Source organism: Castor canadensis, chromosome 9 (assembly GCF_047511655.1).
Source record: "Castor canadensis chromosome 9, mCasCan1.hap1v2, whole genome shotgun sequence".
In the NCBI taxonomy this organism is placed as follows: domain Eukaryota; kingdom Metazoa; phylum Chordata; class Mammalia; order Rodentia; family Castoridae; genus Castor; species Castor canadensis.
The window spans coordinates 6,846,489-6,990,667 of NC_133394.1; positions in this window are offsets into that span (position 1 = coordinate 6,846,489).

The window sequence follows — 144,179 nt, forward strand, 5'->3', positions numbered from 1 at the left end:
TTTAAAAATTAATGACAAAATAAAAACATGATACAGATATTATTTTTTCATCCAAAGAGAATCTTTTTGAGAACAAATATTTTCTCTTTTCAACTTTTTCCATTGGTATAAAAAGTGCCTAGAAGAGTGTACAATGTGTTCACAGTCAATAATTTTGTCAATAAAGTGAATGAATGAAGCAATAAATCACAATTAACAATTTATGAAGGCTTATTCCAGAATACAGAATCTCAATAACAATATGTTATAGATTTCAACAAAAAAAATTTTACTTTCTTTTTGGTATTGCTAGTTATTCTTTGAGGCAGTCTAGACCTTGAAAGCAGAAAGTTTTGCTAACTAAACTAATGTTTCATTTTTCTTGCTTGTCTGAAATTTTTCATTCATTTATCCAATAAGAATTTATTATAACAACTTTGTGAGATACTTTGATGAAAACTTTATACAAAATAAAAAAGCAAATCTTCTGCTGTCAATTTCAGGAAAAACGAGAAGACCGGCATGCAAACAATTTCTTACAAATACAGTGCCAGGACTCATTTATCTGTCATTTTTTGAGGACTCACTGTGAAATGATGAGACGGAGAGGAAGAACAACTAAAAACTCTGATGTATGTTGTACAAAAAGAGCAGATAATGTGAGAAAGTAAAATATATAATACAAAGATTTCCAGCAGCAATTTCAGAAAAACAGGTCAGTCTTTTCATAAATCACCTATAACTACTTGTGCTTAGTATAGGGAGAAAGAAGAAATCTGTTTTTTATATAATTGTTGACTATGGGAAACATAGCACACATTGTGAATTAAAAATATTGTTTTCATAAGTGAATAAATCATGGTGTAAGAATAAATTTTAAGAGCTGGAAGGAGAAGAAAATGGTGTTGAGCAAATATTTTTCAATATTTAGACTACATTTTCTTTACTTGAGAAAAAAAACTGTTCTTTAATATTCACTCCTAATTATTTGTGCTATAGTTAGCAGAATCCCTTATAATCAGAAAAGAAGGAATCCTGAGTCCACCGAATCTGAGCTAAAGTGGTATATGTTGTGCATATTTTCCTTTTCCTATAAGAAAAATAGACTAAAGAATACCTAGTGGCAATGAAACATGAATCAAAGACAGAATTCCCACTACGTAGACATTATTTATTTAGAAAAATGTTTCTGTAGACTTAGAAACATGTCTAATGAGCTATTTGAAAAATAGTGTGAGTTAAAGAAAAGGTATATTCAAGAAAGCTATAATTCACTAGACAAAACGTGATCAAAGGTGAAAGAACAGTCACTGGAATGGCAGACTACCATAGCTGACCTTTTTTATTTTTCAACTATTATTGTCATTTTAAAGCAAGGGTAATATATAATGGTGCTGAATTTTTCACAGAAAATTTTCTATAGTGAAAATAATTGTACAATTTCAACAAGCAGCAGCAAGTTAAACATCAAGGTAAATTTATGCCCTAGTCACTTGAAAGCTTGAATAGAGTGGGCTGTGCTTGCCAAAAGGACCAGCTACCCAACACCAAAGGTTTCCTAGGGTCACAGTGATCATCTACAGTTTAATACTGAATAGTTTCTTTCATTGGCTTTTTAGGGATGGGCACTAATGTTTTCTTCAACATCTAAAAGCAGAATTTGTATTTTAGTAGATTCATATCCATGATATTAATAAAAGTAATTAATACAACTACAATGAAATTTTATATGGTTTTATTTGAGAATTACTGGCACAAATTTCAGACTACTAGAGTCACACTTATGTATAAGTTACATGCAAGTTAAAAACGCTTGTGTTACAGATTCCAGGGGGGCAGAGGTACAAAAATTGAGTATCTGTGGTAAATTGTAATGACCTCATAGCATTATCCCTACCTTTAGTCCTGTCCTTTGTCATGTTCTCTTGCAGTTTTACAGAATAGCAGGGGGTGGCTCTTTCCCTAATCATTTTGTGTGTGGTACCTCTCCACTTTGTCTTGGATAAAAGATTGAGGCAAAAATTTTTCTGTGTCTGCTCAATGTCCAGGAGTCAAGAGGCATCTTGTGTCTTTTGTTCATGGTCTTGTGCCTCCGAATTCACAATGATCACAGGAAAGCTGCCTGGATAGAAAATGAGTGACCTGCAGAGCAGAATCTGAGGCCCTCTGGATTGACCAACAGATAATTAACTTTGAAACATGTGATTAAGCCCAGCCAAGAACATCAGAGCCTGGTCAACATATAGTTGACTTCAGACATCAATGTTATGTGACATTGACATACACGATTATTAAAATAGTTTACTCACTTTATTAAATAGAATCAGACTAAGTTACTCTAAAGACTCCATCTCACAACAGGAAGGTCTATGATCAATGCATTTGCATCAAAGTTCTATAGTGGTCCTGGCAATTTTCTTGGGTTACTTTAACAAAGATGCCTTTGGCAAGATCAAAGTATAAGAATTTACAGTGATGGTATTTGTCCCACTGTCTTCTATTCTTGTGCATTTGTATTATAGATTTGAAATCTGTATGCATCATTTATATACATATGTGTATATGGATATATATAAGTATAATTAGTTCAAGAAAGTAAAGCATACATGCATATGTATCTATATGCCAAATACACTAGTATGCTCATTATTTCTTAAAATACGACACACTTTCAAAGTATGTGCCCTTCATTACACTCATGTCTTCTGTGATGTGTACATGTTTGCATCCTATGTTCTTTCGCAATTTTTCTTGTACTCAACACTCATTTAAACTGAACACCATAATTTAAGGTGATTTAGCTATCACATAAGCATGCATCATATGATATGTGAACATTTAGGTATGCAAAGTCACTTCTAATCTCCTAGTGCATTAAAACAATGAGTAAATATTTTCCTCTTTGCTTTCCTCCTTACCTCTACTCTGTCCCACAGCAATCACAACTTGCACACACAGTAAATATATGAGTGTTTGCTAACTTCAACTTATTTCTGAAAACAAATTTTCTACATAATTTGGAGGATTAATGCTAGGATTTTCTTTGTTCCCAGTGGTTTAAGCTCATCAAGTCAGTGATTGAAATATTATGTTACCACTACATTTCACATCTGAATTAATTTTCTATTTGGTTACTATAACACAATCCCAACTGGCTAGATTGAAATAGCAAACATTAAATATTTCATTGTTCTATAGTCCTGAAGTCTAACATCAGAGTGTCAGCAGGGCCATGTTCCTTCTGAGACTCTGGGTGAATGCTTCCTTACCTCTTCTGAACTGAGGGTGATACCAACTGTCCTTGGCATTCATGGCTTGCAGTTTCGCAATGCCCCTCTACCTCCATTGTCACAAGGACTTTTCTCAGTGTGACTCTGTATTTTCTTGTAAAGAAGCCATTCAAATTCTTTCAGGGTCTACTCTAACAACTTCATCTGCAAAAACCCTACTTCAAAGCAGGAGCTAGAGGTTAGAGCTGCCAGATATGACAGAAGTTATTGCTTGGAAACTCCCATGTCTCAGCTGATCTTTTGTCCCAACCTAACTAACACCCACAATCATTAAGAACAAATCTTGATAACCAATACAATTCTAGAAATTGGGTCTGTTGTTCTGAAATATAATGCTAGTAATATTTCTTTCAGGCCATAGCAACTTCCACTTAGCAAGCAAGTGATAGTTTTTACAAATAGAGTAACCAAAAACCATCATGTTAATAGGAGAGGGACCCAAAGCTAAAGATTTGTCAGGTAGAGCAAAGCAACTGTCATTTACAACCTGTTGTATGGGTATTTTCACAAATAGCTAAGTGTTGATAACAGTCATCAATAAAAACAAATCACAAGCTATTGTCTAAAACTGTCCACTTAGATCTGCCAATCAAATCTTGCAGGCAAAATCCTCTATAAGAACACAAAATGACTTAGATAAACAGTATTAGCAATCATAAAAAAATTGTGTAGAAATATTGGTCAACTATTTTTATAAATCATCAGTTTAGAAATGTATCCATGTGCATAATATTTGTAGATTAGAACGTGTTAACACACCAGCAAATTTTAATAGCAATCTGTAGATATTCTGACAATGTAATCAATGGCTCTTGGAATTAAATCAGTGCCATGAATGGACTAGCTCTTAGTAACATTTTTATATACAAGTAAAGCTATAAAGACCAGCTTGGGTACATAGTAAAGGCCACCCTGGTGTGCAAAATAAAAATCTTTCTCAAAAAAAATATATATAACACATAACATTTGTCTCACCATCTTTATCAGTCATATAAACACATATATTTGAATTTGAGCATATTCATGCCATGCTTTTTATGCTGAAGCATTTAATAAAGGCACAATCAGTGTGATATTACCACAATAATCCTTCTTTAATAATGAAAATGTATGGAACATCCACATCACAAATCTTCATTCCAAAATACGTAGCAAGGAAGTCTACTTTTAAAATGACTTATCTAAAGTTGTAAAGATGAGAATTGTCATTTGTAAAATCAAAAAAATCCAATTAAATTATAAAAGTAATAAAAATTATGAATTTGAGGTTACATAGTTGTCCATTAAAAAAATTCATTTAAGAGATTTAAAAGACAAAATAAATATTATTTAAATTACACAATTTTCAGCTCTTATTGGTTAACTTTGGGAGTTTCTACAAAGCTTACTAACACCATAGATATTAGATATGATTACAGTGAATAAACTTTTATGGTGAAAATGCCAGTATAAAGGGTAAATTTTGAACATGTTTCCTGAGTCTCAACTCTATACTCATCTGAATATTTAATTGCTGTAGCAATTACAAAATATATATAATTTTATTATAACATTATATACACAGTTATAATTACCATGAGTAAAATTTCTGTTATATAACTAGCAAGCTATACCATGCCTTTCAAAACAAAGCTATTTTTCATCTAAATACTTCATAAATATTCTTCTCTTTGATCTACCATTCATTGGCTTATATTCAAACTAAAATGCCATCTGTTTCATAGACTGAGACAATTTAATACATTGACAGATAGAACCGTCTTAAGGGACACTCAATCACTTTTGTCCATGATTATATATTTTTAAATTACTTCATCTCCTATCACACAATAAGGGATCTAAGCAAACACTATTCTAGTTAGGTGAATATTGCTGAGGTTAAAGTTTTCTATTCAGAATTACTTAACATAGTGGGTTACTAATGTCAAATTTTTCAGAAGTTTGCATGCATAAGTTTAACTGTCACAGGATTCTGGTTTTTGAATATGAAGGTTGCTAGCTCTCCAAGATCATACTCAAATATCTTCCATCTGTCTTAATCTGTTTACAATGGGTGGTATATTCTGCAATGAATAGACATTTATAGGTACTCATTTATGTATCTAAATCCATTTAACTAACATGCATTCAAACTTAACACAACTAAAATATTTTAATATTACAACATGGATAAGATTACCTTACAATCTGTTGCCTCACTGCATGGGTAGGAGAGATGAAGGGCATGTAAGTTGTTGCTTTCAAAAGCAGCAGCCAGGCCTAATGGTACACATCCTTGATCCCAACACTCAGGAGGCTAGGCAGAAGGATCTCAATTTTGAGGAAACATTCAGTTACATAACAAGACACTGTCTCAAAAAATCCCAAAATGACAACAACAAGAAAAAGACAAAAAAACAAAGACTTCCACCATCTTCCAAGTCAGATAAGCCACAGTAACACTCAATGTTTTGAAATTCCAATATGAAAATATGAAAAAGCACAGTGTTAGAGAACTCAGGGGCACGTAATCCTGCAAAATGTCCCAACTGTCATCCATTACAACTCAATCTTGCACACAGAAACTACATGTGATAGAGAATCATCTGAAAATGTATAATTACATCCTGGAAATTGAAGTTAACTTCACTTCATACTGAGTAGAGAGTACAGTAGGTCTATTAAAATGGATAGGACAGCATAAATATACACAATTCACAACTATGTGTCAAATAGTTTTTTGACTAGCTTAAATGTGAATGCATCGAGCTGCTGCTCTAACATTTTTGAACTTATCAAAGCAAATATCCAAGTGTTACATTGAGCTCTGCTTTCATCTTTCTTTAGTAACCCTGGCTAAGAATGAGACTAACAGCCCTGCTTCTATATGTCCAATAATAATTAAAAATTGGAGACGTTTGAGCATGTAGCTGTCGTATTCGCTAAAGAATGTTCTGGAAAAATCTCCTACTGAGCCCCAATCTGCTGAACTCTGCTGTGATGGTTGAAAATAGAGCCTTCGATTAAAGTCTCCTAGCTAAATTCAGTGCATGGGGAAATCAAATGATAGGACATTTTGTTTCAAGTACAGAAGGAGGGTAACAGTGACAGGGCCCAATCAGTTCAGATGCACACATATGTTAATAGATTCAAGTTCTTAAAGGGCTCTAGAAAATTGTTTATAAGCCAAATGAAAGCTCTTCTCACAATGCAGTGAGTTCCTACATCAAGTAACATGAAATTACTGATGGCAGGACTCTCTTCACAAAAGAAGTTTCTATACCCTTGAAGCTGGCAATGTTTTGAAAAAAATAATAATGGACAGCAGCGAGGCTTTCTTTCATGTTCACTGTATTATGATAATGCTCGATGCATTCACATTTAAGCTAGTCAGAAAATGAAGAACCAAGCAATTTCCTTTAATAATGAGTTTATTTCTTCTTTGAAAAAAAATCTTCGCATGTGTTGTCCTAGAATTAGATAGTTAATGGTAGGAAGAGAATGCTCACTTCATTAAATGATATTTCAGTAGATTAAAAGAAGAGCCCAACACTAAGTGTGGCTTTTAAGTTATTGTTCTAAAATAATAGAAAGTAAAGTGTGCTTTTTTTTTATTATTCTCCCTTTCCCTCTCCCTCTCTCCTTCCTTAGCCATGATACTGAGTATATCTCTCCAATCATCTTACTCTATTTTAAAGCTTATAAACTCAAAAGTCACATTCTTACATTACAAAGAAAGGAATTTAGAATAACTAAAAGGAGGAATTATTTCTTGAGACAAGTTCTCACCATGTAGCCCTGGCTGGCTTTGTGCTTGTGATCCTCCCTAGGCCATCCAAGGGCTGGCATTACAAGCATGGATGGACCACAACATCTGACTCAAAGAAAGATATTCTTGGCAATGATGACAATTGGCATTAAAACAGATAATTGTATGAGGTCGTGTCATGTTTTCCTTTTCAAAAGCATGGGAATAAATTTCTCCTGTAAAATTTAGAGATAATCCTGACAGAAAACAGAATAATAAATAGAAATTTGTTGAAGTCCTTTTGTCTCTTCAGATATTAAAATTATCTGCTCAATAATTAGTGCTAAAATATGAGTATGATTATGTTAATAGACTGTATAAGTTAAATTTCTAGGCATATTTGAAGTGGGGCAAAACTTGAACTTTTTATTATCTTCTCATAAATGTTTTATGACTATATACTTGAAATTGTACTCTATTAGCAAAGGTTATCACAACTCTGCAAAAGCAAGGACTATGTAAAATAAGAAGGGCTACAAGAAATCATCTGACCTTCTTACAAATGATTGATGTGTAGTACAGATATGTGACCTGAAAAAGATACCTGCACACAAACCCTTTGTAATTTCCAAAGAATTACCCAACCAGTTTGAATTCAAGGGCATTTTAGCACTAATTAGAAGTTTATATACTTAGATCTTATTATATTTTATGTGCTTATAATCTTTTGTTGTGGTTCACATTTACTATAGGTACCAATTAGCTATATCATAGTCTTTCAAGAAATTAATGCTCAGAGAAATAAAATAATGCAATATTTCAAAGAAACTATTTTAGTCTTTACTTACTATTAAAAATCCACATTAAAATTGGGAAAAGAAAATATTATTAATCAAATATATAAGTGATGTATAAACTCCAAAAGTGTGTTAATATGCTAATTGACTCCCTTACCTAGTATAATTTTTGTCAGTGCTGATGTGTAGAGGGGCGTGAAGGAGATGAGCACATGAATAGTGGGAAGGAAAGACAACAAACAATGTGACAAAAAGTTCTGTTTTTGAAGCAGAAAGAACAATGAAAAATCAACATGTCATTATTTGATAAATGTACCTACCAGACTGTATTTGATTTTCTCATCTACTTTCTTCATCAATGATACAACTTGTACTATCCCTGTAACACTAGAAGGAAACACATCCAAGAAAACACTGCTGCTCAGCAATACAACAGTTCAACTGTAAAGAGGGAAGGAGGACACTCAGTGGCTTCTGCCCTTGTGAATAGGCTTGACATGGAAAAGAAAAGAAAAATAATAGCTTATCAACAATATGGCAAGGAAACGTACCCTAATATTTTGAAGATTTGGTAAATTATATATCTTGATATAATCTATTGACGTTTTTGAAGATAACCCTTTATCAAATAAAGGAAATTCCTATAGGTTTTCCAGTTTGTAAGAAGTGTGAGAGTTTTCTTTCAACATGGTTTATGTTGAATTATGGTTTTGAATTTGTGTTTAATTTCTTTGTTTTGCTTTTGTATATTGAGGTGAACATTATTTTTTAATTTTTTATTCTTTAAAACAATCACATGATCACATCAATCTTGTATCTTTAGAATACAAGATTTCTTTTTATATTTTATTGTATTTTTACAGTTATATAAAATTATAAAACATTATATAAGTTAAAATAAAGATCCAAGAGAGAGAAATCGGGATTAATGTCAATTTTGTCCCTTCCTAGCTCTGGAAGAAGACCCTTAACCTCTGTGAGTGTATTTTTTTTTGTTATATCTCTGTTGTTTTTTTTTTTTTTAAATCAAGTCATCTTATATGAATAATTATTTGGGTTAAATTCTGGATTGTGTTTATATTGTGTTGTAGAGAGTTTGCAGTTTTGGGTGACATCTACTTGCTTTTTGACACTATAAGCTAAAAATACAAATTTACTTAAAGAATAAAATATTTTCTTAAGACTCAGATAGAATGTGGAGTCAGTGTGAACTTAGTAGGTCAGGTTTGGTCTTTTGCATTAGGGATGACACAACATTCAGTCTTAATTCTTCCAATTATGACTGGCTATTGATAAGAAAAAAAAGTAGTATTAATAATCATGTGAATTGTATGTGAAATATCACCTCAATAAGTGATAAATATCAAAGTGGAATCAAGTTATGAAAATTCTAACTCTTAAATAAAACCAATCTGTGGGAAGTATAACAAACAAACAACGAAAACAAAAACTATGGTGACACTGTTAATTGACACTGTCAATTGAGACGATGGTTATTACCGATGGTTATAAATATTATTACATTAAGCTACAATTCTACTTACATTTACTTTTGTTTTATTATTTTTAAGTCACAAAAGCTAGAAGCTTCTACATTTGTCATAATTAAAGTTGATTGGGCACTTCTGTGTTTTCCAAAAGAAAAGAGAAAATAGTTACAAAGTGTCAGAGTCTCTCTTGAGACTAACAATTCTCTAAGCTTTGCTGAAAATCCTCTTTTCTATTGACATGTCACAAATAAACTTGATAAAAAGTGACACTAATTTTTTTAGTGCTTATGAATGAATGACAGGTGATTTCACAATCTTAGTTTTTGACTAAATCCTACTTAGTAGGAGCCTCCTGGATGAATTATTTAAAATAATTGCAATAAAGCTTGCAAGTTAAAGCTAACAGACTACCAATAAATGTTACAGTCAGAAAACTGTTAGCAATATCAGAAACATACAGTAGACTTAATAAGTGTGCAAGTAATTTTAATTTAATCAGTTTATAGAATGAACATTTAATAATGCATAATCTATTTTTGCTTTAATCATTCATGTCTAATGTTAAATTTTACTTCCTATTCATTATTCTAAAAAACAGACCAATTCACTGTACAACATATAACCATTGATAGTTATATAAAATGAAACTTTAAAAATATTTAGAATTTCAGTTTAAATTGACACATAATTTAAATAAAGTATGGAATTAACTCATGTCACACACTCTAAGTCTCAATAATGTGTTCACCACAGTATAATAAAATTAGCATAATTTTTAACAATTTGGTATATATGCTCCTATGATTTTTCATTCACATTTGGTCATCTAGCCAAAAAGTTTGTTTTTCACTGAATAACATTCCACACATATTGTCCAATTATCTGCCTATTTTCATTTTATTATATGGCTTTCTGAACTTTGCATTTGCTTAGTCATAAAAATCACCAGAAATATGTTGATTTTATTAGCTTTAGTATTCATCAGCAAATATACTGAGTGCTTAGTATAGTCAAAGAAGGTCAAAGATCCCTAAGTACAAGTAGTTTTCTAATTTGAGGAAGAATGATAGACCAAAAACTATGATGAGTATGTATGTGTGAGTGTGAGTGTATGATCGTGAATTGTGTTATAGCAAATAGACCAGACAGGATATAGTGCTGAAAAGAGACCAGAAGTAACAGAGGCATTCAGTTCAGAATATGACATTATTTAACATGGTAAAATTGAACAAGCCCAACAGAAGTGAAGAATTCTGTACTTGAAAAACACAGAAGAAAATTATAGACAGAACTCCAATGAGTGCTAAGGACCCTAGCTGCCCATATGCCGGCCATGCTTGATAAAAAACATTTTCAGCATAACTCAAGCCAAGCAATGTTAAAAAATCCAACAGGATGTGTGAAAAATAGCTCACTGGAAAGGCACTGGCTTTTATACTGAGAGTCACAGATCTATAGGAAGGCTGTAAGTAGAGATTGATTTAACTTGGTTCAGGTTTTGAAAGAATTACTTCAGCTTTTGTGGAAAATATGGGTATTAGATGAGCTGTCCAAAAGGAGTTAAAATACATCCATATTTTATTGATCAATTTGGGAGATAATGGTGGTTTGGTATGGAGGAAGCGAGATGGTGAGAGGTGATCATATGAGGGATGTACTTTCAGGCAGAAAGGTATTTTATGGCTATACTGAATGTGGGGTGTGGGAGCAAAAGAGGCTGTAGCATCTCTCCAGGCTCTTCACTCAGAAACTGAAGGATGCAAACATCATTCCCCAACATAAAAAAGCATGAGGCAGAAGTAAGTTGACGATGTTAACAAAAAGAAAAAAATAAGAGCTGGGATTTAGATGTTTTAAATGTGAGAAGATTGTTTGGTATCCAGTTAAAAACATCAAATAATAATTGGGTTAAATAAATCTGAGGTTTCAGGAAAATGTGCCAGTTACAGATATAAATTTGGAAGTATGTGGATATTTTCAAAGCCATCTTCACCAGCAGATAATATCACTGAGGAAAGAGGAAGAGATAAGAAGTGCTTGAGGGGTGGAAGTTATAAATGTGTCCCCAATTCTTTATACTCCCTGTATTCACATGCTCACTAATGGAACTTCATACTTACTTCCTGTAAGAGATAAGATCTCTCTTAACCTCTTTCAGTATAGGCCACCTGGTGACTTGCTTTGGCAAATAAAATACAATGGAAGTGTCATGCCAGGTCTTTAGATGCTGTATGTGTTTCTGATTTTCCTCTTGGAAACTTTCCACTGCCATATTAATAAGGCCAGACTAGCCTACTGCATGCTCAGACACACAAGACTCATTCAATTCCATTCCCCAGGTCTACTAGCCTGCTAGAGTCCAGAAATGTAAGACTTTTCTGACCAACCACCCTTCAGGCAGAACCTGATTTTAACTGAGTAAGCAGTTAAAATCAGCAGAACCTCTTCTCCATGGGCAGAGGCATTCAGAGTCTTCATGATTGTAAGCAACGACAAACACTTGGCTTTTATTTAAACCACTGAGGGTTTTCTTTTCTTTGGTACCTTATGACTACATAACAATTGTAAAAATCAAGGAACAAATCCTTCCACCTTAGAGAGGTGAAAGGAAAGAAAGAAAGAAAACTGCAAAAGCATAGGCAGGTAGGGTTGAAGAAAAATCCACAAATTCATGATGTATTTAAACCTAGAAATAAAGCTGAAAATGAAACAGAATTATCAACTGTGTAAAGTATTTCCAAATCAAGAATGATGACAATTGCAAGGTGACTGTTAGATTTAGTAGTGGGTAAGTTATTTTTGACCTAATTTCAAAGATCCCTGCCTAGCAATGTTGACAGACTGGGAAAGAAAACTCCATAAAAGATACCAATGACTACCACTAATGAATTTAATTATAAATTATAAAATTTTGAACCTCCCAACAATTTTCATTGGTCAAATTATGAATGCTTTTTAGTTTAACAAGAATGTATATCACTATAAGAAGATAAGTAACTGAAAATTATCAGTTAACCCTTTAGTTAATTAATTATGAACTGATATCTACTCTGTATACATAAAAATTCAAAATAAAATTCAGACATTATCTTTTTACATAAATCAAAATAAATGTGATTTATATCATACCTTCCTTTCCTCAAGACAATGACAACTTTGGTATGATTAGACATACCAGCAAGTCAGTAAGACTCCAAAGGGAAACATGGAAGAAATTTTTTTAACAGAGAATTTTTAAGGGCATAAAAGTGCCCCTTAGTTATTTGGATCAGTTAATTACATTACAGATATAATTTTGATGTATGAAAAATAGTTCTTCAGATCAATACAGACACACTGTATACTAAAAACTTGTATAAAAAGGAAATCATCTGTTTATGAATTAATAGACTTTAAATTCTTCTGATAGTGAGATTGATGGAATATTTAGAAAGGCATATATTTTTGTGACATTTGGTAAATCTTACAAAAGATTAAGAAGGGAAATTATACAGCCTGAGTGTTTCATTTTATGCCTTTGTTGTCCAGGAGGTCCTGTTTGTCTTCACAGTTCCTTAGATACCCCCTAAAGGAACGGAGACTGTGGTCATACAAGACTCTCAGTTGGTATTTAACACAGGTTTGAAGAGAAAATACTAAGGCACCCCTAGTAACCTTTGTGCATCCAGGCCTAACAGTGGTCAGAAAGAAATAATTACAGCCACTTCAAAGCTATTAAAAAGCAGTTCTGTACAGAGGGGAAGAATCATCCTAATTGTGCCCCAGGGAATTGTGCTTCAGAGGGATACTTACGATTGCTTTGAAGCAAAAGTAACGACTCTTGCCCTCTCAGCAGGCTTCACTAAGTAGAAATGCATAAGCTTTCCTGGGCTCAAGGGAGAGAGTAAACTGAATACCTAGAATCAGCATTGATTTCTTAATCTCAGGAGGTAAACCCCTGCAGAACATGATGCAAAAACAAACCATGTGATTTCAACTGAGTGACCCAGTGCATTAAAACTAAATTAGACCACTGTCGATAAGCCTCAAGGAATGAATGGCCTTCTAAAGAAAACAATAGTTTAATTTATAATTCTGCCTAAAGGTTTCTCTGCTAAAAATAATCAAATAGAATGGATCTAATGTTTTCTGTTTAATTTAAAATAATGTCAGATGAATGTGGCCAGCAGTGATTACATGCTTTAAGTGTGTACAATGATATTCCATTTCTTGAAGCCATAGGAAAAAGTAGCATTTGTCATCCTGCTGTATTCTAATGTCTGGAAGGAAAGTATAAATCCTGACAATCGATGCATTAAAAACTGGAAAAACATTTATGAAAATACACTTCATTGTGTGAATTTCTTTTATTACTGCTAGCTTCCATTCTGACTTAGTTCTGAATTATTTAAAAATATATAAATGTCACTTTGTTCCAAACTAAGGATGTTAAAGAAGGTACATGTACTGGAATGGCATACACCTCTATTTAACAGTAATTGCACAAGCAAGGTTGGCTTCATTCAGGAATGCTCTTACATATAAACAACTCAACAACATTTTAAATATACTTAAACACATAATTTTACTTTGTAAAATTAACCACAGACATGATGGTACACTATTGCTGATTTTAATATAAAATAAAAATTACAACTGTGACAAATACTGAGATTGTCATATGTCCTTTTTATAAAGGAGAATTTTAAATTTTAAAAAGTGATAGTATTTTAAAATTAAAAATACTTTTACTTAAACCTTATAAGACCATATTCATAAGTATTTTAAGTACACACTTTAAGAAATACACATTTAAGAAAATGCTTACATGCATACTTTTGTACAGATGATTTCTTTGGTTTTAATTATTCAGGGAAAAATGAGAAGTATAAATGTAGAAGATTAAAATGAGTTACAATGAATCTGTATACAAAAAATTATTTTCCCAATAAATAAATTGAGACATTACTATTGCAATCTATAAACACCTATTTCATTTTGTCACTTGGTACAACTGTTTTTGTTTGTTTTAATGATTTTTCTAGGAAGATTTTACATGCTTAATGACAAAAAGAAAGAAAAAAACACTGTAGCTTTATGGAATTATCAAAATAATATTTGTTTATTTTTTCATCCTTTGTTGACTACAAGTTCTCTTAAGTTTATTTGCTTATTTCTCAGCAAGCACTGACAAGATATTAAGTGTGGAATGGAAGGTGCTATTTTTTTCTCTTCCTCAAATTTTCACTAGTTGACTGCTGTGGAAAACTACCAACCATATGGTATGCAATAAAAATTTCATTTCTTTGCACTACAATATGTTGAATTAAAACCATAAGGAAAGAAAAGTTGAGAATAAAGGTCATAAAATTGTTGGAATGTACTATGCTGAAAAAGAAGTTGCTACTATCTGTCATCTAAAGGATATAATGATACATATTTCAATATGTGCACTAGATAAAAAAGGTTTAATGTAAAAAGATACCTTCTGTATGCAAAAATATTATAAAGCAAGCAATATGGAAAACTGGATATTTAAGTCTCAAAAGAAACATTTAAGAGTTTGAGTCAATTCACACATTCAATAAAATTTATTGATTACCTACAATACAGTAACCATCAGGCAGAAAGATGTATAAATTCACAAGCATTTCTCCAGGGACTTATAATCTCCTAATGGTGGTTGTAGACATATAATCAAATAACTATAAAAATGCAGTAAGTTCTATTTTTAGTAGACATTTGAAAATGATGTTCTGTGGGCCCAGAAAAGAATGCACTTAACTCTGCATAATAACTCAGGAAGAGTTCCCAGAGGATCTCTCATTTCAGCTACAAGAATTGTTTCCATTATTTAATACTCTCAAAATGCCAAGTTTACATGTCCATACATTTAATACGATAAAAAGAATGGTTTCACAGCTTTCACTCTTGTGCACCCCCATACATACGATCCATTTTTACACATCAAGTAAGGTGATCTTTTCAAAGCTTTGATCCAAACCAACCATTCTGTTGCATTATTAAAGCTCTATTCACTGACATTTATACAATATCCACAAGGCTGAACATGCTTCTACCATTCATGGTTCTGTATACTCATCTCCTACCAATTTTCCCCTACACATAGTCTTTGCTTTTTTGGGGTGCTGGGTACTGGGACTTGAATTCAGGGCCTACACCTTGAGCTACTCCACTGGCCCCATTTCTTTTGTGATGGGTGTTTTCAAGTTTGGATCTCAAGAACTATTTACCTAGGCTGGCTTTGAACTTTATTCTCCTGATCTCTGCCTACTGAGTTTCTGTGATTATAGGCATGAGCCACCAGCACCTGGCCTCTTTGCTCCATGTTCTTAGAAGGAACTTCATGATGTCATTCACATATCTTAACCCCTCAATTTATTTCCCCATCTGTTCAATATAATCTGTGATAAAGGATTTTCTTGATCAGCCAATAGAAAATTGTATCCCAAGTAGTTTGCCATAGTGGATAAGAGACCACCCAGCCTCCTGTGTCTCCAGGAATCTGCTACAAAGTCATCAGGTTCATAGTTATGGGAGAGTTGAGTGGTGCTGAAAGGCAAAGGTGGGACAAGAGTAAACAATAGACAGTTAGAAACTGTCTTTTGAACTTCAATACTTCAGATTTACAAAAGAATCAGCAAACCTTAACATAAACACTCAGTAAAATGGTAAGAAATGGGGGGACTCACTTCCCCACAACATACACACACACTCACATGCACACATACACACACATACACTCACACCCACATACATACACACTCTCACACACATAAGGCATCTAAACATACACACACATGCACACACACACCACAGTTGGGCTAGAAGCAAAAGAGAAAAGCCAAGCTTCAGGAAAAAACACTTTCTCTATGAAAGTAATTCTTATGATGGGAAATCAAAATACCAGGTAGCAAGCAGGTGGCAGTGAGGGGGCCTTCAGCACTGTCTAGCTGGTTGACTTCTGAAGTGAAGGAGACATTTGGGTCAAACTTCTAGGCTGGGGAAGGCAGAAAATGGCATTTTTATATTTTCAGCCCACAAAGATTTCTCCCCCTCCACTGAGTAAGCAAGTGATTGCCCTGGAATTCAGTGTGAGGGAAAGGCACTCAGGATCAGTCAGACCCCCTATGCCTTGCTCAGCTAGGACTAATGGCTCTAAATTGACTACTTTGTACACTTCCAAGGCTGGAGAGACTGGTTGTGGCAGTTATATCTCTGCATTTTCCCATGCTAAATCAGCACAGGAGAGCTCTCCTGGTGCTTGGAGGCATCCCACACACAGGATCCTCAAGGCTAGCTGGGAGAGCATTCCCTACTTCTTCAGTTCTGCACCAGGAAAAGACTGAAAGGAATTCAACTTAGAAGAGAAGGCAGAACAAGGAAAGCCCAGAAGCAAACTTTTCTCATCTAATTTATTTGGAGCTCAAAGAAGATAAAAGAAAATGCAGCCCCCACCCAAAATAAATGGCCAAAGACAAAATGGGGTAGGGAGATCTATCTTCTATCTAGCAAGAAAGAAACATTGACTGGATTGTGATTGTTGTTGTGTTATTCCTTCTTTTTTGTTGCTATGTTTTTGTCTTATATAATTCTGACCTTTTGTCTTCCACTTTGCTTATTTTACTGGGTTCTTTCTTCACATCATTCTATTACATCCTATACCTTCATCCTGCATACATTTCTTCCACCTTTATCTTGCTTCTTCCCTCTTTTTTCTTTTCTTCACCCTTTTTATTACTAAATTAGTAATCTCTAACTTTAATAACTTTAGTATAACCCTACAAGTCCCTTTCTTTTCTAATCTTTTTGGGCATGTAGTCAATGTTCTCATTTGTTTTGCATTTCATTATGTGATATGTTATGTGAGCTGTTATTTTTGTTTCAGATGCCTGATTTTTCTCCTTTGAGTGAAGTATGGGTTGGGACTCCAAGAGAAGATTTTCCATTGAGAAGATCAAAAATGAAAGTCTGAAAGAGTCATCCCTCCCAACACAGAATAGAAACACAAAACTATGAACAAACAAGGCAATATGACTCCTCCAAAAGCTTATGACTCTCCAATAACTGAATCCAAATTCTGAAATGGCTGAAATGCAGAAAAACAATGTAAAAGTCCATATTTTAAAATAGTTCATGACTTCAAAGAGGATTCAAACAAACAGATGAATGAAATAAAAATGTCAATTCAAGATCCAAATGTGGAAGTAACCAACCTGGAAGAAAAATTTAGCAATGAACTTGGGGCTGTGAAAAATGTAAATGTTGGAAACAAAAAAAATCAGTGTATCAAATTAAAAAACACAGTGGAAAGCACCACCAATAGATTAGATCAAGACATAACTAAAACAGGCATTGAAGACAAGTTCAAGGCATGACCACATATCAACAGCAGTAAAGATAGGTCATAATCTCCTGATACAGTACTGGAATATGCATTCTTCTCAGCAGCCCATGAAACTTTCTTGAAAATAGATCACATTAAGTAAGCCATAAATAAAGTCTTAAAAATAAATGAAACAACATCTTCTATCTCATCAGATCATTATTAAATAAAATTAGACATAAATATCAAGACAAACTGCAGAAACTACAAACATACATGACAATTGAAGTATGCACTTTCACAGTACTCAGGTCCCTGTGCTTGCTAGGCAGGTGTCTACTACTGGAGCCATGCCATCAATAAAAGCAAAACACTTTTGAAAGATTAGTATGTCATTGATAAAATCAGGGAGGAAATTAAAGAACTGCATGAATAAAATGAAAACTAAAATTAAACATTCCATAGCATAATGGGGTACAGCAGAGGTACTTCTAGGAAGGAGGCTTATAGCTATGAGTACTTATATTTGAAAAAAAAATCATAGAGATTGCAAAGGGTAATCTATCTAAAGATGGGTTTAAAGGCCATAGGAAAAACAAGAAGAAGCAAAATGCAAAATCAGTAAATGGAAAGATATTATGAAAAGCAGAGCAGAAATAAATTAAACGGAGACTAAACGATCAATATAAAGAATTAATTAGACAAAGAATTGGTTCTTTGTAAAGATTAATGAGATTCACACACTCTTATCCAAAGTGATCAAAAGCATGAGGGAAAAAAACCAAATTAATAAATTAAAGATGAAATAAGAGATATTACAAAAGATACCACTGAAATTTTGAGATCATTAGGGAATATTTTGAAAACCCATTATGAATTGGAAAATCTATAACAAATGAATAAATTTCTTATAGATGCATATGACCTATCAAATTGGAACTAAGAGAATGTAAAGAACTTGAAGTTCTCCATTATGAGTGAGTAGATTGACACAGTACTAACAAGGAACCAATGTTAAAAAGCCCAGGACTAGACAGATTCACTGCTGAATTCTACCAGATCTTAAATGAAGAATGAACATTAGTGCTCCTCAACGTAGTCCATAAAACAGGACGGGAAGCAATGCTACGAAACTCATTCTATGAAACCATTATTACTCTTCTACCAAAACTGGACAAAGACTCACACACACGCACGAAACAATAGAACGATTTTCTTGGTAAACATAACACATAGTAATTCTTAACTAAATACTTGCAAGCCAAAATGAAACATTACATTAAAACTCATACATTGCCAAGTTGTTTTCATTCCAGCGATATGAAGATGATTCACCATACACAAATCAATAAACACGTAAATCTATAGCACATAAATAGAATCAAGGACAAAAACCACATGACCATCTCTATAGATGCAGAAACAGCCTTCGACAAAATTCAGCATCCCTTCAGGATAACTGCCTGGAAGAAATTAGGAAAAGAAAGAACATACCTTAACATGATAAAGTTTATCTTCGACATACTTACACTCAATATTGTACCAAATGAGGAAAAAGTGAAAGTATTTCCTCTGAAATGAGGAATGAGGGATTGGGGATGTAGCTCTTTTGTAGAGTGTACTTACCTGTTACGTGCAAGGCCCTGAGTTCAATCCCCAACACTGCAAAAAAACTGCAACAAAACAAGAAAATGTCATTCTAAAATGGGGAATGAGGAGCATGTTCATTTTCCACATTTTTATCCAATATAGTGCTTGAATTCTTAGCACAATAAGGAAAAAGAAAGACACAAAAGAGATGCAAAATAGGATGGGAAGAACTCAAATTATCCCCATATGCAGATGACATGTTCCTATACTTGAAAGACCCTAATACCTAATAACTCCATTGGAAAACACTTAAATATGATAAACACTTTCAGAAAAGTATCTGAGTATAACCCGAACCTACAAAAATCAGTAGTTTTTCTATTTACCAGCAATAAACATGCTAAGAATCAGGAAACCAACCCAATACACAATAGTCTCAAACATAATACCATGAGTAAATCAAACTAAGGAAGTGAAAGACATCTATAATTTAAACTGAAAATCCCAAAGAAAGAAACTGAAGTAGACACTAGAAAATGGAAAGATCTCCCATATTAATTTAAGTTCCTCAAAAATTAAAAATAGAACTAATTAAAAATTAAAAATAGATCCTGCTATAACACTTCTGTGAAAATACCCAAAGAAATCAAAATCAACATAAAATAGAGGTACTTGTACACCCATGCTCATTGCACAATTTGCAATACCCAAGTTATGAAATAAGTCTAAATGTCATCAACAGATGGCAGATAAACATTTTGGTATATATACATAATGGAGTATTACTCCATTACAAAGAAGAATGAAATTGTCATTTGCAGGAAAATGGATGGAACTGGAGATCATCACGTTAATAAGCCATACTTGGAAAGACAAATAATACATGTTTTATCTCATATGTTGAGTCTAGATCTAAAAACAAACAACCAAGCAAAAAGTCATGAAGTAAAAAGGGGCATACAGAGGAGGTAGTGGAAGGGTTCAGGGACAATAGAGGGTGATGCTGGTTAATATGATTTAGTTACAGTGTATGCATGTATGGAAAAGCCATAAGGAAATACATGTTTTGTAAAATAAACAAAAATTGTATTACCTACCTTCTTGTTATATAATTTAAAAAAAGAGTAAATAAGTCTGATTTTTTTTTTATCCCAAGGTCCTGGCAGAGAGCACCAAAAACCTTTGGAATGTTTTAAGGCATAAAAATGCTAAAGGGGACTTCTCTTGGGAGTTGTAGATAGATTCTGAAGAGGAGCTGGTGAACAGAAAGATCAAACCATGATTAGAATGTTAGGCTGGGGATCCAGTTCATTGAACAACAGCTATTAGTTTAAAACACTACACCTGCAAAATAACCTCTATAATAAATCCTAAAGGAGAGCATTCAAAGAATTTTTAGGCTGGTGAGTGCATGGAGAGCTGTGAGGGCTGTGCTCCTCTCTCATTGGTTGTTCTAACCATATCCTCCTTTTATTGGTCCTGAGCTATATCCTTATAATAAAGCAGTAAATGTAAGTGAATGTTCCTTAGTGTTATTCTAGCAAATTATTGAACCCGAGAAGATGGTCACTGTAGTTCCTATTTTATTCTGGTCTGTCAGAATACAGATAACCCAGGACTTAAAACTGACATGTAAATTTGGGGCCATACTGTTGGACCTGTGACCTGTGGTTTGGAAGAGATAATGTGGGAATTAAATTGAACTGTTAGACACCCAGTGCCAGAGAACAACAAACCTGTTATGTATTCTTTATCATATGCTCTGTATTTTCACCATAACATTTATTTCTGCCTAAAATCACAGTGAAAGTAACTGTATCCCATACACGCATAACGACAGGGAGCATTTCTGTCTTGTTCATTACAGAGTCCCTAAAATCTAAAATCCTACGTGTATGTTATATGGATGTTATAAAATTTATAAAATAATATGTAAATCAATGGCTGGCTGTTATTAGGGAATGGAGTATGATATGTGAGTTTACTCTGTTATTCATTGTGTGGATATAATGAATAAATCAAAAATAAGCCAATGATTTGAAAGGGTGCATTCGTTTTTGAAGAAATATTATCAAATGAAGGAAGAGAAATAAGGAGTTACTATAGAAACCAACTAACAAAGAATCAAAACTAACACAAGAAACAAGCTAGAAAATTCACATATCTTTGAGCAAAATTACATTATGTGTTCCATAATGTCTGAAAGTCCTCCTTTAGTTTTGAATACCAAGTTCATTCCTCGCTCTGAAAAAAAAAAATGGTGTGGTTTTTCCCCTTGCTTGCTTAGAAGCTGTAAGATCTAAGCATCCCAGCAGGTTTTACTTGCAAATTCAAGAGAAGTAAATTCCCCCCATATGGTTTTTGCACTACCCATATGAGGGTAATCAAACAAACCAGCTAGGGAAATCAAAGGCATCAGCTGGAGACTTCCTTTTGCTCCAACTAAACAGACCAGTTCAAATCGTGTTTCCATGGAATGTCCTCTTGCAGAGCTCTCTTTCTTCTCTGAGAATTAGAACCCCTTCTTTTGTGCAAATGTTATATATTCAGAAGTATTGAGACAATATAGTCTTATGTATAATATTATGTCTAAATGTAACTAAGATATTTTGAAAATATTTGTCACCACTGTTGTTTTTAACAACATTGCCTTTGCCTAACAGAAGCAGTATTTGAGGTGAATTCTTCATTTTCTTAATGACTTTCTTTGTAGTGACCAACCACAGAGACTTTTAACAGAAAATACTGATTTATATGATAATATCTGAAACTGCAGTATTTTCACTAAACAGCTAGCATATTTTTCTTTTTCAGAAAATAATTGCTTTTGTTAAAAATATCCTACCGATACTGACTTTTCATACTTGACAATTATATTGCAGTTAGGTAAGGTGTAGCATTAAGGAAACACAGTAAAGGCTATGAGGGAATTTCATGTCCTATTTTTACAACTTGTTCTAACATTACTTTGAAATAAGGTTACAAAATAAAAAGGAAGACTATTTTAACTTTTAGCTAAACAATTTATATAATTATGATAGACAAAGAAAACTATATCCTGAAAGAGAATCATGAGTTGATAAGAATATTTAGGTAAATCAAGTTTTTGAAAGTATTTATACCTTTACTTTTGGTCATGGCAGAGTTCTAGTATTGGGCTTTTTTTCCATTCCAACATAAACCATTATGAAACTGAACAAAATACGTCAGATAACATTTTTCAATATTAAAATGAACAAACAGAACATGATTCTGATGATTGTGACTCCTGGGAACTGAAAAACTGTGAAGAAAGTCTCTGGGTGGAGGCACTTACCTATGCAGATGAAAGAGATAGAGATGAGAGTTTCTCAAGAGGCTAGAATTTGTGGAGCTGGGTCCTCAGGAAGAAAAGTAAACAGTGAGTATATCTGGGCATGCATGGGAGTCCAGTGAGTCTACAGATAACATCTAAGGTGTCTCATTGTGATTCCTTGAGTCCTGGCAGAGCACTGCTTCCATGGCATGGAACAGCACAGAGCATCAGAGGACCCACAGACTGGGAAGATGCTGAATTTGAATGCTAGAGTATAGAAATGTAATCCAGTCCCTCAACAATTCAATTCAGGAAAGGAATATCTTAATGTTAAAGACTGGGCCAAAGAAATGAAAATAGACCAGAGTTATCAAAGAAGGAAATCAACAGGTTCAAAGGAAGCAGCCATTTATTTTCCTGCTGAAATGTATTTCAGTGCCAAAAAAGAGAGCATGATAATGAATCCAATATGGTGTTAACCAAAATGTCCAACGTAAGATAAAAACTACTTTGCATGGAAAAGGTAAGTGTAGCATATAATGGACCAGTAGAGCTATTCAAATCCAATGACGATATTAGTGAAAATCACAAGTGAATAAAACCTTTATGGAAAATGAAATTTTATTTGATACAGATAGACCAGAAAAATAAGACATGCTAAAGGAATTTATTTAAAATAGAAGAAGGTGGTATGAAATAAAAATGCAGATTTCAGAAATAAGTTAAATATACCAATTGTGTAACTAAAACAGGAATGGTTATATTGTTTTCTGTGGCTTATTGTGAACACAAATGCAAAATGTGTGGCAAGCATATCTTTATGGATGGTAAATGGAATTACCCAGTTTCAAGGTTCTTATATCTTAAATAAAGTAGAGCCATATTAAGTCTAACTAGATTCTGATGTATTAGTAATGCATAAGATAACCCCTTGAGTTACTACATAAATGATATAATATAAAGAGAGATAGCTAAAAAGCAATTAGAGGAATTAAAGTGTTTAGGGAGAATATATAAATAACCCATAAAAGACAGGAAAAGAAGGGAAGAAGAGAAGAAAACAATTAGATAAGGCAAACAAAAAAACAAGGAGCAAAGCACAGACTCTTATGCACATGCATATAAAGGACTTCATTAAACATAAATGGACTCAATATTGCAATCAAAAGGCAGAGAAATGTACAGCATAATTATGTGCTACATACAAGAGAAGCATTTTAAATATAATGCTAATGAACTGTATTAAAATAAACTGATGAAAAATAAATGCACAATCAACAATAGGCATGAGAATGATATGCCTGTTTTAAAATCAGGCAATGTAGACCTCAAGGTACTAGAATTACAAGAAAAAAAGATGATTTTACATGATGTAAAAATGTTAGTCAGCAAGACATGTCAGTCCTACACTTGTCCCAGTCAGACACTCAGACACAAAAACTGCCAAAATTAAGAAAAAACAGATAGATCCACTATCAAAGTTGGAGATGTTTTCACTCCTCATTTAGTAATTGATTTATCACTCAAGAAAAATCACTAAGGATATAGAAGTGTCAACCTAGTCAATATTTGCACAATAGAAATGTAACCCGTAAAGAATGCTTTCTTTTCAATGACATAAGAACATTCACCAATGTAGACCAGCATCCCAACCTTGTAATACCTTTCAGCTCATTTGAAAACTGAAATCTTACAAAATGTTTGTTGACCACAAATATATTAAATTTGAAAACATCAGACCATTTTTGAAGCTACCTTTTTGTTCCTTTGTAATCACAATTGATTTACTATATGTTACTTAGAAGCCCTTAAAGAAATGCTTAAACATTAACACAGAGAATATTCTATGAGCATAAAAATGACAAGGTTATTCTGCTACTGCTTCTCTCACTCCTGTAAGAAGTACTTAGGAAGGGACACTAAGCTGTAAGAACTTAAGCACGGTGGCTTTGCTAGTAAGGAAGAACCAGTATTCCCCAAAGGCAGAGGCAGGAGAACCAAGAGTTCAAGGCCACCCTGGGCTACAATGTAAGACGGTGTCTCAAAAAACAAACAATGAAAAATAGAAAAAGTTGGAAGTGGTTCCCTGAGCTATATTTCAGTTGTCATAATAAAAATGAATCAATTCAAAAAGGTCCCATAGACTCATGCTGGTGAATAGCCTAAATGCCACTTTGCTCATTTATTTCAATAGACATATGGTGGTTAGATGTGAGGTGAAACAACAAAATTGTTTTTTCCTTTCCAAGGCTTCAATATTTGTACATTCACTTGCACAACTTTACATTTTCAATTTCAAAGCCCATCTATCTTAGATGTTAACTGCATTATCTATTTAACCATGCAAACCTGATATTTAGGAATAAGTAGCAGCAATGTTATTTTATTACTCTGTGTTCACTCTATCTCTCTTCTCCTTTTTCTTGTACCATTTGAGCATCACATGAATAATTTATTTTTCTCCACAACTCACCAGTCATTATATCTTACTTGTATTATTGAAACAGTTCTCTCTAGTTGAAAGGTTGCAATGCGACCTTTCTCTGTAAAGAGTCAGACTGTAAACAAGTTTGTCTTTGTTGATCATATGGTCATTGTCACCCCCTACTATTGTAGTGATGAAGTAGTCAGAAAGAAACAAATAAATAAATCAGCAAGGTCATGTGTGTATATAAGTAAAACTTTACAAATCCATGAAAATTGGGTCATGATCTTCAGCTCACCAACTCCCATAAACTTCTCTTTTCCTTACTCTCTTATTCACGTACTAGTCAAGATATTTTCAAGATGAACATCTGAGAAAATCCCCTCTACACTGAACCCTTAAATAATTTTACATTTTTCTCAATCTAAAGTCAGGCATCTTAGTGTAGAAATAAACCCCAGCATGGGCTTCCCAAGGTTACTCAGTGTGACTTCAGTTTTTAAGAGCTCTTTAGTAATGCCAGGCACTTTCAACTCACCTAATCCTCACAACAACCACGTGAGAAAAGAACAAAGTTATGTCTAGTTTTCAGGTGATAAAACCAAGGCCTGAAAATATTAACCTCCCAAGTTCAACAGCAAGGGAGCTATTTTTATTTCAAGCTAGGTAGTCTGACTACAGAGTCAATACTATAAGATCATAGATGCTTTTGTGATTTGACTGAAATCTTGGCTTCATATTTTACTGCACTATTGCATATAGATATATATGTATGTATATTTTTATCAGTAAATACAATTAAAAGTTGCTAAAATTTTGACTTCCACAAAGTATACTATAATGCTCCATTATACAAGTGTAAAAGAAGTTAATAGCTTGGATTTATATGCAGAACAATATGGCAATATGATAAACAGATTAATGCTTTGAACCAAAAATACAAGTTCAGTCCACCCACACGCTCATCAAGAGCAAACTTTGTTTTGGTCTTCAGTGGTTTTCCCCTCACTATCATAAAGAAGACAGAGTATCTGGTCCTAACTAGCCACCAAAGAAACAAGCATTTTCTCTGAGGATGAACCATAGAATCCAAAGGGTATTGATGTTGTTTCTGTGGTTTCACCTTGGAGCAAACCTTGTTTCACAGTTAATGGATTTTCATTCTCTACATTGATACAGGAAGAATAAAAATGTTGCAAAGACTTATCTGACATTACAGGGGACTTTTATAATATATGAACAAATAATATAATTGCAGGATGGAAATCAAAAGAGCTGAAAAACAATTAAACAAAGTTTATTCGCTTGTTAAATTATAAATAATAAATATAATTTTGAACTATCATCATCTACCTTTGTCATATTTAACAAATATATTCATATACTTGAAAATGTCTTTCAGACATGAATTTCTATACAAATACTGGATGAAACCAGTATTGTATGTGTTAAAACATTTTATATCTAGACAGCCCATGTGTAGTTTCTTTAAACATGTGGAAATGATTCAAGGTACTCTAATTTGTACCAAACCACAGAACATAATCAGATGTACATAAACCAGATTGTACAATCAGTATGAGTGTGAGACAATCACATACTTCTTTGGAAATGATAATCTGACACACTTGTTTTGAATATAAGATATTCAAAATTTATAGAATTTTTGTCATTGTATTGATATACACAGAGAATTTATTTACAGTAAATAATTAATTATATGGGAAAAGAAATAAGTCATGGTGAAATTATGTTTATTGCAATGCCAGTTGCACCACCATAAAGTAGAAATTGTATCAGTGCTTATTAACAGTGTTGCTTGTTTTGTAAAGTAAATTCAGGAACAAAGCTGTTAAAATGGAAAAATGTTCATAATATGTTATAATTTATGCTCTTCTGTGTAAGCCATAGAGAGTCATATAGACAGAAGAACATGGGTCATAGCTCAACCTGGACTTTCTGTCATTGGTGTCCCAGTATAATTGTTAAAATCACTATCAAAATTGTCATTTCTGTGATACATTTCAATATATGAATAAATAAAAATATGTAATGATTATTTCTAATTGGTAGTATTATTAGTAATACACTTTTTTTTGCTTTTTGTCACTTTTTGTGATGTTTTACTAGTGTAAGAATAATTAATTTCTTCTTTTGCCATTTAAACTACACCTTCCATTAAATGTTAATTCTCTGGTGTGAGTTGTTTGTGTTTCTTCTCTGTGAGGTGTAGCCACATTTTACCATCATTAGATAGCTTACCATAAAGGTTTCTGGCAATTTAAATAAATCATTACCTGTCAACAGCCATACAGAGAAAGTCTAAGTTCATGAGTTCTTTAACCCCTTCCACTGAAAGTCACCGCTGTTAATCATCTCCTTTTTTCTTAATTATATATTAAAAGAATGTGTACTTGTGATTGGACATTATATTTCTTTTGGGAAGTGTGCTATCCAGCATGTACTCTTACACAGGAGCAAAATCAGAATTCTTCTGGCTCCTTCTCAGATTTTGGTTGTTTTATTTTCACTCTGACATGCATGCTACCTTCCAGATATACTCCATTTCCGTAGTCTGTAGTGTGGGTACTCTGGACTAGCCAGAGACTCATTCTTTTTTCATTAGAAAATTTTTTGCATTTATATATATGCTGAGGAAATAATCAAATTCAAAACAAGATGTTGTGAATAAGTAAAAACAATACATACTATGAATTGATATGTTCCTTTTTCATTCAAATGAATATTTTTGAGTATCCAAATGTGGAAAACATTTTTTTTTATTCTTTGGGACTCAAAAGTTGCATGATTCAGAAACTACATCTCAAAATGGCTCAAAATCTAATGGAATATTTTAGGTCTGAATGCATCATGCATATGAAAGATTGATAGAAATGTTGTGATTATTGCTTAATACAGTAAGTATGTTGAAATTAGATAAATGAAAATGTTAATTAACATCTCTTATTCAGTAAGAAATCCATCCCCACAAAAGAGCTAAACTTCAAGAAAGAATGTTCTCTCTCATATGCAGGTTAAAAAATTTGAATGTGGTTGATGTGCTCCCTGTAGAGGAGTGAATGAAGTAATCTTAAATTGACAGAGGCCACATGGGAAGGGGACCAGGAAGTAGTGAAGAGGTCTGGTAGAAATGAACCAATGTGGTTTGTAATACACAAGTGCATGGAAGCAATGCTAGGAATTGCTTCTCAAACTAACAAAATAGCTATTTTTTTAAATTATCTTTATATTCTTTCTTCTTCAAAATGGGAGAACAAGAGGGCAGTGGCCCAAATAATGTATAACAGATAAGTAAATGAAAAACTGATAAGAGAAGAAGAAGAAAAGAAGAAGGAGAAGGAGGAGGAGGAGGAGGAGGAGGAGGAGGAGGAGGAGGAGGAGGAGGAGGAGAAGAAGAAGAAGAAGAAGAAGAAGAAGAAGAAGAAGAAGAAGAAGAAGAAGAAGAAGAAGAAGAAGAAGAAGAAGAAGAAGAAGAAGGAGAAAAGAAAAGAAAAGATGTAAGCAACATAGGGCCTCAAAAAATGTTCCCTGGTATTGATCACATATAATATGGCAAAAGGAAACATCATCTTATAATAACCACAATTTGAAACAGGTTGTTAATTATTTTTAACTCTTCATATATAAATTTCCTAAAGTTTTAGATTATTACAAATCTACTTGTAAGTTCTTAGTTGTGAGCTAAAAGGAACTCCAATGAATTAAGTAAGTCAATTTAAAGTTCAGCTCAAAAGTCATTAGTGAATATTTCTGTAAAACATTTCCTAAATTTCAAATGATAAAATGTAAGTAATGAGTTGAATAAAAGCTTGCTGTGAAATAAACTTCTCTTTTATTGTCTGTGCTATATTTAGTATGCTCCAAATTTCCTACTGTCTTAATGTGATTCTTACTATTTTGCAAAATATGCGATTTTCTTAAATCCACTACTAGCTATTTCTCAAGTACTGATAACATGTATGAAAATGTGCTATTTGGCCTTTCCTTACAGATTTCCAACTAAAATCTATCAAGTACTTATGATAGCAGGGGAATATTCTATATTTTCCTGCTGAACACAATATTTTACTAATGATATACCATTTCTTGCAAATCTATGACATAAAAATTACAAAATTCTCACACAGGATAGAAGCTATTTCTCTTTTATTATGTTGTTATTGTTTTAGCATATAATTAAAACTAATGATTCAAAATAAGTGATCAAGGGCTATTAGTGAACTTATCTAAATGGGATATAAAGTTTGAAAGTTTAGATGTTAGGGGAAAAACATTGAAAATTAACTCTAAAGAAAATTGTATTAATTTAGAAAAAGTGATAATACTAATTTCTTTCATATTTTTTCTGATGACTACTGAACAAAAGACAGCTGAAAACTAGTGGCCCAAATTAACCACTGGATTAAACCTATGCACTCTGTGGACCAGGAATTTGAGCAGAGACCCAAAGAAATACTTTATATTCTTTTTGATGTATGTGGAGCCTCACCTGAGAGTGTATAGAATTTGAAGTCTTTGAGATTCTCCTTCATTCACATGTCTTGTGTCTGGGAAGGAAAAACTCAGAAGATTCTGCTCAGCTAGAATTTCTCATCAGAACCTCCATAGAGGACTTTGCTACATGGCTTGAACCCCTCTTGGGATGTCAGCCACAACAACATGGTCAAACGTATTATGTGGGGGCCAAGGGCTACTGTGTGCAGGTGATCGCAAATAAGACAAACCCCTGTTATGGTTTAGCCTTGGAAGTGTTATAATGTAAATTATTTCAATCTTAATTTATTGAAACAATTAAAAGTTCACCCATGCTATAAGGCAGAAACACATTTACTACTTCTCAATTATTGCCTAAAATATTTACAACAATATTTTTTAAAACACAACAAAACAAAATTATTGGTTTTGAATATTGCGACTACATACTTAGAAAAATTGTCAGAATTGGTATAACATATACTATCGAGATGGATTCTCAGAGATCATAAAATAATAATATCTGGAAGGTGGTATATGTGGGAAATGAAATTACTAATCTTTAAAGCAATAAAATGTAGAAAGTGAAACTACTCATCTTTGGGGGAAAAGAGAGAGAGGCATCAATGTTAACTTGACTAGATCAAGTATACTCGGACACTAGTAAAGAACCAATTCTGAGGACATCTATGAAAACGATTCTGAAAGTAACGGGTGTTCGAATCAGTGCACTGCATAAGGAATATTCACCCTCCATGTGGTGGACACTACTCATTGCTGAGGGTCTATATAGACCAAACAGTAAGAGAAAAAGGCATATTCACTGTCTCTGAAGAAGGGACACTCTTTTTATCCTGTCCTTGAACATCAAGAATTTCAGGTTTCAACTTTGTGTCCTGTACCTTAGTTCCTAGGTTCTCAGGCATTTGGCCTCAAACAGAAGTCTGCAACATTGGCTTCCGTGGTTTAGAGGCTTTTGAACTCGGACTGAGCCATGCTAGTGGCTTCCTTGGGTCCCTGTCTTGCACATGATCTATTGTAGGATTTCTAAGCTGCCATAATCATAAGAACCAATTCTCTAAATAACCAGATAGATGATGATAGGTAGGTATGTAGGTAGATAGATAGGTGAATGGAAAGAGAGAGAGAGATAAGCTAGTAGAGTGAGCAATAAAACCTAATCTGGTGATGCATTAAAAGCACTTGGATTTCATGTGTAATATACTTAGCAACATTACTTTAGTATCTGAGTTTCCTAGACTCAGCAGCTGGTTACACACATGACGCTAAAGTCATGGCCTTTCTTCAACTGAAATGAGCCCATTTTAGCATACAACTTAGTTAATCTTACAGACAGGTGACATCAAACTAAATATTTATTGTTCCATAAGATGACTCATGACCTTTGAAGAAATGAAGGTATTATAGCTTTATTTAGTCTTCTAGACAAGATGGGGCAATAGGAACCAGATAAACTGCCCCATCTGAACCAAAAAGCAAAGGATAAAATAGATAAAGCGTGTTCTCAATCACATTTTTCATCCCAGTAATGAGCAGTGCTGATGCACGTATGGGGGAGAGACCATACTGGTGGTGCAGAGAAACGGCACTTAGTGTTTAGAGTGTCAGGAATAATGTATTTTCCTCCATGACACTGGGACCTGATATTTCCAGGGAAATAGTGTAGAGTAAAAGGAAGAGTCTTTTGTCAGTAACGATAAAGAATTTGCCATAGATTGAGAACCATTGTTCTTCCTAACAAATCTTTTTGAAAAAGATCTGAAATGGTCAAACTGTTCACAAATAACTTAGCTGCATATGTCAGCAAAGCTTTAGACAATGGGACCTAAAATTGTGTACCATAACTATAACAAAACATGCAATGATTAGCACCTAGAAATGTGTACGAAAAATGGCCTATAATGAGGAGGAAATTCAACCGATTAAAACCAGCCCATAATTCGCACTGATGTTAGAATTACCAGGAAAGTTAATTAATAATTTTGCCAAATCAAAATTATTGACATGGAAACGATAATAGCTGAAGTGAAAAATACACTACTTGGAGGTTCAAGACTGATTCAATATTGTAGAAGAAATGTTTAGTGAATTTAAACTGGAAACGATTGGCAATGTTTCTTTTAATTATTAATAGTTTTTATCTCTCTTGTGAAATTAAAAAAAAGAATCAGAATATTAGAAGCTCACATACTGCTAGAAGAAATGGTTCTGGTTTGTAGAAAATCACATGAAAGAAAGCCACACAAATGAGGGAAACCTATACTTTACACACCCACACATGTCCACATCCTAAATATGGTGAAAAGCCTCTAAAACATTATAGCTTAGTAGTTGTTGGCATTATTTTAGAATCCTTATATGACATTATATATCTATTCTGTAAATTTTGCAGAGGAAAATCATGCAATGCATTTTATTTTGAACTTGTGATTTGGGACAATGTTTCAATTAAAGCATAAGAGCTGCAAGAATCTACATCAGAGATAATGTACATTAGGGAAAGAAAAGTATTTCTCCAGTTCTGTATACTTTGCAGATTCTTACTAAGTAGAAACAAAGACAGATGTGTGGCACCATATCAAAGTTTACTGAAATGGAGCACATGATTCTGGAATAAAACTGTGATCTTGCATAAATTTCCTTAATCTCACTAAATCCATTTTTATCTGTACAATGATGAAATTTTGTTGATACAAATAAATAAAATAAAAAAGAATATATGCTAATAGTCACATGATTCTAATGCAAATGAAGTCTTGAATAATTCAGTAATGTTCATTTATTTCTTCAGTTTGTTTCAACTGATTGATTGCTGAATTCAATGAGTGAAAACCATGTGTTAAGTACTAAGATATTTTCTAGGAAGCAATAAATGGAAGATAATATCTGTATCTAAAATGGTCAGAAACCTCAAGTTTATAGATGGAATGGTAAGTATAGATGAAAAGGTACTGCACAGCTCTGTATCAAGAAAAATGCAGACCTTTTCTTTGCAACATATAATTCTATTTTCACTATCTGTTTATTTATCATCTTTCTATCTATCTATCTATCTATCATCATCATCTATCATTCATACATCTAGGAATAAATAGGTATATGTATATATGTAGACATATTTCTGTTCATAATTCAATCCATATGTAATGGTTATCATGCATAATGATGATTAATTTCCCTAATAATTTAGACTCAATGAAAAAAAGTGAGTTTGCAAAGGAGCTTATACATCACACTTTAATGAAATACAGTTAACAGATAGATATCACATACTTAATATTAAGATACAAGAAAAATCAACAGAAGTGTCCATATTTTAGTAACTGGATTTACTATAAATGTTATTCTCTGACAAAGTTGAAGACAAGCCATTGTTTAAAATATAAAATAATATAAAACATGAACAAAAAAACTTGATAGATCTTTTTATCTTAGGTGCTATAACAGGATATCCTGAGAAAGCAGAAATATATCTATTAAGTGTATTTATAAGAATCATTTTCTATGCTAATTTCTTTTCTGAATTAGCCTTGGAATGTCCAGTAGAGTTTCTCTCCAGACTTTAAATAAAGAGTGTATTTTAAGAGCTAACATAATTACATTGTAAACAAAAGTTGATATAGGAAAATTACCTTCTACAAAGGCAAAATCCAATTTAATGCAACAGCATATACCAACATATTGGGAAGTAATGAATCATGTACAGAGATTAGTTAAATTTAGATACAAAAATGTAGAGCTACTGAAACAAAAATTGTTACCATTCATACAAGTACCATGTAAAGTAATTGGACTCAACAGAATTAGAGTATCTTCCTCCCTCTTTCGGGAATAGATAGATCTTAATTTGATGTTATTTAAATGTTGACCCATCTAGATTCCTTTGTCTAATTTAATGGCCAACAAGCAATCCAGCAATTTTAATTAATTCTCATGTTTAAAGAGAGAGAGAGACAGAGAAAGAAAGAGAGAGAAAGAGAGAATTGGTCATGTGCACATTAGTATTCTGATGTGTGCATAATTATAATTATCCATATATGATAATAAATTAGAATTTGATTGCATGATTTGCTAAAGTCCTTAGCTAACATGTCCCCATATAAGAGCTCACTCTTTAGTGCGCACACAAAATGAAGTTCTCAGGCATACAAAGCAAACTTGAATTTTAATAAATACATAGTAATAAAATTGCTACTATAATTCTCTTTGAAAATAACCAATGAATTTTCTGTTACCATTTTTGTCCACATATTTATAAGTTATGCCTTCCTTTTCATCAATCATTCAAACCTCCCTCAAACCTCCCTTGTCATGAGTTCAAAGTCATCTCACTCAGCATAGTGTAAGCATAATCTTTTTATTTAGGAGTACTTTTTTTTGTTAAATCTTTACCCAAGGGAACTCCAAAATCTCAGTCCCCAAAGAATCAACACCCAATGAAGAAATAGGCACATGAATTAAACAGGGAATTCTCAAAGGAAGAGGTACAAATGGAGAATAAATACATGAAGAAGTGCTCAACTTCCCTGGTTATAAGAGAGATGCAAATCAAAACTATACTTAAATGGTTGCATTCTTAATAGCATCTCTAGTTTTTATAGCAAAGAGACTATAAGAACGTCTCTGATCATAAAATGTTCTACATTAGAAGCTAGCTTTGCAAATCTTAAAGATTTTTTCATTAATAGTAAATGCAGCAAGATGCCATAAATATTCTTGACTATTATTTGGCCATATATGGCAGTGGGGTTTGAACCCAGGACTTTGCACTATCAAGGCAGGGACTCTTCCACTTGAGCCAAAAGCACATATTTTTCTACAGAAGCTCACAGATATGTACATAAAGCATTTCATTGTAATACTGTTTGAAATAGCACCAAAAAATCTGCTCATTTAGATGAGACTGGTTAAATCATTATACTACATTCATGGAACAAAACATTATATATTTATTCAAAAGATTGAGGCTCATCGAGAAGCAAACATATGGACATAGAAAAGATACATGTGCCAATAAAAAGCATATTGGTGAATAATAAATTTAAGATATATTTTAAAAGAAAGATATCCATACATTCATGCATATACATCTTACTGGAAACAAGTAAAATAATCATGAGCATGCTGTTTGTATTTTTAATTTATCTCTACTACGATGCCATTCCTAATAGAAACCCATTATCTTCATTATAAAGTTTCTGTTAAAATATCCTTTCACTATAAGTTGGGAATTTTCATGAATTTATAAAAATAATAATGATTTCTTCAATCCTAATCAAGTCTGAAAATACTGTTCAACTTGACCCATGAAGAACACTTACATGTCTTTAACAGCATTTCACAACAGCCTCTGACTCCAATGCCATTCCACGAGATTCTAAGTCAACATTCTGTTGATACAAATTGATACATACATAAAGGAAATCACTGCTTTTTTTTTTTTTTTGTCTTTTTTTTTTTAGGAAAAATGTAGAAACAGTCAATATTCCTTTGAGATACTTCTTGGTGCTAAATGATGTTCCTTATTTGCATCGGCAAATAACACTTAAAATTTTAGGTACATCATCTAGGCAGATGCAAACTCTATCAAACTATTACCACAGGCTATTGCAATGAGCTACATCACTGTCCAAAGGCTCAAGTTTTTCTCCAGTAACTGAAATCAGCATAAAATATGATCCTCATTCTCAGTGTTCAAGGTCAAATAGCAACAATCCTAAAATTTTATGTCTTCTATATAGTTTTAAAAGCATTAACCTCCCTATATGAACCCTTTCTTTCTTCTAATTACTGCTTTTCAACATTCCATAGAGTTAAAAAGACTACACCAATATCAATTATTAAAGTTCATATAATTGTGTTCAATATTTCATTGTAATTATAATAAGCTCAACATTTTTTAAATTCTAAGGCTATAAATGGAAAGTTTAATTACCATGATATTTAAGGTTGGACACACTGCTTCTTCTTCATCTCCTGACATAATTATTAAATTGAATAGAGTATTTATCCTATAGTTCACCTATTTGCCTAAGCCCATAAAATTTTATTTAAATTTTCTAAATATCATTATTCACTTTAAATGGTTGTAAAAGTGTTATTGAGGCAGAAGAGAAGTAAAAACAAATAATTTTAGAATAGTTTTGTTGCAAATTGAAATGATAGAATTATTTTCAACCATTTCATACTTTTTTAAGCATGGCTATGCTTAACATATCTTACTCTTACAATATATTATTTCCATAACAAAGGTAACCTCAGAGATCTTCAAAGGGTTCATGAAAATTTTAAAATTAATAAACTTTATTATAAAGAACCAATTTTATACTTTTGGAATGGTTTTTAGAATTTGAAAATGGCAAAAATATTGCCATTATATTTAACATTTCACAAATATCATTTATTAAGCTCATGAATTTTTTAATGAATGAGATCCCATTTGAATATTTTGCTCTTGATGCTTTTGAGGAAAACGGGCAGTTTGACCCAAGAAAATTCATGAGATAATAATATATATCCATTTGCTATTCGTGGTCCATCCTATTATCAATCTATGCCCGTTCTTCTCTTTCAAAAATTGTGTCTTCTTTCTACCTTAGTCCCCTTCTTATGGTGGTTTCAACAGGTTTAAAAACTCTATAGTCGTTCTTGTATAATGAGAACAGGAAAGTGGGATAGGTCCTGCCTTTCTGGGGTTGGTAACAGTGGGAGGGTGAAGGAGGTGGAGAAAGAGGTGTGGGAGGCTGAATACAGTGCAAATACTGTGCACACATGTATGTAAGAGGAAAAAATGATACTTGTTCAAACTATTCCAGGAAGGATGGGAAAGGGTATAAAGGAGAATGGTGGAGGGGGTGAACTCAAGGATGATATATTTGAGATATTGTAAGGACTTTTGTAAATGCCACAATGTACCCCACCCAGCACAACAATTAAAAATTCTATCTTTGGTTGATTTCTGCCTCCTTGGCATTTGGGTTTTGAAAAAGTTACATTTCTTGAACCACCACTGCTTTTTAAGAAAAATGAGTATCAGTTCTTAAAACACTTCATAGGTTGCCCTAAATAGTTAGAAAATAACTCAACTATTGGCCTTGCTTAACTCTTCAGTTGACTTGAAGGGAGTTAAGAGCAATATCTATGTGCATGCAAACTGCATTCCCTTTCCTTACTATGTATGATATTGCACATTGCTTTGACAGTACAGTAACAATAAATGTAAATTATAGGTATCCATTTTTACTTTAATCTCAACATACTAAAATACCTGAGGGAACAAATTTAGCTACCCAATGTGGAGGCCCATGGAAAATAGTTTAGGTAAACTGTGATGCACTTAAAAATAATGCACACCCTGAAGAAGGATTCCAATGAAATAATAAGATTGTTCCCTAAGGACAGTGCTAGAATCCTCACACAAATCTGTTCATTTCTTCCTGTAATTATAATTTTAAAATTAATAAACTTTATTATAACGACCCCATTGTTGCTCTTATCTGTAAACGAACTGCTGAATGTTCAGTGACAATACCAAGCTCTTATAGCCCATGACTTGTACAACTGAGATTCTAATTTTGCTTGTAAAGGTAAATAGCTTAAGCTGTAATGAATTTGTTTTGCTGAACTTTATATTTTATTGATTCTGATTTTACTTTGTTTTTAGATAATTTGAAAATGTATTTATTTTTCTAAATGTTTAATCTACTCAAACACATTCTGAAAAATATAGGTGCTACTAAACTTTTTGGATGTGAATACAAGAAATAATATGTTTTCAATTAGAAGTTATTTTATAGTCAGCACTGAGCATTATATTTAAAGAGAAAGTGTATCTTTCCATTTTGATGTGTTTTTAAAAATAAATGTATATAATAGGCATACAGTAGCATGCTTATATTTGTGATACAAAATTTACTATACTTTGCTATAACTCCATAATCAAAATAAAAAATATATTCATAAATACTAAAATAATACTCCTCCCTCCTTGTAATCCCTCACACTGGCTCTGACTACTGTGTCCCATTAGTCAATTTTCTCTTATTATGTAATTTTTCACATTTCCTAGAATTTTTATTAACAGGATGATTTACTATGCTCTCTTTTATTGTGTGGCTATCCATAGTTTACTCCTAGTATTTCCGGATAGTGTTTCATTATATGGATATACAAAAAATTATGAATCCATTCATATCATGAGGAAATTTGTAAGGGACAGAAAATATAAAACCACTAGGCACATTCATGTTCCAGTGTTTGCATGCTTTCATTTCTTTGGAGTGAATACATAGAGAAGAATGACTGAATTCCATGATTGGTTTAGAGTTAATTTTCTAAAACCTGGCAAAATATTTGTCCTGTTTTGTATTTCTGCTGGTAGTACATGAGTGACACTATCTCCACATTTTTCCCCATATTTGTTGTCTGTTATGCTGTAACAGGTAGAAAGTGCTATTTCACAGTTGTTCACTTTTTTATTTCTTTAGCGGCAAATGATGCTGAGAAGCTTGTTTTTCATTTGCATTACCTGGATGATCTTGTCCCTCAGAGATTCAACCACTCTTGAGAAAGGGATTAACAGTGACACTGAGCTCAAGAGGACCAAAACAGAAGTGTTGGCCCTTTCTTGCCCTGAAGACTATGAAGATCAATGAGACATGGGGCCCTAGAAAATTTCTAAAGATGTCACTGCCATAAAGTGACACTTTGCCTAAACGCTGTTAGGAAATAATTGTTCCAAGAGCTGATCAGTTGTAAGCATTTACTGTCATCAGAGGAAATGATAAAAAAATAATAAATTTGCATTTTAGAATGTTTTTGTATCACACAAATGTTCTATTTATTGCACTAATTAGAGGTAGCCTAGAATGGTAATCCTAGCACTTAGAGCCTGAGGAAGAAGGATCATGAGTTTGAATCCAGCCTAGGCAAAATAGTGAGACCAAGTCTCAAAAAGCAAAAACTAAGATGAAATGAAACATAAGAAAATGGAACAAGATATCATTTTTGTGAGTATAATAAAAACTAATACTAATTCCCCATTTATTTCATGGTAATTTACCATAGTTTCTATTTGATCATTTAAAAAGATTTTGATTTGTTGAGAAAATATAATAAATGCTGTTACTATTCATGCATAGAATAAAACATGCCCAAAACTAGCTAAGAAATTACACTAAAAGAAAACTGACAAGAGTCTTTCTTTAACATTTATCAGTTAGGAATGACCTTGAATATTTGAAAGGTTGGATTATTTACCTTCTTATACTTAGTGTATAATAGGATAGTCAATAGTTTTTGTATTTGCAAAGTTGGCTATCTATTTGGGAAAAAATTTTTTTAAATCCTTACACAGTCGGCAAAAATATGTTCTACAAATATGCACTTTAATTCTAAAAAATCTTGACTCAGAATCTGAGACTATATCTTACAATATGTAAAGTTTTTTTTTCAATCAAGATTAGGATCCACATATAATAACACATATTTAAGCATATAAATTGTTTTCTAAATCTTTTTAATGGAATCTTGTGCCACTGCTAAATAGTCAAAATATTAACAAATATTAGCCACCTATAATGATAGAAAAGATGTCAAGACACATAATATCTCAGCACTACTGCAAACTAACAAATAGGTAAATAACTAAATATGAAATAGGAAAACAATCTATTAACTGAAAATTCACAAACATGTAACAAAAGTCAATCTAAGAATTTAAAAAAGTTTCAGTGAAGAATTAATAACCCAAAACATGGCACCTTGGTACGCTGAATAATTTAATTGAAGAAGGCTGAAACACTGGGAACTCAGAAGCAGGGCTTTCTGATCTCCCAGTCTTCTGTCTTTATCCTGTCTTTTTCCCCAAAGAATGAGTCACAAAAATCAGATTCTTGTTCCCCAAGCAAGATGAGTTATAGTAATTAGAGCTTCTCTTCCACAAATCAAGCTATAAAACTAGAATGAACTCTTTATTCCCTTCTTCTGTTTCCCAAGAAGGCTCTTCTTCCAGAGAAGTCTGGCACCATACCCTCAAGGAAAGGAAAGCTACACATAGATGCCACGGCAATCTAGACAGACAGACCTGTTGGGTTCACAGCACTACGTTACCATTAGCTCATACCACTTTGTCCAATCCTAAGTCTTGACAGCTGTCCATTCTTAAAGCACTTATGGCCCAGTTTCTCCTAGGTCAGTTGGTTTCCCTAGGTCTGTTGAGCCTAAATTTCTAATGACTTCTGGGTCATGTAAACCTTTGATTAAATGTCTCCTTAACCTGTCCTGTGTTGTGTGTTTGCTATGTGTCTACCATGACTCTTATGGTGCGTGAAGAAAGGAACCTCATGTTTAGGTTCCTACAATAATGACTACAAAATGACAACATCTCAATCTGCAGAAGAAAGGTCAAAGCTAAAATGAATCATGAGATCATTTGCTATCAGAGATTGAGGAAGAAGTGAGTACTTAAACTTATCACTGTGGCAGTACAGTTTGTTATAGCCATCTTCAACATCATCTAGAAATAAGCTTTGACTTGTGAAAAGAAAAAATACAGTATGCAAAGGTATATTTATGTGGACATTTACAACAATCCAGCTCACAGCAGAAAAAAAGTGTCTACTCATGAGAGAACTGAATAAGTAAAATATATCCATGTTTCAGAGTACCATGTATTCATGATAAAGAATGATAGATACTCTAGTTTATTAGGGTGAATTTCTATAATAGAAAAGTAAGGTGCAGTGTAAAAATATGTGTAGTATATAATAAAGTATCATTTCTGTAGCACAAAAAATAAAAATATAAGGCTTATATTCATATACATAAGTGAACATGGTAAATTAGTATAAAAATCAATTATAGTGCAAATATGTTATTGTATTCACTATATGAGCATGAGTAAAATTTTATGATTTCATACTGGGTGAGCAGTATGAGAGATAATCATAAACAAAACACAAACACTGAATTTAAAAACCTGGATTTCATTATAAAATTATGTGTTTACTTGCATAAAGACTTTCAAAGTAAAATAAACAACAAAGGTATATTTGAGTCCATCTCAGAATTCATCTTCAGACAGTTCTAGGAGCTCTTTATCTACTCTTTGGATATGGTCCTGAGCACTTAGATGTGAGGGAAGTATCAGAGAAGCGGCAATATTTAACTTAATTGATTAAAATGGGTTTTCTTTAATTAATTTGAACATCACTAGTTTTCTTTATGATTGAATACAATAGGTAAATCCTTTTTAAAAATTACAAAAGGTAATATCTTTTGACTTTTCAAAAGATTACTTGTTCCTAATTTTATTTAAACATGTTACATTTGGCTTAAAATAACCACTTACTGCCACCAATTAAATTAATATGCAAAAAATTGTTTCTGCTAATTAGAAAGCCTGGCTTAGTTGATTTTTATCAATATGGACCCAAACATTAAGCCAACAAATGGAGTTTAAATATTGAACTGCATAATATATGTTACCAAATATTTTTTGAAAAGATAGCTTTCATACTTCCATCAGTGTTTTGAATAATAATGGGATGATTAGTGCAAATCTGTTTAATTTTACAAGCTCTTTAAAGAGAATTCTTTCTTTAATTCTGTACACTTGGATTAACAAAAATAATCTAATGTGTGTTAGCCTACTGAAAGAGAAGTAGTGAATCAAAGCACATTTATTTCAGTTCACTTGTTCACAGGCTCACTCATTTGTAAAATCTAATGAAACTCTGCTGGAATGAAAGAGAGAAAGAGGAGAGGCTATAAACGGTTGGTGGGGAAAATGAAATTAATTGTTGAAGCAATAAAATGAGAAAGAGTGTTAAGGAAGAACATACGTTTGGTCAGAAAACTAGGCCAACTAATTTTATGGAATTCAGTGCTTATTATTTTATAAAATTGAATACTGTACTGGAGCAATACGATGGAATATGTTAAAGAAACAATGCTTCATTGTTACTATAATTTAGAAATCGGTTACCTTGGTCTATGCTTCTCCCTAGAAAATAGAATCAGGCAGACCACATTTCACTAACTGAACCTGAAAACTTGAGAAACGCCACTCTTTGCAAAAGTCTGCACTAAGAGAGGGTCAGAGCTCATGTTCTAACCGCGTGAGCCTCTGTCCCTAGGATGACTCCTGTCCCCATTAAAATGCTTGCCTGAGAGGCTCAATGCTGCAGAAGAATCTACTGCTTGTTCTAGCTAATACCTGACAATAGGCTTCTTGACCTCCTTTTCTTAGAGCAATTATGAAAAAAGGGCTTACAATTATGACTCTATCCTTTGTCCTTTTGAGATTTATGGGCACTTCCTACAACTCAGGAATGTCTTTCTCAAGCACCTGAAAGCCATTCTTTGAAATGCAATCATCAGAAAAAAACAAACAGAGCTCTGTCTTCCTGTCCTTGGGTGAGGGTACAATCCTAACTTCCACAATGGCCAGAGCCCAGACAGAGCTGGCCTAATGATATTTGCACTGACCAACTCTTTGTAATTTCTCACGTGTTTGACTCTGAATCTCTACTTCTATCACGTTCCTGGTTTTCTTTTAAAATACCCAGCTGCTTCAGCACAAATCAGAAAGGAGCTCAGGCTTCTCTGGTATTATCAATATTTACTGAATAAAATCTGTTTTCACCACCTAATGTGGCCTTTGCCAAAACAGAAATTTTAATTAATCACTCAACTGGAAACCAATGAACAAACTCAGATTACTTTGTCGAATTTATACAATATTAAAATAATTTGATCTATTAGAAATTTTCTGCTGCACAAAAATGTGAATTTGAAGGGAAAAATAATCACAGCACCCATTATCTGCTAATCTCTTGAGAATATTCATCATTTTAATCATTATCTGAAATTTTGAGTCAGTCCAAGATTACAGTATTACTAGTACAAGAAATTTAATTACTCTTCTTTTCTCATGAATGTTGATAAATTTAGTGCACTTTACTCAGCTGTGAAATGTTCTTCTATATAAATAGTTTTACTTTAAATATACACTTGACAAACGAGTAAGAAGCTTGGCTTAGTAGAAAATCTCATAACATAAAGCCACCTAACATCCTGCTTTCTATTAATGCTAAGTTTGCATAGGAATGTAGCACAAGGATATTTTATAAAATTTCAGAATAATTTAAGACAAAATAAATTCCAAAATCACTTTTCCTTCAGAATTTATGAGCCTATGTAAAAAAAAAAAACTTGCTGTACAGACTTGGACACCAGCTTTTCAACATAAAAGTATGCATTGGACCAACTTATCTCCAAGTACACATAAATATACATTATTTAATTGTTTTAGGAAACGCTTATTAGCCCCAATATATGGATTTCATAATTATTTTAACCATTTCCCTCCTAATAAACATCCAAATTATTTTCAGGTTCCATTTATTTCTACAAACACAGTGGAAATAAACATAATCACTTTTGTATTTTAATTTGTAAGCTTTTACTTTTATAGAATACATAGTCAAAAAAGCAACAGTCCTGAGTTCAAAAATCAGGGCCTTTCATGTGACACTCTTGCTGATGGCTTACCAAGGACAGTGAACAATGAACCTTCCACTGCAGTCTCCCTCTGTAGGAATTCAGTCTTACTAAATGAAGTCTACATTTCACACTTGTTACTCTTCATGGTGAAAATTTGCAGCTTTTTGTTGCTTATTTTCTATTTATCCCCAGCTAACATTTTATTTGCCCATTGTCTTTTAACTTACCTCTTACCTATTTTTCACAATTTACTATTAGAGTCTTCCTTCCCCATTCCAGATTTCCACACAATCGTCGGTGTTGTTACATTGGTTAATAATTCTGTTTCAGGGAGCTTTATTGTGTTCATTCATCTTACTGTGTCCATTCATAGCACTGTGTGTATATTTAAGTCCCTGATAATGCTTTCACTTGACATGCATTCAGATAATCTTGTGCGACAAAAAGTATTGGTCAAAAACAACAAAAGTATTTAAAAAAGAAAAAAATTGATTTATTTTCTCTCTTTCTTTTCCCTATCTTGATGTTTCTGGTTTGTTTAGTAAATACTTAGTCTAAGTAATTTTCAACTATTTTTAATTATGGCATAGGCTGTTAGTATGCTCACTAAAATAATTTCCTTTATACTAAATGTTTTTCTTCTACTCTAAAAAAAAGGTTGTAAAGGAAGGACTGTAGTCTGATGCCAGAATAGGTCCCTTCAGTGATTCCCTCCCTCCAAAATATCCATCAATTTGATCAATTATCTATGAATAAGAACCTTCGCAAAAGCTAAGGAAACCAGATAAGAGACAATAGTACCTGGTTGCATTGAACAAGGTAGGAAGACTGTGTTATCCTTTCCCCTAGCCCAGACAGGTCACTGAGGACAGAATAACTTCAGCTTCTGCAGTCAAAAGAGTGAAGTGAGTGTAGATCTTTTCCTTAGAGCTCATCACTGGACCCACAACGATAAAACTCAGTAGCAGCCAGGCCTTAGCTCTGGCCACAGATTTTAAACTGATGCCCATAGACTAAGCCTCCAGATCTGGTTTAGCACCAGCTGAGACTACACAGCCTCAGGCTTCATACTTGTGTGGAAGACTCAAACTCCATGTCACACCATGACCAGGAGACATCAGCAGTCTCAGGCTGTAGAGTCTTCCTTCCCCATTCCAGATTTCCACACAATTTTCGGTGTTGTTACATTGGTTAATAATCCTGTTTCAGGTTGTTATCAGGGAGCTTTATTGTGTTCATTCATCTTATTGTGTCCATTCATAGCACTGTGTGTATATTTAAATCCCTGAAACACACAGGTCTCAATGGCCTGGATTTCAAGTGTTGTCCAACACTGTGCCAGCCACAAAATGTCCTGGTCTTCTGTTCCCACACACACTAAATTGGCCCCTGGCTTAATCTTGTTGACTTGATTAGATTAAGAAACACCCAGGAGCTGAGTAAGGCATACCTCTGGTATGTCTGTGAAGGTGCTTCCAGAAACAATCAGATCCTGAGGACTCAGATCTAATTAATGGTTTAAACCCTTGACAGATTCATAAAAGGATGGTACTATTGGGAGACAGTAAAAGGTAGGAGATGAGGTAGGACATTGGTAACTGGGAGCATGCTCTCAGGGGTGGTATCTCTTGTCCTGACCTCTTCCTATATTTTCTCCTGTTTCTGTAAGAGTAACAAAGAATGAGCAATGATGCTATTTTTTTTTTTTTTGACAGTACTGGGGTTTGAACTCTAAGCCTACAACTTGCTAGATAGGTGCTCTACCACTTGAACCACACTCAGGTCCCTTTTGCTTTCAAATAGCAAATAGGATCTTGCTTTTTGTGTGGGGTGGCCTCAGACCATGATCTTCTTATTTATGTTTCCTTCATAGCCAGGATCACTGACATGTGCCACCAAGACCTGCATGTTTTTGACATGGAAGTCTTGCTAACTTTTTGCTTGGGTTAGCCCTGATCCCAGTCTTCATCTTCAGTGTAGGTAAGATTACAAACATGAGCTGACATCCCAAGCCCCATCATATTCTGCCATATGAATCAGTCAGATTCATGAAACATAATTCAGTCTTCATGAGTAGAGACATCCTGCTGAATTTAGAGTGGGTTCTGGAACTCTGGCAAGGAAAGGCTTCATTTTATGTGTAATGCAATCCTCCCTCTGTATCCCAGGGTTCTAAATGTATGGATTCAAATAATCAAGGATCAAAAATATTTTAAAAACTTGTATCTGCACTGGGACTACAGAGACATTTTCTACATGTAATTATTCCCTGTGGTATAAAAACTATTTATATAGCATAAATGTTGCACTAAGTATGATAGGTAGATGGGAAGTGATTTCAAGTGTACAGGAGAGTATGCATAAGTTGAAGGCAAATAGAATGCTTGATGTAAAGAACTTGAGCATTTGTGGGGTTTGGTATCTGTGAAGTTATCCTGGTACCAATACCCCACAGTTAACAAGTGACAACTGTGCATAATCTTTCAAAGTACAGATATCATTCGTGAAGCCTTCTGCAAGTTGTATGGGTGTGAGCTCTGCTATGTAGGCATCAGTAGACTTCATGGTGTTTAGCTTTACTGTTACTCACAAAGTTCCTATATAATGATAGTAAAACAAATGTTTAGAGAAAGCTGAGCTTGAAATGTAAAACAAATCCTGATTATTGAGTAGATTGACTATTATTGTTGAAATAAATATTTCTAAAACCAAATGAAAGCACAAATGCATTAGAGAAGGTTTTAGCTCAATCCAAGGACATGGGAGTGGGAGAAGGACAAATGTGACTGGCACAGAAGTCTGCCACAGTTCTCAGTGATGTGACACATTGCTTATATGCAAGTAACAGACATCTTTTCTACATGAGGTTCACAAGAACCTAAAGTCATGTGTTTTAGAAATCTGAAGCTTGCCAGTTTCATGGCTTCAGTTTCTACCCAGAAGGAAAAATTAATAACTACTGTTGAATACCTGTCCACTTGTGTTCCAGACACTTTGAGAGAAGACTTCAGATTTTATGACCTTCTGGGTATATTGTAAAACTTACCTCCTCAAGCCAAAAGGAATTAATTGATAGTTGAAATTCTCATTCTCTAGATATTTTCATTTTTATGATTTAAAAATAGTTGGCATGTGCCTTGAGGCTTTTTGCAATAGGCTTAGTTTTACAAATGATAATCAGTGTTGAAAGTTATTTTTCTGAATGATTTAACTTCATCTTTTTCATCTGTTGTGCTCATATGTTTGTCTGACAACTAAGAAAAACAGATATAACAGATGAATATAGTCAAAGTGGAGGCAAAACAGCCTAAGAATTAATTAAATTGATAAAGCCAACAATTTCAAAATTACCACATTAAAAGAAAAACTGAGTATTCTGATTTTATATTGTAGTTAGCCTATCAGCTATTCACTTTGAATATGTGTTCATAGAAAATGCTTAAGGCTATCATATTCAATCATATTCACATGTCAATCTCAGGTATGAAAATACTAATATTATAAACTCACTAGGACCAACTACAAAGCACATAACAACCATACTATCAAACCTTGATACCTTAGCCAACCACTCTTGATAGCCAAAGAAATGTAAAGTATTAGGTTTTTTGACCATGTCATGTAAGTGGAAGCTTTAACTATGACGTATACATTTAAATTTGAAATCTTGTCACCATGATTATGAAAGTAATAAGGCTAATTCAAAGATTTGCTCTCTTGCTCATCTGTAATATCAATCTAAATAACTTAATACTTTTGTAAACCTGCCATCACAATATTTGGATTTTTCTTAATGCCTAATATAATATACATTTTAGTCAGTAATGTGCATATGTGTCCAGTATCAATTAATATGTCAATATTAATCTATTTACCTTCTTGAACAATAGCAAAGGAAAACACAGGGTAACCTCAATCTATAGTTTTTACTTGAGATATTTAAGATGCTGTATTGACATGGTAATAGCCAAATTTATATCCATCAAAATGAGTTCAGTAATAGTTCTGTGGAAAACATATACAAAGTGATGCAAAACTGAGAAAAGTGAAGTGTACCAAAGTCTTCCTACTGTAATCCCTGGATGAACACACATGGTTATCTTTACAATGAGGAATCAATGAACCTCTAATCAGGCTATAATTTCACATTAACTCACTCATCCTCTGTAACTATCTATATAAACCTTTCTTTTCTGGAGAAAGAGAAAGGGAGAGAGGAAACAGCTATACTAATGAACACAAGGATATGAGCAGAACATCCAGGCTTCAGAGACAGAAACACCTGATCAAGATGTAGACAAGATCATAATTTGGTAAGACCATTTGCTTGGGTTATTAGCTAGAAAAATCCGAAATTTACAACCAAAAGTTGACTAAGGGTTTTCAAGATGGCAAACCCTCAAGTCTTTCCATCAGGAAAACGAAGGGTCTTCAGTAGTCTCTAATAGAGAGCTTGGTGCTTTAAGACATTTCTGGGTGGATCACGCATATTGAAATTTGTAGACAGTCTATAGTGATATCAATGCATTACTGTGCCAATGTGTTCCATTCCCACCAGGAAGAGGATGAGGAAAAAGGAATAGTAACATGATTCCTATCATCTCCTGTTTCTCTATCAGATCCAAAGCATTTTTATATGTTTCCATTTATAAGTTGCTCCTAAACAGTATTTTTAAATCAAAATTATTGCTCAATAGCACTTCAGGGCTAATGACAACAGATTCCCGTTACTGAGAGCCCCAAGGTAATTCATTAGAACCTATATCTCTGCATACAACTAGGGTAACAGTTCCAAGTCTAAGTTCTCATTAGCAATACCTGCACTTTCTGTCTGTTCTTCAAGCTCTCACATGGCAGGGGTCAGAGCAGCTGAACTTACCTTTGAATCTTAACTCATACACCATCATTCTCAGGGTTAAACTCCACAAATGGCTTTGCATTATAGATCAAATAAAATCAACACTACAAAACTCAGTAAGAGAGTTTTTCTAGCCAACCCTGCCCAGCTTCTTCTTCTTTTTTATGGAGCCTTTATATCCTGAGTTAAATCTGAGAAACTCCCAGAAGCCCCTATCTGAGCCTGCTTTAGCACATGTCAAGTTGTTTCTTCTCCTTAAAGCACTCCCCTCGGAGCTACACTGCCTTGTGTACCTAATGCACAACTCAATTCAAGTGAAACTTCTCTAGAAATATCCTCTATAGTACAACCTAAAAGAGCTGAAATAGCTTCTTGTACCAATCACTTTCCACAATATCATCCATCTTATTTTCTTCATAGCTCATAACAGCCATTAAACTTATTCTATATATCGATTGACCGATTTTTCCTTATCCTCATCGTAGAGTATTGTTTCTTCAATGGTAGAGATACCATCATGAATCTATAGTGGAAGAATAGCACCTGATTTGTAGTGAGTGTTAAAATTGACATGTGGCTAGTTGCTACCTGATTTGACTTGAGAAACTTAAGTCTTCTTCGAACATCTTATCTCTTCCCTTTGTATTATAACTAATTGCATTGTCACTTCACAATTGTCTGGAGTTTGAGAAGGACTGGCACATTTGTGAGAACATTCAGGCTAGGCATATGCAGCTTCATGGCAGTGGTGCGCTGGTGCCAGCTCCAGACTTACAAGAGCTGACATCATATGGCAGCTTGCACATAGCCATGATTGAATGACTGCATCACTGAATTAATGAAATTCTACAAGTGCAGCCTTATTTTACTCTAAGAGCTGGTTATTATACCAGCACATCACTGATTTCAGTTTATATTAGTAAATTTGCCTCTTTAATTTCGATACTGCAATTAGTGCACTATGAAGTAGAAAATTTTAGTGCAACAGCTTTATGGATTAAGTACCAAAATAACATTGAAAATAATTTTAAATCATGGTATTAAATTGGGTTTATAATAACTAAATCATAATATACTTGTGTCATAAAATCTGTTTTTTTAAATCATGTTCAAAGAAGGTGCTCTCAATGTTTCTGCACAGTCATTTGACAGGAATATTTATAAAATCTTACATACTATCTTCCTCCCTCAAACTTGCCTAAAACACCAGGGCTAAAGCAGTTCTACAATTTCACTGGGCATTAGATTTATTTGGAAAGCTTTTGAAAACTTCAGTGCTCATGAACCAATGCCCATGACCAATTACATCTGAGTTGTTTGGGGTCGAATTCATATATCAGCATCATATCAAGCTTCCCAGCGATTATTGAACAATTGAACACAATTGAAACTCACTATTTTGAGGATGAGAGGGTTTTAAAATGGGCAGCATGCCTAATAGTCGTGGATATGAATATACATGTGGATGTATATGGAGATGGAATATTTCTACTTAAGCCTTATGCCAGTCAAGTTAAGTTTTGTGGTTACATTATGTCGTTATCTCTGAAATGTGTTTGGTTGAAATCCAAGGAAGATAAATGAGCACTCTTCTTAGAAACGGTTTAATTTGACAGACATTACCACTTCCATAAACAAACTGTTCAACAAAATCAATTCTCGGGACCATTATAACTTTAAGAATAGAAATTAAAGAACTAAGTGGCAGGTGTTATATGTAGCTGCAGTAAATATAATGGAAACACGTTTTGTACTAATTTCATTATGGACAATATTTCTCAAGGTGCCTGTCCAAAATATTTACTATATACCCCTGCTGGCTGTCTTATCTATCTTCCTGTACCATTATCTAAACATATTCTCTTAAGATAAAAATCCAAGCCATTACCCATGTAGGAAAATATTTCATTATGTCAGTTAAATGGATACAAGGTCAACATTTTATTAAAAATGAAATGTACAATATGCCAGAATACTTCAGAAAAATATTCTCATCTGTGCCAAAATGTGTTTATCCATAAATATATATCTATATCCACATTTTAGCTCTCTAGCTATCTGTCATATATCAGCTCTGTCTGCTGACCTGTCTTTCCATGTAAGTACCTAGCCAACTAGACTTTAGTAAACACATCTCACACTATAAAGTAATGATTATTGTTTTCTTAGACCTGGGCTTTAAATAGTGAATTTGAAAACAAAATAAAGGTAATTGAAATAAGAAAATAAACTTACAGCAAGGACAATATTGGAAATCTCTTTTGTATTATGGGTTATTGATATGGATCAGGAAGAGTGTAAAATGAGTCAATAAAGATATGCAAATTTAAAAACTTGCATCTGGCCCCATGTTGCAGCCCATGTCTATAATCCTAGCTACTCAGGAGGAGCAGAACAAAAAGATCATGGTTCCAAGCCGAACTGGACAGATAGTTAGCAAGACATCTTAATCAATAAAAAATTTAAGCATGGTGGCACATGCCTGTCATAGAAGCTATGTGGGAAGCATAAATAGGAGGAGAGTGGTCAAGTCCTGCCCAGAAAAAATACAAGAACACATTTGAAAATTAATCAAAAGAGAAAAGGGCTGAGGTATGGCACAAGTGGCAGAGCACCTGCTTAGCAAGTGGAAAGACCTGAGTTCAAATTCCAGTACTGGCAAAAATATATGTATATTAGCATTTTTGGTTGCTATTGGCTTTTCGTAGTAAGACAAAAGATTTAGTAACTAGTCTTAGTCATTCCCTTTTTCTCCATATTTTTTTTCCTCTTGTGTATAATAAAGGCTTAGAACAATGCCTTTCCATTAACTGGGTACTTTGGAGAATACTCAAATACATACTTGCCTTCAATTAGTTTCTTATGGTTAGTTATATTTTGCTTTCAAAAATATTTCTCTTTAGTTGTTAGAAATATTTTTATTTCTATTTAAAGAATGAACATATTTAAAGCTCGGTCATAGTAGATTTTTATAGCTTCTTTATTCCACAATGGTGTTCTACCTAAATTGAAATGTGTTTTTACAGAAAATTTTCAGCTCCATCCAACATACAAGTAAAGACACTGTAAACTTTTAAAATGCTAGGAAGTATCTTTAAAATGTTTAGAGAACCAATGTTGATAAATTTCCAACAGATTTTGGAACACGAAAATGCTGACCTTTTAAAGATTAAGAAGGTAATCATTACATTTAAAAGATCGTATAACCTGGTTAGGAAAGGGAGATAGAGCAGTGTTTGACCTGTTGATTCCACTTGCCAGTCCTCCACCGTGTAGGTCGGCCATGTTCCCAAAGTAGATTTAACCTCCAACGGCAGTACCGTCCCAATGTCTCCCAAGCACTTCAAATTCCAGTCCAAAAGTAAACACGTATTTCCTTTCAAATATAATGCAGCTTCTGTATTCAGATTCATAAAAAGAGGAAGGATTACTGTCTTAAAATGTACATTTAGACTGGAAACTTGTAATCTCAGGTATTGAGAGGCTGAGAGGTAAGTGGATGGCAAGCTCAAAGCAAGCTCCTACAAAGTTAGCAAGTCTCTATCTCAAAGAACAAGCCAGGCATGGTGGTACATGCCTGTAATCTCAGCTACTCAGGAGATGGAGGTTGGGAGTTAAAGTCTAGATTGCCCAGATTCTATCTGAAAAATAAAAGACAAAATGAAGACTCGGCTTTAGTGGCAAAGTGATTTTCTCGCAAGGTCAGAGGCAAAAGTGATGTTCTATGTTAACACACAATAGTCATTGTGAAAGCTAGAATTAAAAATGAGCTGTATAAAATGTTTCATTGAATTTTGTTATCTTTACAGAAGTAAGTAAAAATTTCAGATCTATTTGAATAAATTCCATTTTAAATTTGAAAGTCATGTATTATTATACTTATTTTTCTTTAAATTTTAATATACAAGTAATTATTTCACTATTTATTGTTATTGAAATGTACATGTTTATGAAGCAGTATTCAAAATCTGTAAACTGGATGTATTTACTTATTATTTGTACTCCTTTGTATCTAAATATTTTAAAGCTTACTTAAGAGTTATCACTAAAACACAAATTAAGTAAAATTTTGATGATGGGTATAATTATTATTTGTCAAAATAAAAACTTGTAATAATGTATAGTTTGAAAATACATCATTTTAATTTTATATTATTATGAAAGTCATTATTCATCATTAATTAACATTTACTTATTTAGTGTGTTGTTGTCTTTAATATGGTGCGACACCATATTAAATAACAAATAACAAATAACTCATTTGTTATTGAAAAATGAGAGGTATACATGTATTTGTTCCTGAGGCTGTTATTTACACAATGTCCCAAGCTGTGTGGCTTCCATTCTCCCACAACTTTGGTGATTAGAAGACTGAAACCAAAATGCCAGCAAGACGGAGCTCCCTCTTAGCCCTAAGAGAGCAGGGTCCTTTATTCATTCTGGCTCCTGGTGGCATCTGGTGGCTCCAGTGTCCCCTGCCTTATGACAGAAGAGCTTCAGCCCATGCCAATGTCTGTCTTCCTTTGTGTTCTCTGTCCATATCTGTGTCTCTGTGGCCATAGGCACTTCTCCCTGTGTCTCTGTGTCCACGTTCCTCTCCTCAGGTAAAGAAATGAATTATATGGGAATAAACCCAGCCCTAATGCCCTGATTTCAACATGATGAATGCTGAGAGACCCTATTTCCAAATAAAGTCACTTGCATAGGTATTGATCAGCAGCATAGTAAGACCAAAATTCAACCCATAACAATGTATGTCAGCTTCTTATTTTCTTATTTCTTTATTTTTTTATTTTTATTACCATATTATTGTTGTACTTAGAGTACATTGTGACATTTACAGCAGTTCTTACAATATATCTTAGTTAAATTCACTCCCTCCATAATTCTTCTTTACTCCCTCTCCTCACATTCTTAGAATAATTTCAACAGGTCTCATTTTTCCATCTTCATACATGAGTACACAATATTTCCTCTGTATTCACCCTCCTACACCCTTTCCTTATATTCCCCCTCCTACTAGTACCAACCTCCAGACAGGACTTGTTAACCTCCTGTCCTTCATTTCTGAAAAAAAGGCATTTTTGTTTAAGATAACGATACAGAGAGTTTCATTATGACATTTCCAGGTATATGTGTATTGTATCTGGAATTTGTTCAGGTCCTCCATTTGTCAACTTTTTACCTTCGTCCCTTATATGATGATTTAAGCATGTTTAAAAATTTTGTATTCATTCTTTTACAGAAAGTATATCACACATACTCACCTTCTTAACTTCCTTCTTTTACCCTAACCTGCCTGTTAGTGCCCCCCAACCCTTAAAATGACCTGTTTTTCATTCTTGTCTTTCATTTAGAGATCTGTCCATTGTTCAGTGGGAATTTTGCCTTGGTGTTTTACCTGTGCATGTATTGAGCTTAAGTCAATCTAACCCCCTTCCCTGCACTGCCTCGCCTTTTTCCCTGTCTTGTTTTATTTAACAGTTTTCAGTGTGTTTCTTGTTCCTACACATTTTTGATAAATTTCATTATTATTTATCACAAATTACCTTTCTTTCCTTCTTTTCTCATCCCTTTATCTCTTTTACCAGTCTCACTATTGGGTACATGTTTTGTATGTATTTCTATGTATATATAATATTGCTTGTATCAGTATTGGGTCTATATTCCACATATGCAGCCATTGGCTTTCTGAATCTGGCTTACTTCACTTAAGTTGATGTTCTCCAGTTCCATACATTTAAATGCAAATTACAAAGTTTCATTCTTCTTTGTGACTGAATTAAAATTACATTGTATAAAAATACCACATTTTCTTAATCAATTCATCAGTAGTGGGCATCTTGGCTGTTTCCATAGCTTAGCTGTTGTGAATAATGCTGCAATAAACATGGATGTGCAGTGACTTTATTGTAACCTGACTTACGTTCTTTGGGTATATCCTTAAGAGTGGAATTGCTGAATCATATGGCAGTTCTATTTTTAGTTTTTGAGGAGCTTCCATACTGTTTTCTATAGTGGTTATACTAATTTACCTTCCCACCAACAGTGTATGTGGGTTCCTTTTCCCCACATCCTCACCAACATTTGTTGCTGTTTATTCTGTTAAGATTCGACCTCACTTCTGCTAGAATGGCTATCATCAGCTTTCTATTTTAAAGTAATTTTTATTAAGGTAATTGAATAAAACTTTATAATTTAAACTTAAATAATAATAACATTAAAATTTTAGACATATGGTAGGTAGAAATTTTTTTGCTCTTTTCCATGAATCCCCCCCAAATTTTTAGTATGTACTATAGAGACAATAAAATTTATTTTGATTTTTATCTACTTCAGAATATATAGTTCTCATTTGGTTCATAAAACTTCTGATGCAGAAATTGCATATGTCATTATATTAGTTTTTTATCCCATATCTCTAATTCAAAAACATACTTAATAATGTTATTCAATAAATTCTCACTGAAAGAACTTTTAAAAAATAAAGAATGTTGTCAGAGAGAGACAGAGAAAGAAAGAGATAAAGAGACAGAGAAAGGGAGATTAAATAATTCTTTATATATTTTTAATTAATTGTTTTCCTCTGCACAGGCCACACAGTGAATATACTCCCAGTTTTACTCACTTTTGAATGTTTATTTGTTTAAACATTTTAAGCACACTATATTCTATAGGAAGAAGTTTTGATTATACATTCTCTATATTATTAGGGCTACAAGGAGTCTAGAGGTGTAAGAGTGTGAAAATGTCTGCCTCGGGCTGTCACTCATTGGTAGAGCACTCGTTTATCATACACAAAGCTGTTGGTTTCATTCAACAAAATAAACTCAAGATATTATGAATTATTTCTCCTAACTTCTTAATTTTAAATGTCCTGTATACATTAGTCCATAATAAAGAATACACAGTGACACAACCCACTTCAGCCAGATTTGTATCTGTTCTGCTCACTGGTGCACCTTCCCAACATAGAATTTCCTGGCACAGTTTAGCCTTCAAGCAATAACTTTTGAATAAATTATGCAAGTTTTTTGCATGAAGTATTTGAAGGATATATTTATAGTAGGGATGAACTTCTAAAAAGAGAATAACTTGAAGATATCTTGAAGGTGCTTAATAAAATTTATTAGAATAATGATTCAACCCAATTATGTCAAAACTTGTTGGTCCTTCCACCATCGCTTCTCCTGGGGTGGACAGACTGTTGTCACACTACAGGTGGCAAGCTGTACCTATCCTATTTCTTTCTTCTTTGTGACATACCTGATGACTTCCACACAAGGAAGAAAGTCTTGCATAGGAGCTCAATATTTAGTTGAATAAAATTATGAAGGAGCTTCTGTTACAAACTTCTTTCCTTGAAAAATGAAAGGAAATGCTTGGGGAGCGCCATCTCAACTTGCAGCAGTAATTAGATCAACTGACGACATTTTAAATTTGCATAAAGAAAGAGTAAAGGAAATGAAGAAAAAGCCACATTGCATTTTAAATTTTAATTAAATAAAACTGCAAGGAAAATATCCAGATACTTACCTGCTCAGATCCCAGGTTTTTCCTTAGTTGCAATGATGGTTAACATGAAAATTTCCTAAATAAAAAATGCATTCAGTAGGCCTGACCTACTGACCACTGTGACTTAGTTCAGCACACTTTATTTATTTATTTATTTATTTATTTATTTTTATTATTCATATGTGCATACAAGGCTTGGGTCATTTCTCCCCCTGCCCCCACCCCCTCCCTTACCACCCACTCCACCCCCTCCCTCTTCCCCCCACCCCCTCAATACCCAGCAGAAACTATTTTGCCCTTATTTGTTGTAGAGAGAGTAGGAAGGAACAAGGGTTTTTGCTGGTTGAGATAAAGATAGCTATATAGGGAGTTGACTCCCATTAATTTCCTGTGCATGTGTGTTACCTTCTAGGTTAATTCTTTTTGATCTCACTTTTTCTATAGTTCCTGGTCCCCTTTTCCTATTGGCCTCAGTTGCTTTTTAGGTATCTGCTTTAGTTTCTCTGCGTTAAGGTCAACAAATGCAGACTAATTTTTTAGGTGTCTTCAGCACAATTTAAAGGTGCTCAGAACACTTACACTAGCCTACTTGGGCAAGATCACCTTACAAAAACCTATGTTACAACAGAGTGTTGAAATTATCTTAGGTGTTTATTGGATATGGAGTCCTGCAGAGTACATCTTAGCTGTCTGTCTTTGTGAGCACATTGCTCCTGGGAGCTGTTGTGCTGTCCTGGGCCAGCACCAGGAGAGAACATTCATCACATCAATATCCTGGAAAAGATCAAAATTCAAATTTTGAATAATTGTTGTTACTGAATGCATATTGATTTTGTACCACTATAGAGTCAAAAATTCCTAAGCAAAATAATCTTTAGTAAAAGACTATCTTCATTTCATCATTAATATGCTCAGGCATTGAGGACAGACACTTAAAGGAAATTTTTTTTGTGTTTTAGAGCAGCTTCATATTTATAGAAAAATTTTGGATATTACAGAATTTCCATACGCCCTACACCTGGTTCCCTCCATTAAAATCTTAATCGTATACTATCACTGGCACAGTTAATGGGATGATATTGATAGGTTACCATGATGTTACCACGTGACATTCAATCACCAAGTCCCCCAAGTCTTCTCTTGTTTGTGACAGTTTCTCAGTTTTCCTTGTCATTAAAGACCTTGTTCATTTTAGGAAGACAGGTCAGTTATCCTGTAAAATATTCCTCAATTGATATTTGTCTAATCATTTTCTTTTTCTCATCATTAGATATGGGAGTTTTTGGTGATAGACCACAGAAAACAATTGACATTTTACAGAAAAATCATCACCTCATATCAACAGTTCATGGTACAAACATTAATTTGCTCAACTGTTGTTGACCTTGACCTCCTGCCCTGAGTCCAAATTCTAGTACCACTAAAAATGAACAAATAAATTATGAATAAATGAATACTAAGACAAACAATCAAATATATTGATAGAGGCTCATTTTCCTTTACTTCATGCATATTAATGAGCAACCACTTTTCCCCTATGCACTGGCAAGATGGAGTTCAAAATTTTTGAATCAAATAGAATCAAATGTAGTTTAAAACCATGACAATGAAATACAGTAAATGTGTGTTAATGTGGTGTCTGAAATATTTGCGTTTAGTTGTATTGATTTTTGTAATAGTTTAGTCTATACAACTTATTATTTACAGCGACAAAGAATATTCTACACAGAATTTTTTCAAAGTAAAATAGTTTTTCCATAATTTGATGTTTATTAAAATGTAACTAGAGTAGCCTTCATTCACACATGGATCGTGTCTTAAATGAGCTGTCAAATTGTATTCTTACATACATACATAGTGACATGAGCTCAAAAGACATTCTGTGGGTATATCAGTACTCAGAAATACAGCATTATATTTATTTATAAGCATGCCCCCTCTGCCTTTAAATAAATGTGTACATCACATACAATTAAATAGTTTTTAGATGTATATACTGATATTTTGTGTCATTTTATTTGAAAGCAATTTTCTTTTGAAAGCCTTTTTTTTCATTATTTTTGTCCTCATCTTTGAAGAACCAGTATTACCAATGCCATCTGTCTGACCCAAAGCAGGAAAGGGACCTAATAGATTACAGAATTATAGTGACAATGACCAAAAATAAGTGATGCTAAACAAATATCAATTTATCTCACTTATAAATGAATATATATTTCCTACATCTAGCATATGTCATAGTATAAAATTTGATTTCTAAAGATTATTGTTTGACTAAACTCCAGATTATAAATTATGATTTTAATTATAGAAATAGTTACTAAATAATTTAGAAAAACAGACTTGTATTCAAACATTGAAGTATTTTTCTTCACATTCACTTATTAAGATAGTGAATGGTCACTGTATTCAGTTGCTACGATCTGGATATGGGGCGAGCATCCCATGGGGCTCCATGTCTTGAAATTTAATGTCGATTACCAGATATGAAGAAGGCAGAAGCTTATTCCTACTATGGTGTTTAGAGGAAAAAGATTTGGATCAGATAAGGTGTTTAAGGTAGAGATCCCAAGGCTGAGCTTGGAGATTCACGTTCTCGGGAGTGAGTGTGCACAGAGACATGCCAGACACGTACACTGGCTCACTCCACGTTGCTCTGAGCTGCCTGGCAGCTCTGCTCGCAAGAAGGCCCCCACCAGGCCACGTCCTGGACCTGACTCCTTCAGAACTCAGCCCATATCACTGTAATGCAGCCTGATTCAGCAATTTTCATTATAGTGACAAAAACAGGCTAACACTCTGATACACACAGATTAATTTTTACCTTCTATAACAATGATCTTGATGTTCCACCTGAGGTCAACATAGCACCACTAGGTGTCTTGGTTGATTTATTTGTGATCATCATGTTATGTAGAGAAGTTTCTGGGACATTTAAAACTAAATGTTCCCTCACCACATTACAAGTCATTCTTAAAATTATGGTCTCCTAGGAAAAAGTTCTCTACAAGCAGCTACTGTATTAAGCTAGATGAAAAAGAAAACTATTTTTTTTCCTGGCTTAACATGGGCTATATCTATAAGACACAAACTATGATACCATTAGTGAGAATAATCCAAACAACTGTCATGTTATCTGCATGTGAGTCAAAATACCAGACTGATGTTTTCACGTTTCAAATAATTAAATGTATCATGTGGATAGAGCCCAGAAGTTTTGTACTGCAATTTTGTGCATCCCTTTGCAGCGTAACATCAGGCTAGTGGAATGGGCATGACTGTGATGTTGACATTCTTCTTTGTGCAAATGTGAAATAGTTGCTCACTGGTTTACTTCTTATTATGATTTTTTTAAAAATAAATCAGTTTTATTCTCTGAAAGCACAGAAAATGAGCCAACTTAACAGACCTCAGAAGCACCATTGCCATTTAAAATTCTAATCAAAGTGTATTTATTAAGTGATAAGAAAATATATGTTCATTGTTTATAGACTAGGGAGACTTGTGCCCTTAGTGCAAGTACCAGTAAGAGAACAGAGCATGTGGGTGTTTTCTTCTCATCATATGTGCTCTGTGATCCACGACTAGAATAATTTTTCTCAAGGTTAATAAAAAAAGTTAAAAAGTAATGTTTTATAATCACATTCTCTCAACATGCATAAACAATGTCCATAACTAGAAGAAGAAAACAAGATTTGCTATGTATACAAATATATATCCATGTTTATGTAAAGAAAGATAGATTGAAGTTTCAGTGTAGTCACCTAACTATAAAACAAAGTCTCTATGATTACACTCTACTCCTTCTGTTAGTTTAAAAATATGAAAGAAAAATATAACATTTCATACAATTATATTAAAGCCTGGAGTGATATTAAGGTCCTGTGTGGAATGAAAGAAGCATAAAACAGCAAACAAAGACAGCTGAAGAAAACAGTTCATCCGTTAAAAACAAAGTATTTGGCATTGTTTTCCACTGAACTATAAAATTGAACTATAAACTATTAAAAAATAATAATTTTCTTCTACAAAAATATTTCCACTTATTCAATATCAATTTTAACAATACACAATTTCTATAAATCTCGACCACTTTTTGACAAATAAAATGAACTCAACTTATAAAAATCTCTCCTTTCATGTAGGGTTTGTAGACTGAAATTTTGACTAAAGTCTTTCCAAGCCAGGAAGTCCATATGAAAGGAGACAGGAAGAAAATGAACACTTTGTGTTCCTTCAGTTTGTCTAATTTATCTGAGTTTTTATTAATTCATTTGCAAATGACCCAATTTTCATGATTTCTTAGTACATTTTACCCATTTTATACCCATATGCTGCTGATAACTTATCTAACCCAGCTAGTACAAGTTTTCTTTGCTTGTGGAAATATTCCAAGAATGATAGCATTTCCAGTGAATTAGGCATGTCTTTTATTCTTAGGGGACTTCTGTGTTTAAATGAATACTCACACGCTTCATTACAGTATCTCTAAAATACATGCAAACCCCGAGGCATACCAAATTACTGAATTAAGGTGACATAATTCTTAGAAAAAGAGTTCAGTGTTCCACTCCTAAAATATACCTAATGTCTCCAAGGTTCTGACTAATTTATACTGCTAGGGGAACTGCCCCAATTTACTGTGGGTTTCAATAAAATACCTACAGCTGCCTCTAGCTACAGCACTGACTTGGGACATCTGTACCCGGCAAATTAATGTTATCACAGTATCATTATTTTTAATAGATCTTCACTCCAATAAAGTGGGAAGATTAAGACCCAGCCTAACTTGTTACAGTTGCTGTTTCTAAGAAAAGCACCCTGCTTCCAAATGGTAGATTGATACACAGCTGTGCAAAGATAACATGTCTTTTTATGTATAAATAACAGCAACTATACAACAGGGATAACTTTATTTGTCTCATGTAGTGAGCTGTGGATTCACAGATGTCATGAAGATGATTAAAAATTTAAATCAAAGGAATGGTGAGATGTTGTTAAGGAATAAAATCCTTTTTGTGTGTGTACACTGGATGTCAGAACTGGATTCTTCTCAAATGAGATGAGAGGACATGACATATAACAATTCTTTTTCTTTTCTTTCTTTTTTATTTTTTTTTTTGCAGTCCTGAGAATACAGTCCTCATGCATGCTAGGAAAGCACTCTACACCTGAGCTTACCAGCAGCCTCATAACGCCTTTGTTATTGTTGTTTGTTTGTCTGTTTTCCTGAAGACAGGGTCTGGCTATATATAGAATGTATTTCTCCCCTCCAAGTACTAACCAGGCCTGACAATATAATGTATTTCTAATGAAATAGCAAATGTATTATTCTAGCAGCTTTTCTAAAAGCTAGTTTATAGAATGGTATGTATACTGGTCTTCCTTTAATCAGATGAGTGAGGCTGAAGGATGTAGCTTTAAATCCTGAAAAGGAAGATTTCTGTCTAATAAATCAGAAGTGGGGAAGGATTCAATCTGAGTTTTCAGTTGAATTGCATCAATGATTTCAAATTATTATTTTAGATTTCACATTCAACTGTGTTTTGACCCAACCAATATACGAACTGGAAGCTGCACAACCTGAATGCTACAAGGTTACTCAAGTTTTCTAGGAAACAGAAAATGTATATGGCCTTTGAGGTGCAAATAAACGTCAAACTATGAAGCTTTCTCATTTTTATCTAGGTGCATGTAGAAAAGGAACAAATCCCAAATATGCAAATATCTTTACTTTGGAAAGTTTCAATAAAACAGTGGATCTCCCTGAAGCAGTTGACGGGTTCTGTATATAAAGAAGGACCCCCAGCAATCAACTTGGTTAATTTTTCTGGAGTGGTAAAAGTAACATTGCATTCCAACAGTGAAATTTACTTCTTGTTATCATATAATTAAAGAGCTAAACCTGTGACTGTCTCACTTACCTATTAATGTTTCCTCCGTGTTATCCATCAGTTGGAAAAGTGATGCCTTTCTCCACTAAAGCAAAAGCAAAGCAAATTTCCTTTGTGATAGAAATTTGTTATGCAATAAATTAAAAGTTTTCTTCACCAAATACTAAGTATTCGTTATGCTATTATCAAATAAAAGCAAATTAAATTTCCCTTAATTTTCTTATATTTTAAAATATATATTATTGGTAATTTCTGATTTACTCTGTCTGGTTTTCTAATTAAGATAATCAAAAAAATTAAAATTGGTAAAATTTCAAAACTGCTTTAAACAGAAGTACTGACAATTATCTTTTGGATCCCAGATGAGTCATTCAAATTGGACTTGAATTTTTAAGGTAGTGCTGTGGGAAATTCAGAAGAAAAAAAAAGATAATTCCATCTTCTCCAGCGACTATTCCTCTAAATGTACATTTCCAAAGATATGCCTTTTTTAGCAAACAAGAGGAAGGGAAGCCCATCTGACCTTTACTCTGTCAGAGGTACAGATGGTACTGTGGCAACACTGAGATGTAAATACTTAGCGTAGTGTGAAGTGCAGAAAGCAGAGCAAAGAAAATCATGTTATTATAATTAATCACACATTTTACAATGGGGATTTTTTAGTCATGACTGAGTGTACTATTTTAAACCAAGAACATTTGACATAGTTTACGGTGTGACATTATTAGGACTATAGTTTATTTGTCTCTGTTTGAATGCAAAGCACGTGTGCATTGAGAGCAAGAGGCCTAGACACAGGTGGTCTGAGATGGAGTCTTTCCGCCAATAAGAAGTATGAGCAGGTGTGAATCATATCAGCTCTTTAATTCTTAAAAACAATACCACAACAGATTATCGTAAAGAGTAAGTAGAATATCTCCAATATGCCAACTGCTTTGGCTTTGCTTGCAAGTTAAGATTCATATAATAGATTAATTGTCAAATAAGCGATGTGTAGCAACAGAATTACCAAACATTAGTTTATATGAAAATAATTTAGACATGTAGATATGAAGTTTTTCATAATATTTACATTCATGAGTTTTGATTGAGTAGAAACAGAAGAGGCACCCTGCATATCTAATTCTGAGGAGCAGTTGAAGACTGTTAACCAAGAGAATAGAAAAGCCAAATCATAGGATAAGACTCAAAAAGTTGATTTTACTGATACATTTGTAAATTGAATATTTAGAGAAGACAGGTATGACTCTTATGAATCAACAGCGCATTTCAAAACATTTTTACAAAGTCACATGTAAGCACAGCTTTTTCTCAACGTTTATATATAAAAAAGAAAAGAAAAGATTGCCTAGCCCAAATATAAAACAAATTATAATAAAAAACAACAAAAAGTAATGATAACCAAAAACAACCAGGAGAAAAAAAAATTTTGGTTCTTTTGAAACAGGGTTTCCCTAGGGAATACAGATATATGCCACCATTTCCAACCCAAACAGAAATGTTTTTAAACATAATTTCTGATTAGTAACAGAAATAATTTTATTAACTGTTATAAAGAGTTTATAACTGTTTATAAACTGTCAACAAAATTAATTTTATTTGGATAAAATTTCCAAATAGTGCATGTTATAACTAAATTTGTATTCAATAATTTCAAATATTTATAATTTTAAGAAAAAATGATGCAAATTTAAACTCTGCAATTAATAAAACTAAGGACAATGCCCAGTATAGAGATAAGAGAGAGAGCAAGAAGACAGAGGGAGGAGGAAGAGAATGAGGAGAAGGAAAAGAAAACTTATTTTCATAGAATCTTCATTTTATGAATTTATGAAAATGATTAAAGCATTTAAAATAAAACAGAAACCAGTAAAGCAAGCATATTTTATCCCTGAAATAGTCAGCATTGTGCACATATAATATAATTTAATAACCTTCACAGCTACCTGCAATGAGGCCTATCATTATTTAATTTTTTTCAAAAGAGAAAATAATTTCCTTGGTAAAACTGTGGGAGCTCAATGCTGGTCTTTGAAAAATAACATTATCTGATTTCACGTGGATTAAGACATAAATATCATTCATGCTCGGAATGACACCTTGACATCAATGGAGAAGCGTTGGCACCAGTAGTTACTGTTCACGTGTGTGTGATTCCATCACTCCACCCATGTCTGTGCATAGGTCTCATATACAATGTACATGTATTTATACACATATGTGTTATATATGTGCATGTATATGCATAACCTGAATAAGAGATAAATTGATTCATGTGTCCCATTTCTAACACTCCCCTGGAATGAGTTCCAATTGAAACATCAGCCAAACTACCTGTACTCAATATTTTTAAAGCCCTTAAGTATTTTCTCACCCTTCCTTTATGCACATGTGGTTGAATTAAGTAGTAAAATACTCTAATGTTGCATACTGATTAAGAGTATGATATGAACTGAATTAATTTTAAGATGTTATTTATAGTATCTCAATGTTCCCAACTATGATTATGTCATTATTTTCATTTCATAAATGATGAAAAGTAGAATTTAAAGAAGCATGTAGAACTTCTTTACTAAATCTCACACATTTTATGTTGCCTACTCAATTATTGCAAAATCACCTTCTAAATTAATGTGCCAATTTGCTGTTCCAGAAGAATGAGAATTAACAATTAAGCCAAGAACTGATTTCTTTTTAAAATATCAAATTTTAAAAAGTAAATAAACCTTTAAAATCAAAGGGAAGGTAAAGAAGTCTGGTGTGAAAGAACTGAGGCACAAATTTCTATTGGGGCTCTTTGACATAAGTGAAGGCAAGAGGTTAAAGTCTTGTACACATAGACCATGGATTCCAAGTATCAGAACTGAAATGAAATGGAACCTAAAACAGAGCTACCTATTAGGGTGTTTGTGTGAGGGTATGTGTGTTAGTTGCTTTCTGTCACTGTGACAAAATGTCTAAGAAAATCAACTTTAAGGGAAAAGATTTATTTTGGCTCTTGGTTTTAGTCCACAGTTACTGGGCTTTGTTGTTTCTGGGCTTTGTTACTGGGCCATGGTGAGCAAGACTAGCGTGTTAGAATGGCATGATAGAAGAAAGTTGCTCACCTCACATCATTCAAGATACAGAGAGAGAGAGAGAGACAGACAGACAGACAGAGAGACAGAGAAAGAGGGGAAGGGGTCCAGGAACAAGATATACACTCCCAGAGCACACTTCCAGTGACCTACTTCTCCAGCTAGGTCCTAGTTTCCATCCCCTCCCACTAATGTCTTCAAATTACCAATCCATACATGGAAATCCACCAATGAGGTCAGAAGGCTCACAATCCAATCACTTATATCTAAGCATTTAACATATAGGCCGTTGGGGGAACATTTCAGAATCAAACCATAACCTCGGATGAAAAGGAATATAATTCTACTCACTGTTTTAAGAGCGTGTCAAGGAATCTTGCAGTCTTTCAGGGTCGAGTTGTAATTTGAAAATCACACTTGAGAAGTCAGGAACCTCAAGCAGATGTGGTTATCAAATCCAAGCCTCCTTGTCTTTTGTGAAGAGTAAGTTTAGAAATCAGCAGACAAACCTAAGGTTTGTTCTTGTGTTTCGGCTTTTGTTTTTGGCAGTAATAGGGCTTAAACTCAGGACTTCAAGCCATCTAGTCACATACTCCACCGCTTGAACTAGGAATGGTCCAGCTAATTTTTTGCCTGACCTTCTTCCAATCTCTACCTCTCTAGAAGCTTGTATACATTGTGTACCACCAAGCCCAGCTTTTCTGTTGAGATATGATCTAACAATTCTTTTCCTTTGGTGTGCCTCAAACCTTGAGGCTAGGATTGAAGTCATGAACCACCAAGCCTGGCAAAAACCTTTGATTTTGAAAACTGAGAACATTGTACAGGTTTCATTCTGGGAAAAACATGAAACTTCTTCTATAGACCCTCCTGAAGCCCAAGACATAGGGAGATCTCACTAAAACCACCCTGACAATGTGCTCACAGTCAATGCTTACAAGGCATTTGAGGAGACCTACAATGAGGAAAAGCTAACAGATGGAAGAAACGAGAGAGTTTGTTCTTCAAGTAAAAGAATCCTTTGGCATTCTAATCAAAATCTCACCAGGAATTTTAGCATCATTTGACAAGCTGATACTATAGCTGTAATGAAATTGTAAAAGTCAAAACTAACCATGGAACTTTTGAAAAGCAAGAGGCTTATTATCAAGCCATAGTAGTGAAAATTGACGAAACAGACTAAAATTAAAAGTTCATTTTACTCCAAATGCATGCGGTACATGATAGAGGTAGCAGTTCACACCACTGTGAAAGAGTGTTGTCAGTCAGGATTGTCCCAGAGGGGAAAAAATCAGGATGCAGGATATACACACGGATATGCACATGCATGTGTGGCAGTTCTCATGCAGAGGCAGCGAGAGGCAGAATTCTCACAGTTGTGGAGGTTAGACATTTTATCTAAGGCCGTTATCTGATTATATTAAGTGCATTCTCATGTCCACTGATTTGTTGTACTAGGAGTATATTGTGACATTTACAAAAGTTCTTACAATATATCAAGTTGAATTCACCTCCTCCATCTACTCCTTTCCTGGAGGAGACCCAGAAACATATAGAAACATCTAGAATGTGTTTAGACAAATATCTGGGCAGTATGGCTTACTCTGATTGAGTCATAAAATTAACCATCATAAATTTACCTGTTTTCAATTGGGTATCTATGTACATCTATTTAATCAGCAATTTCCAATTAAAGACACTAACAAGGCTTTTCTGCCAAACATAACATGTTTAAATATGTACCTGGCTGCGCCAGGTGTGTTGGTGTACACCTGTAATTCCAGCACTCCAGAGGCTGTGGCGGTAGGCTCACGAGCTTGAGTCCTGTCCAGGCAACATTGGGAGATGTTGGGTAGAATAGCAATAATAACAATTATAATAATGAATAATGGACTCTTTCTCCTGAAAATGCTGTAACATCCTTGCTTACTATTCTTTTTTGGGTGGAACTGGGTTTTGAACTCAGGGCTCTTCACTTTCACAGCAGACACTCTACTTCTTGAGCCACACCTCCAGTTTATTATTGCTCTAGTTATTTTGGAGATGGAGTCTTGCAAACTATTTGGAAGACTGGCCTCAAACTATGATCCTCCTGATCTCAGTCTCACAAGTAGCTAGAATTACAGGAGCCACTGGCCCCTGGCTTTTTCAATATCTTACAGTTTCAATATCATAATATAAAGTTAGAAATATGTAAAAATAATATAAATAGTATTATTATAGTATAATATAAAGTCAATATATCTTGTTACATGATAAAGGAATAAGAAAAGATAGAAAACCAGCATATTTGGTATTTATGCACATAAACACATACTTTGAGCAAAATAAGGAAGAAATGTTTATGAAGTTACAATCCTTATTTCTGTAATTGGTCAGGCAGTCATAGCATCATTTAGAAGTCCCTTCTCCCGCTATCCAATCTGTATTCCCTTTGCTCTCAGCCAGTACCTCAGCAGATTGTGGGTCTTTTCCTGACAGGGTAGCCCCCCAAGATCTTCATTTCTGAAAGATCTCACCCATTAGTAGTCCCGTCTGAACTTGGTAGTTACACTTTTCCACTTACTTTAATTACAGGGCACTAAGAGATCTTCTGGATTCCACATACATTCTTCCTGACCTCCATTGTGGAGTAATGGTCTAATTTCCTCTCAGTAGTCAGTATCAATCTCCCACTCTGTATTAATTCCCTTCCTTACCTGGCAATTCAGAAACAAAAGGATTCAACTTGGTCAATGGTGGTGGAAGTCTTCACATCCTGGTCAAAATGGAATTATTGCTGCATCTTGAGAGAAACAGTCTTCCTTTTGGAATTAAGAATTCTGTGTCAGAAAGGTTGTTCAGGGTTTCACTGGGATGAATTGAGTGCTGCCTTCCCATTTCTACACCTTGACTTTTGGATCTTTGAATTCTGGATATGAGAGAAACACCACCATAGACCACCATATAGCCAACAATTCTGCTCTGTATTATGAACAACTTCCTAGAGAACCTTGCCACAGGTCTATAGAAAATCACTGTCTAGTCGGTGCAAAAACTAAGTCTCCAAAGTGACTTTCTGTAATCCCCCAAGGAAGCTACTTCAGCAGAAAGTGAATTACATGAACATAGGTCTCATGCCACCCTCATTTGCTGTGAAGTGAGTTTCTTTGCCAGAAGCAATCCTGGGTAGAGTGTAATGGCATTGGATTAGGTATTCTGGAACCCTACAGATGGCAGTTTTGGTAGAACCACATGTGAGGGTGGCAAATTTGTATACACAAAAGGTGTCTATTCCAATAAGAAAAATAAAAACTACTGTCTCTACCATGATGGAAGCCACCCAATGAAATCATGTAATTCACCTGCCACCGGAAAGGTGACTCTCATTTGGGGAATGCTGTCATCTCTGGGACTCGATGCTCATCAATATTGCTGGTGCGTTAAGTATTCAGTCCATTAGCCAGGTCATCCTTGGTGAGTAGAGCAGGTTGCTTGCCTCTCTCTTTATTATCATGTAAGGTAAGATGAACTCACTTCGCATTACAGTATTTACAGATTGATACTTCATACCAGGCTGCAAGTTATGAGCTAGAGATCAAGAAGAGTGACATTACCCATCGACTTTGCATCTGATTCTGGTGTCTGGGGGAAGAGCTAATGTGTTTCTGATTGTGCAATGATACTTTCATCATGCCGGGTAAAAGAAGGACTTTGTTCTTGTTTATATTTGAAAATTAACTTTGGTTTCAGCATATGCGTATGGAGGTCAAGTTGACACATAAAATTAATCATCACAAGGACAGCCAGGAAATGTTTTCTCTTGGACTCAGAATCCTGCTTTCAACTGCCTGCTTTACATCTATCTGTTCTTGAATGCTTTGAAGTACTTCCTGCTCTGTATAACCAAACTGGACTTCATGAGTCCATATTCCCAAACTTATCCCTCTCCAACTACTGTTTATGAAAGAGAAAGGAGGAATTGTTCATCCAGCCATATAAGCTGGAGACAAAGGTGTCACTTCATGCATTAAAAATGAGAGGAATATGTTAACTACTAAAAGCCCTGTTATCTCATTGTAATCCATTTTTACAACGTGTTTATAATAATAAATTTGTGTTCCATAAAGTTAAATTAACATAATAACTTCTCATATCTTTCTATTGTTCTTGAACTCATGAATCTAAACATATACCTAAATCATGAACATATAAAATACTTCATTTTCCTAATTTTTTTTTTATTCATATGTGTATACAATGTTTGGGTAATTTCTTCCCCCTCCCCTAACCCTCTCCCTTCCCACCCACCTCACCCCCTCCCTCTAATCCCAACACCTCAATACTCAGCAGAAACAATTTTGCCCTTATCTAGAATTTTGTTGAAGAGAGAGCATAAGCAATAATAGGAAGGAACAAGGGTTTTTGCTGGTTGAGATAAGGATAGCTATACAGGGAGTTGACTCACATTGATTTCCTGTGCGTGGGTGTTACCTTCTAGGTTAATTCTTTTTGATCTAACCTTTTCTCTAGTTCCTGGTCCCCTTTTCCTATTGGCCTCAGTTGCTTTAAAGTATCTGCTTTAGTTTCTCTGCATTGAAGGCAACAAAGGCTGCCTAGTTTTTTAGGTGTCTTACCTATCCTCATACCTCCCTTGTGTGCTCTCGCTTTTATCTTGTGATCAAAGTCAAATCCCCTTGTTGTGTTTGCCCTTGATCTAATGTCCGCATATGAGGGAGAACATACGATTTTTGGTCTTTTGGGCCAGGCTAACCTCACTCAGAATGATGTTCTCCAATTCCATCCATTTACCAGCAAATGATAACATTTCATTCTTCTTCATGGCTGCATAAAATTCCATTGTGTATAGATACCACATTTTCTTAATCCATTCGTCAGTGCTGGGGCATCTTGGCTGCTTCCATAACTTGGCTATTGTGAATAGTGCCACAATAAACATGGGTGTGCAGGTGCCTCTGGAGTAACCTGTGTCACAGTCTTTTGGGTATATCCCCAAGAGTGGTATTGCTGGATCAAATGGTAGATCAGAGTGGTTGTACTAGTTTACATTCCCACCAACAGTGTAAGAGGGTTCCTTTTTCCCCCGCATCCTCGCCAACACCTGTCGTTGGTGGTGTTGCTAATAATGGCTATTCTAACAGGGGTGAGGTGGAATCTTAGCGTGGTTTTAATTTGCATTTCCTTTATTGCTAGAGATGGTGAGCATTTTTTCATGTGTTTTTTGGCCATTTGAATTTCTTCTTTTGAGAAAATTCTGGTTAGTTCACATGCCCCATTTCTTTATTGGTTCATTAGTTTTGGGAGAATTTAGTTTTTTAAGTTCCCTATATATTCTGGTTATCAGTCCTTTGTCTGATGTGTAGCTGGCAAATATTTTCTCCCACTCTGTGGATGTTCTCTTCAGTTTAGAGACCATTTCTTTTGATGAACAGAAGCTTTTTAGTTTTATGAAGTCCCATTTATCTATGCTATCTCTTAGTTGCTTAGTTGCTGTGATGCTGGGATTTTGTTGAGAAAGTTCTTACCTATACCTACTAACTCCAGAGTATTTCCTACTCTTTCCTGTATCAACTTTAGAGTTTGGGATCTGATATTAAGATCCTTGATCCATTTTGAGTTAATGTTGGTATAGGGTGATATACATGGATCTAGTTTCAGTTTTTTGCAGATTGCTAGCCAGTTTTCCCAGCAGTTTTTGTTGAAGAGGCTGCTATTTCTCCATCGTATATTTTTAGCTCCTTTGTCAAAAACAAGTTGGTTATAGTTGTGTAGCTTCATATCTGGGTTCTCTATTCTGTTCTACTGGTCTTCATGTCTGTTTTTGTGCCAGTACCATGCTGTTTTTATTGTTATTGCTTTGTAATATAGTTTGAAGTCAGGTATCGTGATACCTCCTGCATTGTTCTTTTGACTGAGTATTGCCTTGGCTATTCATGGCCTCTTGTGTTTCCATATAAATTTAACGGTAGATTTTTCAATCTCTTTAATGAATGTCATTAGAATTTTGACGGGAATTGCATTAAACATGTAGATTGCTTTTGGGAGTATAGACATTTTTACTATGTTGATTCTACCAATCCATGAGCATGGGAGATCTCTCCACTTTCTATAGTCTTCCTCAATCTCTTTCTTCAGAAGTGTATAGTTTTCCTTGTAGATGTCGTTCACAACCTTTGTTAGGTTTACACCTAAGTATTTGATTTTTTTGAGGCTATTGTAAATGGAATTGTTTTCATACATTCTTTTTCAGTTTGTTCATTTTTAGTGTATAGAAATGCTAATGATTTTTCTATGTTGATTTTATCCTGCTACCTTTCTGTAGCTATTGATGGTGACTAGGAGAATCTGAGTAGAGTTTTTTCAGTCTTTAAGGTAGAGGATCATGTCATCTGCAAATAGGGATATTTTGACAGTTTTTCTACCTATTTGTATTCCTTTTATTTCTTCTTCTTGCCTAATTGCACTGGCTAGGAATTCCAGTACTATGTTGAATAGGAGTGGAGATAGTGGACATCCTTGTCTGGTTCCTGATTTTAGAGGGAATGGTTTCAGTTTTTCTCCATTAAGTATAATGCTGGCTGTAGGTTTGTCATATATAGCTTTTATAATGTTGAGGAACTGTCGTTCTATTCCTAGTTTTCTTAGAGCTTTTATCATGAAATGGTGTTGGATCTTATCAAAGGCTTTTTCTGCATCTATTGAGATGATCAAGTGGTTTTTGTCTTTGCTTCTGTTAATGTGGTTTATTAGGTTTATTGATTTTCGTATGTTGAACCATCCCTGCAATCCTGGGATGAAGCCTACTTGGTCGTGGTGAATAATCTTTTTGATGTGTTGTTGAATTCGGTTTGCCATTATTTTATTGAGGAGTTTTGCATCAATGTTCCTTAAGGAGATTGGCCTATAGTTGTCCCTTTTGGAGGTGTCTTTGCCTGGTTTTGGGATAAGTTTAATACTGGCTTCATAAAATGTGTTTGGCAGTTTTCCTTCCCTTTCTATTTCATGGAACAGTTTAAGGAGGGTTGGTATCAGTTCTTCTTTAAAGGTCTGATAGAATTTAGCAGAGAATCCATCAGGTCCTGGACTTTTCTTTTTGGGGAGACTCTTGATTGCTGCTTCAATTTCATTTTGTGTTATAGATCTATTCAGGTGATTAATATCCTCTTGGTTCAGTTTTGGATGATCATATGTATATAGAAATCTGTCCATTTATTTAATATTTTCAAATTTATTTGAATATAAGTTCTCGAAGTAGTCTCTGATGATTTCCTGGACTTCCATGGTGTTTGTTATCTTCCCTTTTGCATTCCTGATTCTAGTAATTTGGATTTTTTTCTCTCCTCCTTTTAGTCAGGTTTGCCAGGGGTCTATTGGTCTTGTTTATTTTTTCAAAGAACCAACTTTTTGTTTTATTAATTCTTTGTATTTTTTTTTGTTTTCTATTTTGTTGATTTCAGCTCTTTTTTCTATTATTTCTCTCCTTCTATTTGTTTTGGAATTTGCTTGTTCTTGTTTTTCTAGGTGTTTGAGATGTGTCATTAGGTCATTGATTTGGGATCTTTCAGTCTTTTTAATATATGCACTCATGGCTATAAACTTTCCTCTCAGAACTGCCTATGCTGTGTCCCATAAGTTCTGATAGGTTGCGTTTTCATTTTCATTGACTTCCAGGAACTTTTTAATTTCCTCTTTTATTTCATCAATGACCCATTATTCATTAAGTAATGAGTTATTCAGTTTCCAGGTGTTTGTATGTTTTTTGTCTTTACTTTTGTTGTTGAGTTCTAGTTTTATTGAATTGTGATCAGATAGTATGCACGGTATAATTTCTATTTTCTTGTATTTGCTGAGACTTGCTTTGTGCCCTAGGATATGATCTATTTTGGAGAAGGTTCCATGGGTTGCTGAGAAGAATGTATATTGTGTAAAAGTTGGATGAAATGCTCTGCAGACATCAAGTAGGTCTATTTGATCTATTGCATATTTTAGATCTTGGATTTCTTTATTGATTTTTTGTTTGGATAACCTATCTATTAATGATAATGGGGGGTTAAAGTCTCCCATGAACACTGTGTTGGAGTTAATATTTGCTTTTAGGCTCAGGGTATGTTTCAGGAAATTGGGTGCATTGACATTGGGTGCATATAGGTTGATAATTGCTATTTCCTTTTGGTCTATTTCCCCTTTTATTAGTATGGAATGTCCTTCTTTATAGCATTTGATCAATGTAGGTTTGAAGTCTACTTTGTCAGAGATAAGTATTGCTACTCCTGCCTGTTTTCTGGGGCCATTGGCTTGGTAAATCTTCTTCCAGCCTTTCATCCTAAGCCTATGATTATTTCTGTCAGTGAGATGGGTCTCCTGTAAGCAACAAGTTGTTGGATCTTCCTTTTTAATCCATTTCATCAAACAGTGTCTTTTGATGGGTGAATTAAGTCCGTTAACATTAAGCATTAGTACTGATAGGTATGTGGTGATTCCTGTCATATACTTTTCTTAGTTGCTTGAAGGTTTGATTGTGTATACCTAAGTTGAGGGTACTCTCTATTTTAATCCATTTTGTCAAACGGTGTCTTTTGATGGGTGAATTAAGTCCATTAACATTAAGCGTTAGTACTGATAGGTATGTGGTGATTCCTGCCATTTAGTTGTCTTAGTTGTTTGAAGGTTTGATTGTGTGTACCTAAGTTGAGGTTACTCTCTACTTTCTTGCTTTTTCTTTTCCTGTGGTTTGGTGCTGCCTGTCTTTTCATGGTTAAGTTGGGTTTCACTTTCTGTGTGCAGAATCCCTTAAAGAATCTTTTGTAGTGATGGCTTTGTGGTCACATATTGTTTTAGTTTCTGCTTATCATGTAAGACTTTTATTGCTCCATCTATTTTGAATGATAGTTTTGCTGGGTAGAGTATCCTGGGGTTGAAGTTATTTTCATTCAGTGCCCAGAAGATCTCTCCAGGCTTTTAATGTTTCTGTTGAGAAGTCTGCTGTGATTTTGATGGGTTTACCTTTGTATGCTATTTGTTTTTTCTCTCTTACAGCCTTCAATATTCTTTCCCTAGTTTCTGAACTTGTTTTAATGATCATATGTTGTGGGGTAGTTCTATTTTGAACTGGTCTGTTTGGTGTCCTGGAGGCCTCTTGCATCTGTATGGGAATAGCTTTCTCTAGATTTGGGAAATTTTCTGTTATTATTTTGTTGAATATATTACACATTCCCTTTGCTTGCACCTCTTCTTCTTCTTCAATGCCCATGGTTCTCAGGTTTGGTCTTTTGATGGAGTCAGTGAGTTCTTGCATTTTCTTTTCACAGGTCTTGATTTGTTTAATTAATAGTTCTTTGGTTTTTCCTTTAATTGCCATTTCATCTTCAAGTTCTGAGATTTTGTCTTCTGTTGTTCTGTTCTGCTGGATTGGCCTTCCATTTTATTTTGCAGTTCTGTTTTGTTATTTTTTCTGAGGTTTTCCATATCCTGGGTGGTTTCCTCTTTAATGTTGTCTATTTTTGTCCTGAGTTCATTTATCTGTTTATTAATCGTGTTCTCTGTTTCACTTTTGTGTTTATACAGTGCTTCTATGGTTTCCTTTATTTCTTCTTTTGCTTTTTCAAATTCTCTATTTTTGTTGTCTTGCAATTTCTTCAGTGTCTCCTGTACATTTTGGTTGACCCTATCCAGTATCATCTCTATAAAATTCTCATTGAGTACCTGTAGTATGTCTTCTTTTAAATTATTCTTGTGGGCTTCATTGGGTCCTTTGGCATAGTTTATCTTCATTTTGTTGGAGTTTGGATCTGAGTATCTGTTTTTTTCATTTTCCTCTGGTCCCTGTACTAATTTTTTGCTGTGGAGAAACTGGTTTCCCTGTTTTTTCTGCCTTCCCATCATTGTCCTTGGTGTTGTTATTGTCCCTGTACTGTGTGCAGTTAAGTATTTTCTAGCTTGTAATAATAACAGTGGTGATATTTAGAATGGAAGGGTGAGAGGAGATGGAAAGCAAAGAAGTTAAAGAAAAAGGAAAAAATAAATAAACAAGTAGAAAAAAACAAAACACAGAAATAAACAAAAAAGTTTCAAAGATATAAACAGGGAGAGACAGTGTACTAATCAACCATAAGCTGAACAGGCACTAGAGAGACAGAGAGAGTATTGAAAATAAATAAATAAATAAAAATAAAAAATAAATAAATGAAACAAATATATATATATATAAATCAATCAATCAATAAATATCTCCAAGTTCAAATACAATAAAGCTTCAGTCTTAATAATTTTAATGTTCATCCCTCAGTCTCCAATCCTGGAGATGGTACCTCAGAAGTAGTTCTGTGGTTGTCTAATCAAAGGGGAAAAGGACTGGAAAAACCAAAATAAAACAAACCCGCACAAAACAAACAAACAAAAAAAACCCACCAAGTGTCCCAAGTTCAAATTCAATACAGTTTCAGTAAGTTTTTCAGCATGCAGTTGTAGTTCGGTTGTTTTCTCATCAAAAATAGGGAGAGAGAAAAAAAAAGAGTCTGGAGACAATTCTGTGAATGGTATCTGTGGCTGTGGCTTGCCTGCCTGCTGCTGTCAGCCTGCTGTTGCTGGAGGCGTTGTTTATGCAGATCTCTGGGGTGAGCTTAGCACTCACCTGGCCCCACAGGCTTTGTTTACTCAGAGTTCTCCTGTGCTCGAGCTGCTGCTAAAAGCTTTCCCCTTTCCAAGCTCACTGTGGGAGGTGACACTGCACCCGCTTTCTCAGGCCTGCATGTTTATTTGTTTATTTACAGTTCATGTGGGAAGTGGGCTTCCCCAGTCTCCTGTGGAGTTTTCCTCCCACCGCCACTGTTACAAGATTTCCTGCTCCTGGTTGCTGGGCATGTGCCGCTCCTGCCTTCTCTGGCCTGGCATGTTTATTTACAGTTCTGTGAGGGATTTCCCCTTCCCCCCCTTCCATGCTCAGGGTGCTCCACCCTCTTTGCTATGTGTCTTTTTTTTTGTTATTGCTTATTATTCCATTTTTCTTTTTTCCCTGGGTGGGGGTCGGTCTGTCCAGGGGGCTATGCTAATCTGGCCCAGGGTTGTCTGTGGATGTACTGCATACTGCTTAGCTCACTCTGTGGTCCGCATCTTCCCAAGCCATCTGGGTGCTGGCGTCTGGCGGTGGCACGGGGGCCCTACTGGTTTCACCCTTTAATGTGAAGTGGAGATGCTCTGTGCAGGCTGGAGGTGTGGAGAAGTCGAAGTTTTACCTCTTCTCGGTGGTTTTCCTTGTAAGGTGTATATCCAGTGTCTCTCCAAGATTTTACTTTAGGAGGCACACTTTCTGCTTCCTCCCTCTAGCTGCCATCTTGGAATCCTCCTAAATATTTTTAAACATTTTATTTAAAACACATATCTGTATTCCACAATGTTAAGACATTAGTAGAAACTCTGCCTATAAATTTTTACTCTAGAATGCTTTATATTTAAAACTAGTGGGAATTGTAAAAAATAATGTAATTTTAAATCAGACATCCAAAGTATTATTGAATATAAATTACACTGAAGAATAGCTTTTGGAAACATGGCTTGCATTTCAATAGACAGATAAGGAATCCATCAGAAATCTTGCTGGTTTTTCTCTTTGGTCATTTGCTTTTGTTTTTATCTATTTTCTTTAAAAGTTTTAGTACCTATTCATACCTGCTGTGATAAAATAGCCAAGCAAAATTGAGATAGTTTAGGATTTCCTAAATACATAAAAACTTGAGCCTTTGATTCCAAACTGATATTTGTTGTTTAATATGGTATAAATATCATCTGCTGAGAAGCAAAGAAAGTAAATAGCCTGTGTAAGGATAGAAGGGAGGTGTCTGTCTGAATAAACCATGCTAATGTTCCATGGATCCAAGAAGAAGAGGGGAAAATGTGACAGATGTTCTGGCAGAGCCTCCATTCCTTTGTTGCCATTTCATGCAATCCATTTATAATCAGCCACTTCACCCTTGTATTGTGTGTGAAATATCATACCTAATACACTTGTAACAGGTTTTGGAGGGAAGAGTGTTTTTCATCTCCATGTCCTTGAGACCTTTCTAAAATACTTAAACCAAAAACAAAACAAAAAAAAACCCTTGCAGACTATGAGTTTATCATTGGTGTACATGCAGCTCATAAATTACATTAATGACATATTGTTAGAATATAGACACATTGAAACAAGTGAATATTGTTTCAGACTTGGTGATCTTGCATGTAACATAGGTTAACTCACAAATGTTTACCAGGTTTAAATATGTTTGTGTATTTTCATGTTTGTTAGTCAGCATCCCACTAATTTTGCAAATTATCTGAGTTAATCTAGTTAGAAACAAAAAAGGTTTATTTCAGCTCTGAGTTTCAGAGGTTTCAGTCCATGACATATTAGACCCATTAATTTTGGCCTGAGATGATGCAACATATCATATCAGAGCAAATTACGCACTTCATGGTGGCTGGAATCAAATGCTAAAGAGAAGAGACCAACATTCCACTGCCTCCTTACACTGCATGCCCTCAAAACTAAAGCACCCACTAGTCCTCACCTCTTAAAATTTCCACTACCTCTCAAGGATGTCACACTGAAGACCAAATCTTTGACATGGGAATTTAAAGAAAAATTTCAGATTGAAATTATGAAATCATATAAACATTATGTGTTGAAAATTTCATAACTATGTATCATATATAATCTTGAAATGCAAGCAAATTTGCACACTTACTTGCAATTCTCATTTCTAATTTATATGTAATTTTGTCCTACATATATTAAGCTTAGTTTAATATTCTAACTTCATGCATAGAGCTATGGCTTACTGAAGTGGGTCAAATTTGGCAGGGTTTAATGAAGGTGAATTGTAGAGAGATGAAGGGAAATAAAGAAAGAATGGTGCATATCCCAGATTTGATGAACAAAGGTAGGTGGTATCTACTACTATGTGTGACATAGCAGGTGTTTAAAGGGCAGGACAGAGCAGCTGGAGAAACATGGCTGCATCACAATAGCTTCAGCTACCCTACACAGTCCCTGGCTCTTTTGACCATGGTAAAGACTTACTTTACTATCCTTCTGCCTTCTTGGAAAAGACTTACTGCTGGAGATGTCCAGGCCAGCACCAGTCCAGGTAAGGTAGCTCACAGAGGGCAGTGTTCCAGGGCATAACACAGGGTGGAAAAAATGGAAGGAGGATCTGGAGGTGAGGTAATAAAAAGTAGATAATATGTGAGATATTATCTCAATGTGATTATAAAGAAGGAAATCATTTGTTTGCTTTTATTCTATGACGTAAATAAGGGATGATAAAACCATATGAATTTCTTTGTAGTATAAAATATAAACAACATATATATACATATATATATATAAATTCTAGTTCTTACCAATGATCACATTAAGTTATATTAAGTTCAGATTGTATTCTGTATAGTAATGGTAAATTCTATGAACATGAGCCAAGTGTATATATAAAGTAAGAAGAATGTGGGAAGGAGTTTAGCCCAGCAAAAGCAGAGTAATTCTTCACATATTATTAGCTGAGAAACCTTGTAAATTAACAAAGGTACCATCGTAGTAACACTCAGTTATAACCAATATTCTAGTATAATTTCTTCCTAGCTATTGAGGTTGAAAACTTCACACATTAACTCCCCAAAAGTATAAAGTCTCCAGTGCACATTGCAGAATCATTTTTATTACAGATGACATCAACTCTATATTATGTATTTTACCTGACCTCAATTTTTATTTTGGAGGCAATGAAAACTGATACCTAGAAGTTCATCTTCATTTCCTTGAAGCAGTTATCATCAGAATTAGTATGTTTATTTGGAAAATTTAGAAGTGATTTGAGCACACTGAATCAGTAGTAAAGAGATTATTTTGTAATAATTCACTACAGCTTCTCTCTAGAAAACTGATTTTTACTGAATAGAAAAATGTGTCCATAATAACTTGAAAGAGTTTGAACCATTATCTGTTTAAAACTTGTTTGGAAGTTGTTCAGATTTGGTGAAAATGTATCGGCAACCTTGAATCACAGAGAGGGAAAGGGACGTTTTGCTTCCAGTGCACTTTTCTTACAAGTACTTCGCAACATTAACCATGGGAGAGCTCGTGAAGTATCGCACACAGGCAGCAATGTCTCTGCATAGCTCAAGCCCAGTGCTGAAGAACCCATGGGAAGCAGCAGATAAGTTGCTCTAAGTATGCGCTAAAGCTAATTTTTAAAAAACAATTAATTAATTATTTTATTTATATAAAATAGTTGTACAGGGGAGTTCGTTGTCATATTCCCACATATCCTTATACTGTTCCTAGGTTAGGTTAATATCCATCATTATTCTCCCTCATACTCCTTCACTGATCTTAAAATGACTTTCACAAGTTTCAATATTCCTTATTCACACATGTTTAGAAAATATACCCACCATATTCACCTCCTTTACCTGCTTCATTTACCATCCCCCTCCCACTAGTGCCTCCCACTAACATGGAACATGTTCCATTTCTGTCCTTCATTGGAAAAATACTGAAAATGATTAGATGATTGACAGGTGATGAATGGGTAGATAGGAAGATAAACAGAAAACAGATATTAAAACTATATTTTTGAAATCTCAAGTGCAAGTAACCCTGTAAATTTCAAATGTTTTCAATTACATCATTTGTTAATTCAAATGTTCCACTTTATGTAGAATAGAATATCTGTCACCCTAGCATGTAGTGATTATTTTCATGTAAATATTGTCTAAGAAACTAAAGATGTCATAAAAAGTTTGTTACTAAACAGGAACACAAAGTATACTTATATAGTTAACTGTAGCATAAGAAATAGTTTTTAATTAAGATTACTTGTAAATAACCATTTTAAAATAATTAGTAGACTGAGGTCAGCAACCAACTTCTTATTGGAGAACTTATCTCTTAAATGCCTAACCCTGAAATTCATATTTACTTTACAGTACAGCCTGAAAATTAGTAATGATAATTAGTAATGGTAATGCTGTGTTTTCTCTATCCATGACTCCATATTCATTGGTATTTCACTACAGAGATTTCTTATATGCATCTTTTATAGTCTCACTGTTCCCATTCTTGATAATATCTTGTTTTGTCAAATTAGCATTGTTACAATATTAGACTATCATCACGTTTGCATTTATTGCAACACTTAAGAAACTGTCAAATACATCTCATGTTGTCTCATAGTTTGGTTTAGTTCTATAGTTTCTTGATGATTACTTCCTTTCACTTAAAGTTTGCCCAGAACTGCATATTATTATAGGCAGAGAGGATCAATAGTAAGAAAGTGAAACCCTCATCTTTGACAAGTGACTAAGGATTTTGTAAACATTGTCTATCTAGCATGTCTACATGATCAATACATAATTATTATGTATTGTTTATGTATATGTATATTATGTATATATTTTTTGAAGTTAAATTCTAAGTGAAACAATTAAAAGGGTTAGAAATACATTCAAAGAAGTGACAAGTGATGGAACAAATGATGTTTATTATTTATTATAAATATATTTTTTATTTTCCAAAAATATATTTATATTATTTTTAATATAAAAACATTAGATTAAAAGAAAATACAGCTGAGACATATCATGTAAAAACAGATTCTATAAGAATATGCTTCCTACATTCTTATACAGGTTAATAAAAATCAAATTGCACCTCCTCAAACACAATGTAGTAACATTGACTCTCAAGGAACCAAGGTAAGTGGAGAGGAGGAAAGAGGGACACAAGGAACTGAAATGTTCTCATCATAGGATGGGGAGACCATGAAACATTAGCCCTTGAGGAATATTTGTCAAACATCCTTATTTTACTAACTGAGAAAACCCAAGAGCAGGGAAAATAAGCTAGCCAAGGTTGGTCACTTACAAGACATGAGCAAAATTTTAGCTGGGCACAGCTCTTTTGTCTACAGGTCTGTAACCAACCACTCTTCAGGGGCAAATCCAGTTTCCTTCACAAGACACCAATGAAAATATCATAGTAAAATAACTTACTGCAAGACAGCCCTCCCATTTTCTCAGAGGTTTATATGCTCTTCTAATAATGCACAAGAAAGTAAGAGGATCAATTTGGTCTATTCTGGAAGTGCTCATAAATATAAATCTTGATTTAAAATGATTTGACAACATTTTGAATTTTTAAAAACTGATGAAAAGTCCATAAACACACATATACAAAATGTAAGTGTCTGAAGAATAAAACTCGTTTTGATGTTCACAAAGTTCAAGTTCCAATCTTTTCCATTCTTTTTATTTTTAACTAAAGGCTTAGTTTTGTTATTCCATTGGGTGTTCTGAATTTGAATTATGTATCTTCTTGAAGAATATTCTTATAACTTGTTATGAAAATATAGAAAAAAATGCAGACTACCAATAGGAAGATAGCATGTAAGCAAGGAAAAGAAAATACATGAGTTTGAGATTCTTTTGAAACATACATGTATATGCATTAAGTCATCCAAGTTCAATCTAGTACATTTAGTGAATTATTCCTTTTCATCTAAAATAACTGAGAACTTAAAGCACTGTTGTTATGTACATGAGTATACAAAGTTCAGTATTTAGATATATAAATAGCTATATGTATATAAATAACTCAACATTACTTGTTAACATAATTGGAAGTACAATTAAAAAGAATTAATATATCTTTAAAAAACTTCTTCTTTAGGGTTATTTGGGGTTTTTAAGTCTTACAAATTTACCAAAAGAGAACGTGGTCAAATTAATTAAATTAACTAATGTAAGTGATTTAAGAAACTTACACTAACTTAATCTAGACATTAGTACAATTACATTATTTTAGCTTGATTACTTGAATCTTATATTTAAAAAAAAATGCTGTCTTTTGAATACTTGTAGGCAATTATTTGCTCCCCACTGATAAAATTGACATCCACTGAATATTTGTTCTTCATTGTTCTCATCTATAGAAATATTATATTAAAAAACAAATATTTAATGCTAAGTTGTTAAAAACTGTCCTTAAATTTTTAAATATAAAATATAATCTAAAATTTAGGTTAATTTTCTCCATATTTACAAAATGTAAGCCACTAAATACCTTAATGCACAAGACATATTGTTTGACAAAATCAGATTACTTATTGAAAGACATGCTTAATAAGAAAGAAGCATATAAGAAAAAAACCTGAAGAACTCTTTACGGTTAGAGTAACATTTTCACACCTTCTCTCTATATGAAAATACCTCTTTTTATTGAAGAAAGTAAACTGTATATCTGGTTATTTTTAGTATATCTAAAAATTAAATGAAATCATCACTTAATTCTTTACAATTATTAATTTTTTAAAATAATCATGACAAAGTTACTTTTGTTAGGAAAAACACTGCTCACAAAGAAAGCTCATCAGAAAAGTCTCACATCCATAGCGCAGTTTAATGGCAGGCCCAAACTGTCAGGCTGGTTGGCGAAAAGATGGTGCAGCAAAGAACCTGGGCCAGGCGTGGCTTTTATAGAAGGGGGAGGTTAAGGAAGTTAACACATGCATGGTAGTCTCTGGTAGGGGTGGGACTGTCTTAGAGCATGGGAATTTCTGTTAAGGGTGGGGCTGTCTTTGGAAGTTTCTCAAGTGAGGTCTGAGGATAAAATGGCTACGAATTCACAAATGGTGACATTATTGTTCTATCATTCCCCTCTTTTTTCTTTAATAATGATGGGGGTAGGGGTTGAGGATCAGGAATTGGGGTGAAGCATTGGTCTCTTTAGCGGCTTCCTTCTGGCAGGGGGCATTGTATGGGGCAGGATCCTCAGGCTCCTGTGTCCTGGTGGGGGCCCTCATAGCAGTTCTCTGGATGGTTTTGGAGAGGTTGATATCCCTGGAGGTACAACTGGTTAAACTTTTGATTAACAATAGCAGACATGCAGTATGATGCAAGGAAGGAAGCTTAAGAATGGGAGAGCAAGAACACAGGCATCAGGATGGGCATTGACCAGGAGAACCATGGTGAAATGCTGTTCCCTAGACAATTTCAAGAGTCCTCCAATTCCTTTCTCCATTTTTCTAATTGTTCCATGAGAGATGCTGCCATTGGGGATCCCATGGAGCTTGACAGCAGTGGGTGTTGTGAGAATGACTAGATGAGGGCTGGTCCATCGAAGTGCCAATGGACAGGGTAGAAGATCCTTTAAGAGAACAAGATCCCTGGTTTAACAGAAATTGTTATAGGGTGGGGAAGGATCTGGTCTGTATGTTTCTTGAGAAGTTCCCTGAGAAGGTTAAGGTAAGGCAGGTAGTCAGCCAGAGGAGCAGAGTCTGTTGGAGGCAAATTTTTTAAGAGAAATAGGTGTCCATACATTACTTAAAACCCAAATAGGAATATAGGAAGAGCATAAAAAGATGTCTGTTAAGGGACTGTATACTTAGGGATCTAAATTTTGTAAATTCCTATAACTCCCAAGAAAGCTCTAAGCTGTCATATGGTATGAGGGGAGGGAAACAGAGGATTAGGTTGATGAATTCATGATTCAGGGAGTGAGTCTGTCCTTTTAAGGCCACACCTAGGTAGGTGACCTGTGGGAGGCAGGGGTTGTCAGAATTTAGGTTAAATGTAACACTTTTGGATAAAAGAGAGTTTTAGTTCATTTTATATATAACTTTGCAAATGTTTGCACCATATTTAGATAAAGTATAGACACAACACTGTAACAAGGTGGTCATTTAAGACACATAAGTAAATATGTAAATGAACTGATTTAATAGTACTTCAAGCTTGACAAGATCAGCAGAAAACACAAATAATTTCTTTGATAAAATTTTTCTCTGTAATGGTTTTTTGTAGATGTTACTCAGAGCAGAACAATATTAAGATAACCTTGTTATTTTATAGACATAGAGAATTTGATTTTAGTTTGACATGACCCTAAAAATCTTTTAGGCAAGTCTTAGATTATACTTGACTTTAACTTTATTACACATGGAAGCTTTCTATTATACACTTTCAAAATTTATGCAGACCTTTATATAACATACTAAACCCTTTGATGGCTTGTCTTTATCCCTCCTATTTGAAACAATCTTTAGGACAAACCCTTTTTTACAAAATCCTTTCTCATCCAAAAACATTCCTTTTTCCTTTAACTTCTCAAAAAATACCCTCAGTACCTATCTATATACTTTTCAGTTGTTTACTTTGTAACTTGTATTTTAAAATTAACTTTTTTAAGAATTCTGAATTTATTAAGGCTGGAGTAACTAATTAGTAGCCCTTGGTGTTTTAAGGAATTTATGATAGGCATAAGGCCTTATTATTTCTCAGAGGGACTTGAAGGGATATTGTTTTGGGTGTGGAAATTGTGAGGGATTTTTGAGTTTTATTTGAATAGGGAGGGCCATCTAGGCTCACCCTACACTCATCTCATCAGTTCACATTGTGGAATCTATTTATTTCTGAAGGAGAGGGCAGCAGAAATAGCTGCCTGGGGGGAGGAGAATTTGAGTTTTTTGTTGAGATAGTAAATCCCATCCCAGCAGGGACACTGGAGTTTGAGGTACTATGAGGAAAGAGTGACAGAAGAGGAGGTTCCCCAAAGAGCAGGCCAGAGGCTAGGTAAAATAGTGCTCTAGGGGCTGGCCAGATTTGCCTTGAATGATAACTTTTGTCATTGAACTGGGGAACTAGAGAGAAAGGTAAAACAGAGAAATGAGCTTCACTGTCTAGCTCAAAAATGATCTTTTTTTTTTGTCATAATGGCTACCATGATGCTCCTCAACATCAATGCCAAGAAGTGGAGTATGGACAGGGGGCTGGGACCCATCAATACATAGGAGGTGGCATCTCACCTTCCATCTGGTGACAGGGGCACTTAGACCTCCAGTGGTTACCTTTGCAGAAAGGGCAGGGTCCTGGTTGGGAGCAGGGCTGTCTCCCAGGCTGTCCCCCCTTAAGCATTCTCTGCAGAAATGCCTCTCCTGTCCACCATGGTAGCAAACTCGAGATGTAGGCCCCAGTCAGGTGGGGGCAGCAATGAGGTCATGTCTCTTATCTTTCTCTCTGTTAGTAATGTCCTGGTTATAACATACAGACATGGCTAGTTGTATTAGTTGATCCAATGACTTTTCTCCCTCAGCCATAGACTGAGTTTTCTACAAATATCAGGGGCTGACTGTTAGAAGTTTATCTTTGAGGAAAACCTCTCTCACCTGTGACTCTGGGTCCACCATGCTATGCTTTCAGATAGCCTCCTTAAGATGCTGCAGAAAGGTAAGGGGATTTTCTTTAGGATGTTGTTGTAAAGTTGTTATTTTACATTGACACCTGACACTCTGGACAGCAGGTCTCTGAACTGTTCTGGGCCTCAGTTTCCTCACCTGAAGAATGAGGAATCTGGTCTAGGTTAAATGACTTTCTTCCACCATGAGATGGCTGAAGTGACATTAATGCCATTTATCTTCCTCACCATTTTTTTTTAATTTATTAATGTTGGGGAATTGAACCCAGGGCTTTGCACATGCTGAGCATTTTTTTCACTGAGCTACTTCTCAGCCCCAAATATCTTTTTGTCTTTGGCTGTATTGGATTTGAACTCAGGACTTTATGCATGCAAAGCGGTACTTTACTGCTTGAGCCATATCATCAGCCCCTTTTAGTGTGGATCTGTCAAGGAGACTGCCTGTGTCCCTGTAGGTAGGCACATTTATTTCCACATTTCCAGGTGCCACTAGTATTGGGGCTCATTGTAAATGGTAATCATTTTCAACCTGAGCGGCCTGGGCCAGAACCCATTGTTTTTCTAATGAGGAAAGAGTCTGGTCTAGTAGAAGCAGAATATCCTTTTATGTCAATTCAAAGGTTTGGATCACAGAGATAAAGGCTTGAGTGTATTTGTCTGGGCATCAGTACAGCTGTTTAGATGCCTTTTAATTTTCCTCAGATCTGATAGCTGGAAGGGGACATAGATTTGTCCTCTTCCTACCATTACCTATTGAAGGGAGAAGCACCCATTAGGAGGTTCTGGATATTAGGGTGGCTTAGAAGGTAGAAATTGTATAGGGGACCTCAGTTTATTTTTTTTTACTTTTATAGAAAAGGTCTAATTGGAGTAAGGTATTGTAATTTAAGGAACCCTGTGAAGGCCACTTCTCTTTGTCACCCAAGGCATATTGAGGCCAGGCCTCAGGACAAAGCTTTTAACATCTACAAGCCAGAAGACTGGAAGGTGCAGATCTCATCTAGAAAGAACAAAATGCTAAGATCCTGTCTTTTAGCTAACAGCAGGCAGCCTCTTTAATAAAGGCTACCTTTTTAACAAAGGAATAAATCATCTGTAAAGTTAGAGAAGGGCATCCAGAGGGCATCCAGAGGGCATCCTGGGCCAATAACAGGACCATACTGTCCATTTTGAGTTAACAATTGGCTTGCAAGGGCTGGGTTTGGTGCCAGGTGTGAGGTGGGGCTAGAAGCAGGATGTGTGCAAGGCACTAACCCCCTTCACACACACCAGGGACAAGTGAGCCTGTCTGCTTAGGCCTGATCCTGCAGCCTGTCACCCTTCCCCTCTTCCTGTGTACTTTGCACGCATTTATTCTAGGGGAAGTGGCGGTAGACTCCAGACATGGCCACACATGGCTGGCAGCCCAGGATGTGCTGGGTCCTCTCTATGGATTTTCTTAGCTATGGCAGGCATTTTTGCTGTCCAGAAGCTGGCATCCTGTGCACAGTTGTGCCTCTTTGCTTTCCCTCCTCCCCTTGTGGGGGCGGAATTAGGGTGTGAGCTTTTTCCTAGCAGCTGACTAAAAGCTACTTTAGACTGAGAGGCCTGGCAAACCAGTTGGAATAACTTAAGTCATAAGGTACCATATTACAAGTTTTTTATGGGAGGCAGGGTCCCAGTAAGCCCAGGGAGGGGAAGGCAGACAGATACAAAGGACATGTGGTGAGACCATGGGGGGAGCAGAAAAGGTGAGCTGACATCTTAGGTAAGGGAGGGGAAGGCAGAGCCTGGAGGCATGACACACGCCTGAGGGATTAGCCATCACCTATCTCTCTAGGTGGTTCTCATTGACTGGTACTGGAACACCTTCAGCAACACAAAACCTCCATTCTCCGGTCACTAAATAAACCCTGTGCTTGGTTTCAGCCCACAGGGAGGGAGCATGGGCTCCCCAGGGCTGGAATCACCATGGGGCCAGAGTTGGCAAGGAGTGGTTGGCGTGGCACTATGATGGAAAAGTCCTTCAGGAAGATAGGAAGAGACAGGCATGGTAAGGAGTGGAGTGTAAGAAGTCTGTTTACATGGGGAAAGAGGAGGGTTGGGAAAGGAATTGGTTGATTTAGAAACTGGTTTACAGGCTAATAGAATCTGCACACAGGAACAGGAAGCACAGAGGGAGGGTTTGTTGCAGAGATAGGGAAAGGATTGGATGTAGGAAAGTTCCTTTCATTTATCAGCATGCTCACAGAAATTGTATAAATCCCTTAAAATATTGGGATTGAAAGTGTCATCAAGTGGCCATTTGGAGACATTATCTAATGGGTATTGGGCCCATGCCTGATTACAGAGAAAAGTGAGCTTTTGTGGCTTAAGATCAAGCATTAGGTGGAGGGGCCCAAGATTGGCCAGGAGACATCCCAATGGGAAGTCTGAAGGAATTTGGGATGGTCCAACTCCCATGGTGAGTCCTGACCTGAAGAGAGATATGGCAGGTGTCCCTGAAATATCAGGTGTTCAAGAGAGAGAGAGAGATGTGGAACACCCAGAGGGAATGTCTTCACCACAGGGGTCCACAGTCCCAGTGGGGAACCCAGTTCCCAGGGATGGGAGTGAGCTGAGACCTAGTGCAAGGATTTCAAGGAAAGAGAGAGATCACAACTCTGCATGCGAGGAGGACTTACCAAGAGAGGACCTTGTGCCAGTGGTGGATGGCAGTTGGAGGTTCTCTGGGGCAGAGGAAATTTCCTGTGAGCTAAAGAGGGAGTGGTGCTTTCTAGGATCTGGTGTCCTAGTAAAGCAGCTCAGATCCTGGAGAAAGGGAATGGGAGTTGGGAGAGAGAGGGAGAGTGGGATGGGGTGGGGGAGGCCGAGAGAGCAAGGTCAGTGCTGGGAGTGCACCCCAATCCAAGTCATGGCACCGAATGTTAGGAAAACACTGCTCACAAAGAAAGCTCACGAGAAAAGTCTCACATCCATAGAGCAGTTTAATAGCAGTTTCAAACTGCCAGGGTGGCCGGGGAAAAGATGGCACAGCAGCGAATCTGGGCCAGGCATGGTTTTATAGAAGAAGGTTAAGGAAATTAGCACGTGTGCGGTAGACTCTGGTAAGGGTGGGGCTGTCTTAGAGTGCGGGAATTTGTTTAAGGGCAGGGCTGTCCTTGGAAGTTTCTCAAGTGAGGTCTGAGGGCAAAATGGCTGCCAATTTACAAATGGTGACATTATTGTTCTATCAACTTTTAGATCTTAATAACTAACAGAAAGTACAACTAGAAAAAATATAGAACATAGACACCTTTTTAAAGTTAAGTATATGTCTATTATTGTACTTTCCAACTGAATGTATAACTAATCTGGTACATTTTTTCCAAAAGTGTGGTATGAATGGTCTGTGCACTATTTCATGTTAAGCAACATAGCAAACCCAAAGGACAATGTTTCATGGCAACTTCAGATTTGGGAAACAAGATCACAAAAGATCCATAGAGATTAAAAATATTATATTTGGAGAGGATGTAAAATAAAAAGAGAAACATAAGCATGTGTCCATTTATCTTATATAAATAAAATGTTATTTAAAACTATTGCAAATTATGAAACACTAGCATGTCTCAATATTTTGTTATTTAAAGGCATTTTCACAATTTGTTTCAGTTGATATATTTAATATTTTCTTAGTAATTTTTCTGTATTCTGAATACTTTAATATATGTTTGCTGCTAATTGTCTTATTTGCTAATACTTGGTAGAGAAATGGATGCATTAAAAGAAATACTTTAATTATGTCTATTACTTTCACTTGAAATGCATAACCCTAAAGTATCTGTTAATTCCTTATATATGTAGCAGAAGACATTTAAAAAAAATAGAGACAGAATGACTCCAACTTTGACCTTTCTAGAGTCAGAAAATTAAATTCTCTTTTCCTATACAATGACATAAAATCTTACTTTCAATCCCAGCATATCTATTCTCTATTGATTACAGTACTAGAGAAATCATTAATCTTTCATGTACTCAATATGCTAAAATGTATTTACTATGCATTTTTAATTAAATTTATCTTTCTAGATTTTAAGTACCTGAAGAACTTTCCAGTAATTCTGAAACAAAATTGATCATGTCATCCCTTTAATTATAGTGTACCATTGTTACTGAGGCATAACACTATCTAAAGTAGGTAACTTCTAACCAAACCATCAATATTCATTTAATTCCTGAGACAAGAAATGCTGGTTCCTTTTCTGCACACTAAAAGAAATAAGTGTAGCTTGCACTTTTTGAAGGTTAATTTTGAGCTCTTTGTAGTTAGCTGCTTTCCTGACCTTTAACGCATTCTTCTTGGAATCTGGGCCCTGCCCCATGGTTCGCCTGATTTGACAGATATTGGGCAAGATGTTCTCCCTGGCACTCTGCTCCATGTGTTTAAGCCCGGCAGTGACATCTTTCAGCTAAAGAAAAATCAGCATGAACAACTGTGCTCTAAATTCCACACAGTAACATCCAAGAAAAGTTTACTTTTGGGAGCATAACATAATTTACCACTGGTAAACCATTCAAGATATTGCCATGTATTTTTAAAAGACAGAAACCTGTTTATTTAATGTTTTCATGCAAAATAATATTCTTCATGAAATGTTTTGAGATTTCTAAATATATTCATGATTCAACTTAATAAAAAATTTCTAAACACTCCTTTTCCATGCTGCATTATTTTATAATTTTCATTCAGAAATTTAAGAAAATAGCTTTACACTGACTTGTTTCTATATTTGTGTTGCTACATAGGTGATTAAAATAGTAAAAAAATGCCCATGAATATCTAGTTTTAAAAGGATGTAAGGTTATTTTATGCATTCATGTACAAAAATTTTCTTAGAGTGACATATAAGTGTACTTTAAAATTAATTTCCTTGAATTAAATTTTGGAAAGATGACTGAATAGCTTTAAAACTAATCAAATTTATTTGATTAATACTTATAATATTAGAGAGTGAGAATGGGTTTCACTAAAATATCTGATTTGTTCTCTTTGTTGATATGAGAAAGGACACCTTTCAGTAATTCATGGAATTTTATGGACTAATTCAGAAGCCAAAATATATCTGCCATCATTGCACCCTAAATGCATAATGCTAGCCTCTGATAAATAGGCAGTGAGGTGCTTGAATTGCCTGAATCAGAGACTGTTAGACTCTGAAGACATAGCAAGTTTCTGTGATTATTTTGCATGTTTCACAATCTGCATTTAAAGAACAGATTCAATGACCTCATAGACTCCATTATTAGATCTAAGATCCAAATTCCCTCTTCTAGTTTAGAGGAGAGAAGAACATTATGTCTAAATGTCAAGTTAGTTGCAAATCCATGAAAAAATATTACGTGTAATCAGATTTTCTGAAACTATTTGCATATGACAGTTGTGATAATAAGATATTGCACAATAACCAAAGAAGATGAAACCAATCAAAAGCATTCACTGAAGAGAGAACATATTTTATTTTTAAAATTAACTTTGTTAACATTTTCCTTATTGTCTAGCCATCTTTATGGTATCCGAATTAACGTTTTATATATATATCTGAATTATCAAAGTGAGATTTTATGTACTTTTTAAAATACTTTAATGGGTCACCTGGAACACTGTTGCTTATTCTTCTATGTTTTTGAATTCCATAGAAGGTGCATACCCTCTTAAGTATTTCATATCTCTCCTGCAATGTCATTATACCTCATTGTATTGAAGTTGAATGTGTCTAGGTGACTCATTTTGGAGACTGAAGTGTGAGTAGGAGTGGCTTCTGCCACTAGTAATTTGAAATTATGGAAAATAACAAGCAGGTGCTTCCTCACTCTCTTCTACACTGAGTATGCAATACAGTGGCACTACCTGCCTGGCCTGTAGTGCACCTTAGAGTCCTGACTTACCACCAAATGTAAATGGACATGACTGAATTTGCATATTTCAAATTTACAAATATGTTATTTTCAGAAGTGTGAATCTCCAAAGCTGACTTTCCCTTCATAGTGTTTTAATTCTGATTTGCACATTCTAAAATGTGTTCAAAGTTGGTAAAGAACACAAATAAAGTCTAAATGCATCTAATAGAGATTAACACCCCACATATCTCAGTCTTGATCTTCATTTCTCTCATTCTACCAAAACCTAAAATTCTGATTTTCAGAAAGTGTCAAGACACTTAAAATTATAATTTGGTTAATAATGTTAAGTTTATTTCTGATTCAAAAGTGGGGCAAGTCTACATTTCATAAAATAGAATAAGTGTTCCAGTGGGCTAAGCCAAATTAGTTTGTTTTTACCCTTAGTGGAAGGATCAAGAAAGCAGACACAAACTAAGGACTGGGTTGGTCATTTCAGTTACTATTTTTGCAAAGGAAAAACAAGAGACAGAGTAATAGGAAAGTAACCTATTTGGTAATGCCAGGTCATTTTAACCTACTTCATTTGCTTAAGGATGATGGTCATTATTATGCTAACTGAAACTGGCCTGTTTGGGAAATTTGGCTGTTATCTTCCTCATCCACATTTCTCAGAAGTTCAGGTAAATAGTTTCAGCTTAGTGACATCAACTTGAGCTTGAGTAACTCCATTTTGATTTTAGACTCATCTTCTGTAACCTAGTGCAGGGGCTCAGTCCCAAACAATGATCTCTTCAATGAAAGAAACAATAAAAAAAACTTTCTCAATTTCATTACTATTTTAATAATGTTAAATTCCAAAAATATATAGATTGTTCTGACAAAGAATGATTTGTGTGGAAATACTCACATACTTATGTTTTTTATTTGTATTCTTTTAATCACTTACTAAACATGAAAATCTTGGCAAAAGCATGACACATAAAGTTTATAGGATGATCAAAACCCATGGAACTGATAAGACCACAATTCGAAATAATTTTATAATCTCTTCTCTCCTAAATTTAACCCTAATAAGCTGAGCATAATAATACAATACACAGAAGAATACAAATGCAATAAAACAAATGAATTATAATCTCTTTTGTGGCATATCATGTATTTTGAAGGCTTTGCATCTCAAAGATTTTTTTTTTCCCCACAATAGGAACACTTTAAGCTATATTGCTAAGAGAACACATACTGTTTGGTAATCTTCAGACTGCTTGAATCTTTTGTAGCTAAATGGCTTTACTCCAGAAAAGCAGATAAAATTTAAGCTGATTGAAGTCATAAATATGTCAAGAATTGTTTTAAATCCATCACTAAATATCATACCACAATTTAAGAAGCTCTATAAATATTGACAAAATGTCATTTTTGAAGTTTTAAAGATATCCCTCACATATTGAGATAAAAGATAATGCAATATCTTAAGCCAGTTAAAGGCATTAGAAATAACAAATTATCATAGGAAAATATGTATGCACCATTCAATTGCCTTGAACTTGGCACCATATTACATGAATTATCAATTTTACTGTAGATGTTTAATAAAAACTCAACTAGAATTTGATTTATTAAAATGGTGTACAAATGTATCTGATAACTTTGATATATACTAAAAATTGAAAGTGTTAAATATTTCTTCAAATTGCTATCTTTTTGCCACCTGATTTGAATTTATAAATATTTCATTTAACTTTAACAAAAAATTATATATGCCAGATTACAGACTTTAGTAACTTTCATTTATTTTATTAAAACTAAAATTAATTTTCAGAAATGAAAATAGCTCATAATCTTAGGATGAAGGGCTGCCTGGGATGTTTAAAATAACAGAATATTTTAAATGTTTTACTTTATTTTTTGCTGTATAATCCATGCCTCATTTATCATTTATCAAGAAATTGAAAAAATATATTCTAGTTAGTAATTAATTGTTATAAACTATAATTTTCAGAATTGCACAAAATAAATTTTGTGTCTTATACAACTTCAAGTGGAAAATGAAACAATAATCACCTAGGGTTTCTTACGGAGGCTTGTTCTCCCACTCTAGTGATGCAATAGGCATATATTTCACATAATTAAATTCTCAAACTGTTACTGAATGTAGTGATTTACATGTTGGTGAGTGTGACAAATACAAGTTGATAAATGCAATCAGGAGACTAAGTGAAAAAAATGGAAGGAAGGTTACTATTGCAGCAGGTAAGGAGGGTTTTGGAGGCAATTCTCACAGCAGTACCTCTCAGCAAAGAAAGCAAGGGACATTTCTGAGAAGAAACACACAACTCAGTGCAGGAAAGATTCATCAAATCTTAGAGCAGAGGTGGGAAGTTCTGGTGAATGCTGAGCTCTAGGTCACATGCCACAGGCTTACAAAATGATAGAGGAGAATGTCTCTGAGCAGACTATATTATGAGTGAGAAAGTTTCCTCAGTGGTTTTGGCTGGATCCTAGTGTTTTTTTGGAAAACAAACAAATTAAAAATATACAAAACCAACTTTGAAAGAGGAACATTAATAGTAATCTAAAGGATCAACAGCTTGCTTACCCGGATTCCAAAAGCATAGGTTCCTAAAGATACCTGTTGAGTGGCTAACAAAACCTAGCCACTACAAAATTTTCAGAAGCTGTTATGGTAGTGCAAGTCTGTGATTCCAGAACTTGGAAAGCTGAGGTAGGATTGTGAATTCCAGGCCAGTTAAGAGATAAGCAAAATTAACAGGAAAAGAACACTAAGAATCAGAACAATAAAAAGATTGTCATATGGTACAAGAGTGGAGCCCACAGAAAGATTTCAGAAACCATTCTACCAGCAAAATTAAGTAACATTGTGAATGCAACCTTGGAAGACAAGTCCTAAAGAACTATGAAAGAAGCATATACAGTGGGGTCTAGAAATCTCCTAAATCAGGGAAAAGAGAGTGGCTGAACATCAAGAAAACAGCACATTCCAAACAGAGATACTCATCTCACTTAAACAAGGGCAAGCAAAGAGGATTTATTTAATACCATACAAATTATGAGAAGAAGACTGATGAAGTAGTAATAATAGTCTAGGAGGAAATGAGAACAAACCATTCAAATGAAACAAACTACAAGAATGGGTAATAGTTACTTTCACAGTAAACTAGAAGCTAAAAAGAATGCTTCTATTGACACAATAGCAGACATTAAGTGTAAAATACAAATGAATAAGGCAGAATTACAAACAAGTACAAATCATAATAGGACATGTAAGTAAGACTAAAGTTGATACTATTGGGATGTAAAAGATATAGATGAGAGTCAAACTCTGGAAACAGAAAAAATCAAAACATGAAAATCATGATTATCTATAGAGAAATTAAAGAATGAGAGATGCAAACAACTCATGTTGTGCTGAGAACGTTGAGGTCAAATTGAGATTGAAAAGGTGAAAGGACCTGCAGAAGTTTCTAGCTTCAATTATTGAAAAGTTGGTGTGACCTGAGGTTTATTGGCTAACTTCCTTAGTCCACTCCTCTCATCAGGATGTGAATGTCTTTCCAAAATTCATGAGTAGTAAAGGTAATATAAGAGAGGGGGTATATAGTGTGTACCATAATCAAACATCCTTGCACAATTAATGCATGCTAATAAAATATTTTTTAAATAATGACAAAATCCAATCATCAAAGTGGTGGTATTACAAAATGAAGCCTTTATCATTAGTGATTGGCTCATGAGGTGTTTCCCTTCCTGATTAAGAGTAATTCCTTTTCAAGGGAGGCCTCAGAGAGCATCTTCACCTACCTTCTCCTCTACCATGTGAAGACACAATACTAAGGTATTGCAATTTCAATCTAAGTTTAAGAGTTACAGACTGTCCTTTATAACAGTACTTTATATCAATTCCTTAGTGACACTAGGCTCATTTGCCTAAAAGAACAACCAATTTTTTAATGCCTCTACAAAGCATTAGCTCTTTGGGATAATCACAGATGAGCTCATTCTTCTTTTTAAATACGTAGCTAAGTCCCAGGCCAACTCACTGTATATGTAATCTGAATAATTACCTTATTACTTTCATTTTCAGAGAGAAAAAAGCCTATATTATGGGAAAAATATAAAATATTAAACAAAGGATAAAGTCATAGCTTTTCATTTCCACTGTCTTCACACAATATTTGCTGTACAATAAAAATTGTGAGATTTTTCTAAGAAGTAAGAAAGTAGGATTCATAATCATGATGGGAAATGAAAAATAATAGAAGCAGAAGCATGATTGATCAGTGCTTGAAGCTGAGGATAAAGGACTGTTTTTCTTTTTTAAGTTTTTTTTTGACATAAGATTTCCTCTGCTGCTCAGGCTGGCTTCATCCTCCAGAGGACATTTAAATTAACACTGTAAGAAAAATAGGTGAACAGATAGGGAATAATAGCAGAAAATGAAAATGAAAACAAGACTATATAGTAAAAGTGATCCAAAAGACAGTTTCTAGAGGAAAACAAACAACAGAGATCAGAAGTTTGACCATCAGTGACTTGGAGGAAAATATCAAGTCTAACAAACGTGTGATACATAGAAGAGCATAGAGAAAGTGAGCTACTCTGAAAGAATACTAGCTTGTTTCTATTTTTGTGAAAAATATAAAGTTTGAAATGCTTTTAATAGATCATAGGTCAAAGGTAAAATAAGTCTTTAGAACTAGAATAATGATGGTAAAGATAAAATCTACTAAGGAAGTTATACAATAGAAAATCATGGTATTGAATATCTACAACAATAACATAACTAACCTTGACTCAGAAAAAAAATCTAGAAAAGAGACCAAAAGGAAACTTTCTGGGAAAAAAATGACAATAAAGTAGAAGCATAACTTATCAAGTCAGAGAACAGAAGTATAGTAAAGCTAATAAAATTTTAAAAATTAAAACAGCAAAATAGACAAACCACTAGGTATCTCAGTGCAAAAAATAAGTACATAAAAAGTTGAAGCCTGGTATGAGGGGGAACATATTTGTAATCCTAGCATTTAGGAGACTGAAGCAGGAGGATTTCAGGTTCGAGGCTATACTGCACTAGACAGCAGGACCTTGTCCCTGAAACAGAATAGCAAACGAAAATAAAGTTGAGTGGAACAAAAGAAAAGCAAAAAATATACAAAAATTGAAAAAGGAAAAAATAAAAAAAGAAGATATTCAAAATTATAGAATGATGTTCATAATTATGTGCAAATGAATTTGAAAACATAGGTGATATATATACACACACATATATATTATATATACAATATATCTTCTAAAGTATTTTTTAAAACTTGTCTCAGAAAATCAACAAAGTATAAACAACTTTGTTATCAGAAAGTAATTGAGCTGGGCTCTGGTCGCACACACCTGTAATCCTAGCTACTCTAGAGGCAGAGATCAGGAAGACCATGGTTTGAAGCCAGCCTGGGCAAATAGTTCATGAGACCCTATCTCAAAATACCTAACACAAAAAGGGCTGGTGGAGTGGCTCAAGGTGTAGGCCTAAATTCAATCCCTGTTACCATGAAAAAAAAGAAGAAAGAAAGAAAGTAAGTAATTGAGAAAGTAGTGAAAGAAACCTTCTAAATAAAATGGTTTAACTATTCTCAAGGGGGAGAGCTATTAAATAAAGATGTGATAGTTGAAATCCTTCTTATGTTGCTTTTGAGAATTCAAATGATAAGGAAAAACATGTTCTAAGAGGTGATTATGCTATTAATACTTGGATAAGATCAGGGCCAGCTCATGCCAACATATCAGTAATGCCAATCAATGTAACAACAAATGAGTAGTATCAATTAACTTCCAAAAAGCAGGCATTTATAATAAAATAAATGTGTTAAATTGTTCATCAATATCAAATATTCAAAATGTCTGTGGTCATTTAGAAATTTCTTGGATTTCAAAAATATCCCTCCATGAAATAATAGCTAAGATAAATATGATTGCTGGGATTATCTTATTTGCGTCAAGGACCACTGCTTCTGCTTTCAAATTGTACAAATGAAAAAACATTTCAGAAATTTTTGTGAGAACAAAAAGGTAAAAATCCAATACACATTTATTTATTCATTCATTTACTTTACTTAAAAATATGTCTTGAGAACCTATTAATAGCTTTAAGTTTTTAGACTAAAGAAGTGAACAATACAAATAAACACTCTTATATTTACAGACAACAGGAATGGAAATAATATGCCAGGTGCAAAAGTGAAATACAGGTCATGCTTTTCCATGAGGAGAAAGACCAAACAGGGAATAGATGCAGAGAGGTGAAGGATGACAGCTGGAATGGTAAGTAGGATGCCCCCAAAGTCCTGCTGAGAAAGTGACATGAAAGTAGAGGCCTGAAAAATGCAAGGGAACTGTCCAAGGTGCTATTAGAGAGATCATTCCAAGCACAGAACAGCAAGTGCAGCTTTCCTGGGAATCCAGCCTGTGTCTTCAAGGAGCAGCAAGCCCAGTGTGGTTGGATGATGGTGAGTCAGAGGGAAGTAAAAATAGTGTCAGAAGGTTAGCAGGGAACAGATGGGATAGTGCCTGTGAGCCCTCCTGGAGCAAGTGCTTTTCACTCTCAGTGAGCTAGGGACACATTGGAAGATTCTAAGCAGAGATGTGAACATGAACTGAAATACATTTCATAGAGTAATTCCTTCTAAAGTGCTGTGGCAAGGACAAAATCCAAGAGAACCCAAAATCTCTTGTACAGTATTGAGTTAGGTAAGAGACTGTTAAAAGAGGGCTCTAGTCTTGATGATGAGTTATAAAAGACAAGGAAAGGAAAGTAAGGAGTCAAATAATAATTTTTGGTTCTAGTTATGTTCTTAGAAAAATGGGGTGAAATTTTATTAACTTTATTAATAATAAATGTGAAGTGTTATTTGATCTCTCCTATTACAGAAAATTAATAACCATAGCAAGCCGTATTTTAGGGAAATTCCAAAGTCAGTTTTCAATCAAGTTCAAATTCCAGTGGCGCTGGTAAATAAGAAGTTGCATGTACAATGGAGTACATGTAAATCGGCAGAGTTTAAAGTAGGACCTATACTTTTGAAACATTCATGGAATAGGTATCATATAGAGTTGTATGATGATGTAAGTTAAAATAGAAAATACACAATCAGTACAAAAGGATAGGGGTATTCAAAAATTAGTATTTTAATTGTGTAATATATAAGGATGATTAATAAAAGTTTTTTATGAAGTAAATGTATCAATCCATCACTGATTATCTTCAAAAAGTACCAAGTATCTTCCTAATACCTGGTGGATAATATTACAGAAATTAATACATTTTTGATTCAATCCATTTATATATATAACAAATTGTATAATGTGTACATATATAAGCATACATTTTTTTTTCTAAAATTAGTGTCATTGTTCTTTTATCAGGTAACATTATCCCCAAAGTGGTCAAAAGAGATCTTGAAAATGCATAAATATGATTTACCAAATTTATTTTTCCCTTCATGCTTTATTGGAAAAGTTTATTCAACTCCTCCCTTGTGCCTGACACAGTGCTCAGACAAGCAAGATTAATAATAGTCTACATCCTAAAAAAAGCTACAGTACAAGGGAGCCAGAGCTGAGACCAGTAACTACAATTCCATATGGTAAACATGCTGACAGAGAATGACTGATTTCCTGAACATACAAGAAAGAGTTTTCTTTCACCTTCTCAAAAATTTCATTTTTAGGATAAATCTTTCGAGACAGCTTTCTGGATTATCTGAACATCTAAGAGCAAGAAGGATGAGTCAAGCAATGGAGGAAAATGAAAGCATCACATACTCAGCTAAGAGCTAAACAAGAATAAATGAGTGAGGTATGGTGGTGTAGCCTGCAATCCCAGTACTCAGAAGACAAAGGCAGAAAGATGGCAACTTTGAAGCCAGCCCGAGCTGCATATTAAGACCTTGTCTGAAAAAATAAAATAAAAATAAAGAACTTTGGAATTAAAGCATATTAGGCTTGAGAATTTATTGTTCAATAATACCCAGGGGTATTAAAAAGGTGGCGTCCAAACCATAATTGTCAAATTTTAGTGTTGGTTAGATAGAGGGTAAGAGGGAAGAAACAATTTAGACCAAACTCAAGTTTGCAACTTAAGTAGTGGAAGTGAAAGAACTGAGAAATTGGCCACAGAAGTAAATAAAATGCTTAAATGTGAACATTAAACAAAACAGTATGCCAGGAAAGTGCTGTTGAAATGGAGCTGACCTTGTTTGGCAGTTTAAGATAAATAGCAATTAGAATAAGTATTAGCCATTATGTCAATGTTGTTTGCTTTGACATCACTGTGTGACAAACTTTTAAAAGATCACCTTTATTATCAGTTCCTTATTATTCTCTGGTAATAGTAGGTAGAAAAGATTAATTTTAAGCAATCATAGCCTCAGATACGTTTCCTGGGAAGTTTATTCAACAGGCTCAATTCAAATAAAATATATTCCCTGTGTCAAAGACCGTTTAAATCCGTTGGAATAATTTCAGACGTTAGATATAAATTAAACAAACTCAGACAGTTCCGAATGAAACGAAGGGTCACTTGAAGTCCTTGTTCAATTGTTGATATGTGGGTTTCCCATTACAGTTTCCCAGTAATCAATAGCTGTGCCTCCATGTGTACAGCTGAGCTTCAAGTAATCCTTAAGCTGTCTTCCACTCTCATCACCTCATTGCCTCTGTATGCTGAGACAAACTACTCCTTTTCTTTGGGTACTTCATAGCTGCAGGCCACAGAGACACAGTGCTTCCAGATGGTACATGTCAATGCAGAGGCAGAGACGGATGAGGTGCCACTAACACAGGCACTGAGACACTATGGTGAGTTTGCCACCCTGCTCCCTCCATCTGTCCATCAGGTAGCCATTAGGCTGGTGTGAAAAGATTTTGAGGAAATGGTCCTCGACTGCTTCATCTAACACAGGTCTCTGACTGATGCTATAAGGCTTACTACTCTGAGCAACAATGTCCTTTCGTTCAGAAGTTAAATCTGGACTTTTATTAGAGAGGTATCCACAAAGGAAAAGTCTACCCTATCACTTTTTAAAATGAAAATTAAAATAGCAAAAAATCAAAAAATAAACCACAGAAAGTAAACAAAGTCAGGGTAAGTTCTAGTTCTTGTAAGGAAATAGGATTGATACTGTTCGCAAGAGAAAATATTTTTAATTTTTGACTTGAGTTATAAATTCAGCAACTTAGTTTACCTCCAAGTTATTGTATTACAAAAACAGACTCTGAATATTTACAGATGCAATCTTGACTCTAAAACAGTTTTCAAAATATTTGAAACTAATTTGTTTATTCTTAAAAAGTCTCAAGGCAATGGCTTCACCCACAGAGCCAGGGGACTGAGACATGACAGAGGGAATTTCTGCAAGAAGTCATGTTGATAGGAAGAAAGTATCAGTAGAAAAAGAAAGGAAATGTAAAAATCAATAAAGGAATACTTTTATAATGATATTAATTTCAAATACTCAAGTGAAATATTTGCAAGTTACATTCTATTTGTTTCTTATTTTCATTCTCAAAATATGTTTTTAAGTAGTTACTTTTCATCTCTCTTACATACATATATTTAGATAAACATAACTGCTGTACTTAATGAAAATAAAATTGGGAATTAAAAAAACATTATTGTTTCTTCCTATTAGTGTAGAGTATTTACTTGTCTGCATGTCTTTGTTTTGTTTTTGTTTTTGATACAAGGTCTCACTCTGTAGCCTAGGCTGGACTTTACCTCTTGGTCTTCCTGCCTCAGCCTCCCAAGTGGTGGGAGTACAAGCATATACCACGTCACCTGGCATGGTGTAAGCTCTTGAAAAAAAATGTGGCTCCCTCTTTCTCACTGCTTCTGTCTGTATGTCAGTCTCTCTCTTTTCACTAGCTGATACAATTTTATTTAAAAATTTCAGGCCATATTGTTAAGTACACAAACAAAACAAACGTCTTTTGTAAGATCCACTGAATAATGGTTCCACAGCTTGCACTTTCCTACAAGAGATTTAACTTAACAAGAAACATTTAATCCTTCAGTCCATGTCTGCAGAAATTCAGCTTCTTAGAAACTTCTAGTTCCTTGCTTTGAATTTTGAATTCACTGTCTCCCCAATCTTTCTGAACTAAATCTAGCTTCTAGGCATTGCCTATTAATTTGCACCAAATTTAGTTTGTTTCCACAATGGGCTAGGGTATGCTGAACCCTTTCTGCAAATAGCACAGTGAGCTTCCTCCAGTTTCTAGCCAGTTGCACCTGGCTCTCTATGGATTGCTGCTGCTAATGCCTTACGCAGCTGTGCTGCAGAGCTCCAAAATCACCGTCTTCCTCTCCATGTTGGCCTTTGGCAATAAGAAAAAGCAGCTTTCTTTTGATCAATAGACAATGGCTTTTTCTGAGAGGCAGCATCTGAGTGGACTAAACAAGCTGCTCTAAACCAGAGTGAGAAACTAGGTCGTTAGACATGCTAGCAAAATTAAACCATCTTTTCAGATATAGTATCTTCAGAATAGATGGGGATACTTATTAGCGAATAAATTCCCTATTTTACTTCATCCCAGAAAATAAATTCTCTATTTACACTAATATATTTAAGAATACAAACCAATTAAAACAAAATATTGCTTAAATAAAATGACCTCCATTTTATTTGATACTTACAGTATCAAACTACAATTGCATATGCAGTGCAATCCCACAGACACTTCTAAAAGCCATCAATGCTCTAAATATGTACTCCTTCCACGACAAAGCTGGAGGCCCTTAGGCAACCAGAGAGCATATTAATGTGGTAGCAAGTGTTTTATCCCCTTTCGTTGGTGGTACCTAGAGTTTGAACTCAGGCCCTTGGGTTCTACAACTTGAGTCACAACCCTAGTCTTTTTGTTTGTTTGTTTGCTTTAGTTATATTTTAGATTTCATACTTTTAACCTGGACCAGGTTTGGACCACGACCCCCCTACCTATGCCTACTGCAAACCTGGGATTGTAAGCATGAGCCCAGCACACTGTACTTAGCTTATTTGTTGAGGTAGGGTCTTGCTAACTTTTGTCTGAGCTGATATAGAACCAAGATCTATCCTCATGATCTCTACTTCCTGAGTATCTGGGATTATAGGTATGTGCCACTTCAACCTATCTTGATTTAACCCACTTCCAAAATTGCTCCTTTGACCCTTTGTATCACCATTCTAAATTTCAGATAAGCCACACTACGTAGTATTACTCAAACACACCTGAAGATTTCCAATTCTTGTTGTTCATAAAGGTCAGTAACTTTAACATGCACTTATTCATAAGCAACAAATGTGTACTGAGATATCCTATTATAAGCAAGAAACTGCTACCTGTTGAAAACACAGAGCTAAAACAGTGTCTGTGGCCATGGTGTGTACTGTCAAGGTGTCTAAGATTCTATTGGTTATCCCAATATGTACTCAGCTATCTCTGGCCAGTTAATGGTTTTAAGTATTCAAATATACTAATATTGCATGTTACTTACAGGTTTTAAACTACTGGTTGCCTTGACATGGTGTGACAGCGTTAGACATCACTGTGTAGCTTCATTTGCATTTTCTTGGTCTTTTCTCCATTCCCAGTTCTGAAACTCTCACCCAAGTACCCTTTTTCAATTTCACCTGGAAACTTTTCATTCTACTACTGTCTCTCTCCTAACGAAAATGCTGAACAAATATCAGTTGGATATAGTCTTTTGCAGCTCCACATTTCTACTGGAGAAGGAGGTGATTAAGTTTGAATACAAATTGAACCATCACATGTAGTATATCCAGAAAGAAGTCAAGTCAAAAACAAGAGCTGTCCAGAAGAAAGTTCCCAAACTCTCCACGTGGAGGACTTGAACACTACAAGAGAGGACTAAACAGGTCAGCTATAGTCCAGCTTCCAGAAGCAGCAACCTGAGATAAACTGATGTTAGAAACAAGGGCTAGGTCACTGAAAGGCAGTCATTTACATATGTGTAAATATTTTATACTTTGCACATGTAAAACTCTAAATACCTCCTGTGATCTTCACCAATAGTCCTCTTAATGCCTACTCCAAATGCAAACTCTCAAAGTCACTAGCAGGTTTTATGGCAGTATTTAAGATTCAAGGGTTAGTAAACAGAACAAGACTGGAAACACCAATTTACCTTTCCTAAGGATAAACACAGGGATGGGAGTAATTCCTGTGGAATCATTCAAAAAAGTTTATGATTTTTTTTTTTAGTGTGTGAAAATGGTAGGAGAAGAATTAGAAGCAGAAAATATAAGCTACAATCTCACAGAATTGTGTTAAAGATAATGTGAAATTAGCTAAATAAGTAACTAAGGTCAAGAAAATTGTGGGAGTTTGGAGGTTATTTTTGTTTTTCTTTAATAGGGAAAATAACAGCATATTTGTAAGCTCATAGAAATAATGCAGTTAGATGATACAAATGAGAGAGGGAGATTTGTCTCTTGATATCTGCATGTGAGGATGAGACCATGACATTCAAGGTACAAATGGATGCATACTCAAAGTTAAGAATATAAAAAGGTATTTTTTGTTGACAGAGGAAAACATAATTGGGTACAGATCATGGAGGTTGTGATGTCATTGTGAGAGCTTGATAAATTATTTTGTGACTCCTATTACTTTACCTTCAAAATAAGAAGAAAAGTGTCAGCTGAGAGGAAGACATTAGAGTTTTGAAGATATAAGGAAGTTATTTTAAAAGTCATATAGAAGAGTAAGTTAACAAACTGGCATGGTTTCTTCTCCAGTGGGCATCATTAAATTTGGTAATATTGATCTTCGTGAGAAAGTTCCATGGACTGCTAAGAAGAATGTATATTGTATTATTGTTGGATGAAATATTCTGTAGGCAGCATTTAGGTCCATTTGATTTATGGTATCATTTAGTTCTAGGATTTCTTTGTTGACTTTTTTGGATGACCTATCTACTGGTGATAGAGGTGTATTAAAGTCTCCCACTATCAGTGTTAGAATCTATATGTGTTTCTAAGTCCTTTAGTGTGTGTTTGTTGAAATTGGGTGCACTGACATTAAGTACATATAGGTTGATAATTGTTATTTCCTTTTGATGCACCAGATTTCTCAACAGAAACCTTAAAAGCAAGAAGGGCATGGAGTGAGGTATTTTGAGCACTGAATGAAAATAACTTCAGCCATAGGATACTCTATCCAGCAAAACTATCATTCAAAATTGACAGAACAATAAAAATCTTCCACGATAAACAGAAACTAAAACAGTATAAGACCACTAAGCCATCACTACAGAAGGTTCTACAAGGAACGCTGCACACAGAAGATGAAAGCAAACAAAACCACCAGAGGACAGGAAGCATCACATCACAGGTGAAAAAAAGACAAGTAATCAGAGAGTAGCATTGATTCAACTGCACAGAAACAGCTCCTTAAACAACAAAAACAACTAAATGGCAGGAATCACCACATACCTATCAATATTAACACTGAATGTCAATGGACTCAACTCCCCCATCAAAACACATCATTTGGCAAATTGGATTAAAAAGAAAGATACAAAAATCTGCTGTTTACAAGAGACCCATCTCATTGACAGAAATAAACACTGGTTTAGGGTGAAATGCTGGAATAAGATTTGCCAAGTCAATGACCCCCCAAAACAGGAGTAGCAATGCTTATATCAGACAAAGTTTGAAGTAGACTTCAAACTTACATTGGTCAAACAAGTTAAAGAAGGACACTTCATAGTAATAAAAGGGGCAATACATCAAAGTAATAATTTCATAGAGCAAGTCAGACAAAACATGAGAGTAAATTGGTGAAAATAGTGAGAAACACATGATAAATTAGACAGAAATTAAACCTGAGCACTGTGACAATGGGGGAAAACGGATTTAAAAACTAGGAGAAACAAAATATTGTGAGTTACATTGGGGTGGTGTAACTGTTGGAGCTAAGGTTTTATTTTTTATTTATTTATTTATTTTTAATATTTATTTATTTATTTTTATTATTCATATGTGCATACAAGGCTTGGGTCATTTCTCCCCCCTGCCCCCACACCCTCCCTTACCACCCACTCCACCCCTCCCTCTCCCCCCCCACCCCCTTATTTCTAATTTTGTTGAAGAGAGAGTATAAGCCATAATAGGAAGGAACAGGGGTTTTTGCTGGTTGAGATAAGGATAGCTATACAGGGAGTTGACTCACATTGATTTCCTGTGCGTGTGTGTTACCTTCTATGTTAATTCTTTTTGATCTCACCTTTTCTCTAGTTCCTGGTCCCCTTTTCCTATTGGCCTCAGTTGCTTTTAAGGTATCTGCTTTAGTTTCTCTGCATTGAGGGCAACAAATGCTAGCTAGTTTTTTAGGTGTCTTACCTATCCTCACCCCTCCCTTGTGTGCTCTCGCTTTTATCATGTGCTCAAAGTCCAATCCCCTTGTTGTGTTTGCCCTTGATCTAATGTCTGCATATGAGGGAGAACATAAGATTTTTGGTCTTTTGGGCCAGGCTAACCTCACTCAGAATGATGTTCTCCAATTCCATCCATTTACCAGCAAATGATAACATTTCGTTCTTCTCCATGGTTGCATAAAATTCCATTATGTATAGATACCACATTTTCTTGATCCATTCGTCAGTGCTGGGGTATCTTGGCTGTTTCCATAACTTGGCTATTGTGAATAGTGCCGCAATAAACATGGGTGTGCAGGTGCCTCTGGAGTAACCTGTGTCACAGTCTTTTGGGTATATCCCCAAGAGTGGTATTGCTGGATCAAATGGTAGATCAATGTCTAGCTTTTTAAGTAGCCTCCAAATTTTTTTCCAGAGTGGTTGTACTAGTTTACATTCCCACCAGCAGTATAAGAGGGTTCCTTTTTCCCCGCATCCTCGCCAACACCTGTTGTTGGTGGTGTTTTTGATGATGGCTATTCTAACTTGGGTGAGGTGGAATCTTAGTATGGTTTTAATTTGCATTTCCTTTATTGCTAGAAATGGTGAGCATTTTCTCATGTGTTTTTTGGCCATTTGAATTTCTTCTTTTAAGAAAGTTCTGTTTAGTTCACTTGCTCATTTCTTTATTCGTTCATTAGTTTTGGGAGAATTTAGTTTTTTAAGTTCCCTATATATTCTGGTTATCAGTCCTTTGTCTGAAGTGTAGCTGGCAAATATTTTCTCCCACTCTGTGGGTGTTCTCTTCAGTTTAGAGACCATTTCTTTTGATGAACAGAAGATTTTAGTTTTATGAGGTCCCATTTATCTATGCTATCTCTTAGTTGCTGTGCTGCTGAGAAAATTCTTGCCTATACCTATTAATTCCACAGTATTTCCTACTCTTTCCTGTATCAACTTTAGAGTTTGTGGTCTGATATTAAGATCCTTGATCCATTTTGAGTTAATCTTAGTATAGGGTGATATACATGGATCTAGCTTCAGTTTTTTGCAGACTGCTAACCAGTTTTCCCAGCAGTTTTTGTTGAAGAGGCTGCTATTTCTCCATCGTGTATTTTTAGCTCCTTTGTCAAAGACAAGTTGCTTATAGTTGTGTGGCTTCATATCTGGGTCCTCTATTCTGTTCCACTGGTCTTCATGTCTGTTTTTGTGCCAGTACCATGCTGTTTTTATTGTTATTGCTTTGTAATATAGTTTGAAGTCAGGTATCGTGATACCTCCTGCATTGTTCTTTTGACTGAGTATTGCCTTGGCTATTTGTGGCCTCTTGTGTTTCCATATAAAATTAATGGTGGATTTTTCAATCTCTTTAATGAATGTCATTGGAATTTTGATGGGAATTGCATTAAACATGTAGGTTACTTTTGGGAGTATAGATATTTTTACTATGTTGATTCTACCAATCCATGAGCATGGGAGATCTCTCCACTTTCTACAGTCTTCCTCAATCTCTTTCTTCAAAAGTTTATAGTTTTCCTTGTAGAGGTCTTTCACATCCTTTGTTAGGTTTACACCTAGGTATTTGATTTTTTTTGAGGCTATTGTAAATGGAATTGTTTTCATACATTCTTTTTCAGTTTGCTCATTGTTAGTGTATAGAAATGCTAATGATTTTTCTATGTTGATTTTATATCCTGCTACCTTGCTGTAGCTATTGATAATGTCTAGAAGCTTCTGAGTAGAGTTTTTTGGGTCTTTAAGGGATAGGATCATGTTGTCTGCAAATAGGGATATTTTAACAGTTTCTTTACCTATTTGTATTCCTTTTATTCCTTCTTCTTGCCTAATTGCTCTGGCTAGGAATTCCAGTACTATGTTGAATAGGAGAGGAGATAGTGGGCATCCTTGTCTCATTCCTGATTTTAGAGGGAATTGTTTCAGTTTTTCTCCATTAAGTATAATTCTGGCTGTAGGTTTGTCATATATAGCTTTTATAATGTTGAGGTACTTTCCTTCTATTCCTAGTTTTCTTAGAGCTTTTATCATGAAATGGTGTTGGATCTTATCAAAGGCTTTTTCTGCATCTATTGAGATGATCAAGTGGTTTTTGTCTTTGCTTCTGTTAATGTGGTTTATTACGTTTACTGATTTTCATATGTTGAACCACCCCTACATCACTAGGATGAAGCCTACTTGGTCGTGGTGAATAATCTTTTTGATGTGTTGTTGAATTCGGTTTGCCATTATTTTGTTGAGGATTTTTGCATCAATGTTCATTAAGGAGATTGGCCTATAGTTCTCCTTTTTTGGAGGTGTCTTTGCCTGGTTTTGGGATAAGTGTAATACTGGCTTCATAAAATGTGTTTGGCAGTTTTCCTTCCCTTTCTATTTTGTGGAACAGTTTAAGGAGGGTTGGTATCAGTTCTTCTTTAAAGGTCTGATAGAATTTAGCAGAGAATGCATCAGGTCGTGGACTTTTCTTTTTGGGGAGACTCGTGATTGCTGCTTCAATTTCATTTTGTGTTATAAATCTATTCAGGTGATTAATTTCCACTTGGTTCAATTTTTGGATGGTCATATGTATCTAGAAATCTGTCCATTTCTTTTAGATTTTCAAATTTATTTGAATATAGGTTCTCAAAGTAGTCTCTGATGATTTCCTGGACTTCCATGGTGTTTGTTGTTATCTCCCCTTTTGCATTCCTGATTCTACTAATTTGGGTTTTTTCTCTCCTCATTTTAGTCAGGTTTGCCAGTGGTCTATCGATCTTTTTTATTTTTTCAAAGAACCAACTTTTTGTTTCATTAATTCTTTGTATGGGTTTTTTGGTTTCTATTTCGTTGATTTCAGCTCTTATTTTTATTATTTCTCTCCTTCTATTTGTTTTGGGATTTGCTTGTTCTTGTTTTTCTAGGAGTTTGAGATGTATCATTAGGTCATTAATTTGGGATCATTCAGTCTTATTAATATATGCACTCATGGGATAAACTTTCCTCTGAGGACTGCCTTAGCTGTGTCCCATAGGTTCTGGTAGGTTCTGTTTTCTTTTTCATTGACTTCCAGGAACTTTGTAATTTCCTCTTTTATTTCATCGGTGATCCATTCTTCATTAAGTAATGAGTTATTTAGTTTGCATGTTTTTTGTCTTTAGTTTTGTTGTTGAGTTCTACTTTTACTGCATTGTGATCAGACAGTATGCACAGTATAATTTCTATTTTCTTATATTTGCTGAGACTTGCTTTGTGCCCTAGGATATGATCTATTTTGGAGAAGGTTCCATGGGCTGCTGAGAAGAATGTATATTGTATAGAAGTTAGATGAAATGCTCTGCAGACATCAAGTAGGTCCATTTGTTCTATTGTATATTTTAGATCCTGGATTTCTTTATTGATTTTTTTTTTATTTGGATGACCTATCTATTGATGATAATGGGGTGTTAAAGTCTCCCATAACCACTGTGTTGGAATTAATATATGCTTTTATGTCTTTCAGTGTTAAATTATTCTTGTGGGCTTCATTGGGTCCTTTGGCATAGTTTATCTTCATTTTGTTGGAGTCTGGATCTGAGTACCTGTTTTCTTCATTCCCTTCTTGTTCCTATACTAATTTTTTGCTGTGGGGAAACTGGTTTCCTTGTTTTTTCTGTCTTCCCGTCATTGTCTTTGGTTTTGTTACTGTCCCTGTACTGTGTGCAATTAAGTATTTTCTAGCTTGTAATAATAACAATGGTAATATTTAGAACGGAAGGGTGAGCTGAGATGGAAAGCAAGAAGTTAAAGAAATCAAAAAACAAATACATAGACTGGAAGGAGAAAACCGAACAAGGTATCAGATAAGAAGGTTTCAAAGGTATAAACAGGGAGCTTTAGTGTACTAATTGACAGTAAGCTGAGCAGACATTAGAGAGACAGAGAGAGGATTGAAAATCAAAAATAAAATAATAAAGATAAGAATAAAAATAAAAAATAAGTAAATGAAAGAAAAATCTATATATAAAAAGGTATTAAAATAAAATGAAAAAATAGAAAATTTAAAAAAACCAAAAAACCAAAAATCCTCCAAATTCAAATGCAATGAAGTTTCATTCTTAATAATTTGCGTGTCTGTCTCAGTCTTCAATCGTAGGAATGGTGCCTCAGATGTTGTTCTGTAGTTGTCTCATCAAAGGGGACACATAAAGTAGAACAAAACTACACACACATGCTCAAAAAAAAAAGCCCACCGAGTGTCCCAAGTTCAAATGCAATACAGTTTCAGTACGTTTTTCAGCTTGCAGGTGTAATTCGGTTGTTTTCTCATCAAAGGTAGGGAGAAAAAAAAAAAAAAGAGTCTGGAGACAGTTCTGAGAATGGTGTCTGAGGCTGTGGCTTGCTTGCCCACTGCTGTCAGCCTGCTGTTGCTGGCGGCGTTATTTATGCAGATCTCTGGGGTGAGCTTAGCACTCACCTGGCCCTGCCGGCTTTGTTTGTTCAGAGTTCTCCTGTGCAGGAGCCTCTGCTGCAACCTTTCCCCTTTCCAAGCACTGGGAAAGGTGACACTGCACCCGCGTTGTCAGGCCTGCATGTTTATTTACAGTTCTTGTGGGAGGTGGGTCTTCCCCCCTCTCCTGTGGAGTTTTCCTCCCACCGCCACTTTCAGAAGCTTTCTTGCTCCTGATTATTGGGCAGTGCTGCTGCTCCTGCTGGCCGCCATGTTTGTTTACAGTTCATGTGGGAAGTGGGTCTTCCCTCCTCTCCTGTGGAGTTTTCCTCCCTCAGCCACTCTCACCAGCTTTCCTGCTCCTGGTTGCTGGGCATGCCCCTGTTCCTGCCAGAGCCTCTCCTGCCTGCCCAGCTTGTTTATTTACAATCCTGGGAAGGATTCCCTTCCCCCAATCTTCGGTGCTCAGGGCGCCCCACCCTCTTTCCCATGTGTCTTTATTACTCTTATTGCTTATTACTCAGTTTCTCCTTTTTCCCTGGGTGGGGGTCAGTCTGTCCAGGGGGCTATGCTACTCAGGCCCAGGCTTGTCTGTGGGAGTACCATGGTACCTCAAAGCTCACCTGGTCTGCATCTTCCCAAGCCTTCTGGGCGCCAGCGACTGGTGGCCTGGGGGCCCTCCTTGTTTCTCCGTTTAACGTGAAGTGGAGATTCTCTGCACCGGCTGGAGGTTTGGAGGGGTCAAAGTTATGCCTCTTCTCAGTGATTATGCCTGCATAGTGTGTGTCCAACGTCTCTCCAAGATTTCACTATAGGAGGCTCGCTTTCTGCTTCCTACCTCTAGCCGCCATCTTGGAATCCCCTGGAGCTAGAGTTTTAGAAGGAGTGAGCTAGAAAATGAGAAAGAAAGCAAATATTTCCTCTTTTTGTAAATCTGTAATATCCCCCACCTAATTCTTCCCTTCAGTTGATAACTTTATTTCCTATTTATTTATTTATTGTGCTGAAAGGGAGTACATTTTGGCATTTACAAATGTTCTTATGGCATATAAAATATATCACACTTGAATTTATCCCCTCCATCATTCTTCTTTATCCATTTGCCCCCATTCCTGGAATAGTTTCAACAGGTCTCATTTTTCCATTTACACACATGTGTGCACAGTATTTGCAACATATTCACCCTCCTACACCCTTTTCCTACCCTACCCCACTAGTAGCAACCCCTCCCAGGCAGGACCTGTTCTGCTCTCCTGTACTCGAATTATATAAATGAAAAAAAATGGAGTTTCCTTGTGACATTTCCATGAATCGATATAATATAACCCAAATTGGTTCATCTGTTTTATTTTTTTTCTTTCCACCTAAGTCCCCTTTTTATGGTGATTTCAACAGGTTTAAAACTCTATATTCATTCTTGTATAGAGAATACATCAGCCATATTCACCTTCTTACCTTCCTTCTTTTGCCTTCCCCCTCTTGTATGTGATCTCCCCCTTGTTTGAACTGTTTTCATAATATTGTTGTATTTGTATGAGTTTTATATTCCACATATAAGAGAAAACATGCAGCATTTGGCCTCCTAACTTCACATAACATGATGTTCTCCAGTTCCATCCATTTATGTGCAAATGACAAAATTTCCCTTTCTTTGTCTGAATAAAATTCCAGTCTATATAAATACTGCATTTTCTTAATCCATTCATCAGTAGTGGGGCATCTTGGCTGTTTCCATAGCCTAGCTATTGTGAATAGTGCTGGAATAAACATGGGTGTGCAGGTGCCTTTATTGTAATCTCACTTACATTCCTTAGGGTATATCACAAGAAGTGATGTTGCTGAATCATATGGCAGTTCTATCTACCAACAATAAAGTAATTTGTTAAGTTCTCATTGTGAAATATTTGTAACTAAGATTTTGCAGTTAACCTCTAGATTTATCATGAGACTAGGAATATGAGTTGAAAGTGGCGTAAGAATCAAGCAAGGAAGTAAAGATAGTATCTGAGGGCATAGCCCAGTGTGAGGCACTTGTCCAAAATGTATAGGGCATGAGTTGATTCCACAGTGCCACAAAGAAAAAGAAAGCGAGAGAGAGAGAGAAATGGAAAGAAGGAAAGAAAGGAGGGAGAGGGAAGGAGAAAGAAATGAAATTAAGGAGGTCAAGTGGCTAACAACATAGGTTACTGAGCAAATAATGAATTAGATCCTAATAAATAAAACATTGAAATATGCTGGAATAATAATAGTATTATTTGTGAAGAGAGGCAGGAAATAAAATTCTAAAATGTCAACAATTAGCTGCAAAGATGGATTGGAAGATTCTTAAAGAAAGATGAGAATTAAAGCTGTTACTTTTCAGGAACAAAACAAGAATGATTTAGAAATTATTTTCTGGAAAAGAAAGACAGACTGCAACCCTCATGGTGATCTTCAATCCAGAGGTCAGCATAGAAGGATGGCACAAGGAATTCAGATCAGTTTGAGCAGGAGGCATATTCTCAGCACTGACTAATAACTTTAAAGATTTTCTGATGACAGACAATGAGTTCCTTAAATCAATATAAAAGTGTTTCCTGTGTGTGTACATGTGTGTGTGACTGTATGACTCTGTGTGCTCTGTGTGTGGGTGTAATCAGATGAAAGAAGTGATCTCAGAGTTGATCATGGGGTTATCGTCAGAGCTGTATATGTATCAGAGCTTGTGTCTTATGCATAATAAGGGGATTTTGAACTTCCTACACTAAACAGAAATAAAAGACATGGCGACATTGTCCTAATGATTGCAAGGCAGATATTGGTGGCAAGCTGTGAATATTCTGAAGAGTAGGAATTAGGAAGGCTGCCAACAGCTCTTAATTCCTGCTGAGAGAGGGAAGAAAGAAACACAAAACAGAGCATGTATCACCAAAGAAAAAGGAAATATTCAGAACAAAAACAGAAAATAAAAATTTAACTGCATTCAAATTAGTATACTCAGAGAGCTTTCAAACTTTCTTGCATCTATTTAAAAACATAATTGAGTTCAATGGAAGGGGAACAATTTGTAAAGCAGAAGAGTTACTCTTAGCTATTAAAATGCTTTCTAAATTAAAAAAAAACTAGAAATACTGTTAATATCCTAAAGACTGAAATTTAATGAAAGTACAGAATGTAGAACAAAATCATAAAAAGTGAAAAATCAAGAAAAAGTTAAGCAAAATAGAAAATCAACTGAAAATTGAAAATAAATAAGAGTGTGCATGTATTCAATTAGTACTGAGGTTAAGGTTAGAGTTAGGGATTTATATTTCACTTAGTTTCAATTTTCAGTTTCAAGTTTCATGGCCAGGAAGGATTATGAGAATAATTCAAGGGAAAATAGTAAATGAGGTTCCTGTCTTTGAATCAACCTTATCACAAAGAGAAGTCCTGAGAAGTTGCTGAAAAGCTGGGAGGTAAGCTTCTGAGAGCCTTTCTGAGGATGAGAAATTACTATGGGATGCTCAGAGCCTGACTAAACAAACACAGATGCCTGCTTAAACACACCATGCTCGGCGTTGAGACACTTAAGGACATCTTCAAATACAAGTCATTGCAACTTCATCATCTCGCTCTTGGAAATGGGCTAATGTAATCTGGGGATCTTATTTGCCCACCTGAGCAAATGTGAATTTTCTGACTTAGGATAACAGCTTTGTAGGCCTTATAATATTTTCATATTTATTGCAATGTGATGTAACAGTCCATCATTCAATCATAAATAAACAGACAAAATAAGAGAAAATTTATGTGTCTGGAAAGAAAAAAACATAGAAAATATACAATAATCTGCAGATGTACATAACAGATTGATTAGATACAGTCTCTTCAGTAATTCAAAAATTTACTTTAAGAACCTGGACATAGGAATGGAAGCTATATTTAAAGGACAAGTTGGATTTCAACACATGGAAAGTTTAAAAACAATAATACTATAACAAACAAAATTAAGAACGCGATCGATTGTCTGAATGGTTGACTACATGGAAATAATTGAAAGGGGAAGTAAGCTTGGATGAAAGTAAGAAGAAAATATCAAAAGTAAAACTAATGTAAAGATAAATGAAGAAAGACAACATAGAAATGTTCTGAGATTATGAACAATTTCATTTGACTCACAGGAGGGATCAGAGAGTTGGGAAGAAAATATACGAAGAGATTTAGGTTCTTTTTTCTCAAATGGCAAAAGAAATGCAAGGAACTTAATGGAGGTTAAACTCAAATGAACTGAGTGAAATGGTTGGAATGATAACATACCAAATATTAAAAGAAGCAGGAAGAAATTACACTGTCTTCAAAGGAGCAAAAGAAAGACAATAGGCAATTTTTAACAAATTGATGAATGAGCACGATGGAATTATACACTTAAAATATTTAAAGAAAAAGCCTTCCAATTTGTAATTCTGTAACTAAAGAAAATAAGTTTCAAATGTGGAAGTGAAATAAATCATTCTCAGAAGACAAAATCTAAGAGAACAAATCTCATTCGTAACCTCACAATAAGAAAAGTAGAAAATCATGTTCTTTCTTAAGGCCAAAAATAACTCCCTTTTAGAAAATGAATGTTACACAATAAAAAGTATATGAGCAAAGAAAAATGTTTCAAAATAATTGCTTTTGGGAAATGAGATAAAATATTAATTTATAATAAAGTTGATAAATTTGTATAATTTTTAAATTCTAGGGAAATGACTAAATGGATAGAAAAGAAGTGAATACTTAACAAAATTAAAAAATAAATAGAAATTTTATAATGATCCAAAAGAAGATGCATTAAAAGGAAAAGCAGAATTTTAGAACACAAAAAGACAAAAAATGATAGATTTGAGTCCAAATCATTCCACCATTACATCACAATGTAAATAAGTAAATGTTCAATTTAAAAGGTGATTATCAGTCATGTAGAAAACCAAAACTAAATGAATATTACAAATGTTAATGTGCATAAATGTTAAAAGTAAAGGGATGGAAATTTTATACTATGAAACTCCTAATAGAAAGCACTTGTGGTGAATCATGCACATCACCTCAGATACTGCTGATCACAGTTGGAGGCCCATCTATGCAAACAGTGAAACCCCATCTCAGCCAATGAGCCAGGCTTGGTGGTAAGAGTCTGTCATCCAGCTAAGAGGGAGGTGTAGGTATCAAAAGGGCAAAAACATGAGACCCTATTTAAAACAGTAACTAAAGCAAGATAGGGCTGGAGATGTGGCTCAAGTGCTAGAGTGTTTGCCTATCAAGTACAAGGCCTGGAGTTCAAACCCCAGTACTGTCTCCAGTTCCCCCAAAAAAGATAAAGGAAAAAGACAAAGAAACCTACAGGAGATGTGTTAAAAGCATATGCACTTACAGTACATATTCCAAGGTAAAAATAATTTTTTTTATTGAAGGAATTCCCTACATACCCCGGCTGGTCTCCAAATAACAATCTATCTTCTTCAGCTTCCCAAGTGCTAAGATCACAGACATGCACCACAGCATTTAGTGTAAGAATAATTCTTAGTAACACTCAATAACTCCCAAAATTGAAATAATTAGCAACATATAATAATCTAAGTTTAAAACCTAGTATATTTATCATCTGTTAGTGTCACAATACAAAAAGAAAAACTAACTGCAGTTAAAAAGAGAAAGAGGAAAAACACATTTTATGGGAACAATTTAAAATCTTATTTCCCTCAATTTACCAATAGTTACAAGCTGAGAAAAAGTGATGGATTAGAAGACATGGACAGAATGATACTAAACACTGACTTATTGGCACATCCAGAAGATTGCAACAGACAACCATAGAAGCTACATTCTTTCCACTCCAACATATGCTAGGATACAAAGTCTTAAGTTATAAAAGTGTTGAAGTTAAACAGAGGATATTCTCAGACTATAATGCAAATACACAATAAAGAAAGAGATGAGGAAAACCCATGTATTTGGAAATTAAGCGGTGTACATATTGAATAAGGAAGGTCAAGGAAATATTATAATTAACAGAGAACACTTTGAACTAAATAATTATGCAAATACAACATTAAAGCTTGTGTCATACAACTAAACCATACTTATGAGAAATTCATAGGTTTGAGTGCAAGTGTTAGAAAAGGCAAAAGGCTGAATTTTAAAAAATTTTAAACATCTATATTACAAAAAATTCAAAAGGAGCGTCAAGTCACTTTTCCCAAAATGGAAAAAAAGAAAATTTTCAAAAGATATGAGTATCAGTAATGAGATAGAAAAGTAACACACAATCGAGAATATTAATAAATTTGAAATGGTGATTAATGAGCAGTGAGGTGAATGAGTTCTAGAAATATTTGCAAATGTTGGAAATGGAATTGCAGATACTTTATGCACTCCATCAAAAGATGGTAAAAGAAAGCAAGGAAATAAAACAAACTGTCCTCACAAATAAAAAAGGGTTAGATGAAATAGATTCTTTGGGGGTGGGGAGGAAAAAACGAATCAGACAGCAAAAGAAACAAACAAAAACCCTAAAGTGTTCTATATATACAAAAGCAATTGAATTTGTAATAAAAAGTTAATTTTATTAACAAAAAATGAGGAGAATTAGTACATTTCCTAGCTTAACAGTAAGTCATGAGGCTTACTTTTCGTAATAGTTATGGAGAGTGAAGAAGGTACCAGACAAGAACTCATTCCTTGGAAAGATCTGGAAACAGCCCTCTCACGAAGCAGAGAACTGGATGAATCTCAAACTCTGGGTTGATGATTCAATTCATGAACTGTGAAATGAAAAGTGATGATTTCAATGTTTCCAGAAAAAAATGAGAGTCAATCAAGACATCCAGTTTAGTTTGAAAACAAAATCTAATATACATTTCACAGACATGAGGACATCTAATTCCATCACTCAGAGGTTGATTTGGAAGCCAAAAGATATTTTAGAAAAAGCATGGTGAAAGCATAAGGAGAAATATATGAAACTGAAGAATTTTTTGTGAAAATTAAAAATTAGCAAAGAAAGAATAAGAGGGGAGAGAGAGCAAGAGGAAAGGGAGGAGTCAGGAAGGAAAGGAGGGAAGGGAGGGGGGAAGGAAGGCTGACAGGAAGGTGGGAAGGTCAGAGGGAGGGGAGGAAGGAAGGAGGGAAAGGGAAGGTGGGAGGAAGGCAGGTGGGAAGGAGGGAAAGTGGGTAGGAAAGAGGGAAAGAAGGAAGGAAGGAAGGAAAGAGAGAGGGAAGGAGGGTGGGAGGAAAGGGAGGAGGAAAGAACAAATTCTGGCTGTGGAATGATGTGCAATAAAGATTGCGGGTGGAAATCCCTGCCAGTGTATCTGAGGCGATCGCACTCAAGAACAGCAATGTGTTTCATTTTGTATATAAACTGAATAAGAAAAAAATGCATTTCCCATGATATAGAAAGAAAGAATTTTCTTATTTTTCCTCAAACTTTAGTATAGACAGGTTGGCTTTGTAAGCTGAGTATGTAGTTACTATGGTTTTATTTCTTCTGCAAAGATGTAACATAATTCCAAAGCAATCCTTGTTCTTAAGCAATGTCTGCATAAAACAACTGAATCAATAATTAAAAGAAGCTTAGTTCAAAACATAAGTGTGCTAATCATAATTATTTTGGGGTGATTTCAATTTTCTTTATTAGTTTGGTTTTATTGCCTCTTTTCATCTTCTGTTCTCGTATCATCCACCCCACCTCTTACTCTATTATTCACTTAACCAATTGTTCACAATTCACATCCCTCATGTTCTCAGTGTATTGTGCACGTGTTTCAGTATACCATGACAAATAAATGCCCAAGATTAACAGTGTTTTTGCTTCTACAATAACCCCCAATAGTGTGCCAGTCTTTTAGTCAGAGCTGCCAGGTCTCTTTTACTTATCTGTTTCTCTCTTGTACTCCCTGTTCATTCGCATCTTTAAAATTAATCTACAGGTATCATGACATACACTTTTACCTTTTTTATACTTTTAAATTATGTTTTAATATATTTCTTCTGGTGTATCATGCCATTATATAGGCCTCAAAAGACAACTTCTCAAAGCCAGGCAAGCCTGTTAGTACAGGCCTGAAATCCCAGCAATCAGGAGGTTGAGGCAGGAATATTACAAGTTCCAGGATAGACTGGACTATGTAGATAAATTAATTTTGGAAGCTATTATGAATAGATTGTTTTGGTAATTTCTTTCTCAGCCTGTGTGTTACAGGTATATAGAAAAACTATTGATATTTATGTATTGATTTGGTAAGCTGCCACTTTCCCAGAAGGGTTTATCAGATACTACAGTTTTTTGATTGAGCTTTTAGAGTCTTTAAAGTATAGGATCAAATCATCTGACAATAGGGGTAATTTGACTGTTTTGTTTCCCATTTGTATCCCTTTACTTCTTTCTCGTGCCTTATTTTTCTGGCTAAGGATTGGTCACTATATTGAATAAGAGTGGAGAGAGTCAACACCCTAGTCACATTCTGACATTAGAAGAAATGTTTTCAGTTTTCCCCATTGTTTGCCTTATTTTTGCCATAGGTTTATCATGAATAGCCTTTATTTCATTGAGACACTGCCCTTCGATTCCTGTTTTCTTTAGGGATTTTATCATGAAGTACTGTTGATTTTTTCTAAGAATTTTTCTGCACTTATTGAGATAATCATGTGATTTTTGTCCTTTGTTCTGTTTATGTGCCACATTGCATCTATTAATCTGCATATATTGAACTACACTTGCCTCCCTGGAATGAAACCAATTTGATCGTGGTGTATCATGCTTTAATTGCTGTTGAATTTGGTTTGTGAATATACCATTGAGAATTCTTGTGTCATTTTTAGTTAAGGAAATTGGTCGAAGAATTTTGTTTTTGTTTTATCATTATCTGGTTTTGGTATCAGAGTAATACTGGCTTCATTAAGTGATTTTGGTAGCATTTTTTTCCTTTATACTTTATGCAATAGTTTAAGGGGAACTGGTGTTCATCTTTTTTTGAAGTTCTGCTAGAATTCAGCAGTGAATGCACTGGGTTCTGGGCTTTTCGTTGCTGGGAAATTCCTTATAGTGCTTCAATTTCATTACTTGTTCTTTGTCTGTTTAGGTGGTTTATATCCTCTTGGTTCAATTTTAGTTAGTCATATGCACCTAAAACTGTATCCATCCATTTTTCTCTAGATTTTTCAATCTATTATAACAGGATTTCACAGTGCTCTCTAATTTTTCTCTTAATTTCATTGGTATTTGTTGTGATATCCCCTGCCTCAGCTCTAATTTTGTTAATATAGGTCTTTTCCCTCTGTCTTTTAATTAGTTTGGCTAAAAGTATGTCCATCTTGGTTATCTTTTCAAAGAACCCTTTCATTGCATCATTGACTCTTTGTACTCTTCATGTAGTCCGTACTTTGATTGTTTCTTCCCTCATCTTTATTATTTCTTTCCACTTAATGCTGTGGAATGTGGCTCATTCTTCTTTTTCTAAGAGCTTGAGGTGCACTGTTAGTTTACTTTAGCCCTCTCTGATTATCATCATCACCATCATCACTGGCAGGACTGGGGATTGACCTCAGGACCTTGCACTTGCTGGCAAATGTACTACCACTTGAACTGTGTCCTAATCTGTGCCCTCTCTGATATTTTTAATGTGGGCTCCTGTAGCTATAAAATTTCCTCTAGGCACTGCCTTTTTGTACCCCAAAGGTTCTTGTAAGTTGCATTTTAATTTTCATTTGATTCTAGTAATTTTTATTTCCCTTCTATTTCTCGAATGGCCTTCTGATCAATCAAAAGTGAATTTTTCAGGGTCCATTTGTTTGAGTATTTTCTGTAGTTTCTCTTGTCATTGATTTTTTATTTGAAATCAATGTAGTCTGATAAAATACAGAAATGTGTTTCAGTTTTCTTGTATGTCTTAAGACCTGCTGTATGTATTAAGTATAATCTACTTAGGAAAAAGTTCCATGGCCTGCTGAAAAGAATGTGGATTCCACTACTCTTAGGTGGAATACTCTGTAGAAGTCACTTAAGTCTACTTGATATATATAAAGAATTGTTTAATTCTGAATTTGGTTAATTGCTGGATTTTTTTCTGTATGAACTATCTAGTGGGGATAGTGGGGTATTAAAGACACCCACTATTATTTTGTTGAGATCTATCTGTGCTTTACATCCAGTAATGTTTGTTTTATAAAATTGCATGTGCTGACTTTCCATCATAAATGTTCACAATCTTTATATACTCTTGATTGATTGTTCCTTTTCTCAATATAAAGTGATCTTTTGTAACTCTTTTGACTAATTTTGATTTGAAGTGTGCTTCACCAGATATGTATATAGATACTGCTGCATGTTTATAGCTCCATATGCTTAGGAAATCTTTTCCCTTTCTTCCTCTTTAAGCATGTGTTTATCTTTGTTAGTGAAGTTCATTTTTTGTTGGCAACATATGATGGGGTCATATTTTATAATTAAATCTACCAATTTATGTTTTTTTTTAATTGGAGAATTTAGACCATTCACTTTCACAGTAGTTATTGAAAGGTAAGGAATAATTCCTGCCACTCAGTTGTTTGTGTAGTGTTTTAATCTTCCATACTCCTCATTTGCTTACTTAGTCATCTAGTGAGACTGTATTCTTTCCTGTGTTATCGTGGTTATGTTTGTCTGACCCCTCTGTGTGTAGGATTCCTTTAAGTAACTTCTGTGGTGCTGACTTGGGTGTTCATGAATTCTTTTAGTTTTTGCTTATCTGCTCCAAGCCATTTTCCATTATTTTTTTCCTTCTCAGTCAGAATAACAAGCACCATTGGCAGGAGCCATTTATTCTAGTTTCCCTCCACATTGACAACATCCCAATTTTTTACTGATCCATTTGATCCTCATCTTTTCCATGAAGTAAAATGGATTACTGGAGATATGAAATTTTCTCCAGTTCAATCTCTTACTTAGGTTACTTTTGTAAGTCATCATGTGCTTGATTATTTCTTCAATTTTGGTAGTTTGTGTTAATTGACCACACTGACACAGGGCAGCACCTGGCACCTTGGTTCCCTAGACAGCAGCTACTGATCCCATTGTGTATGTTACAGTGTGCAGCCTAGACACCTTTCAGGACCTACACATTCCCTCCAGCTTCCCAGAGAATTGACATCTGAGAGTTCTTAGTTGAATTGCTTCCCAGGAATTTCCCATAGCCTAAAGAAACTAGATTTCATCTCACCCTGAATGTATCAAGTTTATAACAAAACAGTTCAGGTGGAGGCACAATAGTCTGGCCCCATTTTCTAGCTGAAGTGAGATAGAGTAGAGGGACCCAAATCTCACTAAGGGTGTTTTGTTAGGACTTAAGCACATTTAAATAATGTTAAGAATGCTAATGTTAGTGATAAGTCTTTATTGTTAGCATCCTGTAGGGTTTGCTTTTACTTTAAATAAACTAAACTATTGTAAGCCAGGTTGATTTGATCCTTTGATTGACAGCTTTCAGACTCTTCACTTGTGCCCAGTTACCTTGAACAGGGATCTATCAACTGATCAGCTCTTCCTTTGGCAGTGGGCCAGATTATCACTATGGTAACATGGCTTCTTTGAACACTTCACAGACAATTTGATGAGACTACACTCTAAATGCAGGGAACACTGCAGCTGAAGCCACAGTTTCTACTCCAGAAGGCCCGGTCCCAACCACCATTCTTTCAGACATCTTGCACTTGTCTTCACCAACACCGAATTCTAGATGATCTTGCTCATCCTGTAGCTATTCTTATTCAGCTACTAGGGGCTTTTCATTTTCATTTTATTTTAGAAACTTTTATATTTCCTCCCTGATTTCTTCAATGACCCTTCAAAAGTATGCTGTTCAATAGCTATGTGTTTTTGTAGTTTCTCTTGCTATTTATGTCTAATTTTATTCCATTATGTTCTCATAAGACATAAGAAATTATTTCAATTTTCTTATACTTGTTTTATGTCCTATTGTGTGATCTATTTCCATAGGTTGCTTAAGGGAGTTTATATTAAATTCTGAGATATCTTTGTTGATTTTTTGTTTGAATGATATATCTTGATGATAGTCGACCACTAATATTGTACCTGTATTTACTTTCTTTTCTGTTCAATAATGTTGGTTTCATAAAATTGAGTGAACCAAATACTAAATATGATACTCACATTTAGTATCATTGTATATATTTGATGAATTATTCCCTTTATTAATACATAGTGACTGTTGGGGACTAGGCATGAACCCTGGACTGGATTATAATGGAGTATGCACAGCTCTCCATGCTATGTGTTTGAACTCCATGGTAGAAGTTTGTACAGCCTGTCCTACCATATTTTTCCCAGTACATGGTGTCTTGACCTTTGTTCTCACATCTCCTTGAAGAATACAACCTGCTGTATCTGCACACCAGCTCCCTGATGCAAAAGTAATTAAAGGAGAATGGTTTCAGTTTTTCACCATTAAGTATGATGTTGGCTGTAGGTTTGTCATATATAGTCTTTACAAAGTTGAGGTACTTTCCTTCTATTCCTAGTTTTCTTAGAGCTTTTATCATGAAGTGGTGTCAGATCTTGTCAAAGGCTTTTTCTGCATCTATTGAGATGATCGAGTGGTTTTTGTCTTTGTTTCTATTGATGTGCTGTATTACATTTATATATTTGCATATGTTGAATCACCTCTGCATCCCTGGGATGAAGCTGACTTGGTCGTGGTAAATGATCTTTCTAATGTGTTGTTGGATTCGGTTTGTCATTATTTTATTGAGGATTTTTGTATCGATATTCATCAAGGAAATTGGCCTGTAGTTCTCTTTTTTGGAAGTGTCTTTGTCTGGTTTTGGGATGAGAGTAATATTGGCTTCATAAAATGATTTAGGCAGTGTTCCTTTCTCTTTCTACTTCATGGAACAGTTTAAGGAGAGTTGGTATTAGTTCTTCTTTAAACATCTGATGGAATTCAACAGTGAATCCATCAGGTCCTGGACTTTTCTTTATTGGGAGGCTCTTGATGGCAGCTTCAATTTCTTATTGTGTTATAGATCTATTCAGGTGATTAATATCCTCTTGGTTCAGTTTTGGGTGGTTGTAAGTTTCTAGAAATCTGTCCATTTCTTCGAGATTTTCAAGAATAAATTTTCAAATTTATCAGAGTATAGGTTTTCAAAGTAGTCTCTGATGATTTTCTGGATTTCCTTGGTGCTTGTTGTTATCATTCCTTTTGCATTTCTGATTTTACTGATTTGGGTTTTTTCTCTCCTCCCACTCCTGGGGATATACCCAGAGGAATGCAACACAGGTTACTCAGAGGCACCTGCACACCCATGTTTATTGCGGCACTATTCACAATAGCCAAGTTATGGAAACAACCAAGATGCCCCTCTACTGACGAATGGATCAAGAAAATGTGGTACTTGTACACAATGGAATTTTATGCAGCCATGAAGAAGAATGAAATGTTATCATTTACAGGTAAATGGATGTAACTGGAGAATATCATTCTGAGTGAGGTCAGCCAGGACCAGAAGACCAAAAATCATATGTTCTCCCTCATATGTGGACTTTAGATCTAGGGCAAATGCAGCAATGTGGTTGGACTTGGATCACATGACAAGGGGAGAGCACACACAGGAGGTATGGGTATAGGTAAAAAACCCAAAACATGAAAGCGTTTGATGTCCCCACTCCAGAGGAACTAATACAAAAACCTTAAAGCAACAGAGGTTATCATGAGCAGGGGATCAGGAACCAATGTAAAGATCATTGAGTTAGAGTTGAATCAACATGGGTCATAACACATGGGTACATGAAAGCAATAGTAGGAATCTCTCTGTATAGCTGTCCTTAACTCAACTAGCAAAAATGCTTTGTCTTTCTTATTATGTTTGTGTCTTTTCTTCAACAAAATCAGTGATAAGGGCAGAAAGGGACCTGCCTGGAACTGAAGGGGGAAGGATGGGGAGGGTCAGAGTGCAGAAATGACCCAAACAATGTACGCACATGAGAATAAATGAAAAAAAAAGTAGTTAAAGTACCAGAACTGTTAGGAAACTCCCTGATGCCAGATTAATCAATACCTTAGATAAAGTGTCCTGCGTGCATTGATGGTTCCAAAACTGATATGCTGTAATTAAACTTCATTAGCCTTAGGAAAATTAGCCCACCAAACCTCATTCCTTTCACCTTGCATCAAAGAATAGGTGAAGCTTGATTTTTACCTGAGTCTTTTCCTTGTACTGACCTATAAAATAAACACTCTGGCTCAGGTGGGCACTCAGGTTTCTCATCAGGAATGTGCAGCCCTCCCGTCCCCAACTTTCTGTTTTATGTTCTATGTCTGTATGTCTGTGTATGTCTTATTTCTCATTCCCCACCGCTCTTAGTCGGGTTCATGCAGCATACCCACACAGGTCGTGGGCAAGTGAACTTTATTCTTATGACTAATTCAGTCTTGAAGTCTGCTCTATAAGATATGATTGTAGCTATTCCTGTGCACTTTTGACTTCTACTTGCTTGGTATACTGTTTTTCTATCCTTTCAACTTTAGTCCCTGTCGCATTTGCTTGCTGGCCCATTGGGAATATTCTCTGTCTTCAGCATCCTAAAGAATTCCCAACTGTGCCACTCTAGGGACTAAATTTGCAATACATCTTGGTGTCTGGACACCAAGATTCAAACTGTTGCAGTGATACACATATTTTGTAGAACACCAAAGTAAAAGAATCTCTTGTTTATTAACATTTGTGAGATATCATGCCATCCCAAGTTCCTTAGTGAGACTTAGTTTATCTGCCTATCCACTCACAACAGTCTTCTTTCCTTTCTGAGAAATAGAAAATTTCTTCATATTTATCTCCTTCTTACTGAAATTATGTTTAATATTCATTCTAGTCAGTGTAATTCCTTTCCTGCTTATGGTTCTATAAATGCACCCATTCTACAGGTAATTGATTTAAGAAAGTGCTTTATTAAAGTTGTGTTTATTGCCTAAATTACCATTCACTTCTGAGTTCATAGCAGTATTGTCTGTGTACTCTGTCCCTCTCCTGGCTATCTTAGCATCTCCCAAGCAATCTTGTTCACAAATCCAATCATCATTCTGTTTGAAAATAATTTTCTTGACTCCATCTGTTGCATGTTGTTTGAACAACTCATGTATAACCAAAACTCTGGATTCATTTGCTTTTTTAAAAATACAAATATGAATTAGAGTAGTTTTAGCTTTACAGCAGTCATGTAGCACAAAAAGTCATCACATGGTCTCTTGGTTCTCACATTAACCTTCTATATTAATATGGAATGTTAATATGGAATATTCATGATAATTACGGATACACTATTTAAGCATTATTATTGTTAAATAAAGCTCATTCTAGTCCAAGATCCTGTTCAAGATACCATGTCACAATTAACTGCTCTGTAGGGCTCTTTTGGTTTTAACTGAAAGAGTTTCCTTGTTTTTGATTACTTTAAACATTTTGAGGAGTAATGCTTTGGAATTGTGTGGAATATCCCTTGACATTTGTCTGATTATTTAAATCATTATATTAAGACTATAAGCTTTTGGTTGAAGACATTACAGGTAAAGTGTTATTTTCATCACCTTATATCAAAGGTGGAAATTAGCAGTATGATTTGACATTGCATAAAGGTTAAAATTATGGTAGTTTCCCTTTGGATCCATTTCCATTCTACAGCATTTGGAAAGCAGACACTGTGCACAGCCTATGCTCAAGAAGTGGGAAGTTTAGCTCTATCTCACTAAGTATCTAAATAAATATTGGTTATTCTTCTGCATAGGAAAATTTTCTATTCTACCCATCTATTGATTCATTTATCCATTTGTATAAGTGTGGAGTCATGTGTATTTATTGTAAAGTTTGACTTTAGTCCAATTGATTTCATTTCATTGTTCAAATTGTTCAGCTTTGTCCACAGAGAACTCCTTCAATTGCCTCATGTGTCTCTTTGACATCGCCCATCATTGAGGTGCTCTCTCCCTCCACAGTGAGTATTTCCGTGCTTTGTGTGTATTACTAAAGGGATACTCCACTTTCAATTTGCATTCTTCCTGTCTCACAGCTTTAATCAACTTTTTCTTCAAGCTTCAAGGAGCAATGACTTCTAACATTGGAGAATGGTAACAGAAACTCGTATTGAGTGCTAAGTGGTGCCTCCCTTAGTTTTCTTTTTCTAAGCATGATTTCTTCCACATGCTATATTTAATACTTAGAATTCTCTTCCCTCTTCATGCATATTGTTTTTTGCTTAGCTTCCTTTTTCTTCTTGTTCATTCTCTCATCTGCTAAAACCTAGCCCAAGCAGGCAAGCACATCTAATTGTAGGGTGTGTGCTAATGAGTACTTTCTTAGGACTTACATATCAGCTACCATGTGTCTAACTCTATTATACCTCACCTAGATTTAGACAGTAATCTACATTTATTATTTGTGTGTTAACCAAGGAAAGGTGATGATCTTCTTTGTAGAATGAAACAAAGTTGGGCACACTGGGTAAGATGAATAAATGATTGCTAGGCAAATGAAATTAATAGTAACCAGGCATTGTGCTTCTCTTCTGTAATCCCAGCATTCTATGGGCTGAAGTAGGGGGCTCACAAGTTTGAGGCCAGACTGGACTACATAATGAAATCTTGCTCAAGAAAGAAAGATAGAAGAAAGGAAGGAAGGAAGGAAGGAAGGAAAATGGACAAAAAGAAGAGAGAAATAGAGACAGAAAGAGAGAGAAAGGGACAAAGAGAAAGAAGGAGAGATAGGGACAAATGAGAAAGAGAGAAACAAAGAAAGAAAGAGAAAGAAACTAAGTTAAATTAAATTAATAGTAAAAGAGAATTTGGTGTTATTAGTCAAACTAACTGGTTAGGATATAAGATGGAAGGCATACTCAGTATCAGGAAAGTTTTAAAACAATCATTATCAGGTTTCTTTTCATTCTTTGATTTGTAAAATTAACATTTTTTGTTCTTGCATAGCTACATTAAAAGCATGCTTAAGCCACCTAATTATGCTCCTGCCAAACCATTTTTTGACCCTAATCCTCATTTGCAGCAGTCAGAATAATTTTAGGTTATAGTAATTTTAAAAATCTCAATTGAAACTAAGTGTACAAATACAGAAATATGTCCTTTCACCCAGTCAGGTATCCAGACCTACCTAGAGCACCAGGATTCTAATTTTTTTAGAAGATTCGGTGTAACCCAAATCTCTCTATGATTCATCCCCCAGCTGTGTTCAGGAGACTGCACTATTCTAGGGCTCATACTTACACATGAGGCACCCCCTAGGAGAAATGGTTGCCTTGTCTCCTTTGTTCTCATGGAAGAAGGAAATCTGTCCCTGTGTCTATCTTTACTTCTGTCAACTCAGGAATAATTTGCAATGTTTAGGTAATACAACTATCTTCATTTATGTTCTTTCAAAATCCAATCTCAAGACAAGAATTTGAGTGGAATAATTTCTCTGGGAAACACACAAAACACAATGATAGAGTGACAGGAGTGCAGAGTAGAAAGGAAAACAAATATCAAAGTTACTCTCTTGATAAAGAAATTCAGTATCATTCAGGATGCTTTCGTGAGCAGGCAGGGAAAATGGGAGGTTAGTCTTTCAGTTCTTACCTTTTTTATGATGACAGTTTGTGCTTGCTGATACTTTTGTTAACTTTGCTCATGGTGAAGAACTTCATATTAGCTAAGAAAGGAATCCCTCAGGTAGAGCGATGCAGGTGAGGGAAGTGAGGAAGAAGGTGTATATACAAAAGTTATTCATTAAAGGTACAGATAACATTTTTGGTAGGACAGTTAAAGTGGGACAGAAATAGTGTTTGCTACAAAGCCCACTGAAGAATAATTCACTACTAACTTAATTGGAACAAGATTATTGACTTAGGCTTGCTATTTGTTTTGTACAGATGGGATTGTCAACTACTATGGTCATTATGCCCTAAATAAATATTAACAGTTGATTTTCAATACTATAAGAAAATATATCCTTCTTTATCCCAACAGTTTTAAAAATTGACTTGTAGAAAAGATAAAAAATAATTTTTAGAGATGAAGATGTAGCTCAATGGTAGAAGAGTAATCATATAGCATGTGCAGGATTCTAAGCTCCTCCCTATAACCCCCAAAAATGGACACCCCAAAAAATGGATTTAACAGTTTTGAACATTTGACTTCATTTGATTTGTGTTACTTTGTGTATATCTTTCATCATCATCACTATCAACATCTATCTCCACACCCATCTATCCAAGATTCATACTATTTGTCAATGCAATTGAAAGTAAATTTTAGACATCATGACATTTTTAACCCTAAATAAGTTAGGATGTACATTTAAAGATCAGGGATAACAATCTTCATAATCACAATTATACTATGAAATTCAATAAAGCTAACCTTGATACAAATGTTACATAATATATAAATCTTATTATAATTTCCAAAATTGCCTAACTAACGCTCTTAGTTGGTTGTTTTGCTAATCTGGGGTAGGATTAATTATACATCACCTTTAGTTATTGTCTTTTAGAGTCTGCATTCATTAAGTATTCAAAAGAAACAGAGACAGTAGGATCATTATGATGAGGAACTGGTTAACCCAATTATGAAGCCTGCAAGCCTCAAGATCTGCAGAGCAAATGGGCAAACTGGAGACCTAGGAGAGCCAATGGGGTAGTTCCAATCTGAAGATGAATAGTCTTGAAATCTAGGAACAATAGGTATCTCACTTTGAGCCTGAAAGCAGGAAAAGAATCTGATTCCCCAGTTTGAAGTCCAGGAGACAAGAAGAATTCTGCTCTATATGGGCAAGCCTCTGCCTTTTTGTTGTGCTAAGGTCTTCCACTAATTGGGTGAAACCCAACAGCATTATAGAAAGTCAGTCTAACAATTTAATGTAGATCTCATCCAACCAGACTTTCACAGAAATGCCCAGAACAATATTTGACTAAATATCTAGGCAACCCATAGCCAAACAAGTTTACATATAAAATTAGCCATCACAGAGTCGTCAACCTAAATGTATTTTTCAGTAACAGTTTGGTGAACCATGGCAGTAAATTTTAAAGGTCAAGATCTAGGTCACTTGTCCCTTCTTAACAGATTTACTTTGTGATAATTTAAAATCTGTGACTGTGATCCTCCTAACTATACCTTCCATGTAGCTGGGATTACAGGCTTGCACCACCATATATGGCTTGTTTATTGAGATTGGGGTCTTGGTAACTTTGTTGAGATGGGGGACTTGATAACTTTTTGCACAGACTAGACTTACACCACAATTGTCTCAATTTCTGCATCACACATAGCTGGGATTATAGATGTGAAATACCAAGTTGAGCTCCTCTTGTCTCTTTGTCTTTTCTCCAAACTCCACAGCTATACTATGTGGTAGGATAGAAATTCAATAGGTTTGGACCACTGAATTTCAGCCTGACATTCAACTAAGAAGAATACTTTTCTGTTCTATATTTAAAATTTTGTAAACCTACTTTCTATCATTTGATTACTCCAGCAAATTAATTTGACACATGAGACATTATTAAAATACATTTACTATCTTGAATGTGAGAATTCATAGAATATAAAAAATAAGCTATCAAGCCGTCTGTCAGAGAAATCTTCATACTTCAAAGGCCTTTTCTTCCCCTGACACTTGTATGTCTCTCCCACTTCTCATATGCTGCTCTAACTATGACAGCTCCATGGGTGATTACATCCCTCACCTGTGAAATCTAAATTCCACATGCTTAATATATCACTTTAGCTAAAATAATATGTGCTACTGGAAAGGCTACCTATATTTACACTTGGATATATTTGTAATTGGCAACTTACATTGACACCAACATACAGAGGAAGCCTCAATATGTCACTTGCATTTGACAGAGGACTTATTGCTTTAGTTTTTCAAAAAGGGTATGAGTATTTTTATATATTGCCTATATTTAAATTGGCCACTCAGTGTCAACTGGAATTTTTTTTTAAGTAGATTAATAAAAGCAAGGCCACACATATTGGCATATTTTATCTGCTTTTTAAAAAATGCTTTCGTATGTAGCCTTGTGGTTCGTAAAGTACAATGTGGTATAAAGCATTACAATGGTCTTGAGCTTCAAGACTTAGTATTTCTCATCTGTATAACACAGAAAAAGTAGTCTCCTAACAATCTCATTAAAGCACTCAAATAAAGTGAGCAAATAAATTACCAAGAACAGTACTTAGTATGGAGTGGGTACTTGTTCTTCTTTGCTGCCTTCTTTCTTCACAAGAAGATGTTGAGAAAGTTTTGCTTTCTAAATAAAATTAAGTACTTTTATTGTTAATGCATAGTAATGTTTTATGTTCAAAACTTGAATTACTTGAATTTGTTAACCTTCATGTATTATCATCTCACCATGAAATAACTACTTGGTATTTTTATATAATAGTCTGTGGAGAAGTGGTACAAATCTCCATAAGGAGAAGTCATACTGAACGTATTTATATTAAAGTGAAGACACTTATTTTCTCTAAAAATTAAGACAAATTATAGAAGTAGCGGTGGGTGTTTTGTAATTATTGCAGACAACTCTAACTCTACGTGATCACCTATTGAGCAAAATTCTCCCAGTTAAAATAGCTGGGGACACGGGTGTGCGCCTGTGCCTGTGCAGGAGGTTGAGGTCAGATCATGGTTTCAGGCCAGCCTGGGCAAAATAATTTTGTGAAACCCCATTTCATTGACCAAAGCTGTGTGTCATGGTGTGTACCTGTCATTCCAACAACTTTAGGAAGCTCCTGTAACACAGGAGGATTGTGGTCTAAGCTAAAAAGTGAGACCCTATCTCCAAAATAATCACAGAATAAAAGGGACTGGAGGTGAGGCTCAAGTGGTGGAACACCAGCAAGTGCAAAGCCTTAGGTTCAAACCACAGTACCATAAGAGAAAAAGAGAAAAACCTCCTGGTTACAGCTGATGCCTGAATTCACTTATCTCTTGAAGGCTCACGAACCCCTTCCAGAGGATTTAGTGCCTGTCCTCTCCAAATAGATATTTGGGGAAGAAACAAGGCAAGAGAAGTAGAAATGCAAAATTAAATAAGAGCTTCATGGTGATATTCATTTCCTAATCTACTTTTTGACATTATTGAATTTGAATTCAGGGCTTTGTGCTTGCTAAGCAGGTACTCTACCACTTGAACCATGCCCCCAGCCTTTTTGTTGTAGTTTATTTTCCAGATAGGGTTTCACTTTTGTCTATATCTGTGAGTGATCCTCCAACCTCTGCCTTCCACGTTCCTGGGATAATAAGCATGAAGCACTGTGCCTGGCTTGTTTTTGAGTTAAACATTTGCATATGTTTTGCCTGGGCTGGGAATAAAAGCAGATGTCTTCATGACTGCCTGGTCCCTCATTTCCAAAACCAAAGAGTGGTCTGGGGTGCTAGATGGGAACATGCACCCCAACTTCATGCCACTGTACTACTTTTTTCCACAGTTTAGTCTCACCTTAAAATTCATTTGCATTTGGAATGTGACAGGATTCTAAAGAGGTCACAGCTAATTCACATTCCTTGATCTTTATTCCCTTGGTGTGGCTTTGTTGGTTTTCCTAGTGTCCCTTGCTTCTAAGTCAGGTGTCCCTGGAAGTCACATGAATGCCATAGGTTTAATGGAATACAAATAGCTAAGAAGTGGTTCCAATGAATTTGGTCACCTTGATGTCATGGAAGGATCAGTATTGTTTCCATGGGTGCATAGATGTACCCGGAGTCATTTTAAATAGCTTGAAAATGCAGGACCATCACAACAACACCTACTGTTGCCCACATGCCTGCTCTATTTCCTGAACCTTCTGAATGTGTATAAACCTTACGTACATTATGTGACAAGTCCATACGTCTACTATCATGTACTTTAGATTACTGAGGAGTTTCAAATATTGTGTAACATGTCAATGGCTATGTAATTTACTTCCAGGAAGATTATTTAGGCACTGTGGCAAGATGAAAGTGTTCTTAGTTATTAGATTCGTAATGACAAAATCCACAGCTACACTTTTAAAAGTGGGTCCGAAGCATGAGAACATAATCTGTGTGAGCTAAATTAACAAAATGCCAGCACATTTGACTTGCTCTGTTGCACTTAACATAACTTTAAATACTAAATAGTTCAACATTTTCTCCATATCTTTTTGTGTGTAGGCAACATTAAAAAGAAAGGGAAAACTCAGATGTGACAACCAATTGCATGTTCTGATAATTTAGTTATGCTTATTTCTATTTGAATTATTTATTGCCTATAATAGTTTCTTTGGCTTTAATCCCAAATTTTGAGTGGAAATGAGGAAATTTTCTTTCAATAGTAGGAAAACTATTATAAACACTTTATAAATAGCAATGTAGAAAAGCTCTTGCTTCTATTTCTCTGCTGATATTTATGGCTAGGGAAAGAATTATCAAAAACTACTAAGCTTTATTTCATGATGGCTGTCATGTTTTCTTATAAAACCTTCATAACAAATTAGTAAGAAAACAAAGCTGAGCATGGTGGTACATGTCTGTAATCTCACTACTCTGGAGGTAGAAGCAGGAGGATACAAGTTTGAGGCTAGCGTATACTATATAACAAGATCAAAGGCAGCCTGGGTTATGTTTAGGTCTTGACTAGTTCAAAAAAAAGTGAGCAAACAAAAGCCAGCTCTTTACTCAATATACAGAATGCACTTCAAGCAATAAAAAATTAATAATAAATTGATAAGCTAATCACAGCATATGCCAACCATTTTATTCAAACTATTTTTAAAATATAAATTTTATACATTAAAAAAAAACAATTGTTATAGTTATTTCACATCCAGGATGATTCAAGTTAACCACCATTTTAATTATTTTTGTCAGTATACCAATAAGAACACTAATATTCATTATAAATCTGCAGATTTTAGGTTTTAGTTGGAATTTTGATTACTATAAAACTGAACCAAGAGGAAAGGTTCATAAATATTAATTCCTTCCAACACCATGCTCTTTAAACTTAAATTAGTACATGCTTGCAACAAAAAAGTTGTGTTATAATTCTTCCTCCAAAAACTGCAGTTTTGCTAGGAAACTAGGCTCTAGATTCATGAGATAGTTTGTGTATACATTAAAGAATGAAGCTAAGTGCATCTTCCAGTGTAGCTAATAAATGACTGTTGAAGAGGAAGTGGTCACTACAGTCTAGGGTGCTGAGCAGGAAACTAAAACTGGCCAAGGTAGAAAAGGGCATCATTATCGGGCAGTAAATTGCAATAGAATCAGGGGCATGTAACCATTTTTATGTTTGATCTAAAATAACAATTTGAAATATGAGGTATTTGATTATTAAGTTTATCATCAATCAACAGGAACAAAAACACTAAAGTCTAATTAGTTATGAAAATTAACTCAGCTTTGATTGTTCTGAAAACTCAACTCATTTCTTTAAGAATGAGGTCTGTAAGAGTTTCAATGCCTAAAAGGCTTTGAGAACTGCTCTATTAGTCTATGTTAACTATCCTTATTTGCGATGACTTAAAGAAAACAAGTTGATTCACCTTAGAGAGTTAGAGGCTGAACATCCAAACAGTGTGGCATAGGCTCCGGTGAGGGTCCTTTTGCCATATTACCTAATGGTGGATGTTATCTTAGCAAGAAAATGAGTGAGAAGGAAGGGTCATATGGCAAAGCTGGGAGCCATTATTTCCTGTAATACTTGAGGTAATCAACTTAAAAGAGGGAAGGTTTATTTTAGCTCACAGTTTCTTAGGTTTCAGTCCATGATCTGTTGGCCCCACCACTTTGGGCCTGTTGTGAAGCAGTACATCGTGGGAGTGTAGACAGAATAAGCATTTCACTTTATGGTACATGAAATGTAAAACAGAGGAAGAAGAGCAGTTGGTGTCTCAAGACCCCTTCAAGAGCATTCCCCCAATAACCTAGTTCCTTCCCTAAGCCACATGTCCCAGAGGTTCTACCATCTCCCAATAGTATCAAGAGCAACACATGGAATTTCAGGGACAATGAAGATTCAAACTATAGCCTACTCTTTTAACAGTTTTCTTTCAAGAACTAAACAGCGTTCCACAAGAAATGAATCAATTCCTTCTGAGGGTAACACTTTCAATGACCAATCACTTCCCACTAGGCCCCACCTCTAGTATCATGGCCGTGTCTGAATATCATGGCACCAGGGACCAGGCTTCCAACACATGGGGGACAAATCATATGCAAATCATAGTGATCCTATTAATATAAATCTTCACAAAGATTTTTCTCAGAGCTTATAAAATTGATTTCTTACTTCTGCTTTTTTGTGCAAGTGTTATAACTATTTTAAAACTGCCTCTAAAGTATACTCTAGAAAATGGAATCCTAGTCCATTAAAGATTTGATTAATGAGAGGAAAATATCTTATAGATTTGCACAGAAAATAATTTTATCCTTTCCAGATTGGAAATCTCATGAGTTATTTCAAAACAAATTTTTAACTTTTGAGATTCATAAAATATATAGTGGGAGTTCCTCTAACTAATTCCTTCTTAAACAACTCCCTGGTCTAGGTTTTCTACCATATTGTGTCTAAAAATGCTGAGTCATACATATTAAACACTCACCACCTGTGACAAATTGGCTAATTCTCATATTTTGAATCAATTTTTATTTCCAACATGCTTTATGTTACAATTCTTTATAATAATCTATAACTTTAATGGAAGTTATGTAAAATGATTAAATATAAAAGACAAATGCACTAACTTGTCATTTTATGAAAAATAACTTGTAAAAATGTGATCAACTTAATTTTCTAAAAAAAATTGTTCTCTCGGTTTTGAGACTATAAAATGTTAAGAAAAGTTATCTAAAAGAAGTCTGCAAAGAGGTTGCTATATTTATGTTTTCTCACTTTGGAAAACCATAATGGAAAAGTGACTTTGTGTGATAAATGTCAAAATAAACAGAATTCCATAGTTTAGGTATTTGAAGAAATGACGTGAAAATGTGTTGTGAAAAGTGCATAGCTCCTTGATGGCTTCTGTCCTTGCTGTAGTGTTCAGGGGACCAGCAGCACACGGTGTAACAGACAGGTGAAAATGAGGGGACTGGAACCATGTGCTCCCCTCATCGTAAAAAACAAAAACAAAGGAATATTTTATTCCTATTGGATTAGCTAAATTCTGAAATCATAACAAATTATTTTCTTAGCAGGGCACTGGAGAAAGAGGTATTCCCATACAATACCAGTAAACTTGAGAACAAGTTAGTGCACATATAATGCAGATATTTTTGGAGATGGGTAATAGAAGCAAAAGCATATAGTGAATTAACCCTTTGAGATAACTGTCTTTTGAATCTATCACCAAGACAAGCTGGCAAAAATATGGAATGAGTTATTGTCATTGTGATATTTTTATAGAAAATGATTAAAAACAGCTTACTGAATTTCAAATGGGAAATGAAGAATTAAGTCCAGTATAAAATAGTATATATAATAGTTCTCCATTGTGTATACAGGGAAGGAAAATAAAATGGAAGAGAAGAGCTGCAAACCTTAATCTTAATAACTTGTTATATAGTTTCTAATTTGCAAACTTTTAATAGATTTACATAATAAATTGAATCTGAAAGTTAAAAAGTTCCTATAAGCTGAATCTAATCAAACAAGCTGTATTTCAAGTTTGTTTAAAAATATATTTTCTTCTAAGTTAATTTATACCATGGTTTTTCTCTTAAACATAGAGAAATAAACGTGAAGGGAAAAAATGAACTACAAAGATTAGTAGTTCAATTAGCTACTAGTTCAATTAGTAGTAACAATTAGCCCTGTTACTTTATAAGCAATATTGGTATCATTTCCTTGAAGCTAGTTTACTTATAATTATATAAAACAAATTCATAATAAGAATGACTTTTCTAGGACCAAAAATTCATCATCAGAGAAAATAAATATAGGTATAAAATAAAGTGCAGTAAATTTGTACTGAAGATACATGGAGAACTCATACATTTATTGTGTTTATACTTTTGTGTTTTCTAGAGCTGACAAGGTGACACACATCTGTAATCCCAGCCTTGGGAAGGCTGAGGCAGGAAGGTCATGAGTTGGAGGTCAACATGAGCTACAAACTAAACCCAGTTTCAAAAAGAAAAACAAAAGCAAAAAAGAGAAAACATTTTTTAGCTTTGTCCCTTTACCATCATAAAAGTCAGCTTCTTAAAGCAATGACTGCAGGAGGAGCTGTGGGTTATCTGAAACCTCTTGTGTCAGAAACAAGGATCCTGTCAATGAAGAAGACTCAACAGAGGACTTCATGTCTAAAAGGAGTTAATTGTATACCCAAGGAAAACATTTTCATGAAAAATATTGAATATTTAAGCAGTATTTTTTTCATAGAAACTTCAACTCAGCTAACCAAAGAGGAACTGAAGGCACTAGGGAGCTGGATAACCTCCACCCTTTCCATTCCTCCACTGCCACTGCCCCAGCCCTTCAAGCATGCCTGTGTCTCCTGGGCAGTGATAGCAGGGCACCCTACCATCAGGGTCACCTCAAAAACAAGCATTGTCTTAGGGACTGATGCAGTTATCTTTCTTTTCCTTTTGAAGTATTTTGTTTATTTCTTCCTTAAGGTTCTTCATTACTAGTACATAATTCCTTTTTTTTATGTACTGGATTAACAACATGCTCATTTATTGCTTCGTTAACTCCTCTGTGGAAGAAAAAGAAAAATTAATACATGGGTGACCATTTAATTTCTGGTAAGGAAGTAGCTGTCAATAGTAGTAACCAGCCTCATGTGGCACACATTACATGCACTGGTGGAAGTCTATGACTTTCATTCTCAGAGAACTTTCATGAAGTAGATACTCTTAGGATTCCCATTTAGTTTATGATTTGAAAAAGGAGTCAGAAAAGACTTGAGCAGGTTTTAGTGATTGACTAAGGCAGGAGATCCACTCAAGCCACCTTGGCTGAGGGTCTGTGGTCAGGAACAGCTGTAAGATGCTATTCTCAAAGTTACATTCTTCCCCCAGCAATCTTTCAGAAGACAAGTATTAAACCGTTCCATAGATACTAACTTAACGAGTACTGAAAAAAATCCATTGTATAATTGTGTGCCTTACAAAAATAGTTTGCATAAAAATAATTAATGCCACTTTGTCCTCTTTCATTGCTGTTTGTCACAATTAAAATGACCTCTCCTTCCTCAGGAGCCCTCTGATGAAGCTTACACATTCTTTTTAGACAATTTAAGAATGTGTGTGTGTTAATTCATGGTGCAATCCTTATAAAGAGAAGTTTTCAGGTAATACTAATTTATACATAATTAATTTTTCCCCAGTTCTATATTTTAAAACAAATTAAAGCATTCTTTTAATAGATGCAGCTGGTAGATATCGTCTCCTTTTATGGTACAATTTAACAATATGTAATGTTCATGAAATCCACAAAGGATAAAAATAGCTTTCTTTTGTGTTATCACTTGAGAGTTTTCTAATTTATTCTTTTTATTAAATCTTCTAGAAAAGCTAAAAGTTAAAAAGTGAATTTCATGAATTAACCTGTATTAAAGACAACTTCAATTCTTGCATAGAAAACTATACTAATGGCTACTTTGAAGTGAATTATACAGTCCTGAGAATAGCCATTACACAAATTTCTAAAGAACAATATTAGGAATTAAGTAAAGGTAATGAAGACAGCAAATATGATGAATAATTTACTACATTGTAGTTCAATGTACAATTTTAAACAAACTATCGGTGGGAAAAAAACGCTTTTAGAAATGGTCTTTTCTGGCTTTAGTAAGTGAATATACTTTAAAATAATTTCTATTTAAAAAGTCACATCTGTGATAATTTGCTTAAATATGTGATATAATCAATTTTATCATGTATTTTAAACATTTTTATTAGTATATAATGGATGACTAAGGATTTCATTTTGTTTCCATATTTGTATACAATGTATTCGGGTTTGGTTCATCCCTTCCATTATTCTCCCTCTTTCCCACCCACTCCCCTTCTTAAAATAACTTCGACAGATCTCAGTGTTCCATATTCATGTCCTTCATTGTTTAAGTGTCTGTTTATTGTTCAGTGGGGTTTTGCCTTGGTATTTCACTTGTAAATATATTATAATTTATTCAGTTGAACACCTCTATTACTCATCCTTATCCTTTTCCCCCACCTTGCATTGGTCAACAGTTTTCAGTATGTTTCGTTATGTCTTATTCCTATACTTATGTGATGTATTTCAGTATTATTCACCATCATTCTCTTTTTTCCTTCCACGCCTAGTTTCCTCTAACAGCCCACTGTTGGAAACATGTTCTCTCTCTCCCCACACACACGTGTGTGTGTGTGCAATTTTATCATGTATATTTAAGACAGCACATTTCCTTCCAAAGATATTCCACAGGAGTTTTATGTGTATCATTAGATTACATAGAAAAGGAGGTGATACATTAGCTCTCTTTATGTATCTGAATCTATGAAATAATGAAATACATTTGGGATTATATTACATTTTGTGGTATTAGAACAGACAGAGTTTATGTCTCCTAAACATTATTTCATGTGCTCATGTATACATAAACACCCTCACATAAAATGGTGTTAGGGCAACTATATTGATTTAATTATTTGTCATTATTACTACAATCATATATCTAACCCTATATTCCCACATGCTCTGCAAACTTAGACCAGAAGGGAAGTGTACTTCTTAATTTGTGGCATTTTTAATTTGACTGATTAACATTTGCCTCTTTTGAATTATAAACAAGTTTTCATAATAACCTTATGATTAGTGAGTGACTTTTCCTAACTCCAAGTGGGCATAAAAAAGAATGTCAATGTCGAGTACATTAGAATATGACCTCTAGCTAATTAAATTAAATTAAATTAGCTAGCATTCTGAAGCAACTTTACAGAGAACTTTTAGAGAGTTTGTCTCCTGTGATATTTACAGAAATCCCGAGTGATTGCTTGTATTCTCGTCACCCCATTTTACAGATGGGAAAAGTGAATTTTAGAGTGTGCATGAGTTGTCCAAAGTCATATAGCTTATATGCTGGATATAACTTCTTCAGATTCTATGTATAGTTCTCTCTGCTATCATACTGCACGTATTTATTATAAGTCAATATCTAATTAAGGTTCAAATATAAGCTTTTTTATTTGTACATAACACACTTAGCTTGAACCTCCTTTAAATCTAGGTATGGTACTTGTTGAAAAGAAATTTCACTGATAAGAATATTATTGATTTTGAAATAGAACATCTTATGAGTTTTTTTGCACCATGAATATCCTTTAGACTATTTCCTCCAATGCAATTTTGAATTTCCATATATATTCATACATACATATTATCAATTATGTATCCTTTAAATTAGTATATATTTCATACAAATGAGATCTTTTAGTGGAAAAGTGATACTTCAAACAAGTGTTTCCTAGTATTTTTTACCATTTCTATTACATACCAGATGACATTGTCATTTCCAGAAATGAGTAAAGCAAAAAACCTTGACAAGGCTAGTAATTAATTAGTGTAGCAAAACTAGGGAGTCCCTGATATATTTTATCTGTTATTTTAAAAAGTAAGACATTTTTCTATATAACATTTTTACATCTAAGAAAATAATTTTTATATTATATCTAATCCATAATTACATTTATTCAATTCATTTTGAATATCCCTTGGTATCAATTATATAAGGTAGAGTATTCATGTCCATTTTTAAATCTTCCTCTTTTTCCACCTTTCTCCCAATGCCTGTCCACTGTACTTGTGTTCACCATAATTAAGTTTTGTCTTCTTTTTCTGTAGTTTGTCTATAAAAGATGAAGCAAAATTAAGGTTAAATATAACAGTAGCTTTAGGTAGTTTGTAGACTATACCCAACTAGTCTACATAGTTCCCATAGTTTGGGAAGCAAACTATGTGTGTGTGTGCTGGGGTCACCAGTGAAGGAGTAAAGATAGTAGAATTGGGCAGAAAAATGGTGGAACAAACATGAACTTCTAGTAGAAACAAAGGTGTCTTCTGGCCTTACAGACAATGAGGTTGAGCTGGTTTTCGCAACTGCCGTTACCAGTTGACTTCCTAGTGTCCCTTTTATCTACCCTTTTATCTTATGACAGAAATCATAAGTAGGCAAGGAGCAGCCAGCTTTTCTAGTGTTAGCTGTCAGGCCCTTGAGTGCCAAAGGTTTAGGAGCTGGACTTATACCTCTAAGTCCTGAGATATAGAGGTTTATAGTTCCAGGCTTCATACACCAGAGAATTTTAGCTCAGGTGCTCATGTTCAATGATTATTTCTCTGGGTGTTCATTACCAATGGCACCCAGTATAATCCTCAGTTCCAAGCAACATGTACAGTAGCAGAAGTCAAGGCCAGCTAGAGTTACACCACCCAAGGCCATATGTAGGGACTTTCAGCTCCGAATAGTAGTTAATATTATAGCTGTCCAACCTTGGGTACTGGAACCCTTGGTCCTTAGGGCATTGCAGCTCCTGGAACTCTTACAGCAACTGGACTCATTGTCCCTCATTTTGAGCTTTTCACATTCTTCCACCTTTATATTTCCACCATTCTTTGCCATTTCTACCACCTGTGACCTCATCATCTCTGTCCCCAGTTACTCTCTGGGATTCCTCAGCATCCTTGACTGTTGCCACTGCTACCACTGCTGCTACTTGTAGCTGTTGCTGGTGCCACCATCTCCTCTTCATGTCAACAGCATAGTCCAGTCTACTCATGATAAAGTCCATGAATAGGCAATACCATTCAGAAGACTTTTATTGGGCCTGATATTACAACACCCAGGAGCAGCCCAGGAAGGTGTCTCACAGCTGATTCAAAAAAGTGACCTGAATAGCCTGGCTATATAACCATAAAAAAGGAATGCATTGGTGTGACATTCAAATGAGGCTTCCAATCACAGCATGGCTTCCAGTTTTACTAATCCCAAATCAATGTGAGTACCAATCACAAACTTTATATAAGGTACCAATCACAGGCCTCACATTGCACCAATCACAAGTTTCTCAGAGGGAAGTATATCTCTGAGTGTCTAAATTTAAAAAATTAGAGATATCACAAACAAATATCAATGAACCTAAAGCTGTTATAAAAACAAGGACAAACCCAACCCAGATGCAAGAATAATATGACTCAATGAAACAAAGTATTATTTTTTTCAAAAGCTGAAAGATTCACAGTCAAACTAAGCAAAAGAAAGACATAGAAACTCGAATTAATAAAATTAAAAAATGAAAAATGGATATTACCACCAATAAAAATGAAATTAAGAGGATCATTAGGGAATATTTTGAAAACTATATTAAAAAAACTGGAAATCTAGAAGAAATACATATATTCTAGACATGTGTGACCTACTAAAAACAAACCAAGAAGTTATAAACAACTTACAGAAATCTATAATGACCAATATGATTAAAACCATTGTTTTAAGATAAAGTCTTCCACCAAAAAAACACACAACAGCAAGATTCTCACTGAGTTCTACCAGACAGTTAAAGAACTGACACCAATGTACTTCAAACTATTCCAAGCACTGAAAGGGAAGGGACCTACCAAACTCATTTTAAAAAACCAGTATTATCCTGATGCCAAAGCCAGGTCAGGATGTATCAACAAAAGACAGTTATAGGCTAATTTCTGTGATGAACATAGTCACAAAAAAAATCTCAATGAAATACTTGAAAACAAAGTTGAAGGGCAGCTTCAGTCATGCCTCCAGTCCAAGTAATGCCATGAGTTCAAACCCCAGTACCACCAAAAATAAATAAAGGAGCTAATAATCCAATTAATAAATGAGCAAATAAATTAAAAAGATAATTCTCAAAAGAAGATGTACAAATGGTCCATAATTACATGACCAAGGGTTTCAGCTTTCCAAATTCCTAAGTCCATAGCACAAGACCGAAGGGGTGGAGTTCCTTGATAGGCACATGAATAGTGAGGTATTTCATCATTGGGAATCAACTATAAACTACAACCAACCATTTTTGTGGTCTGCAGCTGTACCCAAATAAGTACAAACAGCAAGTATTCCAGATTGGAATAAGGAGACACTTGTGAAACTGCCTCCTAACAGCTTCCTGCAATTTAACATGTAAACAAGAAATGGCCTTGTGATAGCTCCTCAGGAAATTTCCAGTCCTGTCTTGATCCAGGGAGGGTTATGGCACATTCCATCAGAATCATGGTTGAGACTTCCCTGCATGGTCAACTGGAAAAGAAGATAGCCAGGGTACTGAGGTTGAGCTATCCCTTATGTAATATATTCTACTCACTTACCAGCACTTTCTTAAAAATTTTTCTTTTCTGGATTTTTCTTATTCTACAATTATCGCCAAAAGACCTATTTTCTTCACAAAAATTAAAATACATGATTTGTTGCTTTTACTTAAAGACACTGATATATCTTCACTTTCTCATGTGTAATTACCTACTATATGCCTGTGGTATGACATTTGTTGTTAAATCAGTAAGTGGCTGTATTTCATACTTTTATCAGTATAAAAGGATGAAATCTCTCCACTAATGACTCACATCAAAGACAATAATCTAAATCACAAGTCATGAGATGAAGAACTATATTAAAATAAAGAGTAAAACTGTAACGATTGAAAATAAGAACAAAAAGATGCATATGCAGAAAGAACTGCTAATCAAAATTACTCACTCACAATTTCTTGCAGAGGGAAATGCAGAACAGTTTAAAATGAATGAGCAGCTCAGTGAGCAGGCAAATGAGAATGATTAGAAAAACACATTCTTTAACATAAAAATAGAAATATGTAAAATAAAATGTATGTGCATTTCATACACATTTGGTTGGTTTTCTCTTTAATGGATTCTGACATCTCAACTATCATTTAAGCTCATGCTCATACATTAAAATTTGACTTATGGATCCCTCAATGTCTTTTATTCCTTCTCATTATTTCCCACTAAAGGCTCCCAGATTCCTATAGGACCATGTTCCCCTTAAGCTTGTTGTAGTTGTCATCTGCTCTGATCCGTTAACAATAAACCTAGGCATCTCGTGAAATGGTTTTACTTCTGATGGCAATCTGCAATCTTCCAGGGAGATGGCTCTGTCGTTGTTCTTACATTGCTTACCAGTAAAGCATGCTTGAGTTTGAGTCTCTATAAGCCAAATGTGTTCACTTTACCATGGCATTCTGTCATCATTCAGCAGCTTCACCATCAAGACAAAGGTACAAGTAGTATGGGGCCATCTCTGAGGATTTGTTTTGCTTCCCTCTGTCCTGAAGAGTCCTTAGATAGTCCTCAAGTTCTGTTAAAAACTATTTCTACTCTGGGATCTTGAGGCTTCCTTGAAGTATTTAAGAAAAGAGGTTAGATGTCTCTCTGACTTCAGAAAGGGAGAAGTTAGGAGTGGGAAACCTTTCTCAGACCTCACTTGAAGGCTCCTCAACCCATTGTCTCTGGGTTAGAAGGGAGAGGGCAGCTGCTGCTGATGGTTTGTTTCTCCAAGATTGGGACTGAGATGAGTCTATGCTAAGAGAAATTAGACAGAATACAATTTAAAGATTTTTACCACTTGTGAAATAGCTTAGAAACATGAAAGCCTTCAAAGATGCCTTGCAGTGTTGTGTCCTCAGAGAAATTAGGTACAATACAGGATACTTGCTGTCTCTAATCACTCACTTCCACTTACTAATTCAATGTGTCTGTTGATCACATTTAAAACTTCAGGTGGTTTTCTGTGAGTAAGGGTACAGACGTGATCAAAACAAAACATTCTCTTCCCTGAATTTTCAATCTTTCACACCTGGTAAGTTTGTGTATTTCTCCAATTCTATCACTTTTACAAATTCCAATAATATCGTGTGATGGTCCCCTTGCTTCCTCGTTGCCCTTAGTTAAAATATCTTCTTCTGGTCTGGAGTGTGGCTCAGTGTTAGAGTGCTTGCTTAACATGAAAGGCCCTGGTTTGATTCCTTGCACTGCAAATAATAATAAAAACATGTATAATAATAACATATTAATAACATTTTTTAATTCTTATAATACAGAGACCTATTCATTATTCTGTGCTTAATACAAATTTTGGATAAATAAGGCTCTCATATATTTTATGAAGGTAAATAATTCTAATTATATCCAAAATAATTATTTCCTAAATTTAATTGCTTGATCATCACCAAAGACTACACTTTTTTAAGTTGGCAAATGGATTCAATAGATATTAATAACTGAACAAAGCCTAATATTAATATGTTGCTATTAAGACAATACAAATGACTCTAAACCTTTCCTAAGTTGTAAACTGCGTGAGATTTTAAGTTATATGTAGACATAATGTAGCATATGTGGACATTTGACACAGAGTTTCATTCAAACTACAGCTTTAGCTGAAGCTGAGTACCATTTAGTAAAGAAGAAGAAAGATATTATAGAGAAGCAAAGTGAGGAAATATCAGGAAGAACTTCCCTGAGTTGGAAGATTTCTTACAAAGTATGACAAAACATGTTCACTGGATGTAACACATTTTAAATCTGAGTCTTTTCAAAGTCATATGAAAGATCCAACAGTAGCTTCAGTATTTTGTGTTCTATTAATTTCAGAGTAAATAAGCAAGGGTGTGTGAAGGATATTTTTGCATAGTTAAATGATGCCACTATACCCAACTTAAATAAAGCAATTTCTGTGTGAATATACCATCGCTGTTGTTTTATTGTAACCAGTTATTTAATGTTATTAGCTAAATTGAAATACCAAAAATGATATTCTTCTGAAGAGGATCTACAAGAAAGCAGGGTGTTTTGGGAAAGCCCACACATAGCACACAGTGGTTTTTCTCATGAGAATTCTATCTCTGGTTTTCAGTCTCTCAAGGAATAATTAGTATAAATAGATGGCTTGCATATTGAGGAGGTTTGGAACTAAATGTTT